General features: G+C 39.3%; 1 protein-coding gene across 1 annotated transcript; it reads left to right on the top strand.

Annotated features, from left to right (window-relative positions):
• The first annotated feature begins 30336 nt into the window (after positions 1 to 30336).
• Positions 30337 to 142028, top strand: LOC149192495 (protein DMR6-LIKE OXYGENASE 1-like). The gene is made up of 3 exons (XM_089404625.1): positions 30337 to 30955; positions 31173 to 31497; positions 141528 to 142028. Exons 1-3 carry the CDS (start codon positions 30453 to 30455, stop codon positions 141783 to 141785), a joined length of 1086 nt encoding a protein of 361 aa, XP_089260751.1. The 5' UTR covers positions 30337 to 30452; the 3' UTR covers positions 141786 to 142028.
• Positions 142029 to 144179: the final 2151 nt, after the last annotated feature.

The following is a 144179-nucleotide window of genomic DNA, read 5'->3' as shown; positions in this document are numbered from 1 at the left end:
TTTTTTCAATCAGTGGTGCTCCAAAATTTGTTAATAATTTCATGATGTTTATTCATTTGTTATACAATATTGATCCTCGTGTAGCATGGAGCAAGTCCCTAGATTATCTCCTCCTCCAAATCTTCATAATTTGCCCAATATTCTCACAATATTCTACAAAAATAAATAATATTAGGCACAAATATGAAATTATCTCTAAACCTTCCTAATGAACATATTAAAGCTAAAAAAAAATTATTAAGTGTATAAGGAGAGATTTAATATAGCCTTTATGTGCCTAGGAAAGGTTAGATGGGCCTTAATTTGTGTCTAATTTGTAGGCCCATCAGCTGGCTCAAGTGGCAGAGAAATCGCACAATCAGCTAGCTAGTGGCTGCAAGGGGCTGCTGGCTGCTGACTGAGGACCATCTTGGAGAAAAAAATTCTCCAGGGGATATTACCCACAAAATGGTGGGTAACATCTGGCTCCAACTGGGACGTCATCTCTCGAAGAAGTGGGCGAAGCTACTCGAATGGGAGGTCACGAGAACTCCAACAATCTCTTGGTTATCGTATACCTATCACCTGTACAAATAATAGATGGAACAACATGGGGCGGCATGCTTTCGTGGCATCTCATGATCGTACATGCTAAATTTTAGGCCATAAAATCAACCCAAAATAAAATATGCAAATATGTGTCTATCTACCATGATAAATATCATATGATAGTTCTAATGCGGAAATTAGCATGCAATACATCCTACTCTAACATGCATATAGAAAGGCTACTACTAACTGTAATCATAATGTCAGTGCAACCAACATATCATCACATCAATATACATATGCTTATCAGTATGATTACTCATGCAACAACTCTCAAGTTGAATGTGGACATAGTCACATGGATGAAGCGGGTGGGGAGTGGGAAAATATGATCTCCATATGAGGTAAAGGGAATTCCTAATAAAATAGGTCAATCTAGAGGTCCCAGGATTTCCTTCTAGGTACACAATGGTGGAATGAATGATCACTCTCAATAACTCTTCATCACAATCATTGTTTGTAATATTATGCTTTGAAGATGTCTAATGGTTGTGATGAGAGGGGAAGGAAGGGTGAGATAAGGAAGGAGTGAAACAAATAGGTCACTCAATATGATGGTTACATCAGAGAGGGGAGGTCGTAGAGTGATCATAATCCTGAGGATGGGTCAAAGGGGATAAAGTATATTCAATGAAGGGTTCTTTCTTGACACCATATTCAGAAAGGGGAAAAGGGGCATGGTAACTTGAGGCTATACCAAAATGGACAAGGGACTTACTTGAGGAAGACTCAAGGTGATGAACAAGAGGAAAAGGCAAAGGGGAGGGTGAAGTGTCATTGTTCAATGATTTTTCCTTCCCCATGATCTAGAGGCTCAAGTGATTTTAATACATAATCATAAGGTGGGTAGGTAAGAGATTCGTTGCTCTCCTCATTATAAGCATCAAAGATTGGGCTTTCACTAAAAGGAGAGTCAATCACTTCCCTCAAATATTTTCCTTCTTCATGCAAGGAAAAATAATAATTCTCCTTCCCAGGGGTATCAATGGAGATGTCATCGCAAGTAATGCCCAGGATAAAGGAAAAACCACTCTCACTCTCATCTTCTTCATTAGTATCATAAATGGGAGCACAATCAAATTGAGGCCCAACAATCTCCCATTTCTCCTTTTCAATGTGGAAGTAATCTCCAATGTCATCTTCCAAGGAGCTTATGGGATCACCTTCCTCAAGGTTTTCAAAAGGAGATTCATTAGGAGTGATACCCTTTGAGAAAAGTAAGTTCAATCTCGACCTTACTTTCCATGGCCTCATTCTTCTCAACACATGTGCTCTCAGAATCAGCTTGTTCGCCCTGGGGCCCCAACGATGGCTCATCTTTGAGATTATTAAGGTCATCTTCATCTTGGTTGGTTGACAAGCGAGACCCCTCTTCTTCTATCTTCTCTTGAAGAACAATGGCTAGGTATTTGTTACATGATTTTGGTAATATGATTCTAGGAGGAGAGCATTAGTAGGGTTATATTTATATTCACATTTCATCTTATGAAGCTTCACCTCTTAATCATATAAAATGGAGAATACGTATTTAGAATTACATTACCTTACTAATCCCCTGCATGACCTACTATATTCATTCATTCTTTCTTGTGTGATTTGGAGGCTTTCAGAATCCAACTCCTCGTCATCCTCGGAGGAGATGTCTTTCACTTCACTGTTATTCACACCCAATTCCATAACTAGTACTTGTTCATCATCGTCATTTTCTTGGTCATCCAAATCCTCATCTAGTAATGAGCCATATTTTTCCTTGATCTTGTGAGGCAAGGAATTAAATTCACCAGTATAATAGGCAAGCTCCAAGAAGAGATAATTTTTGGGCCCTTCTTCATACTCCTTCCTTATGCTATTGAGGTTTGACCTACTCTTATTCTTGTGCTTTATCAGATGATCACAAAACTCATAACACAAATCCAACCTTTCGCATAGGCCTTGTTCTTCTTCAAGGCTAATGTCATTGATACTTTTTTTAACCATTTTTCATGATCTTGCATATAATTTGAAAATGGAGTCACCAGGGTGAATTAAAATGCCTTCACAAATTCCTGCTTCACACTACAAGCATTGAATTTGAAGTTCAATGAGGAACTAGTACTTTTTTCCACCAATGGAGTCGTCAAGTGATTGTATCAATAATGTTGTATGGGGAACAAAGCACATGTTTCATGTCCTCGACAACGACCCCAAAATGTTGCCACTCAAACTAGTAGGGGACCTAAAGGGGATCCCTAAAGGGAAAATGCTAGGCCAAGGGCAACAAATGGTGAGTTAGCCCAATGTGACCTCAGCTAAGGTTCCCTTCTATTTGCGGACTTTCACCAATGGGAGGAGACCTGGTATATTATGGGGTCGCCGATGAAGGATAATTCAATGAAAGGATATGGAGGGGCACAATTAATCCATTTCTAGGAAGAGTTAGAAAGATAGAGTTTGCTTGCTTTCTAAGCAAGGTACAATGTCTTCTAGGGAAAGGAAGGGAGTATTTGAGGGTTAGGTTTATGGGATATGACTTGTGAAGTAACTTCCCAATCCCTAAAATCTTTATTATAATTAGTATCCCGTATGGTTCTTGAAGAATTATCTTTTCAAAGGAATGGGACCACACGGGACCAAGTGGACCCGATCTAGGATAGGGGGAAAGAGTATGGAAACCAACGATGTTCTTACCCTAGACAAGGTGGGGGAGAGGATTAAATAAATAATTTTCGCTTGAAGGTGTTGATTTGATCCTATGAGGTACTAGCCTTGGGGATGCTAAGGCAAGGTTTGATCCTGGAGCTAGGGATTGACTTTTCTCCCAACTCCACCACGGAATGGATTCAAAATTGGAGGAGACCTTGGGGAAACACCAATGCAAGAGACCCTCGGAGATCGAACTTTTTGGAGGGCTAGCTTGTCAGGAAATTGATGCCCTAGGTGGCCCAACTTGGCTAGACGTGGAAGAAGGTGAAAGAATATGATTTTTGGTGACCACCTTTGGTAGATCAGTGCCATCGTCTTTGAGATAATGGATTCTATGATGAATATGAGTAGGATTCTTTCTTCCCAATGAAGGAGGCCTCAAGACCTCTTCGCTAGCCTTCTAGGTCAAGGATAAGCAATATTGCAGCTTTTATACTTCGATGCACAAAGGGAATGGCTTATCAAGATCAAATTATTTTATAGAAACAAAATTCCATAATTTTAAGCAGTAAATGCATGCAACAATTAGCCCTAGAACAAAGAAAAATCCCAATACAATATATATGAAAAAGTAAAACAAGAATAACATTAAAATAATGTACTTACATGTAAAAGAATATATCCAACCATTCACAAGTGACAAGAGAGAAGGTCCAAGAGAATATGGACCAATATCCACACATCAAAATTCATCCATAAAACTCCAATTCATCCTCTAGAAAAAGTGTGAAATTCTCAAGAGAGAGAAGAGATCCAATCCAAAGTGATGATGATAAAATGAACTCATCTCACTTGTATTTATACACAAGTTAGGAGTTTGAATTAGCCTCTTTGGCCTACATTAGCCCCAGAAATAAAATAATGTTCTAATAATTCAACTTTTGGTGACAAGCCCACCAAACTAGCTCATAAAAGAAAGAGTAATCCTCTCAAGAGATCAAATAATAATCTATACATGTCATACAACCCTCTAAGAGGCTTGCTGAGGTCCATGGGTGCCACAATGAAGAATAAGACCCTCAAAAGAAGTGGACAAGGGGTTGGCCCCTTGTAATGACCTGTGCTGCTCCAAATGACATGTGGGGGCACACAAGTGTCCTCATAGGTCTCCAAACAAATTGAAGATGTTAGTAGATCACCTGCAAGGGATAGTATGATGGTGTAAGTGATGCCACATCATCATGAAAGTCCTGGATCATCTGCCAAGTGTATGGTGTAAATTTGGGGCCAACTGAGCATGATAGGTTAGGTGCATCTTCCTTGTCCAATAAGTGAACCATGAGCAATATATGAATGGTTATGGGGATCCATGGAGTGTTTTCTATTGATGTGGAGGCCCATGGCTCTCAATGCACACACTACATGTGCTAATCCAGCCCTCTGGAGGGTTAGGACCCCGTATAGGGAGACCAAACCAAAGATGGCGACCATATGCAATCCTGCATAAGATCTAATGCATCCCCTAGCCTTCCAGTACAACAATTCATTAGATAAATCGAGTAAATGAGCTTACCAATAATGGACCACGGGTGGGGACTTCATAATAGCCTACCCTTCCATAATGGGCTTCAAGGTGTTCTAATGTCTCCTAAACTCCAAATGGAGTTAACCAATGATCCTATTAGGTGGTTTCTACTTCTAAAAGGGATAATATAGTCAAGTTACATCCTTCAATAGGTGGTCACATGTGACAGATAAGTGAATGAAGTGGGGAATGAGAAGGGGCAACCTTGGGTCACATGTTGGGGTACAAGGGTAGCTAATAATAGGGAATTCCACACTTGGATTTATAATGTATAGGAGGGAGAAATCGTGGTACATGAGATGCCCATGCCTTGATTTTTCCACCCTTCTTTATATGTCTTTTTCCTTTTTATGATTTTCTTTTATTAGCTTCTCAGGGCTCAAGGGGTAAGAGCACGATGTATAAGATATAACAGTGACTACCCCATTTTAAGGTGGGGCGGTTCATTGCCCAATAGGGGTTGGGACAATCATGGGTTCCTATACGATGAAGGAGGTTCATATAACATGTAGGAACCAGGGTGATGGCCATGATGATGGGGTAGAGCTCATGTATTTGCTTTTGGCCACGTGTTAAACGTGTTTTTCCCATGCAACTTTTTCATTTTGTGTTACACTTTCCTGTTGAATGTGGCCATATATTCTTTTATGTTTATTTTTAGCTGCATCAACCTTTGGGCTTCATCCTAGGCCATGACCCAAGGTGTGGGCAAGGGGAAGGGGCAAGCTAACCCTATGTGGACCGAGTGAAGGAATGTAGACCTAGGTGGGGGAAACGATGAATGGGGTAATAATGAATGGAAAGAGGGAAACATAAGCGGATAAGGGAGCATGACCACGCAACCAAAATGGGGGTTTCCCAAGAAATACCATCCCGAGCCAAATGGTTAGTAAAAGAGATCCCATGGGACTAGAATCTAAGGTCAATACCTAAAAGAGGTCTAGGGGACAAGAGAACAGACTTATCCCATTATTTCCATCGAATCCCACCATTAATCCATGCCCAAAAGTGTCCATGATAAGAAAACTATAATACTCAATTTCCAAATGACAAGGCATACCTTTAGGTTCAGGAGGCCCACCTTCAAACATATGATCATGGTAGATGGGCGAGGGACCACATGACTGGCTCAAGTGGCAGAGAAATGGTACAATGAGCTAGCTGGTGGCTACAAGGGGTTGATGGCTGCCAACAGAGGATCATCTTAGAGAAAAAAAATTCTCCTAGGGATATTACCCACAAAATGGTGGGTAACAGTGCTTATGGTTGTAATCTTCTATTCACCCTCTTCTTCTCTTCCAAATATCTAATAAAGCTGAAGTCTCTATCAACAACCTAAATTTCATCACTATGGAGGGATCTTATTGTTCTGATATTTTCTAGAAAGGCCAATTTTTATGTAGGGATATGAGGACCATTTATTGCCATTAAACAACATGATTCCCTAGCTCCTACATACTGAAAGCGGCCCACGATAATATGAAGGAGTGTTATCCAATCTTGGAATGACACCTCTTGAGGGTTCCATAGAATGGATAGACCTCCCACACTTTCTCTAATGTGTAATGCTACAACATCACAACCCCTCCAACAATGAGAGGTGATTTCCTTGAATTTGTCACTTGAGACTTTTGTTTCTTGTATCATAAATATAGATGGCCTTTCCTTTTTAATTCACCCTCAAATATATCTTTGCTTACCTCTATTGTTGAGACTGTGCATGTTCTAGGAGATGATCTTCGTTGTGTGGCATGCTTGGGTAAGGAAAACACCTTTGATAATAAATTCACCTGTCATGTATTAACTAAGTGTTCCCCAACTATCTCAATCGAGGCTTTGTTTTTCCTTCTTCCCCTTTTCTTGAATTGCTTATGCGATTGGGATTTGCCTTTCTTGCTTTGTGTAAGAACCCCCAAACCCTTATATGGTGATCCCACATCTCCGTTGGATGCCTATAGCTAGTCTTTCACTCTTAAATATATCTAATGATATTAGGCTTTCTAATGTTCTAATTTCATGCTTAGATCTTTATTTTTCCATTCTTCAAGAAAGTCTAACAAGGTTTTCTAATCTATCTTCAAGATTTCAGTGTCTTACTCTACATCCATTCTTACCACATCCAACATGAGATCCTCCTCTTGGGCTATGATTTCCAGTGGGGTTTCTTGATCTGTAAACTATCGTGGATATTCCAATGGACAATTTGTCACAACAAACAGGGAAAATTTTAAGGATGGAAAATTATCTTGAAGTTTAAAAACATTGGCAAATATCAGTAGTCCTTAATATGCAAACTATAAAATGTTTATTGATATATTTGTAAAAGTATTCAAATTTATAATGATTTATATATAGTCTCTATATAATGTTGGCGATTTTTAAGGTAAAATAATTTTATATTGTAAAATTTGGGCGAATCAGTTTTAGAAAAAATAGAAATTGGTAAAAAAAAAATTGGAAAAAGCATGGAAAATTAACCCACCTGCGAATATTAGCCCCTAAAATTTTCCATGACAACAAATATGATAATATTATATTAAAAAACTAAAATTCTACAGTATTACAGTTTTGTTAGACTTCTGGATCTATATATTCACTGTTAATATTGCATGCATGCAAATGAAAATTATGCAGAAAATAGAAAATGGAAAAATATAAGCTCACACACACATTTGACACAAGATATGCTTTGGAAAACCCTTTCAAGAGAAAAACCCAGCTAGAAGGTGAGGTTGCTCCACTCTCTTTCTCTGAATGGAAATATGGTTGCGAATACAAAGAAGTATGGCCTATGGCCCATGGGTTGCTACAGTGCATAAATCCACTTTGTTTGTTCTACCTCCTATCCTTCTTGGATATTTTTGTTTAGTTATGGAACAAATGCACTCGAAAGAATGAAATCCTTTTTCCTCCTAGTGGCCTGGTTATAACACAGCCCAATAGCCTAGTAGTGGTTAGGTTTGCATACCTCAACTCTTAACCAAAGTTACAATATAGACTCTTCTAGCGTCTTCTACATCATCATCATGTGGCTAGCCCCTTTTCCATGAACATTTGGGGCCAACATGGCATCCTCTCGAATTATGGTGCTGAAAATAGGAAGGTCAACTTCTGAGTGGCATAAATTTGAATACAGACTTTGATTGACGCAATTCTTGGGCCGTTGGAAAAGTATCTGTGTGTATAATAGCATGAAAAGGCATGGCACTACTAAAACAAAGTTTTATTCACAAAAAATGTTGTTTGATGTCTCAAAATGCTCCCATAAGGTTTCAGACATTATTTGCTAAACTGGGTCCCACCGGTAAAATACGGTCTCATGAATTGATTCCTCCACTTTTTCCACTATGAAAGCATCGAGATGGATGAAAATAATATAATGATCCAATCCATATCATTTATGGAACCTTCCTTTCAGGTGAGGTTTTGGTCTAGTCCTCCTCTACATTTGAGCCCAAATTCATGAGATATTTGGGTAGCTCTATGTCAACATCCTAGTTGGTAAGTTTTGAATACTTATTTCCAGTCAGAATTGAGGTTGCCTTTGGTTGAGCATATTGGTTTTTAGGGTTTCTCATTCTGGTTGTGACTCTTTGAAAATCCTTTGGAGTAGTATTTTGAGATTATTTTTACATTTCCACCTGGATGATCAATTATTCTCTGAACAAATGACCATATTAATGGCATCTCTCGCACCAGAAAAAACATGTTCATAATCTAGAGGTGACTCCATATCTCATCTTGGTAGGAGATTTCGATAGACTTTGGAAATAACTAAGAGATGTTCATGTAGATGCATATACTGGCATATGAAATGTACCTCCCAAATCTGGTAACCTCCGAGATCTTGAAAAAAGAATTGATTGAGTTATTGATTCCTTTAAGAATCTTTGAATCCCAAAATTATTTAGTCTAAGAAAATAGTCTCACCCATACTAGGTTGCTAATAATTTCTCCTTTTTAGGGTTATAGTGTTCCTCCTTGTTTAGTCAATTTAATGTTCTTCAATTGTTAGCATAAATTGTCGACTAGGGCAGGTATACTGATGAAGCACAAGTGCACTGTATGTGCTAGAAGTTATTTTATGTCGTTAATATATTTATGTTATTGTTAAGGTCTAATTTTAGAATTAATATGGAGATGGTGTTACCGTCTATATTAGAGTATTGTCCCTAAAATCTGTTAGCTGATTATTCTAAAATTAACCTCAATTGAATCAAGTTTTGTGGATGGTTGGAGAGTGATCCTAAACTCTACTCTGTTACACTGTTTTTTATTTCATATTGAATTTTTTGTTGCAACCAGACTAGACTAACTATGAAAGCATGTGCAAAAGATATCTATTCTACTGAATTGGAAATGAATGATGATTGATTCAGTTTCCAAGAAAAATATGATCACTCTTTAACTATTGCAGCTTCACTCAAACAAGAACTAAATTGATAAGCTAGAAAACAACCAAACTGTGAAATGAGATAGTTCAATTATACTAGGTAAAAATCAAATGAAATAACTGAATTATGCTAGGTAGAAAGCAAATGAAATTGCTGATGCAGATAACAGTTTAATCGTGAATTCCATTAGACTGCATCTTAAAACATAAATTAGAGCATCCATAATTTAACTCTAAAAAATCAAAGGAAATCTATTTGCAATGGATCAAAGACCTGAACTGCGTGTAGGGGCTCTCCACGAGACAGTGAACAACCTTTAATCAACATAGCATGGAAAGTATGAACCAAAGTCTATTAAATGCAAATAGTTTTGACAGGATATTCTTCAAAATATACATACAGTGGCGCGCACCAAAACACAGAGCGACCATTGTTCTTATAAAATTTCTTCAAATAACAACATGAGAGTTTTAAGCCTACGTATCTTCATTACGATCTCTATTAAACCAAACTATATCGGTTAATCATTGATTTTCTATTTGGAAAAGCAAATTGATAATATTTCGTGAAATTCAGAGTATGTTCCAGCATATGATTTTGTAGTTGACTTGAGGTTGACCGTATTATAGTGCCATTTTCTTGAAGGATTGGCTCAAGAGAGTAGGAAAGAATCCATGAGGGGATCATTCCTCATCTATCCATATCTTCTTTTGCTGAGCTGGTGCACTTGAACCCTGTCAACAATGGAGGTAGTTGCAGATCTGTGGATTAGCTGCAAAATCAGGTCAATTCCGTAGCTGAATGCAAACTTTAATAAAACAATAAGGTATATAGACAAAATATGAAAAAGAGGACATGTAAGTGCTTACCTTAACAAAACCTTATGTTTATTGCATTTATTTAGGTGATAGGAATAGGAAAAAGGAAGAAGTATAGGCAAAAAGGGTGTCAAGGTAAAGCAGTCCTTGGACTCTACATTCCCCCACGCTGGAGGTTTTGTATGTCCTCATACAATTCATCATTGTCATTCTCTTGTGCCTTCTAGTTATCACATTCAGGATTCACTTTCTTCTTCTTTCTGGCAACCACTGGCATTCTTGGTTTCTTCATGAGGATTTTATATTTTAGGTTGATGATTTCTCTTTGCATTTCCCTATTTTCTTTCTTCAACTTCTTGTTCTTTTTGTACCATAAACTCAAGTGAAGAATAAGGTTGTCACTCTTTGCAATTTGAATTCCATTATGTGCTTTTAGTGTCTGATTTTCATTTTTGAGGTATATGTTCAATGTCTCCAACTCAAAGATTTCTTGCTTTAAAACATTAGATGCTAAAGGTTCTTGTGGCTCATTGAACTGATTACTTCCTTCTCCTGGACTTTGGATTGACTCTTTAGTTGCTGCTTCCTTCCTTTCTAATGACTCTATGTAGTCATAAATTTCTTGTTGAATCGGATCAAGACATGGACTGTGTATTGGACTTCTTGGAGGTGAACTGAAGGGGGCTGATGACACCCTTGGTGACAATTTTGGTGATTCTTCTGGAAAGTCTACAAGGTCTTCATTCTGCTCCTTCACCTCAAGATTGATATATTCTGCAACTCCTGAGACTGCTTGTTGCATAGTGTTCAATCTGGTACTTCTTCTTAGACCTGAGGTTGGTAATCCCTGATTTTTCCTCTTTTTAGCTTTTGGATTCTCTTTCTGAGGAAGGATCTTGGTTTGGGATAAATCCTTTGTTCCTTTGCCAACTTTCTTTCTTCTAAGATTCAATTTTTCATTTTCTGCAAAATACCTACTATGGGTAGTTCATCCTCTGATAATTCCTATTGAGACTAAGGTTCTTGTTCTTTTATTGTTTCCATTTTTCTCTTCCTTCCCCTGAGGGTTCTACTACCACTGGGTTATTCAGGAAATCTTTCTTCAAAATGATTCCTTACTAGAAAATTTTCCCAGTTGTCACCTATACTCTGAAGGTGAAACTCAATCAAGATCTTTATCAATCCATGATGGTACATGGTATTGTCTATGAATTGAATTTTCTTTTGAAAATTCATGGACATTTTCTTAAGACTATGCAAGAGGAAATATGGAAGATTCATTTGATGTTCCTCAAGAAAATTCATCATTATCCTAATGTGGTAGAAAAACATGTATCCAAACCGACCTTCACAAGTAATAAATTTCTGAAGTACAAGGAGCAAATTCCTCCATTTACTCTTAAGGGTTGTACTAGGAATACCTTTTTTGAAGATGGTGGTGTCCATGTTTGGATTTTTCAAGAAGACTTTCCAATCTTCCCCATTGATTCCTCTGTTTTTGAACCATTTTTCTCCACTTCTGGGTAATTCGGTAGCTGCTGCAATCAGGGACTCTGTTATGGTGAATTTGATGTCTCCTATTTCAACCTTTGTTCCATCAAAAGAACGTGCAAAAGTTTTTGTTACCTCCCTGTGGAAACCATCAAATTTCTCTATGAATTGTAACCACTGTACTTTCTGCAACAACTCCCTGGTCTGAGGATATCCTTCCAAGAACTTCTTTCCTACTAGTTCTGTTCGGACAATAACACCCATTATGGAAGATGCTTCGTCTCAAGGACAGTTTACTTGATAGGGAAAAAAAATGGTGTTGGTAGGGTTTTGTTCAGTGGCGGAGGAGAGGCTAGGTGAATTCAAAGAAATGAGAGAACAAGTGAATTATAATGAAGGCTGCGGAAATGAGTTAATCGTTAGAGCGCATTCAAAATAATGATTCGACAATTACTTCGATATATTCAGAATGGGGACAAGGCAGGAGTTCAAATGGTGGATTATGATGATTTTGACAAGTGACCATCACCCACGATTTGCAATGATTTTGTTTTATTTCGGCAGTGCTATGTCCTCTTAGTTCATATATGCAATATATTAATCCTCATTGTAAAATTAAAGTATCACATACCTTTGATTGATTTGCTAACCTTATTTTTCCTTTGATATCTTCTGCAGGTACTTTGCACTGTCAATTATTCTTCAATTCGAGTCACTAAGTGTTCCTGTCAAGTTGGCTACAAAAATATTATTAGAGCTACAAAAACTTGTCTGAGCTGTAGAAAGTTACTAATTTTGTAGTTGAGAAAAAAAAACTTTAGGAAAGGGGAATTTCTTTTTGGAAAAGAGAAAATTTAAGGTGCCAACATGAGTTGGTTTTCATGTTTATACATTATTATTATATATATATATATATATATATATATATAGGAAAATACGATTTCTAAGGTGGAAAAGAAGAAGAATTTTGCTCAACCATTTTCAATTCTAAATTATCTTGGAAAATTTTGACAAATTGTTCTTTTGTCAATGGCTTCCAATAAAGTCTAAGTCAATGTCCATTCACTAAAAGAGGAATTTTCTCTTCATCAATAGTCCTGATTCTAACTGCACCATTGTCAAAGACATTTTCAACTTCATAAGGTCCAAGCCAGTGGGTTTGGAATTTTCCTTGGAAATTCTTGAACTTTGAATCGAAGAGTAATGCCCAATCTCCTGGATGAAATTTCCTTTCTTTAATGTACTTATCATGCCATCTGGATCTCTGTTGCTGAACTAGGCTAGTCTTCTGGAGGGATTCTTGTCTTATTTCATCAAGCTCATTAAGTTGTCTCATCCTTTGCTTTTGTGCTTCTGATAAGTCAAGATCCAATTGGACTGTTGTTTTATAGGTTTGGATCTGGAACTCTATTGGAAGTAAGACCTGCTTCCCATAAACAAGTTCATAGGGAGTATGTCCTGTAGTACTTCTCCATGTAGTTCTATAAGCCCACAAAGCTTCTGGAAGCTTTTCTGCCCAATCCTTCCTATGTAAGTGTATAGCCTTGGTAAGGATTGCTTCAATCACCTTATTTGTAGACTCAACTTGTCCATTGGCTTGTGGATGGTATGGAGTGGACTTCCGATGTTTGATTTTGTACTGCTCTACAAGCTTCTGCACTAATCTGGATGTAAATTGTGTTCCTTGATTTGTTACAATTTCTCTTGGAACACCAAAACAAGTGAAAATATCCTCAAAAATAAATGAAACTACAACATTTTCAGTAGCCAAAGGAGGTGCTTTAGCTTCTACCCATTTAGTGACATAATCAATACATACCAGAATATACCTTTTTTGCTTTGAAGGTGGACTGATTGGACCAACAAAATCTAGTGCCCATTTTTCAAATGGTTCAATGAGTATCTGTGGTTGTAATGGCATTTCATTTGAAAGAGTAGGTTTGCCCATTCTTTGACAACTATCACATCTTTTAACATATTCCTTGGTATCCTTGAAAATGGAAGGCCAATAATATCCTAAAAGTAGGACTTTATAAGCAATTCTTTTGTTAGAAAAATGTCCTCCACATGGTTCATCATGGCAGGCTTTAAGTATTTATGGTATTTCATCCTCTCGAACACATCTTCTGATAATGAGATCTGGTCCTATTTTGTATAATTCTTTGTTTATCCATGACTAAGTTGTGCTATTATGAACTATCCTCTTTTCTCTATGAGACAAATGAAATGACATTTTCCCTGTGGCTAAATAGTTAGCAATATCTACATACCAAGGTGATTTAGTAGATACTACAAAAAGATATTGATCATTATTATCATTCTAAATTCTAGATAAAAAGTCAGCAATTGTATTCTGTATTCTATGTCTATCTAGAATGGTGATGTTGAATTCTTGTAACAATAAGATCCATTTGGTTATTATTCCATTAGTGATTGGTTTATTCATTATGTATCTAATGATAGAATGGTCTGTGTGAATGAAAGTTTCATAGCCAGTTATATAATGTTTGAATTTGTTAATGGCATGAACTACAGCTAAAAACTCCTTCTTAGTTACAATATAATTTAGCTCTGTAGGAGTTAAATTCTTCCTGGTATATTAGATTACATAAGGAGTAAGGTATTTTTGCCCTAACACAACTCCTAAGGTTGTATATGAAGAATCAGTTGATATATGTTGGCTACGTGGGGCCTCACCCAAGTTCAGCAGTGAGTTTAGCCAAGCAAATCCCGGTACTACCGGCCCTTTCAGCAATAGTCCGCGGTGCGCGGACTAAGGTCTCACCTGAGGTAGTATGGGAGGGTGCTGGAACCAAGTTTCCACACCCTAGGGATGTCTTGATGAAGTCTGGGAAGTTCGCACACCCGATCCTGCACGCTTGCGCTGCTCCGCGCAGCCATCTATCCTTCGTAGCTTGTGCGACTGCGTTCGCGCAACTCTATAAACAACACGAAAGGGTGTTGTCTAGATCCTTTATCCTTACTGTGCTTTTATTATAGATCTTAACTTAATTATGTGGGCCCAATATTCTCATTAATCATTCAACATTTATAACTAGTGCGTGCAATCATAAAACCATAAAGAGATGCATAAACATAACAGGAGTATCAACACACAGTATTTCCAGAATCAACTTATCTTTTATTAATTCTCTGTCCAAGTACAATCCCAACTCCGCCCTGTGCACTCAGCTACAGGGGTCCGTGCACACAGCTACGGACTCTACCAGGCCTCTACACACTCAGCTGCAGAGCCTCTTACTACTACTACGACCCAAGACTTAGACTTACAAACTCAGAGCGAATTCCTTATTCAAAAATCCATATTACTTCTCAAAGCTAAGACTGACTTTTACCCTTAGAGCCTCACTCTATTTATACAATCCCATGGTCTGCAAACCATGGGTAGGTCGACACATTCTATATTAAATTACATTATTTTAGGGTGGACAACCCTAGACTCTTGCGCTTCTGTGCCTGCATTTTACGGGGTCTTTACATTACATGGACCAAAACTCGGGCTTTAAGCCCCAAAACTTGCTATTGGGGGGATCTGTTGCCCAACAAGCCCCCAACACAGTCATCGTGACTCGTCCCGAGTCACTCGGCTGGTGTGGTGATCTTCGCGCGGAGTTCATCCAGCAACTTCTGCGTTTCGTTTACGTCGACAACACATTCTTTTGCTATTCGCTATATCAGTTGTGCGCAAATCTCCGATGCATCGCTGTCAGGGGAAACTTCTTGCCTTAGCGCATATGTATCCTATATCTGTGCCAGCTTTCCCTCAATCGTGGCATTGACCGGGAATGCTTCCTCGAGCCAAGGCTGGATGCGCGCTTTAAGCACTGCTTCTTGGTGGCAAATTGTCCTGAATCTAGCTCTTAACTCTTATCTTAATTACCCACTGCCCGCTCCTTTCTGCCTTAAATTGGACCTCTTTTCATGAACAGTGACATCAACGGTCACCTTCCAGCCTACCCACGCAGCAGCGTAGCCCCTTATGTGCGACCGCGACCCCTGTGACATACTGACCTTGCACGTAACCTCCTTCTCGCGCAGCTCTCCTACAAACTTGTTTATAGTCCCGTGCTCTCTTTCAACTACTTGGAGCACTGACACTATGCTTTCTACAGATAGTCAGGTGGGCACACCACCTGTGTGAAGCTTCCCTGCACCTGCCATCCTAGTCTGTGGGCACCCTTCAATTACCCTCGCGTCAATCAACGTGTCGCGTTCTTTCTTATACGATGCGCTCCCTCGATTCCTTTGTCTAGTGAGGTGTGGCCACAACCATGGTAGCAGAGCCACAAATCCTTCTAATGCAGTAGTATGGTTGCCTCCCTCTTGTCCTGTCATACTTGGTCCCTCGGCGCGGCCTACCTGTGTGATTCTAGTTTCCAATTTGTTGATTTCTTCATCCAAGATCCTGCTTTTCTTCCTCAGCCATACTCGATCTTCTTCGAGTTCGCGAATTTTTGGGGGGCGAAGGACATCCGGTAACTGTATATAGTCGTCTTTGCACAGCGGCATACTTTCTTTGCTCTGGTCCTCCGCATGTTGTATCAATTATGGGAGTTATTGCATGAGGGTTCTTTCCCAAAGCTACAACCTCGACTTTGCTCGTCATTTCCAGAATCATTCTCATGCTTAGGTTCTTATGCATGGCCCCATAGGCCCATCGGACCACTTGGCACACGCAGGTCCCAATCAGTCCGTTTGGCTTGGTGAACCATATTCAACATCCCACATACCCTCTTGAATGCTTCTTTGTGGAACTTTTGCGGTGCGCAATGCTTTTCCTGTTGTTGTAGCAAGTTCCGAGTGTTGATCCTTAGTTTGGGATGTGCTTGCACAGCACACGTCTGCACCCATCGACACAGGTGGGTGCGCAAGCTGCTTCGTCCTAGCTGCCCGACTCTCGTTCGATGCTGGGGACTTCCAAACCGTAAGCACATCCATCTTCTACATTCGTTCCAATTTCCAATAGTCTTCTGATGTGTACTCCACCATCATGCAGGTGTTGCGCACAATGCCCATTCCAGTGCATCATACCGCTGTTGTTCTGGTACTGCGCTTTCAAATTTGTCCAAGAATTCATCCACCGTTGTTTCTCCATCATACGTTGGTAGTTCCCTCGCTTCTGTTGTCACGCAATGCAGGGATCTAGTCATCATGTTGCAATTCAACATTGTCACTTCGTGCAACCGGTTCTGCCAGCGTTCTACTCCTTCATCTGAATCTGAAGTAAAAGAACTGTCACGTTCCCACAAGATTCTCCCATATGCAATCGAGTTCACCAAATCCTGGTCTTGCATCATTATCTGGTAAATGCAATCTAGCTCATCATCACTGTCATTGTCGCGCACAGGTTCAGTGTAGCCCGCCCCTTCGGCTGGATCTAACAGAACTACTACGCGTAGAGACTTTTTCTCGAATATCATCTTCTGCTTCTTCAGGTTGATGACGCCATTCATATCAGTGGCCCAATCTATTCCTAGCAATGCGGGATAAGGATTGTTGTCATCAACAATCTCTATTACTTCAAAGTCCATCTGTGTGCTCATGCCTTCAATATCAACTCTTACTCCTTGCAACTTCCCATCAGCACGATCTTCTGTTGGTTTACCATTCATAATTGAATAGGGGACCACTGCAATGCGGGCTTGCCCATGCGTTCCTAGGTTTGCTTAGGTAACACATTTACATCGGACCCCAGGTCCAAGATTACCTGATCCATTTCGTATTCACCAATCTGCGCCATCAATCTCATCTCCCTTCCAGTGCGTAATGTATGTTTTCCCAGTTTTCGTACTACGCACGGCTCCCCTGATCCTGCGCACCTGGTGATCAACTCCTGTAGTCCCTTGACTGCCTTATTATCGCGCAACAGCTTCATGCATGTCTCTAAAAAGGTAGTAAGCATAGAAGGATCCATTCCTCGCTCTGGTTGATCCTTACAACCTGAAGTAGAGGCCTTCGCGAAGCTCTTCTTAGCTTCCATAAACATCTCCTTTGCGCGTTCTAAGTCAAATTCAGGTTCCTTTGCAGGAGCCTTGCAAACCCATGTATCTTCCTTAAGCTACTTCCCCTTATCTTCTCCTATTGTCGCGCCACTTCTGAGCATCATGTTCATGTTGGGGTCTTCGTCACATGGTTCAGACCTCATCATTTGGATATTCTAAGTCAGAGTAGGTTGTAGTACCCCTTTCTCGTGCATTTGTGCGATCAACATAGGACAATCCACTGGTTCATGATCAAACTGAGCACAATACGAACAAGATATTCTCGTTGGGTTCGTACAATCATGAGCGTAGTACCCTGGTCCTCCGCAATTGTAACAGATTAATTGTTCGCGACCCCTTCTTAGCCCCATTCCTCCTCGTCCTTAACCTCGGCCCTGAAATCCAGCGCATGCATCCCCGCGACTCGGTCGAGGCCTCGCGTTTCTATCTGCATTCTATAGGCTGGGGTTCATTCCATCATCAACTCGTAGCTACGACAAGTACGCTCGTTGTGGCCCACCGACCTACAGAAATTACAAAACAACTGTTGCAGAGTCTGTGTATACTTCTGAAATAGATGACAATTGTCCGTCGTGTGTTTTCCTCCTATCTGACAGATCACACACCATAACGCGGGTGTCGTACTTGGCCCTGCCTGTGCTTCTAGTCTCAATGACATCGGTCCCCCCCCCGCCAAGTAGTTCACGAATACTGGACAGTGATCCTTGTCGTGGCCCTGACCTTTGCATTTTATACACCATACTTCATCGTGCGCCTCTGGCTGCGGTGCCCTATTTTGCTTCAAACTCTACATCTCCAAGCATAGATTTTGTAGTTGCGCGTGGATTTGTTGAACTCCCAACGTCGGATCCTGTATCGGTGTTTCATGCAACCTCATCGCCATTTCCAACACTTCGGCCTAGGTTGAAAGCTTCTACTATGACAGGGTCGTCCTCAGGTGTGGTGTCAAAGACGCCACAAACCATCCGTGGTGCTGCACATCCGTTAGCGTCATATTAGCCTCGCGGATCATACTCTTTAGCCACTAATCCAGATCCCAAGGGGTCTCGCCTGGAAGCATCGCGATCTCTTTAAATCCGATGATTAACTGCGTCTCTGATTTCGGCCGACTAAATTCTCTATTCAGCACATTCTGGATCTTCGCTATTCCTGCATTTGGGTGATCATTGGAATGCTTGATATACCATGTCAATGCGTGATCCTACAGCACGCTCACTAATGTAGCCTTCTTAATGTTGTCATCTGTGACCCCTTGTGCTTCCCACACTGCTCTTACCACGAACCAAAACTGATCCATATCCTCATTTCCTACTCCTCTGAATACAGGTAGCTTGATCGCGCTCGCCATGTTGAACTGTGGGGGTGGTGGAGGTGGAGTGGGTGGAGATGGAGGTGAAGGAGGTGAAGCGGGTGGTGGCGTAAGTGGAGGTGGTAACTGTGGAATGCACTGCCTTATCAAACTAATCGCACTTCTCGGAGAGACCTGAGCGAGCTCTTCCTCGCTCTCTCGCGAAGGTGAAATCAAGGGACTGTTTCCTAATTCCCCGCTACCTTTGTAGATCCTTCCGCTCCATGTCGTTCCAAACATTAATGTATTCGCATCACCCGTTTTTCACATAACAACATCTTAATCCAGGTATTCAGGGATTTAATGTACCAACCTCACGGTCCCTTGAGAAAATTTCACTTTGCTTCACTGTAGCTCACGGTTGTGTCTATCACAAATTCAGTGATAAATCCCCCTATTATCCGGTCGAGCCAATGGTCCACAACCTGCGCGATCTTATCTTCTGATGTCTCTAGTTTGCGCACTAATTCTGGAGTCCACACTATCGGTTGATCGAGCTTATACCTTCCTTGGTTGTTGGCTAACCTCGCGATCCACTCATACAGTTCAGAAGGGAAGGACGCAAAGAAGATCTCGTGGATTTCCGTATATACGTAGCGATCCAGCCACCTCTTCTCGGATATCTGCGGAGTTCTGTTTTCTTGTGTCACGAACTCGTGAATCTTCTGATCCAACCACTCTTCAATTTCCTTCTTCGTGGGATTCCAGTGTTCTGACATCAGAAATTCCTTAGGCAGATCTCAGTCCTGGCAACGGAACCATTTGTTGGCTATGTGGGGCCTGACCCAGGTTCAATAGTGAGTTTAGCCAAGCAAATCTCGGTACTACCGGCCCTTTCGACAACAGTCTGTGGTGCGCGGACTGAGGTCTCACCCGAGGTAGTATGGGAGGGTGCTGGAACCAGGTTTCTGCACCCTAGGGATGTCTTGATGAATTCAGGGAAGTTCGTACACCTGATCCTGTGCGCTTGCGCTGCTTCCCGCAGTCATCTATCCTTTGCAGCTTGTGCGACTGCTTTCGCGCAGCTCTATAAAGAGCACGAAAAGGTGTTGTCTAGATCCTTTATCCTTATTTTGCTTTTATTATAGATCTTAATTTAATTATGTGGGCCCAATATTCTCATTAATCATTCAACATTTATAACTAGTGCGCGTAATCATAAATCGTAAAGAGATGCATAAACATAACAGGAGTATAAACACACAGTATTTCCAAAATCAACTTATCTTTTATTAATTCTTTGTCCAAGTACAATCCCAACTCCGCCCTGCGCACTCAACTGCAAGGGTCCGCGCACACAGCTGCAGACTCTACCAGGCCTCTGCGCACTCAGCTGCAAAGCCTCTTACTACTACTACGACCCAAGACTTAGACTTACAGACTCATAGTGAATTCCTCATTCAAAAACCCATATTACTTCTCAAAGCTAAGACTAAGACTGACTTTTACCCTTAGAGCCTCACTCTATTTATACAATCCCATGGTTCGCAGACCATGGGTAGGCTGACCCATTTATTATTAATTTACATTATTTTAGGGTGGACAACCCTAAAATCTCGCACTTCCGTGCCTGCATTTTGCGGGGTTTTTACATTACATGGACCAAAACGCGGGCTTTAAGCCCCAAAACTTGCTATTGGGGGGGTCCGCTACCCAACAATATATGGAAAGGCAATTTACAATTAGGTCCTTTTAAGATAGGTGCTTCAGAAATTCTCTTTTTCAAAGTTTCAAAGGCAGCTTGACAATCAGAATTCCAACTGAATTCACAGTCCTTGGTAAGTAGTTTAAAGAGTGGAGATGCAATTTTTGTGAAGTTTTCTATAAATCTTCTATAATATCTAGTAAAACCAAGAAAACTCCTAACATCTCGTTGACATTTTGGCATTGATAATTTAGAAATGACCTCGAATTTAGATGAGTCTACCTTAATTCCATCTCCTCAAATATGGTGACCTAAAACAATTCCTTCATTAAACATTATGAAACATTTCTCATGACTTAACGAAAGATTTTCTTCTTTACATCTTATTAAAACTTTTTCTAAATTTTCAAGTGCTTCGTTAAAAGAATCTCCATAAATTGTGAAATCATCCATGTACACTTCCACACAACCATGAATAAGATCATAGAAAATTCCGAGGACTGCTCTTTGGAATGTTGCCGAAGCATTACATAATCCAAAGGGAAGTACTTGGTAAGCATAAGTTCCCCATGGACAGGTAAATGTGGTTTTATTTTGATCTTTAGGTGCTACCTGAATCTAGCTATATCCACTAAAAAAGTCCAAAAAAAAAATACTTTTTCCTTGCTAATGTGTCTAAAACTTGATCTATGAAAGGAAGTGGAAAGTGGTCTTTTAATGTTGCTTTATTCAATTCCCTGTAATCAATGCATACTCTCCATTTTCCATTTTTCTTTGGAACAATTACTAAGGGTGAGACCCACTAACTGTCTCATACCAGATAGATGAAATTTACATTTAGCAGTTTTTGCAATTCCTCCTTAACAATTTCTTTTAGATTTGGGTTCATTCTTCGTTGTGGCTATCTAATTGGTCTTGCACTTTGTTCGATGTAGATATGATGTATGCAAGTTTTAGGATCAATTCCTCTCATATCAGTGTATTCCCATGCATAAGCAGAAGAATGTTTCTGTAAGACTTCTACCAGTTGATTCTTTTGTAATTCTTCCAAGTTTTCATTAACATTCAAAGTTTTACCTGGAAAAATTTCTATTAAAGAATTCCCAAATTTCTCCATGGAGAGCAATGATACTTGTCTAGATGAGAGATATTCATTTCGACTACGGTCATAATGTGAGGAAGATTCATTATTTTCCAATAGATTTAAAATTTGGTCCTCCTCTCTTACTTGTTTAGTAGTGAAAACAGGTTGTATATCATCTTCATCATCTATCCATTCCTCATTTTTTGTTTCTATTGTTGTTCTTGCAGGTGGGTATAATGTAAATTTCTTTGTAGAATTTCCATCTAAGATAAACATGTCACCTGATATACAATTGATGAAAGCATCAACTATAGCTAACCAAGGTCTTCCTAGGATTAATGGATATGCTCCTAAATTATTGTTGGGTGTTAATACCATGAAATCGATAGGATATTCCCAAGAATCTAAGGATACACAAACATCTTCCAACACACCATCAGGTTTAATCACAGACCTATCTGCTAATTGTAATACTGTTGGTGTGTATTGAAGGTTAGAAAGACTAAGTGAATCCATAACTTGTTTACTCATTATGTTTGTGGCTGCTCCTAGATCAATCAGTGTGTTTGATATTTCAATTCCATTGATGTGAATTTTTACAATGGGGGTTCCTAGATCTATATATTTTTGGATTGTCGTTTTCCCCATCATGATGTCTGCAATTTTCTCGACTAATTAAATTCTTTTTATGTCTTTTTTTTTTCTTCCTGATCTTTGAGTACTTAATTCCTTAATCATTTTTGCAAAGATTAGTATTTCTTTTATGGCTTGTAATAAAGGAATTTTGATACAGACATTTCTTAATTCATCCATCATATTATAATCAGGCAATGTGATTTGTTTTTCTACTCCTCCATCAATTTTCAACCATTCAGGGAAAGGTGGTCTAATTGATATCGAGGGTTGTTTTATAACAGGAGTATTTATTGGAACATTTTCTATTTGATTATTCTCTTTTTGAGGGAGAGAGGTCTCTCCTTCTTCAGATTGATTTTTATGTTTTTGAAGATTTGTTCTTGCTTCCTGAATAACAACAGGGGGTTTTCTTTGCAATACTCTTCTAGACCTTAATTGAACATTATTTAGATCTAGTGGAGTTATTACATAAGTTTGAGGATTTTTCCCTTCCATGTTGTACACAAGTTGTTGTGACATTTTATTATTAGGATTCTGCCCGATCTATTTATAATGCATAGCAAGATCTACTCATTCAACTTGTCCTGACGATGAACCACACTGGTTGGTTCGAAACACGTCGACAAAATTATCTCTATGTGATTTTCGCCAAAGATTCTTCTCAAAAGTGGTTGAGCAGGGAGTTGATTTGGTTTTTGTGCAAATGGTAGGGAGAGTTGTGGATTTTGACTCTGAACTTGGACTTGAGGTAATTGATTAGCTTGAGGAATTTGATTAGATTGGGGTAGGAATTGTGGTGGAAGATAGGATGGTGAATATTGTTGATATTGAGCATAAGCCCCATAAGGGTTTTGCCATCCTTGATTCCAAGATTGTGATTGTGGCTGAGCCCAAGGCTGCCAAGATGGATTCCAATTATTTTGTGAAGACTGAGCAAATTGTTGTGGTCTGAAGCCTTGTGGTTGATTTGGTTGGGAGTTTTTCCATGGTCTCTTGGCTATAAAGTAAAGAGGGTCTACTTGTTCCGGTATTCCTTCATCATTAAATATAGCCTTGAGACCTGGTAAAGAAGGGAAATCCTTAGTATCATGGTTATCTGCACATATGGCACAAGTTTCTATAGCTTTTGAATCTAAGGGACACTCTCTTAGGGCATGCTTCTTCCAACATCTAGGACAGAAAATGGATAATGCAGCATTTTCAGATTTTTTCTTATTCTGTATTTTAAGGGTGTCTATTTGTTCACTTAGACTCCCTAAAATATCTGTCTTGAAAGTATCAAGCAAGCTTCCTAATTCTGCCCTACTAACTGTCCCAGCTGCAGATTTATTAATTCTTGATAAGAGAGGGTCTCTAGGACTCTTTCCAACTCGTGCTTTACCCCTTGAGATATGTACACATAGATCACAAATATCTGCAAATGGTAATTGAGAAATATCTCCTTTCCCTGTTAAGTTAAGGAGATCGATCCATTCATCTTTGATAGCTTTGAGCAGGAGGGCTTTCAAAGTTTCCTCATCCAAATTATCCATTTTTTCTCTTTTAATATTATAGACAAATCTCTCTACTAAGTCTTCAAGATTTTCATCTTCCTTTTGTGTCATTTTGAAGACTTCATCTTTAATGTTACTAGGCATACAATAATCTCTATATTTGCCTAGGAAAGCCTCTTTCATTTGTGCCCATGTTCTTATAGAATTCATTCCTAAACTCATGAACCATTTTAATGCTAAATCCTTTAAGGCAACAGGGAATAATTTCAGTTTTTGAGCATCATGCAGATAATCATATGATCTGCATAATACTTCAAATTCGAAGAGATGTGTCTCTGGGTCTTCATTTCTTTTTCCATGGAAATTAGGAAGAATAGAAGGTGAAATATTTTTCATTGTGAGGGTTGTATCTTCATCGAAAAGAGGAAATCCAAAAGGATCTTGATTTCCTCTACCTCTACCCCCTCCTCTATTCCTATCTCCACCTCCTCCTCTACCTCTAGCTCCTTCAATCCTATTTTCCTCACCATTGACATTGTGTACCTCTCCTTCCACTTCTTCAGCCATGATGGATGCCTCAGAACTAATGTAAGGTTCTTTTGATTCTTCTAGTTCCTCTATCAATGGGTGGCCGAAATAAGTTTCTTCTTCCTCTTCTTCATTAGGAATTTCTAATACTTCTCCTAGAATTTGTTCACCAGTGGAGGATAGAAAAACTACTCCTGTAGTTGGAGATGTAGGATTTTCTTCAATTACAGCTTCAGTAATTGAAGTAGCTGAAGTTCTAAATTGGATTTCTGATCTTGAGACTTCAGGAAGTCTTTGTCAACGTGCAAATGGAATTCGAGTTTGATTAGGTGGTGTGGAATTTCGAAGTCGTGGTGAAGTGAGTGGATTTGTGGAATTAAGATTCTTCCCCGTCCTACAAATCTACCTCTAGAGTCTCTATCCCTACTCATATCATGTTTTGAATTGATGATTTTTTTTTAACTTCTATTTGTACTTCCCCAGCAACGGCGCCAAAATGTTTAGTCAATTTAATGTTCTTAAATTGTCAACATAAATTATCGACTAGGGCAGGTATACTGATGAAGCATAAGTGCATTGTATGTGCTAGAAGTTATTTTATGTTGTGAAGATATTTATGTTATTGTTAAGGTCTAAATTTAGAATTAATATGGAGATGGTGTTACTGTCTATATTAGAGTATTGTCCCTAAAATCTGTTAGCTGGTTATTCTAAAATTAACCTCAATTGAATCAAGTTTTGTGGATGGTTGGAGAGTGATCCTAAACTCAACTCTGTTAGATTGTTTTTCATTTCATATTGAATTTTATGCTACAACCAAACTAGACTAACTATGAAAGCATTTGCAAAAGAGATCTATTCTATCGAATTGGAAATGAATGATGCTTGAATTCAGTTGCCAAGAAAAAGACTGTCGCTCTTTAACTATTTCAACTTCACTCAAACAAGAACTAAATTGATAAGCTAGAAAACAACCAAACTGTGAAATGAGATAGTTGAATTATACTAGGTAGAAAACAAATGAAATAACTGAATTATGCTAGGTAGAAAGCAAATGAAATTGTTGATGCAAATAATAGTTTAATCGCGAATTCCATTAGACTGCATCTTAAAACATAAAACAAAGCATCCATAATTTAACTATAAGAAATCAAAGGAAACCTATTTCAATGGATCAAAGACCTGAACTGGATGTAGGGGCCCTCCACGAGACAGTCAACAATATTTAATAAACGCAGCATGGAAAGTATGAACCAAAGTCTATTAATCGCAAACAATTTTGACAGGATGTTCTTCAAAATTTACATATAGTGGCGCACACCAAAACACAGAGCGACCATTGTTCTTATAACATTTCTTCAAATAACAGCATGAGAGTTTTAAGCCTACGTATCTTCATTACGATCCCTATTAAACCAAACTATATCGCTTAATCATCGATTTGCTATTTGGAAAAGAAAATCGATAATATTTCGTGAAATTCAAACTCTGTTTTGGCATATGATTTTGCAGTTGACTTTGAGGTTGACCATATTACAATGCGATTTTCTTGAAGGATTGGCTCGAGAGAATAGGAAAGAATCCATGAGGGGATCATTCCTCATCTATCCATATCTTCTTTTGCTGAGCTGGTGCACTCGAACCCTGTCAACAATGGAGGTAGCTGTGGATCTATGGATTAGCTGTAGAATCAGGTCAATTTTGTAGTTGAATGCAAACTTTAATAAAACAATAAGGTATATAGACAAAATATGAAAAAGAGGACATGTAAGTGCTTACCTTAACAAAACCTTATGTTTATTGCATTTATTTAGGTGATAGGAATAGGAAAAAGGAAGAAGTATAGGCAAAAAGGGTGTCAAGGTAAAGTAGTCCTTGGACTCTACACTCCTAGAACCACATAAATAAACTTGTATTATTATAGAAGTAGGGGCCATTTTTGAACACTTTAGCCTTGTCTCCAAGCTTGTAAAGATAATCGCAAAGGAACCTTTGGCCCCTAGTTCCAAATCATTTTTTCCTTTTGGCTACCATTTGTTGTAGATCTATCTTACCATATCTTTCTCCAAAGGCCATATGCCAATAAACTTGCAAATGAGGGTGTGGTATGTCATATATTGTCTATATCCTTCCAGTTTGTTAGGTTGAACCTCTTATTTGGGGTTGGTTGTGCCTTGGGCAAGCACCGACTATTGAATCGAGATTGCTTTTGCGCTCCTAGAATCACAGTCTCGTGATTCTCCTCATCCATTTGGTGCTCCAGATCCTCCCTCTCCAGCAACATGTGGAAGGTTTTCCCAGTCACAACTTTTTTTGTAGGAGGGGTTCACACCCCTCCCCACGTGAGCACTCATAAATGTAATTAGATTTGGTAGTAGTAATAATATCCAAATATAATATGCCTCCCTATTGGGACTGCATTATTCTTCAAATGCAAGCAAAGTTTGCATAAAATTCTTTGTAATTGAATGTGTAATTTTTGAAACTTTTTTACATAAAATAATACACATCAATTAAAAAACATATTTTAAACTAATAAAATAATTCAATTATATTTATTAAAACTTTTAAATGTTATACATAAATTATAATTTATTTATTTTTTTTACTTCACTCAAAAGAGATTTGAACATTAATTTCGTAATTTACATCATAGATCATAACACGATAATCGCTAATTAAACTACCTCTTTGAAATTTAATTTTAAAAATACAAATAAAAATATTACATTTTAAAAAACTCAAATAGAAAACCAAATTCCAATGGAATAAAAATAACATATCAATGAAACAATAAAATGTGTCATCCACTTACTTATTAGAATTGCCTAATATCTAATAAAATCATATTCTAAAATTAGAAGTGAAAGATTGTTGTAATGAATGGATCAATTACCTGCAAAATTTAAGTTTTGCTTTCTCTCTGACACGTTTTCAAATTCTATTTTAAAATATTAGAGATCATGGTTAAAAAAATGGTTAAAAAAATGATGATATATGGTTTGGTATAATGATTAAATATTAAAGCTCATGGTTAACAAATGATGATATACTTTAAAACAATTTTTTAAACTCAAATTTTATATGCTCTTAATATAAATCATGAAGCTTTTTCTTTCCGAAAAAAAAAATTACATCGTGTGGGGTGGACAAACGAATGGTAGACTTAAACCTCGAAACAACCAGTTGCATGGGTTCTACGATATAAGGTTATGTTTAAGGAGTTTATATAATTCATAGGGTTGGAAAGTGACTACATCAAGCAAGAAAGGGATTAAAATGATAAGCGGTGGACTTCACATCAAATGCAAGGTTAAAATCAAATTACATTATCTATTCAAAATTAAGGATGGAATATATTAATATTTATTTAATAATAAAATTATTTTTATTATTAATAAAATAACCACAATAATGTGCCCTAGATTCCACATGTAACTAACGAAATGCTAACTTAAAAACAAAGCGCATTATAAAAATCAATTATATTAAAATCATTTAAAAGTAAATTTAAGTGTAAAGTGTAACTGAGTTTTAAAAGAGAAAAAGTTAAAAAGGCTTTGCTGGACAACTTCAACTTTATGATTATAATATTATAGATTTATTATTATTATTATGTCAATTGAGATGAATTTGATTGTTGATAGCGAATACTTATATGTATGAGTGGTGAAATTAAATGGAGAGAAAGAGTATATAAGATCAATTTTTTCGAAAGAAATTGGGATAAGAATAATTGTAACAACAAAAATAGCAAAGAAGATAGAGAAATTAAGAAAAGTTATAGTATGAAAAGCATTTTTACTTAATTATATTAATAATTTTTGCAAATGTTTTAGGCATATGAATGATATTTGGTGACTTTATTTTTTTATTATTGTATTTGAGAGTTATAGGGTTCTAATGCAATGAAGACAATTTGTAGATATATTATTTTTGTTTATTTATGTTGTCGATTAAAAAGAAATGTGGATTTTTAAACTTATTATGTTTAGGGTTTTGAATATTTCACTATATAATCAAGGAGATGAATTATTTTACTATATTGAATTGTATATATAGTTATTTCTTTTATAAGATGTGTTTTTAACTATTGTATTCATTTTTCATAATACCCAATATATTTTCATTATGAAACATTTGTTTATTTAAGAATGATATCTTTTCGAATACCTAAAAAACTTATATCTTGCTCTTAAGATAAGGTAAAGGTCAAAGGTCAAAGGAAATTGATGTACAGTCAAAACAAAATTCATTGTTATATATCGTGCTGGATGTAGGTATAATAACGTTGTTTCATAATTCCGCAAGTGATGCCCACTATGATGTTTACCCAACGTTCAACTTGGAATACATGTACAGTGACCTTGGTCTTATTTTATTTACATGGAAAATCAACTAGGGGTTGTTACAACTATGATCCATTGGAGATAGTTAGATTTGGTTGTGCTTCAACTTATAATACTTTGACGTGCTTTGGTTTAGATTCACATAGGGCTTGATGGCTTAATGAATGAATCATCATGCGTGGAAGCCAAAAGTTGTCACGATTTGTTATCTTCTTTGTTGTATAATCTTCATCATTCAGGAACTTGTACACTTATGTAATTTTATATTTGAATAGGTGGGAGGTGAAACACTTCTTTTTTGGATTGTATTGCTTATACCCCATTTACATCTTGTTTAATCTTCATCATTCAAGAACTTGTACACTTATGTAATTTTATATTTGAATAGGTCGGAGGTGATACACTTCTTTTTTGGATTGTATTGTTTGTACCCCATTTACATCTTGTTTAATCTTCATCATTCAAGAACTTGTACATTTATGTAATTTTATATTTGAATAGGTGGGAGGTGAAACACTTCTTTTTTGGATTGTATTTTTTATACCCCATTTACATCTTGTAAAAGAGTTGATAAATGATTATGTTATGAAACTTGGATTTCTTTATATCATATTGTACAAACTTATTCATTTAATGGAAAATTGGAGTTGAGTTATCACCCTACATTACTAAAGCAATTATGCATATTATTGCTTTATGCATATTGTTTTTTTGAATTCACCTATGCATTCACTACATATGATGGTTGAATTCTTTTATGCATTCACTACATATGGTGGAAAAATGTATTAGATTTTTGTAAAAGGAAGAAAACACACACTTGTATTCAAAGTAACAATAAATTATTTGAATTGAGAGGAATGGTAAGACTAATGACATATCTAGCCTGCACCCACTGAACATTAGCCATGGTTTGGTTTTCAACATACACTCATAACACTTGTATTCAAAGTAACAAGAGATTTTGAATTGAGAACAAGGGCAAGAGTAGTGACATAGCTAGCCTACACCCATTAAAAATTAGCCATATATTTCAACAAATCCTTGTGTCTATCGAAATTTTATTTAAGAATCCCTTAAGTAAGATATTCTAAAAGTTCAATAGCACTCAAAATGTTTTCAAAAAAATAAAAAAGTTGTGCAAATTCATCTATTTGATAAGTCATAAAATAGATTCATGTGTTTTCTTACCGTATCCCATCTCTATTAAAAAAATATGTTAAGTAAGTGCATGATTAAAAATCATAATAATAATAATAATAAAAAAAATAAATAAACACAATAAAAAACGATAAAATATATTAAATTTAATATTTTAAAATAATATATATATATATTTCCTTGGAATATCTTGTATCCTCTCCTCTTAAATTTGATATATTACATAGTTTGAGTGTGATGCTCAATATTACATAAATAGATAAACCATCAAATATTAGAACTAAACAACTTTGTCAAAATTCAATGTATTTTGAAATATTTCTCTCCTTTTTGATATATCAAAAATTTAAAATGTGATGTGTCAAACTACAAAATATTAGAACGGGATAACTTTGTCTAAAGATGGGACAATTTTGTAAAACGTGATATCTCAACATCACACAAATAAACAAACCTACCAAATATTAAAACTAGACTAACTTTTGGCTAAATTCAATATAACGTCCCCCTCAAGCTGCACGAAAGATGGTGACAATAAAATGTCTAGATTCAGTGCACCACAATTGTTGTGTCGACACCTTCGTCGTCGAAGAGAGTGGCATGATACCTGCTTCCTAGTGGAAACATTTAAAACCAGGTTCTAACGCTAATCTTCATCCACATCGGCAGAATATCAAAGCAGCCAAAATGGGTGTTCAGAGCGAATCCGAAGCGCGTTTTGATCTTGATCCGGTTTTCATCCTCTCTCCAGAGCACCGCCCAAACGCCAAATACTGCGACTTCACTCTTGATCAAATTCCGCTCATAGATCTCTCCCCTATCAACTCCCCTATTCCACCATCCCCAACCACCTTGGACTCCCTCGTCACTCAAATACAAGCAGCTTGCAGGGACTGGGGATTTTTCCAAGTCATCAACCATGGCGTCTCCCCCCATTTCCTCCAAACAATCCTATCGGAAGCGGCCAATTTCTTCTCCCTCCCCATGCAGGAAAAATGCAAAGTGAGAAGAGATTTCGAGAATCCACTAGGCTATTACGACACAGAGCTCACAAAGAACGTCAGGGACTGGAAAGAGGTCTTCGATTTTACATGCCGAGGCGAATTTCGTCTTCCTGCGAGTTTCGAAGGAGAGTCCGCTGAGATTCTGACAGCGACAAATCAATGGCCTCAGAACCCACCTGGCCTAAGGTCCTTATTAATCCCGGAACTCTTATGCACGGCGAAGCATCAATTTTCTGGAGGTGCCAATTTTAAGAATTAGTCTTCTAAGTGTTTGAGATTTGCACCTCCAGGGATTTGATAGCTTGCAGGACAATTACCTATAATCCCCGTATGTGTCGTATTCATCAATGGCTTCCAAAGTTTTGATAATTATTGAATAGTTTGAAACGGCTTGTTGATACAGGGAGGCATGCGAGAAATATGCAGAGGCCGTGGAGAAGCTTTCTTTCAGATTGCTGGAACTCATATCTCTGAGCTTGGGATTGCCGGCTCGCTATTTCCATTCCAAGTTTGAAGATCCCACTTCTCGTCTGAGGTTGAATCATTATTCGCCATGCCCTGCGCCGGAGCTGGCTTTGGGGGTGGGTCGCCACAAGGACGGAGGGGCTCTCACTGTGCTAGCTCAGGATGAGGTTGGAGGGCTGCAAGTCAGGCGAAAAGATGGAGAATGGATTGGAGTGAAGCCTATCCCCAATTCCTTTGTCATCAATGTGGGGGATTGCATGCAGGTGAGCAAAATTTTTTGTTTTTCCATTAAATTTCTAACTAAGTACATGATGAATTTTTACATTTGGGAAATATGAGGGGGCCGAGGATGATATAACGAAAATATAGTCTCATATTAAAAATTCTCGACTTCCAAAGTTCACACATCCACATAAGCAAAGCTTTTCTAAAAGACAAGATATTAAAACATAAAAAACTGGGATAAGTCCGAAGCCCAAGATCATTCGATCAATTTACATCCAGAAAACCAAGATATCAAAATCATAAAAAATTGGGATAAGTCCAAAGTCCAAGATCATTCGATAAATTTAAGGACTGTGCGTCCAACTGCAGTGCTAATCAATCGATCATTTACGAGGCGTACGTACTAGGATTAGGATTGTTTTACATTGAGTGGTTTGGTTCTCTGCCCTGCTACATCTCTGTCCACGCCTTTCTAAAAACAAAGATATTAAAAACATAAAAAACTGGGATAACTCCGAACTCCAAGACCATTCGGTAAACTTAAGCACCGTTCCTCCAACTGCAACACTAATCAACCGATCATTTATAAGGTGTAGGATGACATGTCTAAGGATTTTTCACATTGAGTAGTTCGGTTCCCTGCCCTGCCCCATCTATGCTTATGTCCACAACTCAGCTTGCCTGCCCATAGGCATTTTGTGCTTTTGTTCTCTTGACAGCCAGTTGTCTGCTTGGTGCAGCCCCCAATCAACAATAGTAATTATCCACTCTGCGGCAGTTATAATACACCCAGGTTGTAAATGTACATATGTTCTATAGGTTGGTTCGGTGAACCAGTATGGTTTTTGGGCTGGAGTGCCTATGTGATATTAGGCTGGAGAGCCTGTATGCTGAAAGGCCGATGGGCTTAGTATTGTAAGTGTAATTGATATATTAATCAAATACATCACTGCTGGAGACCAAGTCAGACAAAAGAGTATGGGGGACAATGTCTCCACAAGAAGGAAAGGGGGCTGAGGGTTCAAGCAAAAAGGCTAAGTCAAGGGGGCATAAGCTAAGAAATAAAATAATATATTCCTAAAGTCTTGGAGGTCTCAGAGCCACAACTTTGAGACTTCTTGGCCAGCCTATGTCGGACCCTAGAAAGGAAGTGAGATAGCCCATGGAACATGGAACTATGGAGCAGAGAAGGGGGTATAGTTCCTTGGGTTGTGTAGGTTGAAGGGGATGAGAATGTGGTTGGAATTGGCGTTTGGTACCTTAGCCTAACCATTGTTTGTGTTGAACGTTAGACCTAGCTGGCTTATGTAGCTTTTGCCTTGGTGGAGTGATAGGCTATAGCCCTAGTTTAGAGGGTGTCCTACTATTGAGAGAACTAAAACAACAATGCCTACGGTTGGGTGAAATGTCTAAGGTTTGTAACCATTTGGTGTTTTTATAAAGTATATGTGTTTTTGTTATGTTAATTGTATTATATTAAATGCTTAATAGTTTGTTATGCCGTGCATGTATATAATTATGCATGGAATTGCATATTTGTTATAGCTCATACTAGGAATATGAGTTTTGTTAAAAAAATTCCTATCAAACCAGTTGGAAATGTTATAGTTAGAATTAGAGCACTACCATGCATAATCATGGCGTCAAAATATTCTTGAGGTTAAAATAAATTTTAAAAATTTAGTTTTTACAAAGATTGAATTGTTGTGACATGCCTAAAAGTGAGTTGGAGTGTGTTACAACAATGCACTAAGACAGGGAGAATATATTTGTATTTAATGCACTGCTCCATATACTTCCTTTTAATGTATTGTTGGTTATATAGTAAGAACCTTGTGGTATATATGTTGGTGTGTATGTCATTGGATGTGCAATGCCCCACAATGCTGTTCACTATAGTATATAAACTAGTATGTATGCCACCATTGTGATATATATACATACGGATGTATATACCTCATTGCGAGGTGCATAAGGATTGCTCTCTTTGATGCATTGATGTACGCACACACTATGTTACCAGAAATGGTACGGGAGCATTCGTTTCTGGAAGAAAACGCAAAGAAAACGGAACGGTACGGAAAACGCCGTTTTGTACGGTCGTTTTCGTTTTTCAATGCATGAAACCGGTTTCTCCCGAAATGAATGGTTTTTGGACACGGTGTTCTGAAAAACGTTGTTCGTTTAGTTGTAACGCTTATCTCATTCCAAAGGTTGGTTTTCTAAGAAACTTTGCTCTGGTTCGTTTTGTAGATAGTTTTTACTATTTAGTGGCGGTTTCATGGTCTGTCGTAGTTAGCGCAAAATTTCTTTAACAATGTTTATTTAGGGATTTTGTTCGTTAAAAATATATTATTGGGATGTGCGGGTTATTGTTATGTTTTTTTAATGTTTTAAATATTTTTTCTTAATTTTCCTGTTGGTTTTATTTAAAAGTGTATTTAGTGTAGAGTTTCTTTAAAAGTGTATTTAGTGTAGAGTTTCTTATATAATTTTAGTGTATTTAACATTTAAAAATTATCTCTTTATACAAAACTATAAATTTAAATGCACACGGTTATATTATATATTATTTTTATTATTATAAAGATTAATTATTATTATAATGGATTAACAATAAAGTTTTGAAAGTTTGATGGTAATTTTTTTTATGTTTTGTCTAGTTGTAGTGTTTATGGTTTTCAACCCTTTCGTTTTTTCTATACAAAATGTCAGTGGAGGGAGCAACACTTCTTCCTATAGCAAGATAGTTGAAGGTAGTAGTAATTCTAAACAACCCTCTACTTTTGGCTCAATTCCCCAATCCCAATGGAGCTCAATTCAATCTTCACCATCCTATTACCCAACTAGGGAAACTACATCCTAGTAGTTGCTTACCAAATAGTACAATATAGCCCAAATTTGAGGTCTGCTCAAACAATATGGGAGAATATACACATGATATGAGAGATCATGTACTCATTTAGAAATTTCTAGGGATATGGCCTTCAAAAAAATCCCACTCTCACTAGGTCCAAATCAAGTGGAAATGGAAAGGTCAAATCAAGCTTGAGTTCAATGCCAAAGGTTTCTTCACTATTAGAGGATCAAACATGGGTATTTGAGAATGACCTATGTAAGCAATACAAGCTTTGTTTCTCACTATGAATATTCGAGAATGCTCTATGTGAGCAACAAAACACTATGAGCAACTATGTATGAACCACATTATTGGAGAATGCCGATGACGTATACTTTGTTTTATGTTTTTCACATTTTTCTTTCTTTTTTCTCTCTCCTCGTTTCTTGAATGCGAAACCTCCAAACTTCGTTTCTCGTCCCGTTGTCGTTTCTCGTTTCGTTTCCCGTTTCTCGTTTCTAGTAACATAGCGCACACACATATGTCAATGTTATCGGGACCATACCAATGGTTGAATTGGTCGACCCAAAAAATTGGTAGTAAAAAACAAAAAAACCCAATCAACAAAAAAATCCATAGAATATTAAAATTTGATTAAAGCAATATAGATCCATCTTAAGCATGGATCTAGCACACGCCGAAAGGGATCAACTCTGTTAGGTGCAAACTTCTTCTAGAGTGCAAAATTTGGAAAAGAAAATTGCATCCCTCTCATCCCTTGATAGATCCCAATGAATCTATAGTGGTTTTGTCTTTGTTCTGTCTATCTATATATACAATGTATAATTTTTTTGTTTAAATTGTATTTTTGAATGCTATATAGAGTACATAACTTAAACTTGTAATTACCAAAAATCTTTGGAAATTGACAAAAGAATATACCTAAAAAAAGGACCAAATTGTAAAATAGTGAGACTACAAATGTTTTAACCAAATTTTTTTTTATTTTCAATTGCACTATATGATATATCACAATTTTTTTAAACAATATATAATATATATGTATAGTTGACATTAAAATATTTTTACATAACATGTGCATTGAGACATTTTATCTGTGGCTACATTTTTTACAATAAAATAGTTTTTTTGTTATTAATATATTTTTAAGTATACATTAATATTACCTAATCCTGCATATTAAAATATTTTATTGATGACCTAGATTGAATTTTTTATTATTATGAATATTTTGACATGTCACATATTAATTTTATATTAATATGTGAATGAATTACAGATCTCCATCTTATTATTCTTATTAGAAAGTACTTTTTTTAAATTCATTTTTTTAACTTCCAACTACTTTTTTCTTTGGACATTGAATATTTTTTTATAGACAACCTTTTAACATTTTCTTTCTATATATAAATATATATGAATTTGATGTCAACATAAATTACTTAACATAGATCTTCAACTAGTTAATTTAAATCACGTGTTGAAACATCTTTGAAAAGTATTAGGTTTAAACATCTTATTCACACTTTCTTTGATCTCTAATTACTTTATCTCCTTTCAAAGTTGATATGAAATTATATTAGGTCGTGTGCACATCGAAATATTTTAGTTATGAATGAGAGTGTGAAATATTTTTACCACATTGAGTTTTAACATCAACAACAAATCAAATGACCATAGTAAAGTTGGGATTATTGATGTTTTATAATGCTTTTAATTAAAACTAACTAAACATGTATATTCATTTGTGTTTTTTATTATAGTCGACATTGTTTTTCTATTTAGAGAATATTTTTAATTTTTATTTAAAGAGGAACATGTGTCAACTCCACGTTGAACACAAACATAATCACACATTGCCATCATACTAGGTTGTAGAATGCGCCTCTTGGTGTAAAATTATATTCATGTACATCCATGTGAATCCATACCATAAGACACAAATATGTCCTATTCGTCAATTCCTTCGTAATTTGAAGATTATTTTGTACGTTATACTGAAAATTCCTAAAGAAGGAAGAGCAGACAAGTAAGGGGCAATATCACTCATAAAAAAAAACCTATAAAACTTTTGATAGGGGCAAATTTTACTCATGTATTTAACAAATAAGGGTTTACAATTAGGTTTAGGGCTTTAGGGTCTTTTCTTGTAAATTTTTATTTTTCCATTTTAAGTGAATTTGGTGGGGGGCCACATGTGCTCGTATGGAATTTTATGGAACCAATTGGATAATATCGTTTTCATATGGATTGGAAAGACTACAATCTGCATTTTAAGATTGTAAAGACTTTAATCGACATTTTGTGTTGATGATTTTGTGTTATTTTGCACCTATGATACAGTGACTAGATTTGTGTGCTAATTCTTAGATGAACCCATTGTTGGCATGATTCCATTGCTCATGGACTTAATTGATGTTTGCCTCCTTCTTACATCACATATACACCTCTTCTTCTAGGTCTCTATTCAAGTTAAAGGTAAGATGAGATAACTATAATATCTCAAGGTCATGATCTTCAATGAGTCAAACAAGATCCTCTTAGATCACCATTTCTTTTTTAAAGGAGAGGAGATTGAGATCACCATCACATATACTTATCTGGGGGTGTTACTTACAGGGATTTCTTTAGTTTGTGACATGCACCTTAGCCCTAAGTTAGCAAGGGCTATGGGTCCTTGGCCCTTCTTGACAGGTAGTGTTTCTAGAGCCATTTCTAGGAGATATTCTTCAAGATGTCACTCATGGACACTCTTGTTTGACCCATAGTACTATACGGTTTTGAGGTTTGGGGTCTTGGCTTATTAGGGTCTAACTGGTCTTCAACAAGAGAGTATAGATCATCCTCCTTTGCCACATCATCGGAGGCAAGAAGACAGTTCCTTAGTCCACTGTCCTTGTAGAGTTTGGCGCTGACCCCTTTTTGTTGATTTTATAGCTTTGGAAGGTCTTTTGCATAGGCTTGGTGTCTTGGCATGCAAGAGAGAAGTGCACTTTAGGTGGTTGTTCAAGAGGGGAAACTAATATGATCTCCTTCCTAAGTTTTTTAACTTAAGAAAAGTACATTGGTTAATTATTTGATTAATGTTGAGTTTGGGCTAATGTTTATGTAAGGATAGATATTTTTTTTTTTTGTAAGCTTGGTAGGTCCTTCCATTTTCATTAATATAAAAGCAAGTTACATCCACATAACAGATAGTTAGGTGGCCTCAACTTGCCCTGAGGGAAACCAAGTCTGTTGGCCACCTAATAGCGTGATATGCCATCCAATAACAAAAAATAATAAGTCTTTCTAACCAAGCTAGATAAGTCTGAATGTCTTTGCCTTCCCTGAATACTACATGCCTAAAAACAAAATGATCAATATTCTGAAAACTAAAAGCTTCCCGCATACAAAAAGAAAAAGGAAACTGAGAGACCAGCTAGCATACTACTCTGCTCCCTCGGCAGACGCAGACTCCACCAGAGCTGGGTCCTTAGCATTGGAACCCGGGAGCTCTGTCTGTGAGAGAATGCAAGGGAGGTGTTCTTCTATTTGTTGAAGGTGGCCATCTTGTTTTTGCATCTGAAACTGGAGCTTTTGAAATTCCTGTTTATAGTTAGGAATTCTTGCACCGTTGTTGCCATGCCCACAGAGACCTGCTCCAAAGCCTTTCCCAAGATACTCTTCATGGACCAATACAAGAACAAGGTCTATTTGAAGTTGAATTGAGTGACGCGACCACGGGTGTTCCCTGGATCCGGCACTACAGCTTGCCAGTGCTCCACCTCAATTTCCATCGAGCCAGCCTGACGGTTCAAGTCTGCTTCCCATTCCTCAATTAACTGTCGGATTTCCTCATTCGTTCCTTCGTGATAAGCTGTAGCCGCATCATTTATGATGCTGGCAACTGGTTTTCGACCCCTCGATTTGCCCCCAGAGGAGCTGGGCTACCTTGCATTCGGGCCCCCCCTGGATCTTCTGCCTCATCACCTCAGCGCTAGGCTTCGTGCCTTTACAGTTGCCAACCGAGCCATTGTTGTGTGCTTACAGTTTTCAATGGAGAAAATGGTAAATCGAATTGCTTGCACAAGTGGTAGCCCGAGCCCAGAAGCTCCCAGCTTCCAGGTGACACTACTACCCCGCACACCTGCCAAGGAAGAAGCATGAAACAATAATTTCCAATAAAGAACCTGAGGGACTTCCTCCCTTCTCTTCCATTGCATACCTTCCTTACTGACCGACCCAAACAGAGATACAACTGCCACAACCCAGAGCTCGTTAACATAATAGTCAGAAAATGATATGGAGAAAACACCAAAGCTTATACCATAGGGACAAACCCAATACCCAAACCATCGCAGAGCCACAAACATATGCCCAAGAAGACTCCCACAGGGGCAGAGGTCATGGAACCCACATAAAAGCCTCCAGGGAACAATTCGGCTCCAGAACAAACAGAGAAAAAGCCTTGACCCATCCCCAGAAAATTCGGAAAGACAAACCCAGGAGCGAAACTGTAAACTACCCATCCCCAAGTCCCAGCGATTCCAAGCTGAGACAGAAGGATGTCCCAGGGACCGACCGTAGAGACAGATACCCCATATAACCCCATCTTGATAAGATAATCCCAAACAAAACAGACACAGAGACCATGTCGGGTAGATGGACCTGTTTCAGCAGGCAAACACACGCATGTAGATGCATGGAGCCTCTCTTTCTTACAAACCTCGACAATTCAAAACCATATAGTCCCAATTCCATCAAACAGATAAGCCGTTGCATGGAGGAGAGAAAGGAATGGCGGATCACATACCAGTTTACCCACACAAGGAGAAGACTAGCCCGCCACCTTGCTTGAATCTGCGTCGTTCCACAGAGCTTGGCACCACCCTTCCACACTCCTCTACCGTGAACAAGACACTTACCAACTTCTCTCACAGAGAAACTAACCAAATGCCAAAACCAAAACACAATACCGCTGTCACCTCCTGCGGGAGTATTTACACCATGCATGCACGGAGCCACCGCACCATATACCTCAAGCATGTGGAGGGTGGTGGGTTTGTACCCCAAGGGCATCGTCATTAATTTGTCATAATAGAATTGTTGTCCAACTCGCACCCTGATTAGGGGAGTAAGGATATATATTAAATTATTTAAATAACTTAGATCTAATATTCACCATTCTTCTAATTCTAAGAAGGCTATGATTTACTCATAACCCTTTATCACTTTTGAAGATTAGGGATTTGGTGTATGGAGGAACTATAAAGAGAACCTAAGGGAGAGGATGGAGACACATGAGAGTAATTCAAAGAGAGATGTTTTTGAAGAATTTGCATGAGTCATGGTGCATGTTACTGCTCAAACTAGCAGGGGTCATAGGAGGGGATCCTATAGAACAAGTACTAGGTTAAGTCGCAACAATGGAGCGATAGCCCACTGTCACCTTAGTTAAGGCTCCCTGCTCTTTATGAACTTTTACCGATGGGAGGAGTTCTAGTTTGAGAGGAATCACTAGAATAAATGGATCAATGACAGGATGTGAGGTGATTCCTAAAGCCTATTCACAAAAGAGGCCCAGGTAATGGCTTACTTGCTATAGAAGAAAGATGGGTGGCTCTCTTAGAAGGGCTAAGAGGATGCCTAGACCTAGGGTTTGAGGAGTGTTACTTGAAAATAAGTGCCCAAGATCAAGGAGTCCTAGAAAACTAGGGTTTCTAAGTGATCTTTGTGAAATTGAAGTTATAATGTAGTGGGACCACGAAGAAGCCCAAGTGGGCCCAAATGAGGTCAAGGGTTTTTTATTAGAACAACAAATGGATGATATTGACCAAGTTAAGGAGGAGAATAGGATCAAAGGAATTGAATTTCTCTTGGAATTTGAGTACAATGATCCTAATGAATCCATCAACCAAAGGGAACCTAGGGATGAGAACGATCTTGAAGCTAGGGCTTGAAATATCTTGAGATTCCATCGTGGGATTGGTCTCAAGTTTGGAGCACCTCTCAAGAAGACCCCAATGTGGTAGTTGACCAATTTTCAAGGATTTTCAATGGCTAGAAACAATTTTAGATGATCCTTAGGAGGCCTACCAGGTTAGGGCTTAGAAAAGATGAAGGGAGGTGAGAAGAATATACTTTTGTGATCACCTTAGGACTAGATCAATGCCTAGCCAATTGGGAGAATGGAGTCTAATGAAATCAATGCTTAGACAGGCTTAATTCCAACCAAGGAGTTCCCCAACAACTTCGTATGACCTTAGCAACAATTAGGTTACAAAAGAAATTTATACTTCTCTATGGGGCAAAATGATGACTTATCAAGGCAAATCTTGAAAAACCACGTACCCCATAGGACAATAATTCACCATACTTCACAATAACCACATGAAAAATCCCTCACAAAGACAAATTAGCAACTTCGCATAAGCGTAAGAGTAGCTACACCAGCTTGATGAACAAAAATATTTCATAGATTATTTCATGAGACAAAATTATAAGATAAGCATGAAAAAGTACTCACAAGTATAGTGACATTATTCCAATTGTCAAGATGCAAGAAAATTGAAGCTCCAAGACAAAAATTAGGCTCTTCCAAACATCGAAATGCATTAAATCTCCAATTTGTCCATCAAAAGGCTTAGCGAAATTTCCAGAAGAAACAAATGATCCAAATCCAAGTGATGATGGGATTCAAATGAACTCTCATCAATTTAGCTCCAATTTATATCCTTTCTAAAGAGTTCGATTTTCCGAATTAGGCCTAATTAACCTCCAAATAATAAAATAATGTACAATAATGACATGACTTAGGTGACAAGCCCACCAAGATAGCTCCATAATACAAAGATAAGTCTCTCAAGAGGGCAAAATAATAGATACAATTAGGTTTAATTAAGCTCCAAATAATAAAATAATGTACAATAATGACATGACTTGGTGACAAGCCCACCAAGATAGCTCCATAATACAAAGATAAGCCTCTCAAGAGGGCAAAATAATAGATACAATGAGTCGTTGGGCCATTGAAGAGGCCTAGTGGAGTCCAAAGTGTGCCAAGGTGAGAGAATAGGCTCCAAACATAGTGATCAAGGGGGTGGCCCCTTGATATCCAAGCAAATCAAATGTGGTGTCCCCAAGTGGGTGTGGGGGCACAATGACATCCTCATGGGTCTCCAAGTGGATTGATAATGCTTGTATACCATTTTTAAGGGCTAGAATGATGACATAAGACCTCCCTCCGTCTCCCATGATGAGACATCCTCATCTGGGCCCTGGAACATCTACCAAGTGTGTGGTGCAAGTGTGAAGCCGACTGGGCATGGTGGTCCAGGTGCATCATCCTCATCCAAAAGGTGGAACACAAGCAATCAATGAATGGTGCTGAGGGATCCATGAAGTGGCAATCTGCTCTCTGCTATGGTGGAGGCCCATGGCTCTCAACGCTCACCCTACAAGTGCCAATATGACCCTTTGGAGGGCTTGGACCCTGTATAGGGAGACCAAACCCCAAATGGAGACCCACTTGCAATCTTGTATAAGATTCAATGCACCCCCTCGCCTTCCAATACAATAAATCATTAGAGTAATCGAGTAAAAGAGCTTACAAATCATGGAATCAAGTGGACACTTCATAGTGGCATGCCCTTACATAGTGGGCTTTAGCATGTACATGTGTCTCCAAGCTCAATAAGGGGTTAACCAAGGACCCTATTAGGTGGTTTCACACTCTGAAGGGGGTGACATGTCCATGGTACATCCACCAAGTGGTGGATGGCATATGATACAATGATGGAACAGAGTGGGGCATTAGGGGAAGGCTCCAAGCCACATGTCACAATACAAGGGTAGCTATAATAGGGGAAGCCCACACTTGGGTATGTGAATGTAGGAGGGAGCAATTATGGTACATGAGTTACCCCGACCTTTTTTTTTTCCACCTTCTTCAGATGCCTTGTTCCTTTGATTGATTTTTTTTCATAACTGCTCAGGGCTCCAGGGGCAGTTCATTGTTGTTGATTTGGGGTAGCACAGGGGATGAGAGCATGATGCGTAGGATATAGCAGTGAATACCCCCTTAAGGTGGGGCAGTTCATTGTTGTTGATTTGGGGTAGCATCGGATGTGCTCTAGCCACGAAATTTGGTGGAGAGGTTAGGGCACATGAGATCTCCAATACTCAGAAAGGGTTTGGGCAGATCCTAAACAGTTCAGGAGATATTAAAATAATTAATATTTTTAATGGAGTCCCTAAGTCTAAACTTAGGGAAATTAAAATATTAATGTGGATTAATATAAAACTTTGTTAGAATGGTCCAAAAGACATGGATCAAACCAGATCTAATCTTAGCCGTTGATTAGGGACTTAATCTCAACCGTTGATATGTCAACGAGAAAAATATAAGAGGCTGCTTGAGGGTCACTTGGAGAGTACACCAGAGTGATCAGTCATTCTATTCTCTAGAGCGGGGTTTGGTAAGAGAGATAGAATTAGTGATAGTGAGATGCAGTTGAGGGGCATTTGAGTACAAAGAGACAGAGAGGCAGAGAGTGTTGGGAGAGCTGTTCAGTAGCCAAGGAGAGTGACGCAGAGCCAGCCAGGGCTCATGCAGGGCCACGCCGAGGCGGCTGGGAGTTGCGCAGAGCCTCAGAGAGGCCAGCGTTGTTGACACAGAGGGCTAGAGGGCTGACGCAGGGCCTCCCAGGGCTGACGCAGACCCATCTAGGATGATGCAGGGCCAATGTGAGGTAGAGAGGGGCTGACGCAGTCCAAAGAGAGGCTAACGCTGTGGGTTTTGGGGCAGATTGGTGCTAAGTAGCTGCCGGAAGGATTATCCGTTTTCAGCCAGGAGATTTGTCAAAAACTGAGAGGTATTACTGCCAAGGAAATTCTCTATTGGGTAAAGTAGTTTCGGCACCTAGATTGTACTCTGATATTGCTTAATAAGAAAACCCTCAGGTAGCTGCACTGGTTTTCCCACATTGGGTTTTTCTGGGGACATTAGTCCAAAAATAATGGCGTCATATGGTGTGTTTGTTTATGTTTCTTTTAGTTGCTGATCTGTAATATGTTGAGCATGCACTAGTGTTTATTTTCAGTTTTGACATTGTAAATAACTTGTTAAGGAAAATAACAAGTAGGTAGGAATAAATAAAATAAAGTGCATGGAGGGTTTCTAACTAAGTAAACTTAGAAACTTTGACATGGTATCAGAGCGTGATTGCAGATCACAGGAAGACTAAAGGACATTAGCCAAGCGGAGCAATAGCAACAGAAAACAGTTGTCCCGAGGTGACAGAAGCTATTTCTAGCAGAGCAACAACAAGAAAGGGTGACGCAGTGCCTGCATCATCAAGGGTGAGTTGGAAAGAGGCAGCGCAGAGGCTAAGGAAGGCAAAAGAAGCCTCACGCAGAGCTACACAATCGCTGGGAGGGCTGACGCAGTTGGCTGAGGAGGCTGAGTTGTTGGGGTTTAGAAGGTTGTGGGAATATTGCAGAGTGGAACTGGTGAGCTACTGTAGCTAGAACAATACCTGACAAAGCAAGGCCAGAGGAGTTGCTACTGAGGGTTTCTAGCCGAGGAATCCGGATTAGTGGTGCGGTTGCAGAAGACGATCAGAGTAGGGGCATCTCGACAGCGGCAGAAGGATTTCCAGGAGGGAAATCAGGACTCAGAGGGAGTCCAGAAGAGAACTTCCAGACAAGAAGTAGAGACTCAGAGGAGTCGAACAGAGAACTTCCAGGAGGGAAGTAAAGGAGCATCATGGCACTACACAGAGTAAGAGACCAGGGTAGACTGGACGACCATCGAACTTTGCAGTTTGGAAGGCCAGAATCTTACCCGTACTTGACAGGAATTGTGTCAAGAACTTCACCTTGAAGGTAATAGCTATCCCAGTCGACCCCAATGATAATGACAAGTATAAGGAGGCGATGGCGAGGGCCAAGAGCATTATCCTTGACGGGGTCAAGGATCATGTAGTACCACATAGTCGAGAAGGAAACGACATTTGAGATGTGGGAGGCTCTCAAGAAGCTGTACCAGCATACTTCTGTGCAGAGAAGAATGCTACTTGAGAATCAGTTGAGGTCGTATTAGATGAAGAAGGGAGCGCTGATTGACACCTTCCTTGGAGGACTGAATGAGATTTGAGATCAATTAACTGCTATAGAGGCGACACCGGATCAGGAGCTGATGGTGAGGACAACCTTGAATGCTATCTTAGAAGATTGGGAGGTATTTGTCCAGAGTATCCTGGTCAGAGGGACTCTCCCACCTTGGGACAAGATGTGGGCAACTCTTCGCCAGGAAGAGATCAGACGGCAGTCGAAGACGAGTAGCGGCAGCAAGGGGATCAAAGTCAAGTAGGAGGAGGAAGATGTGGCCCTATCATTTGAGGGAAAGCAAGAGAAGCGGAAGAAGAAAGATCTCTCCAAGATCAAGTGCTTCCACTATGGGGTGTTGGGTCATTATGCGACCTAGTGTCCAAGGAAGAATAGTAAGGGAGAGTCTTCCGAGACTAAGGCAACGCCAGCACGAGTAGAGAAGGAAGTTTTGACAGACGATGACTGTGCCATGAGTGCACACGCACCACTTGAGCGAAAGTGGGGAGACATTGAGTTGTAGTCAGGGGGACTACAAGCGATGAGGGGCAGGATCCTCGAGGTACCCAGCGTCTTGGATTAGGCCTTGCTACGGGAGCCCTGAAGAGGAGTAGCAGGATTGGTTGAGTTGGGTACAGATGGATGCAGTTGAAGCGGTAGAGAGAGCTACAATGCAGGAGTCCTAAGACAGTGTGAGGCTAGCAGGCTGCAGCAGTGCGAGAGGCATAAGAGTGTTGCACTAGTGCAGGATGGCATAAAGAGGTGTGCAACGGTGCAAGATGCAGGGAGTTGTTGCAGCAGCGAAGAGGTTAGAGAGGGAGCACTTGTTAGCGGCAGAGGGAGCTTCAGCATCAGTTGGTGTCTCTAGCCCAATAGGGAGGTTAGACTGGGAGATCAGTTACTTACTTCTCAGTAACTGAGTTGCAGTGCAGTAGTGGGCAGAACGATGCAGCATGATGAGAGGAGGTGCAGTGCGGATGCAGTGCTGGGAGAAAGGACCAGCAGCAGCACGGATGCAGAGGGAGCTGTTGTACAGATGCAACAATGGCAGTGGCAGAACCATGGGCAGTAGTACAGGATGCAACAGTGCAGAGGATGTTGGGCAGGAAGGCCTAGCATCAACACAAGTACCGATGCCGGATGATCAGAGTAATACTCAGTGAGGAGTATTGCTAGAGCACAGTCCTCGCTAAGAGGGAGTGTTGATTTGGGGTAGCATCGGATGTGTTCTAGCCACGAAATTTGGTGGAGAGGTTGGGGCACATGAGATATCCAATATCCAGAAAGGGTTTGGGTAGATTCTAAACAGGTCAGGAGATATTAAAATAATTAATATTTTTAGGGGAGTCCCTAAGTCTAAACTTAGGGAAATTAAAATATTAATGTGGATTAATATAAAACTGTGTTAGAATGGTCCAAAAGACATGGATCAAGCCAGATTTAATCTTCGCCGTTTATTAGGGACTTAATCTCGGCCATTGATATGTCAACGAGAAAAGTATAAGAGGAGGCTTGAGGATCACTTGGAGAGTACACCAGAGTGATCAGTCATTCTATTCTCTAGAGCAGGGTTTGCTAAGAGAGATAGAATTAGTGATCGGGAGATGCAACTGAGGAGCTTTTGAGTACAGAGAGACAGAGAGGCAGAGATAGTGCCAGGAGAGCTGCACAGTAGCCAAGGAGAGTGATGCAGAGCCAGCTAGGGCTCACACAGTGCCACGTAGAGGCGGCCGAGAGTTGCACAGAGCCTCAGAGAGGCCAGCATTGCTGGCGCAGACGGCTAGAGGGCTGACGCAGGGCCTCCCAGGGCTAACGTAGACCCATCCGGGATGACGCAGGGCCAACGTGAGGCAGAGAGGGGCTGACGCAGTTTAGAGAGAGGTTGACACTGAGGTTTCTGGGTCAGATTGGTGCTGAGTAGCTACCATAAAGATTATCTGGGGTTTTAGCCAGGAGATTTGTCAGAAACTAAGAGGTATTACTGCCAAGGAAATTCTTTGTTGGGCAGGCCAGTTTCGGTACCTAGATTGTACTCTAATATTGCTTAATAAGAAAACCCTCAAATAGCTGCACCGGTTTTCCAACATTGGGTTTTTCCGAGGACATTAGTCCAAAAATAATGGTGTCATCTTTATGTTTTTTTTAGTTGCTGATCTGTAATATGTTGAGCATGCACTAGTGTTTATTTTCAGTATTTACATTGTAAATAACTTGTTAAGGAAAATAACAAGTAGGTAGGAATAAATCAGAAAGAGTGTATGGAGGGTTTCTAACTATAAGTAAACTTAGAAACTTCGACAATTGCCCACCAGGGGTTGGGACAATTATGGGTTCCTTGATGATGTAAGCGGCCAATATGAGGGACCCTAGCAACTAGGGTGATGGCCATAATGATAGGGGCAGAGCTTATGTTTGGCTTTTGACCAAGTGCTAAGTTTGTATGTCTCGACTATCTTTTGCATTTTATGGTACGTTTCTTGTTGAGAGTGGCCAAAATATGATTTTTCTTCTCTTTTTTGCTGCATCAACGTCTGGGGCATCGTTCTAGGCTCAACCCAAGGAGTGGACAAGGGGGGGGGGAGCTAACTCCTTGTGGACTCAATGGACAAATGTGGACCCAAATGGGAAATATGATGAATGGGGTTGTAATGAGCAGAAGGGGGGTGATGTATATGGTGTCAGGAAGCGGGACCACGCAACCAAAATTGGGGTTTCCCATGTAGTGCCATCCCTAAAGCTAATAGCCAATAATGGAGATCCCATAGGACTAGGATACAAGGTCAACCATCAAATTTGATAGAGGAGTTAAGAGTAGAAACTTAGCCCACTCTTTCCACCGGATCCCCTCATTGATCCATGCCAAAATGTGTCCATGATAAGTAAGCGAAAATACCCAACTACACAATGAAAAGCCATACCTTTGGAGTTGGAGGGCCCACCTTTAAACATGCGATCATAATAGATGGGCAAGAAACCACATGGTTGGCTTAGGTAGCGAAGATAATGGCACATCGAGCTATCTGGTGGCTGCAAGGGGTTTCTGGCTGAAGACCATCTAGGAGAAAATATTCCTCCTATGCATATCACCCACAAAGTGGTGGGTACAGTGTAGATTTGGTGAGTGAGAGATTCAAAGGTTGAGGAAAAAGGAGTAGCAGCAGGTGACAAAAAATTTGTAGAGAACCCACACGTGTGAGCAGACAGAATTATTTTTGCAGGTGGGAGGCTCCATGTGGGAAGTCGAGAGGGGTTTTGACTCTTGAGCGAAGGAGGTTGCACATGTGACACATAAGAGAAAGGAAATGTTGCACGAAAAAGAAAGGAAAATCCACACGTGTGGAGTGGTCTGCTGTGTTTTTCTTGGAGAAAAATCCTAGGTTTTAGTGTTGTATTTCAGTGGGAAATTTTCCCTGGTAAGGGAACTTGTAATTTCTATGAGAAAAAATTAATAAAGAGTTTGGAGGGTTATAATAATTGTCGTTCTTGTTTGGTTTTTTCTGGGTTATGTTTTGAAATATTTTCTTCTTCTATTTGCTTAGTTAAATTGCTAGAGAATTTTCTAGTTGTAGTTTTTAGATTTTATTTACTACGGAAAAATTCATTTATTGAGAAAAATAATTTCTGAGGGTAAAATAACTACATGAAACATGAGACATTAAATCTAAATCCTACACTTTAAGATAACACTTTTGGCATGAGATGATGTTCAGTCTCATCTCATTCCTATATTGCGTTTGTAGCTTTGTTGATATAGGGATGGGACATGAAAAATATCCACACTTAGCGTACTGCTTATCAGAGTCCACTGCATTAGCTAGTTATCCAGTTTGGCCTCAATGTTGGTACTCAGGGGTCCTGGATCTCTTAGCATCTGTTGGTATTATGATGGACCAACTCCCTCCATTTAGATATTCTTTAAATGCACCCAACCACTTTTTACTGACTAGACAAGAGATGAACATAGTCATTAAAGAAGATATCTATAGGTAGTTTGTACAGGTCACATGAATAAACGCTTAGGGTGGGCTACTTTTGAAGATGGCCTTCTTGTTAGTGTTTGTAGCTCAAATAGGTATTTTCATGAGGGCGTCTACTTATGGAAGTTCACTCTACGTTTTTTATTTATTTATTAAAGCGACTTTTAAATAATAAAGTGATTGAAGTAAGCGGCCTAATGATTTAATTAAAAGAGATCCATTGATCTCACCTAGATATTAACCATTGAATATTAGGTTTTAGACTAATGTCAAAGTTATATAAGAAAGAGAGGGAAAAGGACACAAGCACATATACAACATTCATTTCACAAGTCACGTAAGTGAAGGAGAAAATCAAAGTTCTGATTTTTAGCTATTGGGGAGGAGTTTCAACAATAGTTCAGCAAGAAGGAAATGAATTAGAAGCAAGGAAAGAAGTAGTTGTACAACCTAGTAGAGACAGTATTATAGCTGACCATATGGATTTCGTACATCTATATGGATTGCATAGCAGATTATACAAATTGTAGAGCAGGCTACCTCGATTTTTGTGCAGACTGGAAGTTTTAGGTTCTTATTTGTTTGATTAATTTCTCAGAGCCATTTCCCTGTAAGGGAGCTCTTGTAAGTTCTTAAGGTATTTTTAAATGATGAATTGATCTAGAAGAGCAAAAATAATTGTGTAGTGTGTGATTGATTTTCTTGTTTTACACTGCATGCAAGAGTTAATAATTATGACAAGTAACTAGATCTGATCTATTTGCTTAGATAGCTGGGTTGAGGATAATTTATCATGGTATCAAAGCATTTTCTATGAGAGAAAAGTAGATCTATTGTTTTCTAGGTTACTTCAGCGAGCTTGAGAGACATAGCTCAGGCCAACGATGTCAATAACAAATGTGAAAGTTGAGGATTAACTTGATGGGGTTTCGAATTTATTGCCATGGAAGGCAAGAATCTTAGTGATCTTTAAGGAGCGAGATTTCTGGGAAATCGTGTCCAACCTGCTTCAACTCCAACGCAAACCTTAGGGAGCACGCAAAAACCAACAATAGTATACCCTGTAGTGCATGCAACGTGGGATGAGAAGGACATAAAGGCACAAAGGGTGATCCTTGAAGCTATTAAGGATCATCTAATTCCACATGCTGCATAAAAGACTAGATCTAAGGAGATGTTTGATGCCTTGATATTGTTGGAAATTGTAACTAGTTTCGGTCTTCATAATCGTTATTGTACTCATGTCAATATGATATCATATGTAACAAAAAAATAAGAAAGAAAGGTTATTATTTTAGAGCATGGGTTTCATGCTTCTTGCTGATAGTCTTCTAGGTAAAAGCATGTTCATGTTTCTAGGGTTTGTTAGGTGATAGGATTTATTGTCATTAGTCAAGAGAGTCAACATCATGATTATAAGACCCTTCTAGGCAAGATGTATCTTGTAAAAATATTTGTTTTGAGTCTAGAAAGTCCTGGAAACCTCTGAAGTACAAGTTGGACCTGGCAGCTACAAGTCAACCTAAAGGAAGGTACTCAACCCCTTAGATATGTATAAGTAGAAGCAAATTCGATCTCATTTGGCACTTACTCACTTACAAGTTCGATCTGAAGCTGGGAAGACCTAGAAGGCTATAACGAAGATCAAGGAAGCAAGAGGAAGTCTTGGAGATTTCTTTTTGGGCTCTCTATCTCTCACACATGTGAAGAATTAAGGTTTTTGCAGCTTCAAGGAAGGCCAAAATTGCAGGATATCATGTTGCTAGAAGGTCATTTATTCTAATTTGACCCAGTTGATTATCCTGCTCAAAGGAGGAACCCTTGAAGAATTGTTTCTTACCAGTGTTAGGGTTTCTGAAGTAGCTACAGGGTTGAAGTTGCAGGGTCGAAGTTGAACCTGAAGCTAGTTGAAGCAAGATTGAGCCTTGTTGTTCTTCTCTACTTGGAAAGAGCTTCGTAGAGGGTTGACTCTGTGCTTGGAGGAAGACTTGGTCTAGGGTTTGGGTCTTGGTTGTCTCATTTGAAGCAGATTCTTTAAGAAGAGAAGAGTTTTTCTGTGTTTTCCACTTGGAGGGGTTTTTCCCTGGCTTGGAGCCTAATTTCTGTGTCCATTGTCTTTACTATTTTTCTCTTGATAATTTTTTGATGAAGAAGATCTAATAAAGAAACATAAGAAGACAAATAAAGTTCACAAACAATTGTTAAGATTAAGGAGAAATTGAATTAATAGCTTCCCTATTGCATTTTTTCAACAGATATCACTTTAAAAGTGATAGCATGAGTTAGAAAATGATTCTCAAACTAAGCTCCAAGAGTGCAGAATGAACCCCTTAGACAATGTGACCAGCTACCTTATGAGGATCACATAGATCAGAGACTAGCTTGCAGCTATTAGAGATGATGTATTGGATGTATAGCTATTGAATGTTGCTCTGAATGGGTTCACCCAAGCTTGGGAACCATTCATCATGGGCATCTGTCCCTGAGAGCATCTTCCTTGGCGGGAGACTTTAGGATGACTGCATCAAAGAGGAGACTTGTAAAGAGTCTAGGACCAACAAGTAGGGAGAATGACCAACAAATGAAAACTTGGCCTTGGTCATCAAGATGAATAAGACCAAAGGGAAAGTTTCCATCAAGAAGGGTGACAGTCAGGGAGAAGGAAACCAATCCGAGTAGAAGAGGGATATGAGCAAGATCAAATGTTGTGTCTGCCATAAGAATGGCCATTTCTCAGTGTCCATAGAGGAAGAAGGGCAAGGGGAAGTCGCAAACAGTTGCAACGACAACAAAGACAGTTCAGTGAGCTTGCTTCCAAGTTCGAGAGTGACTTGTCACTCATCTCTTGCCTTTCTACTAGTGCTATTACTAGAAGCATTTGGTACTTGGATAGTGGTGCCTCTTGCCACATGACAGAGGCTAGAGAGCCATTCAGTAGTTTTGCAAAGGACGACTCAAGGATCCATATTGAGGTTGGTGATGATGCCAAGTATGTGGTTAGGGGAAAAGGGGCAGTTCAATTCCAACTTGAGTCAGTAGGGTCCTTTGATGTGCAGGAGGTACTCTATGTACCCAGCCTAAAGAAGAACCATTTTTCCATCTCAATCATGGAGGACAAAGGTAATGAGGTTAACTTCTAGAGGGGCAAGTGTATATCTACCTAGAGGGAACCAGTTCGAAGACTGTAGTGAGGATTGGATTTTGGGACATGAACCTATATAAACTTTAGGATCAGCCTAGTCAAGCACTTATGCACACTAGTGAGAGCATGTGTGAGCTTTGGCACAGGGGGATGGGGCATCTCCATCACAAATATCTACCATTACTGAGATGGATGGTCACTTCAAATTGGACCAATAAGGTTGTATGCAAGGGGTGTGCACTTGGCAAGAATGTCAAGGCATCTTTCCCTAACAACGAGACTTAATCGAAAGGCATTTTGGATCTGATTCATTCTGATTTAGTAGGGTCTATGTTAGTTTCTTCAGTAAAGGGAGCATCTTACTATGTGACCTTCATTGATGACTTCTCCAGGAAGACCTAGATCTACTTCATGAAGACCAAGGGTGAGGTCTTTAGTCATTTCAGAGCTTTCAAAGCTCAGGTGGAGAACATGACAGGAAGGAAGATCAAGGTGTTGAGGACAGACAACAGGGGTGAATACACCTCTAATGAGTTCACTGATTTTTGCAAGGAGGCAGGGATCAAGAGGGAGAAGGTAATGACCTACAACTTGCAACAGGATGGGGTTGTAGAGAGGATGAACTATTCTATCATCGGTGCGATGAAGGCCATGATCCATTATCAGAGTTTGTCGATGTTTCTATGGGCTGAGGAATGCAACATAGTTGTGTATTTGTAGAATAGGAGCCCACACAGGATTCTAGAGGACAAGACATCAAAGGAAGAATTCATAGGCCAAAAACCTGAGATAGGACATCTTAGGATATTTGGTTGTGAAGTTTACATCCACCTACTTTTGGAAAAGAGGACAAAGTTGCAAGTTGCAACACTTAGGTGAGGGGGGCATCCTAGTGGGATACAACTAGGATTCAAAGGTATATAGAGTATTCCAGATAGATTAGTGGAAGAAAGTGGTGAGTCGAGATGTCAAGTTTGAGGAGAACTTGGCATCTAGGAAATCTTAAGACCTACCAATAGTTGCAGAGTGGCCTTAGGAGGAGGAACCAATGGTGGAGCTGAGAGTAGAAACTTTCAATAGTAAAGGTAGCCAAGCTTCAATATAGGAGAAGTGAGATCCGTCAACATTAGTTAGGAGGCTTAGGTGGGCGAAGCAAACCTTGTGGGATGCTTCGAAGCAAGTTGATCCCCCTAGGACCACTTTCAAGGAGAGCAAACCTTTGTGGAAGTTTTCGACATACATGACTTCGATTACTAGCATCATAGACTCAAAGCCTTCCAACTTTGAGGAAGCAACCAACTAGCAGGTGTGGAGAGATGCCATGGTGGAGGAGCATAACCGCATCATGAAGAATGATGTTTGCGAGATTGTGTCGAGACCAAAGGGGTAGTCAGTTGTGACTTCCAAGTGGCTTTACATGGTAAAGCATGCAATAGATGGTAGTGTGGAGAAATACAAGGCCAGATTTGTGGCTTGTCGATTTTATTAGAAAGAGGGAGTAGACTATGAAGAGCCTTTTTGCTTCCATAGACAGATACTCCTCTATTTGAATAGTTATTTCGATAGCGTCTGAGATGGGATGGAGCATCCACTAGATGGATGTGAAAACTGCCTCCCTCAATGGCATCGAGGAAGAAGTCTACATCAAACAACCTCAGGGGTTTGAGGTCCATTAACGAGAGATGCATGTATGCAAGCTTAAGAAATCCCTCTATGGACTCAAGCAGGCGCCCAGGGCCTGGTATACCAGGTTTGTAGGGCATAGGCTTCACCAAAAGTGAGGTAGATCCCAACCTATACTTCTTGTTGGTTGGATCTGATCCCCTCGTTTTGGTGTTGTTTGTGGATGATTAAAAATTTGATAGGTGTAGGAAGACTGGTTGCAAGTTGCAATTCAAATCTAGTGTCAGAATTTGAGATGAATGATATCAGGCTGATGCATTACGTTCTGGGACTTGAGATTTGGTAGCTATCGGGCGAGATCTTCCTAAGACATGGGAAGTACACTTTAGCGATCTTGAACATATTCAGGATGGAGGAGAACAAATTGATGGCCACTCCGATGGTGACAAATCTAAAGAAGATTGCTTCTTCAGTTTTAGAGTTGGCAAACTCCGAATAATAAAGGTAGTTGATTGGCTTGTTGATGTATTTGGTCAACACTTGACCAAACATCAACTTTGTTGTTAACACCTTGAGCTAGTTCATGGTGGAACAGAGGGAGGTTCACTGGGATGCAACAAAGCACATGCTTAATTTTGTGTAGGGCACAATAGGATATGGATTGCATTACCTTGGTGGAGATGGTGTGAAGTTGTAGGGGTACTTATATTTAGATTGGGTGAGAAATGATACAGATTTGAAGAGCACCTCTGGGTGTTTCTTTAGTTTGGGGTTAGTAGTCATTTCTTGGTTTAGCAGGAAGAATACTGTAGTAGCATTGAGTTCAATTGAGGCGGAGTACATGGCGGCCAACTTAGTTAGCTGTGAAGCCATTTGTCTTCACAAGCTATTCACATGATTGTTTGGTCAAAAGCTTGAGTCGACAATGATCCACCATGATAACCATAGTTGTATCAAACTCTTGGAGAATCCAGTGTTTCATGACAGCTCAAAGCACATTGAGATCAAATACCACTTCATTAGAGACAGGGTGCTGAAGGGAGTAGTCAAGCTCTAATATATTTCTATAGAGGAGCAATTGGCAGAGATTTTCACCAAGCCCTTGGTGAAGGGAAAGTTTGTCTTGATTTGAGACAAGCTTGGAGTGGTGGAGAATACCTTCCTTGCTAAGAGAGAGTGTTAGTGTTTGTAGCTCAGATAGGTATTTCCACGAGGGTGTCTACTTATGGAAATCATCATTAAATGTATCATATGATTTTTTTCTAGAAGTCCACTTTATTAATTAATCAATAATGTGAATGCTTTTTTTATTGAAGTGAATTTTTATTAATAAAGTGACTAAAGTGGGTCACCTAATGATTTAATTAAAAGAGAGCCATTGATCGCACGGTTAGATCTTAATTGTTGATGATTAGGTTTTTGGATCATGTTAAAGTTATAAAATAAAGAGAGGGCAAAGGACAAAGACACACACAGAGCGTTCATTTCACAAGTCATGTGAGGAAAGGAGAAAATCAGAGATTTGATTTTCAACCATTAGTGAGGAGGTTCAATAGTAGTTTAGCAAGGTGAAGGAAGCTAGTCAACAACAAGGAGAAGAGCATCCGTACAACCAAACAGAGTAGGCTGTGCATCCGACTTTACAAATTCCATACAACCAAACAGATTGTAGAGTAGAATGTACGCATTTCATACAACCATACGGATTGTAGGGCAGATTTCCTTGATTTATGTGCAAACTAAAATTTTCAGGTTTGTTGTTCATTTGATTAATTTCTCACAGCCATTTTCCTTGCAAGGGAGCTCTTGTAAGTTCTAAAGCTATTTTAAATGATGAATTGATCTAGAAAAGTAGAAATAATTGTGTAATTGTGTGTGATTGATTTTCTCGTTTTCCTCTACATACAAGAGTTAATAATTCTACAAGTAATTAGATTTGATCTGCTTGATTAGATAGCTGGTTTTAGGATAATTTAACACTTCAATGCTAAGCACTTCATGGTTATGGGGATGGACTCATTGTTTGACTCGATTACACACTTCGCCATTCAATGCATTCTCTCTGGATCCCCATGGGATAGTTTATAGTTGGTTCTCAAAGATTGCAGATTGAACTAATCATCAGATGACCTATTTGACAAGATATGCCAGCTGTGCCATCTCCAAAAGATTGGGACTGAGGAACACTTCATGTTCCCTTTTCCAATTTACTACGAGACATGAGGGCAATTACATTGTCTTTTGAAAGAGCTATAGATGATCGATAGCTCCTTTAGGTACCATGATTAGTAATGCTTGGCTTCATACATGCATATGAGGCCCTCCATCTCAACTCTTTTATACTTCAACCACATCCACATCCTGGACCAACTCTTGCCCAAAGGATCACTTCATTTTTATGGTCCTCTCGATTGGAGGTACCAAGTGACAAATGGATAGAGATGATACTAGATCAATGACGTCACAAGACACTATTTCTACCTCCATGAGACCATAGCATTAGACTAAAGTTTAAACCTTATACTAGTAGATAAACTAGTCACTAGAGAAATCTTCTAAAGCAAAACGACAAGACGTTCCTACTACACAACATCATAGGACTCGATCCAACTCCTTTTTTTATTCTTCTTTCCTCTATTTTTAGTTTTCTTCATTTGTCCTTGGATGCTAGGAGAGATGGGTCTGGTGGACCCAAGTGGCCTCCTACCATTGGTGCTATAGATTTGTGACACACTTCCCTTGTACATCTTTCTCCTAAACTGCCTCTTCATTTTTTACGTTGGCTCTCTAGGTTGATTGGACCTCTATTATGGTTTTACTATCTGCTTCCTGCTTTTATATAGGAGCCTCTTTAGCGTCCTTGCTTTGTATAGACATCATTGTACCTAATAGTCCCATTGACCTACTTTAGTGGTTATTTGTTGGACATTAATACATTTACCTTATCTTATATTATCAACTTTAGTTGGTGATTGTTCAACATGCACATCGTCATATTGATTGCTTCTTCCCTGAAATTATTTGGAAAATTCCTATCCTTCAACTTGCACCTAACAATTTCAATTATTTTTAAATATCTATATTGATGAGTGGGCGAATTCCTACCCTTCAACATGCATTTAACAATTTCAATTATTGTTAAATATCTACATTAATGAGTTGGAATTCTTCTTGCATGATCATATCTAGGATGGCAATGGGTGACTTCTCTATTAGGTTATGATATATATCTTGCTTTTTGTTGATGATTTGGTCCCCTTGGCCTTATTTGCAGAGGGTCTGTAGAGAAAGCTAGATGTTTTAGCCCTTTTCTATGACCTTCGATAGTTGATAGTCAACTTGGATAAAACCAAGGTTATGATCTTCAATAGGTTGAAATAGATATTCTTGGATTACGATTTTTTTTTTTCAAAGGGTGCGCATTGCATGTAAGGGTGCACATAACCAAAATAGCATCGAGTGCAATCCATCTCTGAACTGACATTAACAAATAGGCTGTAGATGGCCTCTAACATGCAAAACAAAATCATGCTACAACAAACACCTACATATCATCAAAATCATTGCCTATATTGGGGTCTTCGTCATCAATATAACCATTTAGGCATTAAAATAAGATAGAAAAATGTAACATGCCATGTCAAGATTTTGTTTGAGCGATGGGTACATTTCTAGTAGAGTCATAATAGAAGAGTTCAACAACTGATGCCACTAACATCAAAGTACATAGAGGGTTTGGTTCTTTTTATTAAATACCGGTTCCATACCCTCATACATGACAAAATCCAATGGAAACGTTGCAATCCCCCCAATCTTGAAATCCCGAAAAATTGGTAAGTCTACTGGATTTTGAGTGAAATCTAAAATTCTACTTTCTCCATATTAAATCCAATGAGGTTGGAACCAATCTCAAACATCCCGAGTCATTTCCTGGTAACATTAAAAACTTAAGTAAAAGGATGAAAATGAAAGATAAAGGAGAATGTCACTTTTACTTTAAAAATTTAACATTACCATGAATTGCATAGCAATACTAGGGCCATAGGCTTGATTATTAGGCTAAGAGCCATAGGCTTGAATATTAGGCTAGCCTAGTGGAGAATTAGAATGATCCAACCAATTGAAAAAAATAAAAAAAATTACACTGGCCTGCATAGGTACAAAATGCATAGAACCGGCCGATTCAGTGAAATAGGCCGTTTCGGTACCAAACTGACCTATTCTGGTTCAGAGGCCTAGTTCGGACCAGTTTTGGGCCAAAAACGGTCGGACTAGTTGGTTCCATTGGTTTTGATAACACTGGGTGATATTAATGAAAAAGATCCCAAGATAGGCAATGATTTTGATGATATGTAGGTATTTGTTGTAGCATGATTTTTTTGGATGCTAGAGGCCATCTAGAGCCTATTTGTTGCTATATTTTTGGTTCAGACTGGATTGCACTCGATGCTATTTTGGTTATGTGTACCCTTACATGCTATATAAATGAGAACTTGTAATTTGTAGACTTGTAGTTGATGAGATTATAATTACTAGATGAATGATGTTATATGGTTTGATCCATGATTTTATTTTTTTTTATCACTAATTCATCATTCCACATGCTTTTGTTGACATATATGCATCAAAATATATAAAAATATATATTATAAAAAATTCGCTCCCAAAATCGCTCCTGAGCCTATTTGTTGCTGTATTTTCGGTTCAGGATGGATTGCACTCTATGCTATTTTGGTTATGTGCACTTTTACATGCTATATAAATGAGAACTTGTAATTTGTAGACTTGTGGTTGATGAGATTATAACTATTAGATGAATGATGTTATATGGTTTAATCCATGTTTTTATGTTTTTTATCACTAATTTATCATTCTACATGCTTTTGTTGACATATATGCATCAAAATATATAAAAATATATATTATATAAAATTCGCTCCTGACTTGGGAGCTTTTAAAAATGGCGCTCCGCGCTCCCGCTTTCCGCTCCCAAGCAGCCATGGTTGAGAGTTATGTTGTTAATTTTCTAATCCTAGTAATTACAAGTTCTTTCCTAGAAAAAATTTCTTGTTGATTTTAATTTAATTTTCAGCTTGCTGAATAAAATGTATTATTGGGGTTTTGACTGGGAAATAATAAATTAATTTTCAGTGGAAGCAAAAATTCATATGACAAATTTCATTTGCACAAAACACTTAAAATTTGCCTTTCAAAATTTCAGCTTTTCATTCAGAAAAAATTTCAAGCTTACAAGGGCCTTCCCAACCTAGGAAAATCCGCCCTTTGAGAAAATACAAACTACAACAATACTCAAAACTTTACTGAAGAAATTCTAAGCACCGGTAAAGCTATACAGTTGTTTGAAATCACCGAGAAAACCGAAATCTGCAAACCTGGCCCTGCAATCTGATGTACAACCACATGTACCACACATTGTACATCTGTTGTAGTCACATGTGCATGCTGCTATTGGGTTCTGCCACGTGTGTGTAGGGTTGCAAGAAATCAGTCCTTGATTTTTTGTTGTTAGGTTTTCTCCTTGCTGCAAATCCTCTTGCTGTTTTTTATCTGGAAACTCTATTAATTTGAGTGAATTTCCTTTTCCACCCTATCACTTGTTGAAGAATGTAACTAGGTTCGGTCTTCATAATTGTATAATGTAATTTATTTGTCAAAAAGAAAAATTATAATGACTTATTAAAGCATGGGTTTCATGCTTGGGTTATCATGTTTATGGGCCAAAGCCTCCATTGAAGGCTTCTAGGTTTTATATTGAGTCAATAGAGTCATTGTAAATTTTATTGGACCCTTCTTGGGCTTTTGTATCATGTAAAAAGAATTATTTATGAGTCAAATAGGTCGTTTGACACCTCCACACCATGTGGGCCCTATGATGATGAAGTTGGCCTACATTAGGGCAATTTGACCCCCATAAGAGGCTATATATAGACATGTAGTTCGATACATTTTCTCACTCACTCAACAAGTTCAATACACAAGAAAGAGAGGTAGAAAAAGGTGTGAAATTCCAAGAGAAGGAAGAAGATTGAAGGAGAAGACAAAGTCGAAGTTTTGGGCCATCTTTCTCTCACACGTGCGAAGTTACTAGGCTATTGTTGGGGCCGAAATTCTAAATTCTATTGCAGGTCGAAGTTTTGTTGCTGGGGTCGAAGTTTTGCTGGTGGGGAGGCCAAAATTCTGTTGCTGCCGCCAGGTCAAAGTTGCTACTGGGAGAACATCACTTGAAGAAGAAGGGTTGACTTGGTGATTGGGGGAAGTCAGTGTCTAGGTCAAAAGAGTGTTGGACTATCTCATCTTGTCTTTGAATCTACTGAGGAAGAGTTTTGATTGGGTTTTCCCCTTATAGGGGTTTTGCCGTCGCTGTCTGCCTACATCTTGTGTCTCTTGTTCTTGTGATCTTCATATACACATATATTGGTAATTGCTTGATGAAACATAATATAATAAAGAAGTACAAGAAGGCAACATAATTCACAAGTAATTATCAAAAAAGAGGAATCAAACCCTAATTACTACTAACATTGATTTCTCAACATGGTATTAAAGTTAAGGCTGAAGAAGGTTGGAGATAACTTTGTTGGCTTAAAAAGAAAGGATACTCCCTCCATGGCAAGTTACTTGGAGATGGGATTCAATATCATAAGAATTGCAGGAAGATGTATTGGAAGGATCTTCTACAACCTATCTAAGAAGGTCAAAAGCGAAGGATTCTAGGCTGAACTTACAAGTACTCTTGATGATGACAATGCATGGATTATTGATAGTGGAGCATCAAGACATATGGCAGGCGAAAGTGGACAACTTCATACTCTATCAAACGAACAAGCATCTCATGCGGTGGAGCTAGGAGACAATAACAATTATGTAGTCAAGGGCCTTGGATTTACATCTTTGAAGCTGGAGAATGGAGCAAAACTACACCTCAACAATATACTCTACGTTCCAACTTTGAAAAAGAATTTAATTTAATTTCTTGTTTAGAAGATAAAGGAGATAAGGTTCCTTTTGTAGATGGTAAAGTCTTGGTTTGGGGAAAGGATTCCAGCGTTGAAAAAGTACAAGTTATTGGAGTTCGTGAAGGAAGACTATATAGAGTTATAACACCATCTCCTCAAGCCCTAGTTCACATGGAAATCAATCCCATCGAACTATGGCATGGAAGATATGGGCATATACACTACAAGATCATTCCCTCTCTCAATCAAATGGTAAATGGAATCCCTAACATCAAGGAAAATCATGAAGGAGTATGTAAGGGATGTGCTTTGGGAAAGAATACAAGAAAGCCTTTCACAAGCAGTGATACAAGGTCTAAAGAAATATTAGACTTCATTCATTCCGATGTGTGTGGGCCTATATCTAACAAATCACTTGGAGGCCATCTTTATTATGTGACCTTCATTTATGATCACTCTTTAACAACATGGCTTTACCTTCTCAAGTCAAAGGATGAAGCATTTGAAAAATTCAAGGAGTTTAGATATGAAGTGGAAACCTTAACCGAAAGAAAGATAAAAATCTTGAGATTCGACAACGGTGGGGAATACACTTCAAAAGAATTGGTTGCATATTGTAAAGAAGAAGGTATTAAGAGGGAGCTCATTGTTCCCTACAATCCTGAACAAAATGGAGTTGCAAAAAGGAAAAATAGAATAATTAAAGAATGCATACGAACTATGATATTTGATCAAGATATTCCAAAGTTTGTATGGGGTGAAGCAGTTATGACAACAATATATATACAAAATAGAAGTCCTCATAGAATTCTTGAGAATATGACACCTGAAGAAGCATTCACAGGGAAGAAGCCATGTGTGGACCATCTTCAAATCTTTGGGTGTCCCGCATACATCCATGTTCCAAAGGACAAGTGAAAGAAACTAGATTCTACAAGCATCAAAGGGATCTTTGTTGGCTACAGTCTTTCTTCAAAGGCATATAGAATCTACATTAAGGAAGGAAGACAAATTGAAGTAAGCAGGGATGTTATATTCGATGAGAATCATGCCTACAAGAGATCCAAGGATATTCCAACTTATTCCGATAATGAAGAAGAAGAAGATAAAGGACCAATTGAACCGATTCAATGTATGATCATACCCGAAACAAGGAAGAGGCCAAATTGGTTGAAAACTACTCTTGAAGATGCCGAGGACATGGAGCTCCTAAAGGAACTTTTAGAGAAAGCAAAAGACCAAAAAGATATTAGCATACATAACAAAATTGATAAAAGCTGAACCAACTACTTTTGAAGAAGCTGCTCATGAAGAAGAATATCAATCCATCACGAAGAATGGAGTCTGGTAAATCATTCCTAGGCCAAAGGACAAATCAATTGTCACTTCAAAATGGATTTACAAAATCAAACATGCGATTGATGGAAGTATAGATAAATACAAAGCTAGATTTGTTGCAAGGGGTTTCTCTCAAAAGGAAGGTATAGACTATGAAGAAATGTTTGCACCCACTACTAGGTATACTACTATAAGATCTTTAGTTTCACTAGCTGCTACAATGGGATGGAATATTCATCAAATGGACGTAAAAACAACTTTTCTGAATGGGACCATCGATGAAGAAGTATACATTGAACAATCGGAAGGCTTTGAAATAAATAGCAAGGACACACATGTTTGCATACTCAAGAAAGCTCTATATGGTTTAAAGCAAGCTCCTAGGGCACGAAATGCAAGAATGGATGCATATCTCTTAAGAATTGGGTTTATCAAAAGTTTTGTAGATCCAAATCTCTACATTAAGGTAGTAAACAATGAACCAGTCATTATACTACTTTATGTAGATGATTTGCTTATTACAGGTGTGGAGCATAGAATACAAGAATGCAAGAAGATGTTGGCAGCTGAATTCAAAATGAAAGATTTGGGACTTATGCACTATTACTTGGGTTTGGAAGTTTGGCAGAAACTTGGAGAAATATATATGGGTCAAGGTAAATACATAATCAACGTTTTATAGAAATTCGGTATGATGGATTCCCGAACACTAATCTCAAGAAATTGAGAAGCTTTGACTCTAGTCTCGTCGATCCTACTAGCTATCATAAGTTGGTGGGCCCTCTAATGTATCTAGTAAATACAAGACTTGATGTATGTTTTGCTATAAATATTCTTAGTCAATTTCAGTAGGAGCCTCGTCATGACCATTGGATAGCTGCTAAGCATATTCTTAGATATCTCAGTGGCACTATACATCACTGCCTAAAATATGATGGAAAGGAAGGTAAGTTGACAGGTTTCACAGATTCAGATTGGGGTGGCAGTGAGGCTGATGACAGAGGCACTACCGGTGGATGTTTTAGTTTGGGCGCTGCACTGATCTCATGGATGAGTAGAAAACAAGATCATGTTGCATTAAGTCGTGCCGAAGTTGAATACGTTGTTGCATGTGAAGTAGGAAAGGAAGTTGTTGGGGTAAGAAAACTCTTGTGAGATTTGTTTGGAAAGCCTTTGGATCCTACTATAATAAATTGTGATAATCAAAGAAGACCTTTTATTCCATGCAAGGATGAAGCATATCAACAACAAATACCATTATATTAAAAGTTTCGTATAAGATGATGAATTCGTAGTTGATGTGCTGACAAAGTCTCTTTTGAATCAAAAGTTTGAGTATTTTAGAGGCATGCTTGGTTTGGTTGACATTGCAGGTTTGGTTGATAAAGAGAGATGAAGCATCTAATGGAAAATTCTTTGGAGGACATTTGGTCGGCCTATGTGTATTTGATATCTTGATCTTGAAGAGGGAGGGTGGCGTTGGTCTTGGAGCTCTGGCCTTGGATACGCTCCTAAATCTCTGCGTTGATGGTTAGTTAGTAAGCATGATGGTACCTAGAGTGGTTGAAAACTTTAGTGCGTATTAGTCCCACCTAGATAGATAACCCTGGTTAGGTATCTAGTCCATGGCATTGAGTGTGCCTGAACACTTCGTAGTTCATGTGTTATTTGAGATCTTCCATGTACTTATATATGTATATATGAATACCTCCCTAGTTAAGAGGGAGTGTTGAAGAATGTAACTAGGTTCAATCTTCATAATTATATAATGTAATCTATCTGTCAATTTTTTTTTTTTATAATGACTTATTAAAGCATGGGTCTCATCCTTGGGTCATCATGTTTATAGGTCAAAGCCTCCATTATAGGCTTCTAGGTTTCATATTGAGTCAATAGAGTCATTGTAGAATTTATTGGACCCTTCTTGGGCTTTTGTTTCATGTAAATGTAGAAAAACTTGTAGATTCACAAGCTCATGTAATCTACTAAAACAAGAGATGAGAATCTACTTCTACTCTTTATAGCGGAAGCCCATAAACATCGAGCAAACAATAATCAATAGAGGAAGAGAATCAAAGGCACATAACACAATAAATATCCGAGGAAAGCCACAGCTCAAAACCCCACTATTTGTTTTGTATTAATGTGGAAAATCAAGATGAAATTACAATGCTTGTTCTCTCTAGAACAATCCCAACACTCAGCAAATTCAATCTCCAACTCATAAGCAAGTTCAAGGCCAAAGCTTAGCCAGTTCACAAGCTCTCCAAGTCTCTATTCCAATGGGTAATTCTACGAAGGATAGCTTATATTTAAAGGGAAATAAAGCCTCTTAATATAGCGCAATCCCTCAAGGATCAGTTCTTGATTGCTTGCACTACCAGTGCAACTTAGAAAAATCTAAAACAAATAGTACACTATCCCTATACTCTACTGTCAACTAGGTCTTTCTCAGAATCGACATGCGTGAATTTTTGATGAGTAAATATTCAGTTAACTAGAGTAGCGCTGGTGGAGTTCATTAGTGTCACCACTGACTGTAACTCATTATTAGTTCTCTCAGTCAGTTTGAGAACTAATTTAACTGAGCTGACTCATGAAACTGAGTCTTCTATTTTACAACTCACAATTAACTCACACTGGACTCCTACAAAGTAGGGAGAACATATCCATGACTTCCAACTCGAATTTCCTAAGTTAAGTAAGTTTAATAAACTTAATTTAACTATTTTAAGTTGATATGAGAATAGAATTCGAATTTAATTCACAGTTTAATTGAAGGACAAATTAAAATGGAATTTCTTGTTGCCATTTCTCAACATTCCCTCTCAACAAGAAAGGGATTGTCAACTACCTCGATCCTGTCTCTGTGAAACTCGAATTTACATCTTGGCAATGCCTTTGTCAAGATGTCAGCATCTTGCTCCTTTGTGGGAATGTAATATAACAACATGATCTACCTCAAGGCACAATCGCTGAGATGATGATACCAGATATCAATATGCTTGGACTGATCATGAAAGACTTGATTTTCAGAGAGTTTGATACAACTTTGATTATCATAATAAATCACAGTCGGATCCATTTGTTGACCAAACAAACCAACCAAGATCTTCCTCATCCAAATAGCCTCACATGCTGCCTGACTTGCAGCCATGTACTCTTCCTCTGCCGAATTGAGTGCAATCGATTTATGTTTCTTGTTGTACCAAGAAACTGCCACTGACCCAATATTAAAGATCCCTCCTGATGTGCTCTTCCTGTCGGATGGACTCTTTGCCCAATCTGCATCGATGAAGCCTTGAAGCTTCACTCCCTCTGTCTGTCTGTACCATAACCCAAACTGAGTAGTGCCTATGAGGTATCTCAATACATGCTTTGCTGCCTTCCAATACAGCTTGGTAGGCCTAACCATCTCTTGACTAAGATGATTAACTGCATAGCACATATCCGGTCGTGTGTTTACCAAGTACGTGAGTGAACCCACAAGTTGCCTGTAAACAGTAGCTTCCACTACTTCCCCTGAAATAACATCCTCCTTCCTCTACTTACCAACTAAAGGAGTCTCCATGGGTTTATTGCTCTCCATGCGGAATCTCCTGAGTATCTCGTTGGCATACTTGCCTTGAGATACAAACAACTCCCCATCTATTTTATAAGCTTCTCATCCCCTGTCAGTATAAGCTCATCTACATAAAGTACAATGATCAACAACTTACCTTCCACCACTATGTGATACAGGTTCGCATCCGCTTCACTCTTCATGAAGCCCAACCCAGTGAAGTAGCTATCTATCATAGTGTACCAAGCACGGGGTGCTTGCTTCAGCCCATACAACGCTCTCTTGAATCGGCGCACATGTGACTCACTGTCCAAGGTTTCAAAACCTTCGGGCTCCTCTATGTACACCTCTTCCTCAATCATGCCATTGAGGAAGACAGTCTTCACATCCATTTGATGGATTTTCCAACCCATCCATGCTAATAGTGCCAAAATAGATGTGATTGATGAGTACCTTGCAACAGGAGAAAAGGTCTCATCATAGTCAATCCCCTGTACCTGTGAAAAGCCACGTGCCACAAATATGGCCTTATGCTTCTCCACACTGCCATCTGCAGCTTGCTTTACGTTGTAAAGCCAATGGGAGCTCACAACTGACTTGTCCTCCGGTCTCGGGACCACATCCCAAACACTGTTTCAAACAATGGAGTCATACTCCTCCACCATCGCATCAACCCAAACTAGCTGCTGCACTGCTTCATGATAGGAAGATGGCTCTGTCACAACACATGCACCCATAAGTGCCATGTATCTAGTGTACCTGTTTGGTGACCTACTCTGTCTGCGTTGAGAAGAGGGTGCTCCCACATTCTCTCGTGCATCATCCAACAATTTGTCATCCTCTCTAGTGCGCTTTCTTCCCTCTTTGGCAGACTCTGCCTGAGTGGATGTCTCTACTCCCGGAACCTATGCATGTGGCTGCTCCACATCAATATGAGGCTCCTCAACCTTAGGAACTAAAATTTTCTCCTCCGCATGTAGCTCAAGCTCCCTCTCAAGGGATACTCACATGGCCTTCTCCTCATCAAACTTGACATCCCTGCGAACCACTGTCATCCGATTGGTTTGCATGTACACCCGATAGTTGTGGGGAGTATCAGTGTACCCCACAAAGATCCCCAACTCTGCTGTTGGCTCAAGCTTCTTCCGTGCATCTTTGGTCACATGGCAATAAATCGATGACCCAAAAATCCTGAAGTGACCAACATCTGGCCTCTTACCGGAATAAGCTTCCTTTGGTGTTTTACTCTCAAGTATTCGATGTGGGCTACAGTTCTGAACATAAACCGCTGTGTTGCATGCCTCAGCCCACAAGTGTAGTGGTAGGCCCTAATCATGCAACATCGCCCTTTCTGCCCCTACTATGCTCTTGTTCTTCCTCTCGCAACCCCATTCTGTTGAGGGTTATGAGGTGCCGTCAACTCTCATTTAATCCCTTCCGCTACACAAAAGTTCTTAAACTCATTGGAGACATATTCTCCACCGTTATCACTCTGTAGAGCTTTAACCTTCTTGCCTGACTCTTTCTTGACCAATGCTTTGAATTCACAAAACTTTGTGAATGTTTGATCCTTTCTTTGCATGAAAAATATCCAACATTTACGAGAATAGTCATCTACAAATATAACATAATTCCTGTGTTTGGCGGTGGATACTGTCGAGAATGGTCGACACACATTTGAATGGACTCTCTCCAGAATAGACTTCGCTCGACTGTCTATATCTCCAAAGGAAGACTTGGTGTATTTTCCCAAAGTACAACCCTTGCATGTATCAACTTGCTCAAGCGTACCTTTGGGAAGACTGGTAGAGATTTGTTGCAATATCTTCAAAGCCCCATGATGCAAGTGGCCTAATCGCTTGTGCCACAACTCGCCGACGTCTCGGCTCAACATCTTTTCCACTTTTGAACTCAAAGCAGCACAATCCTCTACCTCTATCTTATAGAGATTTTGAACTTGAATCCCTATCTTCTTTACTTGACCCGTGGCTATGTGTCGAAGGAACGCCTTTCCTTTCAAAAAGATCACATCATAGCCTCTATCCTCAAGCATGGCAACGGATACCAAGTTCTTCGTCAGTCTGGGTACATGCATAACATTCTTCAAGGTGAGTGGAGCCGCATGCTTCCTCTGAAAAGTAATAGTGCCCACACTAGTAACACTATACTTACCATCATCACCCATATCGATATGCATCTTGAGATCTTTCTCCTCCAGTTCACTGAATAACTCTTTGTCGCCAGTCATGTGGAAAGAAGCTCTACTGTCTAAGTACCAGACACTTCCCATCATTGAAGACACCATGCATGCAATGAGGGAAAAATCCAATTCGAATTGGGAAGCCAAAGCCTCGCTCGCTGCTCCTCCTGAGGACTTCTCCTTGGACTTCTTCAATGGACAATTTGTAGCAAAGTGACCCATCTTGTGACAATGAAAGCATTTAACTTTCGTCATGTCCTTCTTCTTACCTCCATGATAAGAATCTGATTTGGAATGAGAAATTTTACCTTTCCCCTTCCTTGCCTTAATCGCTAAGGCATAGTTCTCTTCATCATCAGTGTTTGATGAAGAGCCATCCTTGGTGTTCCTCCTGATCTCATCTTGCATCAAATCCGACCATAGTTGTTCCCAATCTGGTAGCTTCTCCTGACCATTGACAGAGTCTTGATAACTATGCCAACTCTTTGGGAGTCCAAGAAGAGCAAGGCTCACCATATCCTCCTCGGCAACTGTGATTCCAACACTTCCAAGTTCATCCTGACATTGAGTGAACTTGGTCAAGTACTTTGGAATCGTCTTGCCTTTCTCCATCTTGATTTTATGAAGTTTATCCTTCAGTGCCAACTTCCTTTGATCACTGCTATTTTGATACAAGTCCGTCAATGTTTTCCACATAGCATGCAAAGTTTCCTTGCCATGGAGACTCGAGACAATGTGGTCTCGAACTCCCTCAAGGATTATCCGCCTTGCCTTCGCCACACACTTCTTCCATTCGGTCAAGTTTTGTGCATTCGTGGCTGCTAGCTTGGGGACTTCTTGGTCAGTGAATTCCTTCAAGCCATTATCTTCTAGCACAACCTCCATTCTGTTCCTTCAGGCTATAAAATTCGAGTTGTCTTCCAAGGCATACTCAAGCTTCAACCCATGGAACATCATCTGCCGATCCTGAAGTACGTATGCAAATTCGACTTTCAACTGTAACCCAGAAACTCAAAACTTCAAAATCTCCTCTAGAGAGTTGATTTTAAATCAACAATATCTCCCTCGTACGAACTCCGATTCAGCCGATTTTTTTGAATTTGGGTATCTTTTCCCAAGGAATCCAAATCTGCAATTTGTTTCTGAAAATTTTGCATAGAAATTCTCAAAACTTCTCTGCAAACTCTTGGTGCAAAAAAATCTTGCTCTGATACCATGTAGAAAAACCTGTAGATTCATAAGCTCATGTAATCTACTAAAACAAGAGACGAGAATCTACTTCTACTCTTTACAACGGAAGCCCATAAACATCGAGAAAACAATAATCAATAGAGGAAGAGAATCAAAGGTATATAACACAATAAATATCCGGGGAAAGCCAAAGCTCAAAACGCCACTATTTGTTTTGTATTAATCCAGAAAATCAAGATGAAATTACAATGCTTGTTCTCTCTAGAACAATCCCAACACTCAACAAATTCAATCTCCAACTCATAAGCAAGCTCAAGGCAAAAGCTTAGCCAATTCACAAGCTCTCCAAGTCTCTATTCCAATGTGTAATTCCTATGAAGGATAGCTTGTATTTAAAGGGAAATAAAGCCTTTAAAAATAGTGCAATCCTCAAGTATCAGTTGTTGATTGCATGCACTATCAGTGCAACTCAGAAAAATGTAAAACAAATAGTACACATTCCCTGCACTCTAGTCTCAATTGGGTCTTTCTCAGAATCGACATGCATGAGTTTCTGATGAGAAAATATTCAGTTAACTAGAGTAGCACTGGTGGAGTTCATTAGTGTCACCACACACTGTTAACTCACTATTAGTTCTCTCAATCAGTTTTAGAACTAATTTAACTGAACTGACTCGTGAAACTGAGTCTTCTATTTTACAACTCACAATTAATTCACATTGGACTCCTACAAAGTAGGGAGAACATATACATGACTTCCAAAAGACTTCCAACTCAAATTGCCTAAGTTAAGTAAGTTTAATAAACTTAATTTAACTATTTTAAGTTGATATGAGAATAGAATTCGAATTTAATTCACAGTTTAATTCAAGGACAAATTAAACTAGAATTTCTTGTTGCCATTTCTCAACAGTAAAAATAATTATTTTTTAGTTAAATAGGTCATTTGACACCTCCACACCAAGTCGGGCCTATGATGATGAAGTCGGCCTACATTAGGGCAATTCGACCCCCAGAAGAGGCTATACATAGATAGGTAGTTCGATCCATCTGCTCACTCACTCAACAAGTTTGATACACAAGAAAGAGAGGCAGGAAAAGGTGTGAAATTCCAAGAGAAGGAAGAAGATTGAAGGAGAAGAAAAAGTTGAAGTTTTGGGCCATATTGCTCTCACACGTGCGAAGTTACTAGGCTATTACTGGGGCCAAAATTTTGAATTCTACTGCAGGTTGAAGTTTTGTTGTTGGGGTCGAAGTTCTACTGCCGTGGAGGCTGAAATTCTGCTGTTGCCAGGTCGAAGTTCTAGGTCGAAGTTGCTACTGGGAGAAAATCACTTGAAGAAGAAGGAAGGGCTGACTTGGTGATTGGGTGAAGTTTGTGTATAGGTCAAAAGATTCTTGGACTATCTCATCTTGTCTTTGAATCTACTAAAGGAAGAGTTTTGTTTGGGTTTTCCCCTTATGAGGGTTTTTCCCTAGCTCTTCACCTACGTCTTGTGTCTCTTGTTCTTGTGATCTTCATATACACATATATTGGTAATTGCTTGATGAAACATAATATAAAAAAATGAAGTAAAAGAAAGCAACATAATTCACAAGTAATTATCAAAGAAGAGGAATCAAACCCTAATTACTATTAGCATTGATTTCTCAACACCAATGAGATCTTATTTCACTGTCTTGTGCTCAATAATGTGTGTTCTCCCTTAGCCTAGTCTTATTTTTATATGTTTGTCTTATGACTAAATCAACAACCCTAATCTCTAAAGTGATTTACAGTTGAATTAAACCTCAACTTCACTTGAGATCGATGGTTGTAATTTAAATAATTCACTAATGCAAATAACTTTTGGATTTCATTAGTAAAGTCCCACTAGCACAACTGGTTGAAGATGGGCCTCGTCAGCAAGGCGACCCAAGATCAAACCTCATGGAGGGTGGTTGTGCCCTGTGCTAGGGGGAGGAGACATGCTAAAAAATCCAGTCAGCTAAGGGTTGGTGTGGCCCAAGCCAAGTGCAATCCCTGGGTGACTTTGATGACTTAGATGCCTCTGGGTCGCAGCTCCTCAAGCCACAAGTCAAGCTTGGAGGATCACAGACAACTTGAAAAACAAAAAGAAAAAAACTTTTGCATTTCATTATATTAAACTAATTTTTCTCATAAAAGAAATTACTTTAATAAATAAAATTACAAGGTTAAGATCTAATTAAACAACTTCCACACACTTTGACATTTAGGCTTGTGCAGAAGTACCTACTTGAGCTACAAACATCAATATTCCTTAGCAAGGAAATACTTTCCACCACTCCTAGCTTGTTCTTGTAAAACATAAACTTCCCTTTCACCAAAGGCTCGGAGAGAACATCTACAATTTGCTCATTTGTGGAGATATACTAAAGCTTCGTTTCCCATTTATGGATCTTGCCTTTGATGAAGTCATACTTGTTTTCAATATACTTGCACCTATCATGAAACAATGGATTCTCAGAGGGTTTGATACAACTCTGATTATCACTGTTTATCACCATAGGCTCCAACTCCTGACTAGATAATCTTGCAATCAACTTGAATATCCAATGACCTCACAACTCGTCACACTTGCTGACATATATTCTGCCTCTGCTGAATTGAGTGCCATGAAGTTTGCTTCCTACTGAACTAGGAAATCATTGTTGATCCAAGATTGAAGCAAATTTGTTGCACTCCTTCCCCAATCTGAGTTTGTATATCCTTGCAATTTCACTCCATCTCTTCCAAGATAGCTCAGAATATAGTCTGCTGTACCTCTCTAGTATCTCAACACATGCTTTGAAATTTGCTGCTATCAAATGCCTAGGCTTTGTTACCCACCAAATGGGTAACCTTATAGGAGAAAACTTTTTTCCTATTCTTCACATCTAGCTGGCCAGCCATGCAGCCCTTGATAACCACCACTAGTTGATGATGTGCCATTTTATTTGTGTCAGCTACATTAGCCATACGCTTCTCACCCATCCGATAAGAGCACATGGACGAAGGTGGGCTTCAGATGAAAATGTACTTCACCCGATTTTGCAATCGGGTGCTTATGCTTGTTTGTAGTTGGGCATTTGATATGGATTATGGGGTGAACTGGAAGAAGGAGGGGTTTTGATTGTGATCTTGTTCTCTGACCTTAAATGGGGTTTAATTTTTGATCCTAGTCTCGTGGGACCTCTCGTAATGGCCCAATGGGTATAGGAGGGGCACTACTTGGGAAGCCTTGATTGAGATAACATAGTTCCATCTATCCTTATTTCATACTTACCACTTTCCATCATATGTTAGAAGCCCTTATCTCACGTCCATTCTTTAGGTACAACTGACCATTGGTTATCTAGGATTTGTCACCCATACATCCACATACCTAAATAGGGCCCGAAACTTTGCCCTGGGAGGTTGATGCCGCTAAAAGTAAAAGAAAGTGCATATCATGGCCACAAAACAAAATCAAAAGAAAGAATATCAAAATGCAAAAGACGGCCAGGACATACAAATTAGCATCTGGGCAAAAGCCTAACATGATCCCTACCTCACTCATTATGGTTGTCAGTCGATTCTTGAGCACATGTTTCTCCATTACATCATGAAGGGAACCTTCACATGTCCCAACCTCGATGAGCAATGAAATGACTCATCCTTAAGGGGTAATACAACTGCAATATCATTTGAAGCAAACTCTACCCCTTTGATCTATGAGCAATAATACAAAGATAAAATCAAGCAAAAGTAAAAGGTGCACAAGAGGGGTGGAAAAACAATGCCATGAGTTGGTAACTCATGCATACATCATGGCTCCCTCCTCACATCTATACATTTAGGAGGTGGATCCCCATCATACTGGTCCCTTTGACCATGGAACTTGGCCATGAAGTCTTCTCCCCTCCGTACCATCATTATTATTCACGAACAACTATCAATTGAAGGGCGGACGGGGGAAGTGTTACCTCCCCTTAGGGGTTGCAAACACCTAATAGGGTTGTCTTTTAGCCACTCCTACCTAGGGAGGAAACACCATTGTGAGCCCAAGGCCTTGATCTTGGAAGAGAATCCTTATGAAGTGTTAGATAGCCCATTACGTTCAAGCTTGGTTCACTTAGATGCAATAATGATTATTGTCCCTAATGACTAGTTGATTTCACTAGAATCTATGTTGTGATTGTTAGGTGGTTCAATAGCCCATGTCCAGGGCACCTTACCCACAGGTACCCATGCCATGAGAGAAGTATATTGGCACTCACGGGTGAAGTGTTGAGAGCCTCAGACCTCCACGCAATAGTAGTACATCACACATGACCTTGGGCACTTCCTACACCTAGGATGTTCTGCGACTTTGCACTAGATTTGATGACTTTTCAGGATGACACACCTAGATCCAACATGCCCCTAGGTTGATCTTAGCACCATATGAGGAATGGAAATCGATTTAGGGCCCATATGATGATGGTCTCACCTTCAGAGCTAAGTTGCACGAAGTGTCGAAATGTTTTGGAGTTTCCGAAACGGGTATGTTTAGAAACGTCACGTCCCAAAAATGGAAATGTTGGCCAAAATGTCATGTATGTGTATATATATATATATATATATATATATATAAAGAAATTTATAAATAAGTGAATAACACATTATCTTGCAAGAAAAAAGGGAATTAGACCCATAGATGACAATTTAGAAGGAAAACCAAATTTATATTAACTCTCATAGATGATTACATGATGGTCACGTTTCAGGCGAGTTTTAGGTATGAGTATGGCCTGAAACGTCGGGTTCCTAGAAGTTTCTTGCAACATATTTTCAAAGACTTAGGAGGGCTAGTAGCACCTGGAAATCCCTTAATTCTGGAGCAGAGATGGACATTATGAGCAATTGGAGACCCATGGAGACCCTTTTGTGGTGCTCCAACTGGATTTTGGGAACACAAAGAGCTATTGATGTTGATTTAAGGGCCAACCCTCAACTCATGATTTTTAGATGCTACTGCCTAACACTTGATACCTTGTAGCACCAAAGCATGGCATTTTGAGCCAATTTTATGGATAACGTCAACCCTAGAGGTCTCATGTCTCACACTTGTGGGCTTTTTTAAGAATTTATGTCAAAAGCTAGTGGGTTGGCTTGTAACACAAGGCGTTTGTGTGATTTTACTTGTTATTAGGGGCTTGTAGGCTAATAATTAGAACGCATCCTCATGTAAATAGAGGAGAGGATCATAGTTATTCATCATTGTCACTTGGACTATTTCGGCACTCAGGAGAATTTCAGCCTCTTTGTATCTTGGAGAAGATGTGATCTATGGATCATTTTGTTTATTGGAGCTATATTCTTGTCTTTAATGAAGTTGCCTTGGATCAATAATTGTATTGTTCATGCATATTATCTTGTAAGTGAGCTTTATCTTTTAAAAATTCTTATTTTATGTCTAATGTATGGATTAAATTGATGATTCAGGGTTTTTTATTGCACTATCATTATTGAAGATAAATTGTATGGAAGCTAGGTCTCATTGTTGCATGCATTACTCATGTATGATTTGTGAATGACAATCCCCTTGGTGAATCTTACATTAGCTCTCCCAAGTGAATTTTGATCCTTCACAAAGGTAATAGTTAGGGTTTTGGTGCTAGGGCATTAAGACATCCTTACTCCTTAGCAAGTTTTAGCTAATCTTAAGAATCCATAGACTCCATCCACCCAAGCACTAGGCACTGGCCTTGTCTAATAGAATTCATCAACCTTTACTTTATCCACAAATAAAATTTCTCTATTTCTCCTTTCTCTTTTTTGGACCTCTCAAGGATAAGGGGCCCAATTAGGGCTTAGTGCGAATTGCTCTAGTAGAGCGATTTTTGGTTTTGGAAGGATTCAACAATAAAAGTTGAAGTGGTTGCCTCAAAATCACTCCTATTGGTGGTTAATCCATCCATCATTCTCCATAATTTTTGTTGCCCTAACTATTTGCATTTAGGAGAAACCCTAGTTTGGTTAAGCTTTAGATTGAGGGCTTATTGTAGGTTTCATGAGCCATTGTCTCACTAGAATTCATTGTTGGAAACCTTTTCTTAGTACCTTTACTTTGGGTCACTCCATTATCCACGCTATTAATCAAACCTTAGGTCTAGCATGCCCAAGTTTGGCCTCTCCAAGGGATGCTTTAGATTGAGGGCTTATTGTAGGTTTCATGAGCCATTGTCTCACTAGAATTCATTGTTGGAGACCTTTTCTTGGTACCTTGACTTTGGGTCACTCCATTATCCATGCTATTAATCAAACCTTAGGTATAGCATGCCCAAATTTGGCCTCTCCAAGGGATGCAAATTGCCTCTTCTTCATCGCTTGATCCTTATACCTAAGATGAGCCATCCCTTAGAAGCCCTTTGTGTCACCTTATACCTATAAATCTAGAATATCTCTTAGGTGACATATATATCGAGACTCCTCCCATTAGTGAAAATCCATAAAGAGCAGGCAGTAGTAGCTGTGGTGACAGTGAGCTACAACCTTATTATTGTCACTTGTTCTAGTAATTGCCTCATAGGGTACCCTTCTACAATCCCTGTTAGATTTTGCAACAACATTTCTATCGCCGTTGTTGGGGAGGAAGCAAGTCTACCTCCCTATAATCTGAAGATTGAGTTTCATCCCTTTGAAGGGGAAAAATCTTTAATGACAAGTTAGATACCCTTTTGGCGACTCCATTGGAAGAATGAATCCTGAGTTCTTCATTAAGATTCAAAGCCTCAATGCTTGTAGTGTGAAGCAAGCATCGTTTAAGGCATTTTAGATTCACCTTGATGACTCCTTATTTGGTTGCTATGCAAGACTCGAGGCAATGGATCCTTGGGATTTGGATGAGATATACCTTTCTTTGGATATCAACAATATTCCTAGATATCCAAATCGAATCTATGATGAACGTCCCAAAATTTAATGGTGATCGTTCTTCAACTATGAATCATTTTGCCAAAATTTTCAAGTATACTTGAGATCCACATGATTTATGAGGATACTCTCATGGGATTCTTCATTAATTCCTTTGGGGATGATCAAAGAGATTGGCTTAAATGTTATTGCAAACCTAAGACCATTCCTTCTACTGGGGTATTCATTGAAGAATTCCTCAAGTATTTGGGACCAATGTGCTATCTTGAAGTTGTCCTTCAAGTATTAGGGGATTTTTGAGGTCTAAAATGGGCCTCCTAAGAAAAATGTACAACCAAAATAAACTCTACAAGAACCAATAGGATTCAAGATGATGATGTCAATCATGGGGGATGATTCACCATTTTTGGAGTAAAAAAGTACACAGATTAAAAAATAACAAAATAATAAAACTACATTTTCAACTCGTATTTTCAACTTATATCCCTAAGTTTTTACTCAAATTTCGAGCGAGAGTACTTTTTGGATGCAAAATTTAATTCCTCATCCAAGGAGTACCCATGTTGCATACTTTCGATGGGCCCTACTACAAGAAAAATGAGAAATATATGAAAAATCGTGATTGCAATCACGTTTTTAATGTATTTCTCATTTGTCGTGTAGCAGGGTCCATTGAAAGTATGCAACATGGGTACTCCTTGGAGGAGGAATCAAATTCTGCATCCAATGAGTGTTTCTGCTCGAAATTTGAGTAAACCCATACGAAGATAAGGTGAAAATATGAGTTGAAAAACTAGTTGTCTTTTTTCCCTCTAAAATTTGATGATGTAATCTAATCTTATTTTATTATTTCCACTATTATTTTATAATTTCCTTAGGAGGCCTATTAAAAGCGGGTCTCCTCAATTATGCTAAAGAAGTTGAAGATCATTGCCATCCAACATAAATGTCACCCCCGATCATCTCGATCATTCTATTGATGAAAGAAATCAGGGTTGTGATGAAGAAGAGTACTGTTTGGATCATCAAGATGAACTCATTGAAAGTGAACTTGAAGATAATCTAGGAAGGGAGTACGATGAGGAAGAAAATGACATTTTGGCAAGTGAAGTTGAGGCGAGATCCCCCATCTTCATAGATGTTGAATTTGATGATGCATTTTATGAAGACCTTGAAAGGGTGATCCCATCCATTCCCCGGAGGTTAGCATTTGTGATTTTCTACATATAGAAGAAAGGAAGTGGGATATGAGTAGCTATCATTTTGATAAGGATCCAATCTATGACACTGATGATGATGTTAACCATGACCTTGTCTTGCTTCATGCTCCATATAATCAGGAAGACATGATTATTGATGTATTTAGGCCATCCTTAGATCTTCCTGTTGTAGTCTCTCAATCATAATCAGGATGAATAAATTTTGAACATAATGAACCAACATTGGCTAACCCTCTTGAATTTGATTTCTTGTGATGAGCATCCTGGATGTCAAGACCTTGTCCTCCATCCATCTCCTTGATCATGTCACTCCTGGCTTGTCCCTAAAGACATCAATGAGAGTTGTATGCATGAGATAGCTCTTGAAAAAAAATTCATAAGCTGCAAGGATTCAATGGTGCAAGTCGGATTCCTCTTTTAGCTCTTTATCCATGACTCCTTTTCATGACATATGGTTGTTTTATTTTCCCACCTCTCACCCTGGTGATTTAATGTGTGAGTATTATGTTGATGATTGTAATGCTTTATGGATATATCTCATGATTAATCATAGGGGCAAGGGATGTTATGCTGATCTAATCATATGCTGGCCACATTGGTTATATGACTATACTTAAAGGTCATCCGTTGTGTACTTGCATTGCATAGTAGTGTAGTTGCATTGCATATTGGGTGAACATTCTAATATCATTCATATCATGTTTCATACTAGAATAGATTGCATTAAGAATAGGTTTATTTTCTATATGGATTTATACCTTCACATAAAACATGGGCGATACCCCATGGCCAGTGCACATGCTCCCAAACAAGTTTATTGCAATGTGCAGGTTACAGGTCTGCGAGCTTAGGGTGTAATGTCCCCAAGTTTGGATTGCCTTGTGTTGAGATTAAGAGTGATTTCTAGAGCTTATGTCAACCAGGGCACATGAGCTATGATGTTCCCAATTTTTGTGCATGCAAAATCACTCACTCAGGAGTTTTGTAAATTTTTGGGTAATATTAAAAAGGTGAAAATATTATTTTGTGAGAGAAGGGAGGAATTATTATTTTAATGGAATGACGGCAAAAGAATATTTGAATATTTTTTAGAGGAGGAAGAAAAATTATTATTTTAATAGAGAATGATGGAAAATAATATTTTATTGGAGGATAGAGGAAAACTATTGTTTTATTGGAGATTGGCGGCAAAATAATATTTAAATGAGGCAAATAATTATTTAATTCAAAATGGCGGAAAAACGTCTCCTAGTGGAAATTGGGCCCCACCAATAAAATAATAGGGAAAAGGATAATCTAGAAGATGGAGAGAGGCTCCATGAAAAACTATAAAAGGAGGAGGAACTCAATGGCCAGTCATTATATCTTACCAATTCTATTCGACATTTGAGAAGAAGCTCAAATGAGTTTCAAAGAGTTTCAAGCGAAACTCAAAGCTATCTTCAGTGGACTTCGAGTGCCACCGTAGTTAACTCAAGGGAAGATTACATCAGATTTTCCAATTGTGCTCATTTCAGGGTTCAAGAGGGCGGAGTTCATCCTTATTTGTTGCTGGTCATTTCATCTCAAGGAAGATGAGTTTAGCATTGAAAAAGAGAGTCGAATTCTCTTTATTTGAGGAACGAAATTTTCAGAATTGCCTTCTAGAGTTTAAGTCCCTGATCTGATAATAAATCTTTCCAAAGGGACAGTGTTCCATTTGCAAATTTCAGAGGTTTATTTGTCAAGCAAAGGCCAAATCTCCCATCCTAAATGCTGTCCAAATATGGTAGAGAAAGAGGGCTGAATATGTCCCGCGAGAGGTTCGGTTTTCTGTGATTTTCATTGGACAGGCATCTCATCAGAATTATATCAGACCTCTAGTACTGTGGCATACTTTTGAGTCCGAATTTATCATCCAACGGGACTAAGTTACTCTAGAATCGTTGAAGCTTGTCTTTCCAGACATTTTAATGGAAAATATTAAAGAATTTGGTTCATCTTAACAGCTGATGAGAGTCCCAGGTTTTGCTTACATATGCATTGATAAACATTGAAGAATCATTACTAATGAAATTCAGATTTTGCCTCAGAATTCTAATATTCTTGTGCTCACTGTGTTTATTCATGGCAAAGTAATTACCAGTCTGCTCATGTTCAGATTTATTATCATCTTCTCCTGGACCAGCTTTGAATAAATACACATATGCATACTTAGCAGTGCCCTCTAAGTCAGTCATGGTTGTTGATGAGTGTTTTCATAATGTTAAATGACTTTTGTGCTTGTCTTTGTGCAATATAAACTAAAAATTACGAGGCAGAATTATCTTTGGAAAAGAAGTCCTTTAGCGGCCTATTTTGGGAGGACGAAATTTAGTCTCCAGGAGGTTGAATTGGCCCTAAGCATTAAATGAGAAATTACCTGGTCATCTGCACCAATAGTTATAGAATTTTGCCCCTCTTATCAGCTGGAGAGAATTCAAGGTCTTACCTTCCATTTGGGCTTGTAAACCATTGAAGTTATTTCCAACAAAATTCATATTTTTGCCTCATAAGTTTGGCTGGAGTTATTTATCAGAATTCGTCCTTGAAATGTTTGATAAAAGTTATCCTAAGAAGTTTCAAAATTTTTGGAAATATTTGCTTGAAGTTGCTTGGAAAAATTACAGTCATTTGCTTGAAATTTAGCTTGGGTACATTACAGTGGTATCAGAGCCTGATCTTGGCCAGCTGTGGGCCTTAAGCCAAGTGATGACAAGAAGAAGACTTCCAGGACCAGAATAAAAAGCTAAGAAATTATGGGATCCAAAGAAAGGTTAAAAACAAATAACATGGCAGTAACCTTGAATGAGGTGATTAGGTTGCAACAAATGATGATTGATGTGGGGGAGCAGCTGATTCATACCACAATTGGGAATCAAGACCATTCTCAGTTATACAACAAATCCACTATGCCCAAAATTATGGGTGATGCATCAAGATGGAAAGACATGATAACAACTGATGTGGAGTTATTGACAGCAAATTGGAAGGTATACTAATCATTGGGAGATGACATTTAGGCATCTCCCTCCTTTTGGGAGTTCTGCCAACTAAAAGACATGCACAAATCGGTGGATATTCACTAGAATTATACAGGGATGGTGAGGTGCATCAAGGCAAAAGATGAAAAAGTGGTTGGAGGGGTCATGGTTGGCAATGAGACAGTTGAGCATACACCCGTTGATGAGGTGCTAGGAGACATATCCACAGTTGATGAGGTGCTAGGGGATATATCCATAGTTGATGAGGTGCTAGAGGCATTAAGGTGTCCACTGTTGATGAGGTGCTAGAGGCACTAAGGTGTCCACTGTTGATGAGGTGCCATCCGTTGTTGAAGTATCCATTGATGAGGCATCTAGGTCCATGACAAAGTCTCAGGATGACATCCTCCTACAACTGACTGTTGAGAACGTATTGAATGTTGAGTTGATTATTGAGGAGAAGTTGGAGGCTCATGTTGAGCTCATGATCGAGGAGGATGCGCAACCATCCTTTGGGCTAGCCATTGATGAGGGGAAACATAGAGAGCACACTTTGGGATTTCAGCATAGTTCTCTTCAGAGGCACGTTGACGGGACCTACAACGTCATTAGCCCAACCCTATGCATTGGATTGAGAGAGGTAGAGTTGTCTAGACATACCAGAGGGGATGACTAGGTTAGTAGGTAGGACTAAGTGACATTATCTGAGTACGACACCACATTAGCCTGGAGGGCTTGTTCCTTCCACAGGAGATTGTGCCTTCGATCCCTCTTTTGGGATAGGATGGCAAGAGATATTGAGTTGGTACATGGTGGAGCATGGCCAGGGGCATAGTCCAACAAGGGCCATGGGTTACTGGAGTTGTCCAAGGACCAGACTATTGTTGGGATCTAGGAGGGACTTGCCGCCATAGCATGGGTTTGGTTAGTGGTAGTATTAGCGGTGCGATGGATCCGGTGACCGAGCACCCACACACTCTCAAATCTCCATCGACACTAGTGATAGGATGGTTTGACAGGGGAGCAAATAGATTTCATGAGTTGTTTTGGCATATTGATTGTGCGTGGGGTCACAAGTTGATTACCCTACTCTGGCAGGGGTTTGTAGGGGGAGGTGGCATCGATAGGCCACCAGACAAGGCATCATATGGAGACAATGCTCTCTCGTTGATGTATTGGGCACCGAAGCTACTGAGGTTCAACACAATAGTGTTATTTCCGATTGCATTGGAGGAGTTGGGCCACTCAGGTCTATTAAGGTAGATGAGGATATGTAGATCACCTCACGGTGGGTACACCAGCAAAGTGGTGGATGCACTGGCACATGTGGGATACTAGATGATACAGGGTGGTACGACAATGGGTGTTGAGGTCCGGTGTTGCACAAAGTTATGCTATGGAGTTTAGGGTTATGCAGAGGAGTGTAGGGGTATGTGTCGGTGTACAAAAGTGGATGATGTTATGCAACAGGTTGTTGGAGCATTGCCTCTAGAGAGATCTCTTGAAAGGGACAAGTGTACCATTTTGTTCGGCCTACCCACGATCAATGAGGGAACTGACGAGCATCTTTTAGACATATTCCACGGGACTCACACACCTATTCCTCCCTAGTATTGGTCACAATATCTGAGGATTTGGCTGTTGTCCTTTAACACTCTCAGCACGAGCAACAGGGTGTGGGGAGCTCACTTGAGACAGTGGGATAGGACTTAATGCAATAGTGGATGATGTGGCACAACAGGTTTTAGGAGTATTGCCTCCAGAGAGATCTCGTAACGGGGACAATAGGCCTACCATTTTGTTTGGCCTACCCAGGATCGATGAGGGCAACGACGAGCATCTGTCAGACATATTCCATAGGACTCACACGCCTATTCCTCCCTTGTATTGCTCACAGTCTCTGAGGATTTGGCTATTTTCCTTTAACACTCTCAGCACAAGTAGTAGGGTGCAGGGAGCTCACTTGAGACAATGGGATGGGACTTAGTGCGCCAGGAGAGAGACTTCCCAGCAGTGGCATATGGTCAGGGCGCGAATTAGCAAATGCAGGTTTGGGATTGGCACGACCCGCTACAGAGGCATCACATACCCCACCCTTGAGCTCACACTTAGGGAGTTGCATGACACATTTTGGACGAGACATTCTGAGGTGTCGCGGGAGCATGTACAACGGGTGGTGGATCTTTCTCTTAGGAAGATGTTTAGACTCTAGGTAGTATCGGGGTGTGCCCTCAGGAGGCAGGACAACAAATGTCATGGTGTGGTATGGCAGGCGCAGGGCAGTTTTGCATGCATCAGATCGATTCATGACATGTGGAGTCTAGGTATTGATTGCATACAACGACTAGAGATGTGGAACAAGTGGATTCTAGTGGTTGTGAGGACTTTACCACATTAGAGATGGTTATGGGATCCAGGGATTCATTTGGCTGATTGGCTACTCTGTTTTGTGATGAGTTGGATCAGGACAGAGAGTGACCAACTCATACTTGGTTCGATATGTGGGGGAGCTTTGAGGTTTTTGTTGCATGGAAATGCCGATTTTCCTTGTTGTTGCTACGAATCAGGGTTAGTTTTGGATGGGTATGCTTTGACATCGTGGAGATGCTTGGCCAAAATTGTTGGGACTCTATAGATATTTTCCATCAGGTCCCTGGGTACGCTTTGACATTGTGGAGATGCTTGGCCAAAATTGTTGGGACTCTATAGATATTTGCCATCAGGTCCCTGGGGAGGAGGATACGGCTTGCGCACGATGGGAAAAGGGTCATGGGCAGAGTTGCGCAGTGACAACATGGTGGCACCCTTTTAAGGCTAGCATGGGATCCAGGCATCACAAGACTGGGAAATGCAACTACCCTTAGGGATAAGATGGTTTCTATAGGGGAAGACCATGTAGATCTTCCATCAAGATTTAGTGATATGCTGATGACTTGGGGGATTTCACTAGTAAGGCAAGATGTCCTGCAGGAGCAAATCAGGGGAAGCACATGCAGACGAGTGTTCATGTTCATAGGGATTGGATTGCATCTTCAAGAGTCTACTCTTGAAGTGCACATGATTGCTTACTCAGGAGGGAAGCTTCTCGAGTGTCTGATCAGGATTTTATATTCTTAGGGTACTCTACTTATGCAGGGGGCCTCCAGTGACTTTATCTTATCGGAAAATGAGTGGAGAGAAGGAGACTTCCCATGGGTCAGGATGATTTGGGACCTCGGTGTCATGAGATTTATTCATTAGATCGGGCAGTGTGTGGAGTAGCAACATAGGATGATATTGTGTGAGGGCAAACAAGTTTTGGTGGGAAGGACTGTGATGTTCCCAATTTTTGTGCATGCAAAATCATTCACTTAGGAGTTTTGCAAATTTTGGGTAATATTAAAAAGGGCAAAATATTATTTTGTGAGAGAAGGGAGAAATTATTTTTTTAATGGATCTATAAAAGAGGAGGATGAGGCCATTGGAGGATATCTTGGATTTGTAATTTCTTCTTGCAGAGAGGTTTGAGAACTCGGTTATCTACTTCAACAGTTGCCCCAGGACGGAAACCCTCGGGTGATCTTGGTGAGAGTGGATGAAAACCCACCTCATCTCCTTTTTGGATTCAACCAAAATTCACAGGTGCAGTGATTGATTTCAGTTCAGTTTTGCGAGGGCCGGCTTCAGCATCAGAGTAGATCAGTTTTGGAGACCAGATTGTCTATCTCTGCTATTTCAGCTATATTATCATGTACACTCTTTCAGTTATTTATTATAATGAAAGCTGGGATTATTTCTGCTCATTGTGTTATTGAATTGCATTTTATTTTATTTATTCTATTTTACATGGCAATCTTCTGTTAATTGAGTGGTTATTTTATGGAGAAGTTTTGGTTGAGCTATATTTCTGCAAAATTAGCAAGATGTCCCATTTGGGACATTACAAATTATAAAAAGGAGGAGGAACTCAATGGCAAGTCATTCTATCTTCCCATTTGGGACATTACAAATTATAAAAAGGAGGAGGAACTCAATGGCAAGTCATTCTATCTTACCAATTCTATTTGACATTTGAGAAGAAGCTCAAGCGAGTTTCAAAGAGTTTCGAGCGAAACTCAAAGCTATGTTCGGTGGACTTTGAGTGCCACCCTAGTTAGCTCAAAGAAAGATTACGTCAGATCTTCCAATTGTGCTCATTTGCAGGGTTCAAGAGGGCTGAGTTCATCCTTAGTCATTGCTGGTCATTTCATCTCAAGGAAGATGAGTTTAGCATTGAAAAAGAGAGTCAAATTCTCTTTATTTGAGAAACAAAATTTTCAGAATTGCCTTCAGAGTTTAAGTCCCAGATTTGATAATAAATCCTTCCAAAGGGACAATGTTCCACTACGATTTTCCGAGGTTTATTTGTCAAGAAAAGGCCAAATATCCCATCCTAAATGCTGTCCAAATCTGCTAGAGAAAGAGGGACGAATATGTCCCACCAAAGGTTCAATTTTCTGTGATCTTCATTGGACAAGTGTCTCATCAGAATTATATCAGACCTCCAGGGACCAGTACTGTAGCAGACTTTTGAGGCTGAATTTATCATCCAAAGTTACTCTAGAATCACTGAAGCATGACTTTCCAGGCATTCTAATGGAAAAGATTAAAGAATTTGATTCTTTCTAACAGCTGATGAGAGTCCCAGGTTTTCCTTACATATGCATCAATAAACATTGAAGAATCATTATTAATGAAATTCAGATTTTGCCTCAGTCAGTCATGGTTGTTGAAGAGTGTTTTCAGAATGTTAAATGACCTATGTGCTTGTCTTTGAGCAATATAAACTAAAAATTACAAGGCAAAATTGTCTTTGGAAAAGAATTGGCCCTGATCCTTAAAAGAGTAATTACCAGCTCATCCGCACCAATAATTATAGAATTCTGTCCCTCTTATCAGCTGGAGCGAATTCAAGGTGTTACCTTCCCTTTGGGCTTGTATACCATTGAAGTTCTTTCCAATAAAATTCATATTTTTGCCTCATAAGTTTGGCTGGAGTTATTTATCAAAATTTGTCCTTGAAATATTTCATAAAAGTTATGAACAAATTGTTGGAAGAATTTTCTAGATTTTGCATGCTAAGTGTTTGTAGAAAAGTGCCTAAGAAGTTTAAAGTTTTTTGCAAACATTTGCTTGAAGTTGCTTGGAAAAATTACAGTTGTTTGCTTGAAATTTAGCTTGGGTACATTACAGTGGTATTATCAAGGCCTGGTCTTGGCCTGTTGTGGGTCTTAAGCCAAGTGATGGCACGAAGAAGACTTCCAGGACCAGAATAAAAAGCTAAGAAATCATGGGATCCGAAGAAAGGTTAAAATCAAACAACATGGCAGTAACCTTGAATGAGGTGATTGGGATACAACAAATGATGATTGATGTGTGGGAGCAACTGATTCATACCACAATTGGGAATCAAGACCAGTCTTAGTTATACAACAATTCCACTATGCCCAAAATTATGGGTGATGCATCAAGATGGAAAGACATGATAACAACTGATGTGGAGTTATTGGAAGCAAATTGGAAGGCATACCAATCATTGGGATATGACATTATGGCATCTCTCTCCTTTTGGGAGTTCTGCCAACTAAGACACATGCACAAATCAGTGGGTATTCACTAGAATTATGCAGGGATGGTGAGGTGGATCAAGGCAAAAGATGAAAAAGTAGGTGGAGGCGCCATGGCTATCAAGGAGATAGTTGAGCATACACCTGTTGATGAAGTGCCATCCGTTGTCGAGGTATCCATTGATGAGGCATCCAGGTCCATGACAAAATCTCAAGACGACATCCACCTACAATTGACTGGTGAGAACGTTTTGCATGTTGGGTTGTCTATGGAGGAGTAGTTGGAGGCTCATGTTTAGCCCATGATAGAGGAGGATGTGCAACCATCCTTTGGGCTAGCCATTGATGAGGGGAAACATAGAGAGCACATGTTAGGATTTCAACATAGTTTGCTTCAGAGGCACGCTCACGGGACCTAGAACATCATTATCCCAACCCTACGCATTGGATTGAGAGAGGCAGAGTTGTCTAGACATACCAGAGGGCTGGACCAAGTTAGCAGGACCGAGCAACATGAGCCGAGTATGACACCACATCAGCCTGGAGGGCTTGTTCCTTCCACAGGAGATTGTGCCCTTGATACCTCTTTTGGGATAAGAAGATGAGAGGTATTGAGTTGGTACTCGGTGGAGCAGTTTGGGTGTTTGGATATATTCATGGCTAGGGGCATTGTCCAACAAGGGCCAGGGGATACCAGAGGAATTCGAGGGCCAGACTATTGTTGGGATCCAGGAGGGATTTCTCGCCACAACATGGGTTTAGTTGGTGGTGGTATTAGTGGTTGGATGGATCCACTGATCGAGGATCCACACACTCTCAAATATCCATCAACACTAGTGACAGGATGGTTTCATAGGGGAGCGATTAGATTTCATGAGTTGTCTTGGCATATTGATTGTGCGTGGGGTCACAAGGTGATTAGCATACTCTGGCAGGAGTTTTTAGGGGGGAGGTGGCATCGATCGGACACCAGACAGGACATCATATGGAGACAATGCTCTCTCATTGATGTATTGGGCACAGTGTTGCAGGAATCGCCCCCCCCCCCCGGATCCAAAGGCAGAATCGCGGATCGGAGCGAATCGATCCGGAATCCCCAGTGGAAGCGCGGATCCGTTTTGGAGGTGGCGCGATTCCGGTCAAAAAATGCGATTCCTTAGGCTGAGGTCCTTATTTTACCTCAGGAAGTCTGTTTGCAAGGAGTATAACACAAGATATCCTTAGTACTGAGCCTCAGAAGCAACTGTAGTAACCTGAGAAAAGCCTCATATTTGGTTCAGGAATCTGAGAAAGATTGAAGAAGAAAGGCACTTTCAATTCTTGAGTTATGAAGGCGCTGTACAAAAGTATGAAGCATAAATTTGCTTCATGTATGACGAGTCTGCAATATGAGGTATGTATGAAACACAAAATTGCTAACAGTAATCTTGAATTCCTCTGACACAGTCTTGAAAGAATCATGTTGAAGGTCTGTAGTTTGATCTGTATCAAAGATTCTCCTTGAAGCTATTAATCTCCAACTCAATATAAGTAAGGTTAAATACCTTGAAGTTTGAAAAGCTATTAAGACTGCGAGGACTATTATGCAACTCGCATATAATCTACAGTATCGTCAAAGGAAAGTCATTTTGAGTAAGATATATTTGAAGCTGATATATTGTGATCAGAAGCAGGATGTTTTAAAGGCACTAAGAAATGCGGAGTCATCTTTCAAAGAATAGTAACATACCATCTATTGCAGATTAAAGGCAGAGGAGTTAGACTAGGAACCATAAATGTTATAAGAATTCAAGAAGTATGTGTTGATCTTGTAAGTACTCATTTTTTGCACGAATTCCTAAATATGCTATGCCATATGGATGCTAAGTCCTGGAAAGACACATGATAATGTCCAGCATGTCTTGTAAGAAAGGTTGAATCTCTATCTCATATAATATGCTTAAAATATAATATGCTTAAATGTTTTATGTTTTATAATATGCTTAAAAATTTGATGTATGTTTGTAATAGCTAGAATATAGATGATTGTTGTACATACTAGTAACTACAATGGAATCATGGATGCCATATCTATCTTGATTTATGCAACAATATGCATGTTTTCATGTCTTCTACAATTAATTTGGTATTTGGGATGTTTGTTTTGAGTATAAATGCAAAAAAATATATAAAAATATATATATATAGCAGACGCTTCCGCGGACGCTTCGCTCCCTAGATTTTTGGAAAATGACGCTTCCGCGCTCCGCGCTTCCGCTTCGCGCTTCCGCTTCGCTCCCGCTTCGTGCAACATTGATTGGGCATCAAAGTTGCTGAGGTTCGACATAGTAGTGTTATTCCCAATTGCATGTGAGGAGTTGGGTCACTCAGGTCTACTAGGGTAGATGAGGAGGTGTAGATCACATCACGATGGGTACACTAGCAATGCAGTGGATGCACTGGCACATGTGGGATACTAGATGATATAGGGTGGTACAATAATAGGTGTTGAGGTTTAGTGGTGCACAGAGTTGTGCTATGGAGTTCAAGTTTATGTAGAGGAGTGCAGGGGTATGTGTTTGTGTACAACAGTGGATGATGTTGCACAACAAGTTGTTGGAGCATTGCCTCCAGAGAGATCTCCTGACGGGGATAACAGGTGTACCATTTTGTTTTGCCTACCTCAGATCGATGAGGGCACTGACAAGCATCTGTCAGACATATTCCATAGGAATCACGCGCCTATTCCTCCCTTGTATTGCTCAGTCTTTGAGGATTTGGCTATTGTCCTTTAACACTCTCAACATGAGCAGTAGGGTGCAGGGAGCTGACCTGAGACAATGGGATGGGACTTAGTGCGCCAGGAGAGAGACTTCCCAGCAGTGACATATGGTTACGATGCAAATTAGCGGATGCAGGTTTGGGATTGGCATAAGCTGCTATAGAGGTAGCACATATTGCACCCTTGAGCTCACACTTAGGGAGATGCATGGCACATTTTGGACGAGACATTTTGAGGTGTCATTGGAGCATGTACAATGGGTGGTGGATCTTTCTCTTACACAGATGTTTAGACTCCATGCAGTATCGAGGTGTGCCCTCAGGAGGCAGGACAACAAATCTCATGGTGTGGTATGGCAGGCACAGGGCATTTTTGCATGCATTAGACCGATTCGTGATATGTGGAGTCTAGGTATTGATTGCATGTAGGGACCAAAGATGTGGAATAGGTGGATTCCAGTAGTTGTCAGGACCATACCATAGTAGAGATGGTTATGGGATCCAGGGATTCAGTTGGCTGATTGGCCACTCTGTTTTGTGATGAGCGGGATCAGGACAGAATGACCCAACTCGCATTTGGTTCGATATGCGGGGAGTGTTAAGGCCTTATTTGCATGGAAAGGTTGGTTTTCCTTTTTGCTGCTACGAATTAGGGCTAGTGTTGGATGAGTAGGCTTTGACATTGTGGGGATGCTTGGGCCAGATGTGTTGGGATTCTATAAATATTTTTCCATTAAGTCCCAGTGAGGAGGATACAACTTACGCACGATGGGCAGAGGCTCATGGGAAAAATTGCGCAGCGACAACATGGTGGCACCCATTTTAGGCTACCATGGGATCCAGGCATCACAGGATTGGGTAATGTAGCTACCCTTAAGGATGAGCTGGTTTCTATAGGGGAAGATCATGCAGATCTTCCATTGGGCTTTAGTGATGTATTGTTGACTTGGAGGACTTCACCAGTAGGGCAGGATGTCTCGTTGGAGGAGATCAGGGGAAGCACATGCAGACAAGGGTTCATCTCCATAGGGATTGGACTACATTTTCAAGAGTCTACTCTTGAAGTGCACAGGGTCGTTTACTCATGAGGGAATCTTATCAAGAGTATGCTCAAGTTTTTTACATTGTAAGGGTACTATACTTATTCAGGGTACTATACTTATGCCAGGGTACTATACTTTTTGCTGCTATGGATCAGGGTTTAGTGTTGGATGGGTGGGCTTTGACATCATGGGGATGCCTGTGCCAGTTGTGTTGAGACTCTATAAATATTTTGCCATCAGGTCCTAGTGAGGAGGATACCACTTACGCATGATGGACAGAGGGTCATGAGAAAAATTGCGCAACGACAACATGGTGATACCCTTTTTAGGCTAGCATGGGATCCAGGGATCACAAGATTGGGCAACGTTGATACCCTTAGGGATGAGCTGGTTTCTATAGGGGAAGATCATGCAGATCTTCCATTGGGCTTTAGTGATATATTGATGACTTGGAGGACTTCACCAGTAGGGCAGGATGTCTCGTAGGAGGAGATCAGGGGAAGCACATGTAGACGAGGGTTCATCTCCATAGGGATTGGATTGCATTTTCAAGAGTCTACTCTTGAAGTGCCCATGGTCGTTTACTCATGAGGGAAACTTCTCAAGGGTATGCTTAAGATTTTACATTGTCAAGGTAATATACTTATTCAGGGGGCCTCTGGCGACTTTATCTTATGGGAGAGCGAGTGGAGCGAAGGAGGCTTCCCATGGGTTAGGATGATTTGGGACCTTGGTGTCATGGGATTTATTCATGTGATGGTGGCACCACAACGAGTAGTTCAATGGCGTATTTGGGACCCTGGCATTAGCTAGGCCAGCATGTGGTGTAGGAGCATAGGATGATATTGCTTGAGGACAAGTAATTTTTGGCGGGGAGGACTATGATGTTCCCAATTTTTGTGCATGCAAAATCACTCACTAGGAGTTTTGCAAATTTTTGGGTAATATTAAAAAGGGGAAAATATTATTTTGTGAGAGAAGGGAGAAATTATTATTTTAATGGAATGGCGGCAAAATAATATTTTATTAGAGGAGGAAGGCAAATTATTATTTTAATAGAGAATGGCGGCAAATAATATTTTATTGGAGGATGGAGGAAAATTATTATTTTATTGGAGATTGGTGGAAAAATAATATTTTATTGATAAAGGAGGCAAATTATTATTTAATTCAAAATGGCGGCAAAAAGTCTCCTAGTGGAAATTGGGCCCCACCAATAAAATAATAGGGAAAATGAGAATCTAGAAGTTGGAGAGAGTCTCCATGAAGAATTATGAAAGGAGGAACTCAATGGCAAGTCATTCTATCTTACCAATTCTATTTGACATATGAGAAGAAGCTCAAATGAGTTTCAAAGAGTTCCAAGCAAAACTCAAAGCCATCTTCGGTGGACTTCGAGTGACACTCTAGTTAGCTCAAGGGAAGATTACGTCAAATCTTCCAATTGTGATCATTTCAGGGTTCAAGAGGGCCGAGTTCATCCTTTTATTCATTGCTGGTCATTTCATCTCAAGGAAGACGAGTTTAGCATTGAAAAACAGAGCCAAATTCTCTTTATTTGAGGAACGGAATTTTCAGAGTTGCCTTCTAGAGTTTAAGTCCTAAATCTGATAATAAATCCTTCCAAAGGGATAGTGTTCCATTGCAAAGTTCATAGGTTTATTTCTCAAGCAAAGGCCAAATCTCCCATTGTTATGAAACCAGCTCACAAAAAGATAGAAAAACAGATCATGATAGCCTTAAATATTTTTTAGAACAAAGATTATCCTCTGAAGAGCAACAAAAGTGGGTTATACTAATAACAATAAGGGGTTACACTAGTAGTATAGGGGCCTAACATGCCCCTCTCCTTCAAAAAGCGTTGTCCTCAACGCTTGAGTAGTTCTTGATGCTTCTGTATAAAATTCTTGTCCTCCCATGTGGAATATTCAGTAGGTAAGTTCTTCCACTTGATGAGATGCTCTGAAACTGATCGATTTCGTAGCTGTCGGGTTCTTGTTTCTGTGATTGCTCCACGTTCCAATATGATTTTTCCTTCCTCTTCAATTTCTGGCAATATTGCTTGAATTGGGATCTTTTGCATAAGTGGCCATACTTCTTCGTCCTTCTTCCATTCATCCCTTGCTTCGTTTATCCAATCTGGTTGGATAATATAAATAGCACAAAACAATGCTTCCACATCCTCATCCTTGAAGAGTCTTCCCATTCGGTAAGGTCGCCATTTTTTAAGTGCATGTAGTATTGCCAACATTTCCTTCTCATAAATAGCTTGCTTGAGATGTAGTAGTAACAATACCCAATCACCTACATCAAAACATTTTTCACTATGATGTTGATTTACCTGTTGTTTCGTTTGATTTTGCACCGAAGAGGCATTATCCTTTAAAAGTTGGAGAACTTGCTGTTGATGCTCGATGTGATCTTTCTCTGCTTGAACTTTTTTCTTCTTGATATGTCCTTCTATCTTTTGAGGAGTGGTAATTTCTTCCAGTCCTTTACAAGATATGGTCGGATTCATTTCTTGATGCTCAATGTGATCTTTCACTTCTGGAACATTTTTCTTCTTGATGTGTCCTTTTATCTTGATAGTTTGAGGAGTGGTAATTCTTGCCAATGCTTTACAAGATATGGTCTGATTCATTTCTTCTTTCTCTGGGGTGGTGTCCTGGCGTATATCCTCTTCTTTTGATGTTTCTTGATCCTTTTCTTCCTCCTCTTCATATTCTATGTAAAATAATTTCTTCTCAGCACACCTATGACCTTTAGTGCATTTGCTATCACAATTGTAACAAAGCCCTTTTTCTCTTTTTTCTTCCAATTGTTGTGGTGTAACCCTTGTAGGTTGTGGAAGGCTGGGAGAAACAACACTTTCATCTTTATAGCTGTGAGGGGTATGCTTCCTGGTTTCCATAATTTTGATTTCCATTATGTCACAAAGCCCTTTTACTCTTTTCAATTGTTGTGGTGTTGCTCTAAAGAAGGTGTTGCTCTTTGTATCCTCATAATGTGCTATCATTTCCTCCGTGAAAATTGACCACGTAACAAGTTTTTTACGAGAACAAAGCCCTTCATACCATAAAAATTGATCTGGTTCTAAATATGATGCAATACATACCTTTTGTAACAGTTGTACACCATGTAGATCAAAATATTGCTCCATCTGAAGTATCCAATTTACCGGATCCTTGCCATCAAACTTCCTCATCTTGCTTTTTCTTGATTTTAGGAGCTCGACCTTGAAATGACTGTAACTCTGTACTTTCAGATGTTTAAGTTCTAAAATTGTGAGCTATAGTATCCCTCTGTGTCCTCTTTCCAATGCCACCAGTCTGATCCAAATTGGATTCTCCAAGAAAGAGTTATGCACAGTCTCCCAAGATGACCTGATTATAGACCTTTCCAGAAGAGCGAAATTGTATGAAGTGCCACGTGTCACTGTTTCAACCTTTGGATCTAGAAAATATATAAAAGAAAACTACAGTCCGTCCTCTTTCTGTACCTTCTTACAAAATTTCAATCCGATGCTCAGAAAGAAAGTTATGACGATTTTCCCCAGGTCACCTGTTTTGAGTGTAATTCAGGAGTCTGCAAAAAGGCCAACTTCCTCAAATCATATCTCCGAAACTATCACGAGAAAAGCTCTGAAATTCGGACCCAAGGTTCAGCGCCAATTCTTCTCAAATGGTTTTTTTTTGCGACTTCTGAAACGTCACAGAAAAAAAGTTATAGCGAAAATTCCATGATGACCTGTTTGGAGCAGCGAAACCCTAGAATCCAAAGCTCTGATACCAAATGTTATGAAACCAGCTCAAGAAAAGATAGAAAAGATAAATCCACGCCTTAGAATTCAGCCTCTTCGAGGGGGCAACCTCCTTTACATTACATAAATGAACAATTCTTGGATGATACAAATTAAAAGACCTCCTTTCTATATATAGGAGTCTAAGGGGTTATAACATAATCAGAGCCGACATAACAATAATAATGCAAGGGCACAATAATAACAATAGTGGGCTTCTATGGGGCACAATAGTAACAATATGGGCACTACATGGGTACATCAATATAATAAGTGGGTTATACTAATAACAATAAGGGGTTACACTAGTAGTATAGGGGCCTAACACCCATCCTAAATGCTTTATAAATCTGCTAGAAAAAAAGGGCCAAATATGTTCCACCAGAGGTTCGATTTTCTGTGATCTTCATTGGACAAGCCTCTCATCAGAATTATATCAGATCTCCAGTACTGTAGTAGACTTTCAAGGCTGAATTCATCATCCAAAGGGACCGAGTTACTCTAGAATCGCTGAAGCATGATTTTCCAGGCATTCTAATGGCAGAGATTAAAGAATTTGATTCTTCCTAACAACTGATGAGAGTCCTAGGTTTTGCTTACATATGCATCGATAAACATTGAAGAATCATTATTAATGAAATTCAGATTTTGCCTCAGAATTCTACTATTCTTATGCTCACTGTGTTTTTTCATGGCAAAGTAATTACCAGTCTGCTCATGTTCAGATTTATTATCATCTTTTCTCTTGGACCAACTTTGAGTAAATACACATATGCATACTTAGGAGTGCCCTCTAAGTCAGTCATGGTTGTTGAAGAGTGTTTTCATAATGTTAATGAACTTTTTAGCAATATAAACTAAAAATTACAGGGCAGAATTATCTTTGGAAAAGAAGTCCCGCAGCAGCCTATTTTGGGAGGACGAAATTTACTCTCCAGGAGGTTGAATTGGCCCTGAGCATTAAAAGAGTAATTACCAGGTCAGCCGCACCAATAATTATAGAATTCTGTCCCTCTTATCAGCTGGAGAGAATTCAAGTTGTGACCTTCCGTTTGGGCTTGTAAACCATTGAAGTTCTTTCCAATACAATTCATATTTTTTCCTCATAAGTTTGGCTGGAGTTATTTATCAGAATTCGTCCTTGAAATGTTTGATAAAAGTTATGAACAAATTGTTGGAAGAATTTTCCAGATTTTGCATGCTAGGTGTTTGTAGAAAAGTGCCTAAGAAGTTTCAAAAATTTTGGAAACATTTGCTTGAAGTTGCTTGGAAAAGTTACAATCATTTGCTTAAAATTTAGCTTGGGTACATTACAGGAACAGGATTACATTATTGGTGGGCCTGAATGATTTTGAAGAGTTTTACGAGGGCCGACTAGGATCGCTTGCCATTTTTCATCATCTGGATCAGTTCCGCACAGTTAGATCTTGGTTCAGCAGCGTTTTGATGATTTCTGTAAAACAGAGTTATTAACGAGCATGTTTTAATTAATTACACTTAAGGTGTTACTTCACGCTGATTACTTGGAGAAACACCTTAGTGTAATAGCTTGTTGGAATCAGGATCAAAAAATTTACAAGACAGAATAATGAAAATGGGCATCTGGAGGCTGGTGTGATCATGGAGGTAGTTTAAGCAGTTTTTGGAGATAAAGTGGCTCTAATTAGTAGTAAAAAGTCACCTATTAAATAGAAGGAGAAAAAGTGTTTTACCTAAGGGGTAAATAAAAAGGGGCAAAAGTCACTTGGAAAATAGGAGGAAATTGTAGTAAGTGGCTTCTTAATAAAATAATGAAAGGAGATTTCTAGAAGATTGGAGAAGATCCGACAAAATCTTATAAAAGGTGAGAGAAGGCCATTTCTCATTCATTTTGGTTTATGATTATTTCTTGTTGATTAATTGATAGATCATGTGAGTTTCTCTCGAGGGTTTTAGGTGAGACTCTCAGAGTAGTTTTGGTGTACATCATTACCTACCTTGTTGGTACTCACCAATTTTGGTGGGCATCATTGCCACCTTAGTTGGCATTGCAGGAAAATCACACAGATTTTCCATTTATGCTTCAATTGCAGGTTATTTGGGAGACATTTCTTCAATGGGACGAATTGGTTATTATTGTTGGAGTTGGAGATTGGATCTTTATTAAAGACGTTAGCCGGAGCTGAAAGTTATTGGTTGAGGTCGAGTTGATTAGAGGGCTGAATTCATATTCTATAGAGGCTAAGTTATCTATTAGGGCTGAGTTTATTTGTTGGGCCGAGTTTATTAGCCGAAACCTAGTTTATCTACTAGGGCAAAGTTTATTTGTTGGCCGAGTTTATTTGCTAGAGCTGAGTTTATTTCCTGGGGCAAAATTTATCTACTAGGGCTGAGTTTATTTGTTGGGCTGAGTTTATTGGCTGGAGCATAGTTTATTTGCCAGGGCCGAAGTTATTTGTTGGGGCCGATATTATTTGTTGGAGATCTTTATTTGTTGGGGCTGAAATTATTTTTTACGGCTGAGATTATTTGCTAGAGACCTTTATTTACTGGGGATGAGATTAGTTGCTGGAGATCTTTATTTGCTGGGACCGAGATTATTTGCCAGAGATCTTTATTTGCTGGGGTTGAAATTATTTGTAGGATATCTTATTTGTTGGGGCCGAGATTATTTTCTAGAGTCGAGCTTATTTGTTGAGGCCGAATTGATCATTATAGGAGGGTTGAGTTGCTAACTATAGGAGTGCCGCATTGACTGAGTTACTTGTTGGAGTTTTATTTTTTGGTTCTCAGATTAATATTCTCCATGTAAATCTCTTGATCAAATTAATAAAAGTTTGGTTGTGTCTTAAAATATTTTTGCTATAAGTGTTCATTTGTTTTGCATGCAAAGTGTTCGAAGAAAAGCTTGCACAAAAGTGTTTGTCAAAATTTCTAAAAGAGAAAATTTAATATTTTTGCAAGTTGTGATAGCATATTTCAAATAGGGGATATTACAGTAGTATCAGATGCAGGTTTTGGCCAGCTGTGGATCTAAATCAAAGGTGATATCGAGAAGAAGAACTTCAGGACTAGAATCAGAAGGGAAAAATGCCTTTGTGTTAGTTGCAGCAAGAAAGACGTCTTCCAAAATTTGAAGAATATAACATGGATTTCACAAGATTGGTAGGGCAGTTCGAAGCATGGGCATCATCAAGGGCGACAAAAGAAAAAATAAATTTATAATTTGTAGATGATGAAGTTAAAGGATGTTAGTGTTTGTAGCATCAGATGGTGTTCTAGTCTCGATAGTTGTCGAAGAGGCTAAGAAACACTAGTATTCTAAAACCCAGAAATTTTTTTCAGGAAAATCTAGCTAGAAATGCCTTAATTAAGTTAATTAATCAGTAATTAAATTTTTCCTAAGTCTAACTTAAGAAAAATGATTAATTAACAACAATTAATTAATCACACGGATCAACTCAGAAATGATCTTAGCCATTGGTAAAGATTTAGTCGTGGTCGTTTGTGATCCAATTGGAGATTATAAGAGGAGGTCGATGGGGTTGATGGACAACACACAAGTGAGAAGCCAGTAGTGCGAGATCCTTGGTAGTTCGAGCTATCCAACTTCAGAGGTCGAGCAGAGGATGAGAGTTCGATCTAGAAGGGACGTAGAAGGGTAGAGACAGTGATTTCAGAGGAGATTTCAGTTCTAGAGAGTCAGGAAAGGATGCTGTATTATTTCTCCAGGAGGCTGTGCAGGGACTGCACAGTAGCCTTAAGAAGGCAATTTAATTTGGCTGAGAAGGAGGAGGTTTCAAGTGATGAAGGTTGGGAAGATTTCCAGAGGGCCTCGCCACTAACTTTCAGCAGCAACCACAGGCAAAACAATTGATTCATAAGCAGTTTCAGAGGAGAGTGAGTTTGGCTTCAAAAGCAGTTTCAGAGGAGTGCGAGTTTGGCTTGTGTAGAAGGTTGACACAGGGGTTTTCCAGAGCAGTTTTCTATGGCTAGTTGGGACCAGGATTGCTTGTGGAGGGTAAAATCCCCTCAGTGTTTTTCCCAGTATTTCTCTCAAAGAGGATTGCCAGTTTGGCATCCATTTTATTGTACTCAAAATTTCATTGTTGCATAATAATACAAATCCTCAGCTGCTACACCGGTTTTCCCACAATGGGTTTTTCCGAGGACATTTGTCCAAAAATAATTGTGTGCTAGCATTTTCTTAGTTTCCAACATTTTATTTTCCACAGTAATTTTGTGGTGAAAAATAGCATTGTGATTTATTTGTTATTTGTCGTAGTAAGTAACATGCATAATTTATCGTTGGAAGAATAAATTTCCAGTTGCTGCAATAGACTAAAATTTCACAAAGGAGCACGATGGATGATTAAAATCCCAGTGACAATGCTGTGAGAGCAAGAGAAACGATGATTGGAAGTGAGGACTATGATCAAACCTCCCAAGATGAATTGGGAGAAGTCATACCTGTTGAAGATGAAGCTAGCCCAGATTCACTCTAGCAGGTTGGTACAAGGGTTCGAGATGAAGGAGAATCAGATAATGATGCAAAATTCCTATCGTCATTTAATGAGATTTTTGAGGAAAATCATGAGGCTACAACAATTGATGATGATTCCCAAGAGGTGTGCAAAGATGATAACGCATTGGTAGTCAACGATGTGAACTCAGACCCATCAGATGATTTATTTTATGAAGAAGATGTTGCTCATATGCTTACTTGTGCCCATAATTTGGAAAACCAATTGAAGGTAAGCATTGACTAGATTATGGCAACCACGAGGCATTATGATGATACACAAGCATTAGTGGCAGATTATTGTTGGAGAAATGCATCGATACGTGATTGTTTGGGAGGAGTGCCTTAACTAGCATATTTTTATACACTTGATCACCTACGCAGGCTTGTTGAGATATACCATGATGTGCAAGAAAGGAAAGAGGAGGAAGTTGACAGGCTTACCCATGAGCTTGACACTGCTGAGGAGTCCTTGAAGAGCACTCAAATGGCTCTGTTGAGAAAAATACTGGGGGGGGTGAATTAGTATTTCAAGCTCAAACTTTCAAATTTTATATTCTAAAATATGTATGCTACTGTTATTAAAGTAACCTGCGTATGTAGGCTACTTCAGAGAAGGAAACCATCGTATATCCAGTTTACTGATTTTTTTTTCTCATGTATTCTATCAGATGATTATCTTTAATCATTGCATTAGTAGATTAATTACTTTTCAATATGTAGTAAAGAACAAAAAGAAATCACAAAAAATGAGCAACACACAGAACACCAGAATTTTAGGTGGAAACCCAATGTGGGAGAAAACCACCGTTGCTGCTGTCTCTGTCTTCTTTCTTATTAAAGAAAAATCTTCATTACATTTGTACTGATGCAGACTCTTATCAGTACGTAGGCCACATCCTGCAGAAGGCTACAACCTTCTTTCGTTCTGCAACACCCACTGCAAGGTAGCTACAACCCCCTGAACTCGTTTATCTGCGCCTACCAGAAGGGAGCTCCTACCCCCTTTCTGAAGGTTGCAACCCTTAGCTCCTTATGGACCACTTTTTAGAATATTTCAGATTGGATCCACATGTTAAACGATCATCAAACAATTTGTAGGCCACCTTTCATTATATTTTCAAACTGGACCCATATCAACAATAATCCCAAACAAACATGTCAAACTGAAGCATTGAATTTGAGACACTGTAACACTGCAAATCAATTGATTTTTTGAAGCATCAAATCACTGAATGTATAACCCAACCAGAATCAACAGAAATCAAATTTTGTACGTGACTGTACTAAATAAGACTCGCATATGTATGCGCCTTTTTTGTATAACACTTGCGTACAGATCTTAAACTGTTGCAAACTGAATCATGAGTAACTGTAATGTTGAATCAATCACTGGATCATGTATTGAATCAATCATAGACCACTGAACCAATCACAGATCACCAAACTGTAGCATCATAACTAACCAATATTCCAATCATGAACAACCAACCCAATCAATACTGTCAGACAAAGATCATCAAGATAGATACATCATCGATAGACAACAACAATTAGAGATTCAAAACAAAACTGATCAAATGTCATCATTAAGCCACACTGCAAAACCCTAGAGCATATATGCAACATCCATGAAACATATCAGTGTATGTACGCAAATATCATGCATAACACTGGCGTACAGATCTTAACATATTGAATAAATTCACATAAATTATACGCAACTACCCAGAAATAGATCTGCATATGTACGCGACTATCCAAAGATAGACCTCTGTATAGATCTGAAAACTTTCGCTGCAAAGCACAACTTCACTCTTCACAACCTTACTGTCAAAACTATAGACTTTTGAATACAACATCATTATAAGCACAAATCTATCATTGTTAGTTACTTAGACATTTGTAATGAATAAATCAATCAAGCATATATGTCAACATACTTCAGATCTTTTATATTTGAGTCTTCTCCTTGCTCCCTGGTGCATACCTGTTTTAGATCAAATCATTCATAGACAACCCAATACTTGCACACACAACACCTTGATCTCCATCTCTTTATATAGTATTTGCCTTAGCTAATGCCTCAGGTAAATACCTTGGTAGTGTCTTTTCACGATATCAAATAACCGTTGTTGCTCTGATTACTATGGGCCAATACCATGGTAAAGACCCCTGGTATCCAGATTACCATGGTTCGGATTCTGTACGCAACTTTGCTTCACAAGAACTACGTATGTACGCGACTCTTCTTTATAGGACCTGCATATACTTTCTCAAACTTCACCTTTATCGTCCATCTGTCTCTGAATTGTCAATTCTGTGTTCATAGCTTTAATAGCATCTGTACCAATCTTCATGAGTTCCATTATCATCATATGTTGACATCAAGTACATCTTTATTAAGCAGGTTGCCATCAAGGACAACACGTTAGCCATAATGCCAATAGGTCCTTCAAGAATCAGAGTTGCAGGTTGAGCAACTTTGTATGGGGTTGAGTTGTGGACATTCTTCATCCCCCATGGCAGATGGTCAGTTGACAATTACAACCATCACACAAGAGGATGTTAGGGACACTCATTATTTGATAGAGGAGCCTCCTGTGATATTTGAGCACAAGGAGCACCAAGATACACACACTTGTAGAGAGGTATGTCCCAAAGGGTTTTTATTATGCATCCATGGGATGTGGAGATAGGTATATTTCAGACGAGGGTACATCCATCTGGGATCCAGGTTCAGTGGACATGAGTGGAGTGGATATTGGAAGCATAGATTGGAAATGGGATCTGTTGCCACACAATCTAGTAGGGCCCTAGGAGGGGAACCTATGGTACAACTACTAGACGGAATGACAACAATGGAATGGAGACCCATTGTCACCTTAATCAGTGTCCCCTACTCTTCACAGAATTTCACTAATGGGAGGAGTCCTAGTAGAATAGGAATCACACGAGAAAGGAAGGGTCAATGATCTATGTTAAGTGATTCCACTAAGCCCATTTAAGGATAGACTCAAGGTTTGTGCAAGAAAAGCTCTCCAAGAAAGACCTAGGGATTGAAATATGCAATGATGTACGATACACCTAGAATGAAGACTTCCAAGATGAGATAGGACCTCTCAAGAAGCTTTGCAAGTTGATCTATCTCTTCAATATAGGCTTTCACTATGCTTGAGAAACCTAGTTAGGTCTTATGCTAGACCTAGGGTTTTTAGGAAAAACGTGGGAGGAAATTCCTCCAAGGTGCTTCTAGGTCAAGGTAAGACAAAAGAAAGGGTCTCTCAAGATTTATTCCACTGAATACTAAGCTCATATGACCCTCAAGAAAGCCACCAATCCAATAGATTCAAGCTAGGTTACCTTTCTAGGGCACACCTAGGGCATCAAATTTATGGAGAATCCACCGTGGGAACTCAACCAAATTTTGAGATCCTCTAGAGAAAACACTAAGGAAGAGTCCTATCCAAACAATTTCCCAAAATTCCCTCTCTAATGCACTTCACGGTATGCCCTAGCTATAGGCCTAAAGTAAAGGGGCCAAAGATTTTCAAGAGAGAAAAAAGAAGAAATTTGTGGATAGAGGTTAAAGAGGACCATCAAGGGATATGATTAGTGCCTAGACCATTGGGTGTATGGAGTCATAAATGCTTTATATGAGCTAATTAGGTTGTTAAGGAGGCCAAAAGTAGAAGCCCTAACTACCACTTTCAACAACTACCTTTTCTAAGCAAGTTTAATGGAGTTTCATGGACAAATTACAATAATTCTCCACTAGGAACATTCATTTCATATCATCAATAAGTATCACATGCAAAACTTTCCAAGATCACAATTTCGCACCATATTAAATAAATTAGGGCACAAATCTTCACCATGAGAACAAATTCCATGAATTAGACATTTACATAGAGATATTCAACAAAATAAGCACACACTTCACAATATGAAGTATATCCATCCATCAAACCATGAAAAAGAAGCTCCAAAGCGATGCCAAACCAACTCCAAATGTCAAAGTGCATCTATAAACATCCAAAACAATCCCAAATTGTAGGTCCAAATTCTTTTTGTAGTGCGAAAATTCCAAGTGATGATGCTCTCTCACAATGGGAGAGAGTTTTATTTATATGAGACCTTTCCTAATTCGAACTAGTCTAATTAGCCCCAACAATAACAAAATGATGTGCAAAATACTAATCTTGGTGACAAGCCCATCATGTAGCCAATAAAATGATGAAGAAGCCATCCACATGTGAGACGAAATGATGAATTTGTGGTGTAGAAGGGTCGTTGGAGGGCTTCGTTGAGTCCTCAAGGTGCCATAGTGAAGGAGAGGGTTCCATGAATGATGGGCAAGGGGTTGGCCCCTTAGTCTCCATGTAAATAATCACGTGGTGCTCCAATGTGGCTCTGGGGCACAAGTACTGGTCTCATGGGTCTCTTGATGAAGAATAAGCCTATAGACTACTCCAAATGGGTGCACTGAATATGGTGCATGCCCTCCCATTTCTCAAGGATGAGATAAATCTCCTCTGGGCTTTGGATCAACTGCGAAACCCTGTATATATTGCTAAGTTGGTTGGGGCATTGCTAGTTCAAGTGCATCTTCTCGCATGTAATGTGGGGCAATGAACAAGCTGTTGTAGGTGCTGAGGGCACCCATAACATGAGATAATTCCATATCACATGATGGAGTCCCATGGCTCTTAACACATTTCCTACAAGTGTAAATATTATCCTTTGGTAGGCTTGGGCCCCGGTTAAGTTGCCCAGCCCATGATGAAACCACCTGCCAATTACGTGTAAGATCCAATGCGTCTCCTCACCTTCACATACAATAATTCATTTGTGCATCTAAGAGGAACAAGCTTGTTAATCAAAGGGACAAATGAGACTTCATAATAGGTTTCCCTTCCAAATTTGGGGCTTTGAGCATGTAGTGGTGTTACCTCCCTAGGTAGGAGTGGCTAATAAACAACCCTATTAGGTGTTCCCAGCCAAGGTACATCCTTCAAGTGGTAGGGGTCATGACTAATGATGAGGTGGATTGGGTCACAAGGGTCTCAAGGCCAAATGTCATGGGTTCAAGGGTGGTAACGATGAGGGAAGTCCACATATTTGGGTGTATGAATGTAGGAGGGAGAAATCATGTTACGAGTTAACCCAACCTTTGTTTTTCCACCCTTCTTCATTTGCCTTTTGCCTTTTATTGATTTTTCTTTGATTATACTCGGGGCTCCATGGGAAGAGAACATGTTGTGCATGATATAATAGTGATTACCCCCTTAAGGTAGGCAATTCATCGCCTACCAAGGGTTGGGACATGCATGGGTTCATTAATGATGTAAGGGGCGCTCAAGGGGGGCCCTAGGAACCATGGTGATGGCCATAATGATAAGGGGTAGAGCTCATGTTTGGATTTTTCCCACGTGGTAATTTTTATGTCCCAACCATCTTTTGCATTTTGTGGTATTGTTTTCTTTTGTATGTGGCCATTATATGCTTTTATCTTCTTTCTTTCTAGTTGCATCAACCTCTGGGATTTCGTTCTAGGCTTGACCCAGACATGTGGGCAAGTGGATGGGGTGTACTAGAGCCTTGTGGACCCAGAGAGGGAAGGTGGTGAAATAGGGCATGTAATGTGCAGGAGGGAGTGAAAGTATGAAACAGGAAAATGGGACCGCACTACCAAAATCGGGCTTTTTGCCAAGTAATGCCAATCCTGAATCTATAAGCTAGTAGGCGAGATCCCACAGGATTAGATTTGAGGATTAAACCCCCATTTAAGGTAAGGGAACAAGGATTAACCCCCCATTTAAGGTGAGGGAACAAGACTAAAGTCGAAACCCTATCTTCTTCCAAGTTACCCAATAATCCATACCCAAGTGTGTCCAAGGAAAAGCAAGCACAAGCACCTAGTTGCACAATGAAAGACATACCTTTAGGATTGGATGGCTCACCTTCAAACATATGCTCTTGACAGATGGGTGAGGGGACATATGATTGGCTTAGGGAACGAAGATGAACTGGCACAATATCGGCTACACTGGTGGTTGTCGGGGCTGCTAGCTATCGTCTGAAGGCAAATCTAGGAGAAAAAATTCTCCTATGGGGTCACCCATAGGTGGTGGGTAACATTTGGCTCCAACTGGGACATGAGCACTTTGTAGAGTGCACAAACCATGTACTCGAACGGGGAGGTCATGAGAACACCAACAATCCTCTGGGACCGCAGACCTGTATCCTACACATCGCAAACAATTGTTGGAAGCATCTGCCCTAGGCATACTTTTATTGCCCATGTTTTTACCAAATAATAAAACCATACAGTAAAACAAAATCTATTCTAAGATGCAAGTTTAATCTAGATGCTCCTATTTTAGCATGGGAACATGATATGATGATGTTATCTATGCAAAAATCCATATGGAATGCATCCTACCCTAACATACATGTCTACATTATGCAAATGCTAAGTGTGATCATAAAACCATTGCAACCAACATATCATCCAATCAATATCAAATTTCATACCCCTATGATTTATTATGATATATACATGAGAGCAAACATGACAATCATGGTACTCATGTGTTAAGTCACAAGGGTGGGGGTGGGAAAACAAAGTGACCCTATATGAAAGATATGGATGAAGGAGGAAATAAGGGATGCAACTTGCACTACTAGATCCTCTCTTTCAACCAAAAGAGGCAGATATAACACAATCAAGCTCATGAACCTCCGATGAAGAGTAGGATCAAGCATATCCTCCTTATGGGATGAAGAGATAGATGGCTCATTAACATCTACAATTACATCATCCTGATTATCGAGGAAGGAACAAGTTCGACTACACTCATCATATCTTGGGAATAACCACAATCCCCTTTCAAGGCATTGGGAAGGCTCCTCAATTTCATGGCTCCCAAGAGACTCATTAAGAGGGGCATCAAATTCCTCTTGACTACTAATGACATTATCCTCATTTGATCGAGGATCATCATCGTGAAACATATAAAATAGGCCTTTCCAGTGAGCCATTTCTTGTCTTTCAAATTTTCATAAGATTTCAGATATGGGGTTGTCGGGGTAAACTTTGAAATGCCTTCAAAGATGCTTACTTCATCCTACAAGCTTTGAATTTGAAGTTCAATGAAGAACTAGGGCTTTGTTCTTCAAATGGAGTCGCCTAATGATAATCTATATTTCCATATGAGAACAAGACACACGTCTGATTTCCCCGACAACGATGCCAAAATGTTGCTACACAATCTTGCAAGGCCCTAGGAGGGGAACCTATGGGACAACTACTTAAACCAGATGACAACAATGAGACAAAGACCCATAGTCACCTCAGTCAGTGTCCCCTTCTCTTTATGGACTTTCACTGATGGGAGGAGTCCTAGTAGAATAAGAATCACATGAGAAAGGAAGGGTCAATGATCTATGATAAGTGATTCCACTAAGCCCATTCAAGGAGAGGCTCAATTAAGGCTTGATGCAAGAAAAGCTCTCCAAGAAAGACCTAGGATGGAAATAAAGATCTAGGGATTGAAATTTGCAATGATGTAAGGTACACCTGGAATTAATACTTCCAAGATGAGATAGGACCTCTCAAGAAGCTTTGCAAGATGATCTATCTCTTCAAAATAGGACTTCTCTATGCTTGAGAAACCTAGTTAGAGCTTACACTAGACCTAGGGTTTTTCGGAAAAACGTGGGAGGAAATTCCTCCAAGATGCTTCTAGGTCAAGGTAAGATGGAAGAAAGAGTCTCTCAAGATTTATTCTACTGAATACTAAGCTCATATGACCCTCAAGAAAGCCACCCATCCAATATATTCAAGCTAGGCTACCTTTCTAGGGCACACCTAGGGCATCAAATTTATGGAGAATCCACTGTGGGAACTCAACAAAATTTTGAGATCCTCCAGAGAAAGTACTAATGAAGAGTCCTATCCAAATGCTTTCCCAAAATTCACTCTAATGCAATTCGCAAGATGCCCTAGCTAGAGGCCTAAAGGAGAGGAGCTGAAGATTTAGAAGAGAGAAGAAAGAAGAAATTTGTGGATAGAGGTGAAAGATGACCATCGAGGGATATGATTAGTGACTAGACCACTGGGTGTACAGAGTCATATATGCTTTAGATGAGCTAATTAGGTCGTTGAGGCCAAAAGTAGAAGCTCTAAGTACCACTTTCAACAATTACCTTCTTTAAGCAAGGTCAATGGTGTTTTATGGGAAAATTACAATAATTATCCACTAGGAACATTCATTTCATATCATCAATGAGTAACACATGCAAAACTTCCCAAGATCACAATTTCACACCATATTAAATAAGTTAGGGCACATATATTCATCATGAGAACAAAATCCATGCATTAGACATTTACATAAAGATATTCAACCAAAGAAGCACTTACTAGACAATATGAAGTATATCCATCTATCAAACCATGAAAAAGAAGGCTCCAAAATGATGCCAAACCAACTGCAAATATCAAAATGCATCTATAAACATCCAAAACAATTGCAAATTGCAAGTTCAAAATCTTTTTGTAGTGCGAAAATCCCAAGTGATGACGCTCTCTCACAATGGGAGAAAGTTTTATTTATATGAGACCTTTCCTAATTCTAACTAACCTAACTAGCCCCAATAAAAACAAAATAATGTGCAAAATACTAATCTTGGTGACAAGCCCTCAAAGTAGTCAATAAAGTGATGAAGAAGCTATCCATAAGTGAGCCAAAATGATGAAATCATGGCGTAGAAGGGCCATTGGAGGGCCTCGTTGTGCCCTCAAGGTGCCATAGTGAGGGAGAGGGCTCCATGAATGATGGACAAGGGGTTGGCCCCTTAGTTTCCATGTCAATAATCATGTGGTGCTCCAGTGTGGCTTTGGGGCACGAGTACTGGTCTCATGGGTCTCTTGATGAAGAATAATCCTATACACTGCTCCAAATGGAGGCACTAAAGTTCACAGTTTCCCTCATGTCGCAAGGATGAGACAAACCTCCTCTGGGCCTTGGATCAATTTCCAAACCTTGTATGTACTGCTAAGTCGGTTGGGATCACTACTGGTACAAGTGCATCATCTCGCAGATAATGTGGGGCAATGAACAAGCTGCTGTAGGTGATGAGGGCGCCCATAAGATGACATAATGCCATATCATATGGAGTCCCATGGTTCTCAACGCATCCCCTACAAGTGTCAATATGATCCTCTGGTGGGCTTGGGCCCTAGTTAAGTTGCCTAACCCATTTTGAAACCATTTGCCAATTATGCATAAGATCCAATGCGTCTCCTCACCTTTAGGTACAATAATTCATTAGTGCATCTAAATGAAACAAGCTTTTTAATCAAGGGCACAAATGAGACTTCATAATGGGTTTCCCTTCCAAATTTGGGGGTTTGAGCATGTAGTGGTGTTATATCCTTAAGCAGGAATGGCTAATAAACAATCCTATTAGGTGTTCCCAACCCCTAAAGGGAAAGACATGTCCAAGGTACATCCTTCAAGTGGTAGGGGTCGTGAATAATGATGAGGAGTCTCAAGGCCAAATGCCATGGGTTCAAGGGTGGTAATGATGAGGGAATTCCATACATTTGGGTGTATGAATGTAGGAGGGAGAAATCGTGGTACATGAGTTATCACACCCTTTGTTTTTCCACCCTTCTTCATTTTCCTTTTGCCTTTTATTGATTTTTATTTCATTATACTACTCGGGGCTATGGGGGAAGAGAGCATGTTGTGTATGATATAACAGTGATTACCCCCTTAAGGTGGGGCAGTTTATCGCCCACGAGAGGTTGGGACATGCATGGTTTCCTTAATGATGTAAGGGGTACCCAAGGGGTTTTAGGAACTAGGGTGATGACCATAATGATAATGGGTAGAACTCATGTTTAGATTTTGCCCACACGTTAATTTTTATGTCCCAACCATCTTTTGCATTTCTCGCTGAGCTGCCAAATTTCAACAAGTAATAGTGAAACTCCATGTTCTTATCTTAGGCTTTCAAGACAATTTTGTATGAACTAGTGAAGCAAGAAAGTTTCCCTAGCAGTCGTGACTACACCTACAACGCACTGACCCTTCTTGCAAAGCCTCAATAATTTACAGGCCATAAGTTGTGTGGTGAACCTCACACCTTTGTCATCTATAATGGAGATTGTCACTCCATGCTGCCCATGAATAGTTGAATATTTTTCTGTAACTTCCTTTGCTATTGCCTTGATCTTCTTGTCGAATAGGGGCTCAGTATATTCGCCATCAGTGGGTATCCTTGTAATCCGAGAGATTAGACGGGTTGTTGATTTCAATTATCTCATATAGCCACAATAATCTTACATGCGCACAACTCAACAACAATTTGATGCAGATGTTGACTTCTGAGCTTCTGCCAAAATGTGGGATATCCAAGAGATTCAGGATGCCGAACTTCTCCCATCTTGCGGCCTCCTATTGAACCTCAACGACCACTGGTTGACCTGGTTGCTCAATCCCTTTGACATATTTGTCTTTGGAAAATTCCTAGAACTTCTTTAGGTCCTACACATCATGATTGTTGTACTTCAATTTATCCACCACTCCTAGCATATCTCCTTCTTGTGTAACCAAGGTGGAATAGGTGTTGTAAGTAGATTATACTTAGGCTATTTAGGTGGCTGAGCCTTGGATATTGTAGCTGGTTGTGGAGGTGACACAATACTAATGCCCTTGGTCCTCACTTTCTTGGGTACTGACAACAAAGCCATGGTTTAGGTATCTAGTAGTTGAAAGACGTGCAATTCCTACTACTCTCTTGTCTCTGGACTTGCTAGTTTCTCTGGTTTGCGCTCATACTATGGACCTAGAATTGTAAATACACACAAGGAAAGTCGAACTAGATGAAATAATAGTTACTTACGTGCCTTTCCCCTGCAGTAACTTTAGTTGATTCTGGCACTCTCTTGTAATAATTTTTCCTATCTCACACCGGATGGTTTTGTAATCTGGAACATATTTTGCCTTAAATAACTTTAATATTGTTTTAAATGAAGTTCCAGGGTGTTCAATCCATGTGGGTGGCACATGCTTTTGTTGGAGCGTTTTTCTACACTATTTTGGTTCTCGTTGCAGTCACCTAGTTGTATTCCACTTTTCAGTTTATTTCTAGTACCACACGTTCCATTTGGCTCCATATTCAACTGATTGCGTGATGCTCTCAGTCTGCGGTGCATCAACCCTTCACCACGGTGGGAAATCTCTACTTTGTCAAATCTGTCGTGCTATTTCCCAAGGTCACAAAGTCGTTCAAATTCTCTCCTTCACAGCTTCTTCCTACAAACACAAATATTTATAAAAACAAATCTCTCTCTTTTTTTTGTTCTTAAAAATAGATCAGCGTTGAGGTTGGGTCAACTATCTCTATACAATTTTAGCCTGTTCCCATTGACAAGTTCCTTAAGGGGCTCCCAATTGAGCTTTTCCAGTTAGATAGCCCCTACATTTGTGACATACTTTGATGATATATGGTCCCAACCAATTCATCTGAAGTTTACTTGGGATGCTTTAGAAATTTACTATCATATAGTAGCACGAGATTTCCATTCCAAAACTGTTTTTGCTTAATGCGATGATCACGCCACACCTTTTCCTTGGTTTTCTGCACATTCTGGTGGAACCTTGCCATGAATCTATCTTCTTCCAGCTATAGTAAATTTACTAGTATTTGTTCTACTATGCTGGAATCCGTCAACTTTGTTGCGATAACAATTCGAAGACTAGGGACTATGAATTCCATAGGTATCTCTGCCTCCTGCCCATATACCAACCAAAATGGTGTCTGGCCTATAATTTTCTTTGACGTAGTGTGGTAGGCCCAGGGCATTGCGAGAATTCTCAAGTCCTAGCCATCCTTGTTCACATTGCAGCCCTTTGTCAATGCATTCTCTAGAATCTTATTGAAGGCCTCAACTGTGCCATTTGCTCGTGGATGGATCAGTGTACTCTTTTGATGGTGCCCTTGGAACTCCTCTGTCCATGCTTCAATGGTCTGATTTAGAAAGTGAGTCCCCTAGTGGCTCATCAAAAATTTGGGACATCCAAAGCGGGTGACAAAATTTTCAAATAAAAACTGCGTTGCAGTCTCTGCACTATAATCCTTGAGGGGAGCTAACTCAGCGCATCGGGTCAGATAATCTGTCGTAGTTATAATATAGTCTACTCCACTTCTCTTTGCTAGCAGATTAATTGTCCCAATGAAATCTATTGCCCAATTGTCAAATGGTTGTAGTCTTATTTGCAGATGGAGTAGCATTTCATCTTGATTTGATGGTTTTCCTACCCTCTGACAAACATCACAATTGCAATAAAATTCCTTCGTCTTGTTGAACTGCCGATCATCAAAGACAAGAACGCAAAATCTTTTGTGCGGTCGCTTTCCATACATAGTGGCCTTCGACCACCCCTTCATGAGCCTACATTAATATGGTTGGTCTTTCATGTTTCTATTACCCCTCTATCAGTGGGGGTACACATATTTTTTCAAGTAGATGATTCAACACCATTGTAAGCCCAAGGTCACAAGTCAAAGCCTTGTAAAAACCATGTGAGGCCATGTATTAGAATTTAGGCATCCCAGATTTGGTGTCTTGTCTTTTGAGTTTGTATTCATTATGATTGGTCGGGTCATGCCTTGTCCCTTGAGAGCTTCGTCTTAGAGATCTCGTCCCGAAATGGATTGGAGGACCTTGGGAAGTTTTTCATGAGGAATCATGTTTCTATGGGAGCCTTGTTTTTGTAGGGGTGATCACCGATGGGCCAGTCCAGCTTGCATCAAGGCGCACTTATGTCATTCCACATGGTTTCGTGTCTATAGAGTTTGTAGGTGACCTTGGCCTTGGTGCAGTATTGCTCATTATAGATCTCACAACGTAACAGTCTCATTTATCAACTTTCATGTTTCCCAAGGAAGTTCATGTTTCCCAATGCAAAATGGTCCCGGTGGTCAAAAAGTCAACTTAGGCTCAAATTGTATAGCATGACAAGAGGATTCCATGCCACATGGAATTTTTTCACATAGCATTTGGTGGCTAGTTATAGTCTGATTAAAGTTGGACAACAATCCAAGAAATGTTTCCAGGGGATTTTTAGGCAAAGCATTCGGTAGAATCATGCATGCATTACATAAAAATTGATCATCTTGATGAGATGAAGAAAACCCAGGTGTCAAAATTTTGAGATTAACAACAGTGTTGGAGATCAGGCACAGGGGAAGTATGACGTGGTAGTCAAAGTGATGATGTTGCAATGTCCTAGTAGGTATGAGGAAACAGAGGCAGACCCAATACAAATTAGGAAATTAGGATATGTTGAGCAAAACCCAGTGTCCAATTTTTCTAGGAGGGTTAAGGTGTTGGAAATATACCACTGTGGGCCCAAGCTGAATTGCTAAGAGAATATTCAATGACAAGGCAAAGGACATTAGTCTTATGATAGTTCTACTCATCAACAATAAGAATTAAAATTATGATGCCCAATACATATAGCAAGAAAGAAAAATAGAACAAAAACCGCTCCACGAATGCACAAAAATTATACAATAATTATGTGATAGCATTTGTTTAAATGAACGAACAACTTACAAATGAGGAGAGCCTAGCCTTTATAGAAAAGTTTCTAATTGTTAGTTAACAACTAGTAAAACTCCTCACAGTAAAATATTGCTAGTCTTCAACAACTCAGGGCTTAACAATTTTTTAATTTTTTGAAATTATTACAAAATAATTAAGTAATTTCCTCAATGGGGACAAATTGACTCATTTTTCACAAGGAGACCCTTGGAATCCCTTTGAAAATAGTTTTATGTGATCAAAGGTCAATATATTAACAATATAGTAGTATAGGTTTTTTCAAGATTACAAATTGCTGTATAGATATAGAAATAAAAACCAACAAGTGAATTTCCTAAACTAACTGTAGAAAATAAAAGAAGTTGAAGTATTTTTGAATTTTATGGTTGTTGCAATAATATGCGTGCCCTTGAAGTCTCATCTCTTTCTGGAGTGTGACGTAGCTATTCTCTTAAGTTGCTATAGATGACTTTGATCAAGGGAATGGATTTGGTTCTTCGGGAAACCGATCCATTTTTGCTTAATCTTCTTGAATATTTTCGAATCCCCTTAGGAGCAGCCTCCTCTCTTAGTGGTATGTCCAAACTTCGTCCTCTATGTACAGTAAACGACAAAATCACAAAGAATAATGAAGCCTTCTCATGAAGTATTCCAAAACCTTGGATTGATTCTACTTGCAAAAAAAAATGAGTGGGCTTCTTCCCATGTTCTTCTCCAAGTAACTATGTAGTTCCTCAATGGAAAAGGACGTTAGTCTTAGGATAGTTTTACTCATCAATGATAAGAATTAGAATTATAATGCCCAATACATATAACAAGAAAGCAGAATAGGGCAAAAACCACTCCACCAATGCATACAAGTTATACAAGGGTTTCCAATGAAAATGAGCTCTTTTATTTGTGATAGCACCTGTCTTAAATGAACAACAACATATGAAAAGAAAATCAATGAAGAAAAAATGCACACAAGATAGCACCTGTCTCAAATGAACAACAACAGTGAACAACTTATGAAAAGAAAATCAATGAAGAAAAAATGTGTTACCCTCACTCTTTGCTCAACCAAAGTGTCCAAGATAGATGCACTATCTTGAGACAAATATCCTCTTGTATTTATATTTGTATTATACACATTATTTTAATAATCAGAGGAATGTAGTGAGGCTCTTAGGCCTTTTCTGCCATGCCTACGTTGTATATGTCTCTAATAAATTTATCTATTTATTTGATTATCCTTCAAAATGCACACAAGAGGGGCGATAAAAATAGGCAGATGAAATGTGTAGTTCAGGTCCCACGTTTGCTCTATCTTCATATTATAATGCTCAAGGACGTTGGAATATCATACTTGATACAAAGATTGTGGCATCCTCCATGAGGTAAACACCTACCATATCACTAACCATTGGCACTTGCTAATCAATGGGTCATCCTAGGGGTTCATCCCCTCATGGTTGGAAGCACCTAATAGGGCCTTTTGATAAACCTCACATATCTAAGCATGATAACTTGTTTACAAATCATAAGCTAGGAAGACATTTGAAGATGATGCTTGTGCAAAGTACTTTAATGCCATTTGCATTAGATGCAACCTAGCATGATACTCTCATGGTTATTTTACCTATGATGATGATCTCACTTGATTTTTTAGATGCTTACTCCTAGGTGCAACTGCCATCCCTCAAGGGATTGTATGAGGTTTCTCTAGCACTTCAGAGAGGACATCTAGCCCCATTTGATGACCACTCTGAGCACTAGAGCCAGGATGTTGACCACTTTATGAGGAACGCAGACCTTGAGATGTATCCAACATTGTTGTTGACCTTTTAACGCACACATGTGGGTTAAAAGGAGGCTTAATTTTTTGTTTTATCATTAATATAACTATCTTTGAGGTCAACTTGTGACCTATGTAACTTGTGATCACATATTTCATTATTTTTAGGGTTTTTAGTCAATTTTAGAGCTAAATCGACTTGTTTTCCCTTCTATAAATAGAGGGAAGACGATTTAGGAGAATATCATTGTATCACACTCACTCATTCATTATAGGGTGCACACTAGTGTCTCTTTAATCTTTGATGAAATGGATCATTGAATGAGCAAATTGCCTTGGGGAGGATATTATGATTGGAAGAAATTCTCTTGGATGAATAATGTGATTCTATGGTGTTTTTGTGCAAGTTTATTGTAAGTATCTTCTTCCATTTTGTAATTGTTGTAGAATTACAGTTTTACTGAAATTTTCATCACATGTATTGAATCTTTTATGGCTCTAACATCTTCTTTTGCAAAATTATCACCAATTTTTCATCAAAGAACCTACTTTAGCTTCTTTGCCCCTTTATCTCCAATTGATTGAAAGTCATAGGGTTTTTGATGAAGAGAAACCTTATTGTAGTATTTTCTCTCTCATAACCTTTATTCCACTAGTCCTCAAATATCTCATCTTAATTGAGCTAGAAGTGCCACCTCTTGTAGAATTGACATTCACTGATCTTACCAAGACATGTGCAGATCCATCATTATCAGAGCAATTTAAGGTGATATACTTCAAAGGAGAATGGTGCCTCGAATTTCTTTGATGCTAATAAACATTCTCTAGTACTATAGAAGTTGGGTCCCCACTGCCCTCCTATATCAAAAATAAGCTCCCCATCGGTTTCATGAAACTCTTGGGGCATCCTTTTCTCCTCATCACTGATTCATATTTCATCCCTATCCCCGTCCATACTATGCTACTATTTCCCACCATTTGTATGGCCTCCTTCAATCTTGTATACCTTCTACCCCTTGTGTATCCTCTCCTCCTATCATGATATTCCTAACAATTATTAAAAAATGATAAAATCCAAAAAGTTTCTTTTGCTCAATGTTCCTTTAATGCAAAGAAGCATACCTCATTCTTGCAATCTTGAGACTTGAACCATTTCATTTTCACAAATTGCAATTATTGTATATATTAGGTTAGGTTTTGATTTTTCATCCTCTCCTTTCCAATTTATTTCATTCTGTGAAACTCCTGCAATTTGTTCAAGAACCTTACCTCTTGGCATTGTTATAGCAAAATCTTGCACTTCTCAACATAAAGGCCTAAAGCTCAAGCGTGAGATGCATTGTGTACTCAGGAGGGGGTCACTAAAACCTCACCAACCCTCCTCTCGCTTTTGGATGGCTCTCCTCTAGCTCATGGGGAGTTCTCGATAGATCTACAGGATCTAATGGCTTAGTCAAATCAAGTCAAGAGCCCCCTATATATTCTACTTCAATTATAAAAGGATTGAATAATTGGAAGTGTAAAGTGGAGGATACGATCGCTAGGGTTTTTGGGATAATTTCCAGATTTGAGTTTAAAGGGAATATCCCCAAACACATAGAATCAAGGAATTACAAGATGATTTCAGAGAGTAAACCCCAAAAAAATGCAAAAAAGGATTTATGAAAGAAAAAGGTGATAGAGTATAGAAGATTAATGCCTTAGCTTGCTAATATATATATATATTTTTGGGGCATACGGTGTCAAGGATAAACACACTTAAAGGGAAATGGAGTGGATTTAGGTTCAAAGACTAGGGAAGACCCACATGTTCCCTAGAGGTTGGACCTATGCATTCTACAATCTTTAAAGATGGGATAAGGGAGTGAGCTCCACCCAGGGCATCTCCAAAGGTCTTGATGGAGGGTTTGTTCAAGATGGACAATGAGATTATAATACCATCAACACTTGGGAGAATATTAAATAACCATCATCCATAAACATAGAAAAGATGAAGAAAGAGCACTTGTTTAGATCATCCATGCATCCATTCAAAGCTCTACCAATATTCATCTATGAAAAGAGGGCCATCCACATCAACAAAAATCCTCCTAGAGATCACTTTACTCATCCATCCATAGCCAAAATTAAAAAATAAGAGAAAATTTCAGAATTTTCATACTTGTTGAAGCATTTCTCCCCCATTTCCACCATTAGACAATGAGGAATGAGAGAAAGTGCACTTGTATTTATAGAGAAGGTGTTGAACTTCCCTTACATTAAAATATTAATTTCCTAGACTAAATACCCCCATTCTAGGGAAAAAGGTCTGTTACCCACCATTTTGTGGGTGATATCCCTAGAATTTTATTTTCTAGAAGATAGTCCTCAACCGATAGGCAACAACCCCTTGCAGCCACCAACTAGCTCGTTGTGCCATTTCTCCGCCACCTAATCTAACCATGTGGTACCTCACCCATCTATCATGATCGTATGTTTGAAAGTGGGCCTCCCAAACCTAAAAGTATGCCTTGTCATTTGGTAATTGAGTATTGTAGTTTACTTATCATGGAAACTTTTGGGCATGGATTAATGGGGGGATTTGGTGGAAAGAGTCGGCTAGGTTTGTGGTCTTGTCTCCTAGACCTCTTTTGGATGCTAACCTGGAAGCCTATGACTCGCTTCCCTTGTACAGCCCTTGATTTTGAATGTGTGATATTTAGGAACTCCTAAGAGAGTGGCAACAATACCTCCTTCAATTCTTGGAAGTGGGTTCCTTGCTGCTTTTAGGGGCGGTACTTATTCATAAATGCTAAGTTCCTTGCTTGGTGGCTGTGTTGTATCACTCTTCATTGTCGGTATTGCTTCAATTTAGTGAATCTTTCCTTTTCCCGAACATCTATGACTTGGTCCCCATGGCTCTTTGCAAGTGAAACAAAGCTTCTTCCTTCTATGCTCGTTTAAGGTCTCTTCATCCAATTGATACTTCTTGGTTTCGATGTCTAGAGATATATTCTTGCCCTTGGCTTTTGGAGGGACTTGTGGCATGGGTGGAGTTTTCACTTTTGGTGCTGCACCTCCCATATCGCGAGTCTTCTTGATGGTGTCCTATAGGGTTGCATGATGGAATGCCTTAACCCAACCCTGAAGTGTTAAATAATGTAACTAGTGTCGGTCTTCATAATTGTATTTGAGTCATGATGTAATGTATTTATCAAAAGAAAGAAAAGGAAATTTATTTATAAAAGAAAAAATATTTTTCTGAGCCTAGTTTTCATGCTTCTAGGTCAAGCCTCCGTTGTAGGATTTTAGGTTTGTGTCAAGAGTCGAAGTCATATTCATTTTGTAAAGGGCCTTTCTTGGGCTTATCACGTTGAAGAAGAAAATATATTTTTATGTCAATAAACCTCCTACCAAGTTGGCTCCATTTCTACTAGTCGACCTCATTAAAGGAACACGTCCTCACACTAAGAAGAGCATATATAAGTGCTATTCGATCTATTGGAGATATGACACACATGAAGTTGATCTGCAAAATTCAAGTAGAGAAAGAGATGCGAAAATGTTCAAGGAAGAGGTCTTTTATCATTACAAGAAAAGGAATTGGTATAGCAATGAAAATCTTTGGAATATCGAAATTTTTTGTCATTAGTAGGGGAAGTCAACACATGTTGCAGGTCCAAAATCCTTGTTAAGGAATAGACTGAAATTCTTGTTGAGGAGCAGACTTGAAATTCTTGTTGAGGAGTAGACCAAAATTCTAGTTGAAGGAGCGGACTGAAATTCTTGAGGAGCAAACTTATGTTGACAAGTGAAGGAAGGAACTAGAAAGTTGATTTGGTTAACATGGAGATTGACTTGGTGGATGGAGGGAATTTATGGTCCTAATTGTCTTGATCTGATTTGAATCTACCAGTGGAAGAGTTTTGACTTGTTTTTCCCCTTCATAGGGGTTTTGCCCTGGTTGAGTGCCTACATCTTGTGTGATCTTCATTGTTTAGCATTTGTCTTGATGATAAGAACCTAATAAATTGTAAAGAAGGATTGATAAACATCACAAGAAAATGTCGAAGGAAGAGAAATCAAATTAACAATAACCGTAACTATGATGCCCTAGATTTCTCAACATGGTACTAGAGCTAAGGAAAGAAGCAAGATGGAAACTTGAAGATCATAGGTATGTGAAGGAAAAGAGATTATTTATTAGTCCTCAAGGCCGAATTCCTAGGAAGAGAAACTTAATTAAAAAAGGAGCACCTTTCTGGATATGATTATAAGGCTATATGTCTGCATTAACACCACATACATGAACTTAATAGCCTCATCAATGAAATGAGCTGAATAACATTTTTGAGGTTCGAATAGTTAGGCTATAAGCCTAGTCAAGGTCGAGAAAAAGCATAGGTCAGTGCATTAAGTATAGGTTTGTGCAAGGATCTAAATTCTACAAAAGTCCAGAATTATGAGTAACCAAGTTATATGTTTTGAAGTCTAGAAGATAGCCCTTGTAGTCTTCGAAGAATTTACTTGACCCAATAACATAGAGACATTCATAATCTCATTAGAAAACCTTACCAAATACTTCAGTCTCCATAATGTCTACAGTCATTACTGAAAGAGACCTTCGGAAATAGCTCCATAATCCAGTAAATGAAATATTTGAGGTTTGAAGAGACCTATATATATATATATATATGGAGGCCGTGACACATAAGTGGCAGAGAAGTCGACTAGAAAATCTTTGTTGTGTAAGATTAGTCTACTATAACACTGCATAATAAATCATTGAAGAAAAGAACTCGTCTCAATGAAGGAAGTCATCTAATTGTCTTACTCCATCATGTGGAAGAAGCCTTGAAGATTTCATTAAAATCAATTGTTATTTTATGTTTTATTCATCTCTACTTACATGTTTTCAGTCTCCAAGAAGAGCATCAAGCCCCATGGAACACCAATCCTTCAATCAAAGAAGTTTGATGTATGTACTATATGTTCATTGTTGAGCATGAAAGGTTTTATGTTCTAATGTCTGCAAGTTTTTCTTTGTGATGAAGGTTGAATATCTATAGAAACCCTTACCCTAATACTCTTGTTCCTAACTTAGGTTATCTAGGGCTTGTAAGTATATGACAATTATTTATGGAAATAGATTTGAATGATGTGTATATTGCCCCTAGAGCTAGTTAGGGTTTGTACTCAAAATCCTTTGGAATTCTTTCTCTATAAGGTAATGAAAACCATAGACAAATATTATGCCATTGTACTTGTATATTTTGGTTGTGCTTGTCAATAAATATTACAGGTGTGGTAACTTGATAAATCGAGTTGGATCCTTGGCTACAAGTTGACTCATAAGGAATTAAGCCATGAAGACACAGTCATAATTCAGAGGGATCCCTTCAATAATGGAAACCCTACATGGTTTAAGGAGCAACTTCAAACCCTTACCCTAATACTCTTGTTCCTAACTTAGGTTATCTAGGGCTTGTAAGTATATGACAATTATTTATGGAAATAGATTTGAATGATGTATATATTGCCCCTAGAGCTAGTTAGGGTTTGTACTAAAAACCCGCTGGAATTCTCTCTATAAGGTAATGAAAACCCTAGACAAATATTATGCCATTGTACTTGTATATTTTGGTTGTGCTTGTCAATAAATATTACAGGTGTGGTAACTTGATAAATCGAGTTGGATCCTTGGCTACAAGTTGACTCATAAGGAATTAAGCCATGAAGACACAGTCATAATTTAGAGGGAGCCCTTCAATAATGAAAACCCTACATGGTTTAAGGAGCAACTTCAAGTATGACCACAAAATTTGTAGCCAATCTTTTCATTAAAAGGTATGATCATTTTAAAATTTGCTTCATAGTACTAACTCTCTTACGCTTAGGAGCTTGAATCATAAAGATTCTTGTTAGGGTGATTAATCATTAGATTGAATCTACCATTGTTATATTATCTCTTTCCATTTGCTCATTTTTTTGAAACCCTAACCTTTACAGTTCACTGGTAAACCCTAGCTTTTTTATGCTTAGGGTATGTTGACAATAATAACGAAACCCTAGTCTACTTAGGGTTTGATGATAAATTCTAGAACATATAATGATATCCTACTCTCTTGATGATTAGGATTTTAGTAATGTTATGAAGAAACCCTAGCCTTTTAGGGTTTGTCGATGATATCTAGGTTATATGATGAAACCCTAAATTTTTAAGGTTTGATGAATTAGGATTTATGACAAAACCCTTGTGATAGTCAATCTTAGGAATCAAACCCTAGATGAGTTTTCACACAATTGAAACTTATGTCTGGTCAAATTGTCAGAGTTTGATGTGTATCTAGGGTTTACGATAAAAACCCTAGTAAGAGATTGATATAAGGAAATAATAATGAAACCCTAGATATAAATTGCTAGGAACTAACTTTATTGTGGATATCCATAATCTAATTTTTTATTAATGAAATCTAGGGTTTGAGACAAAACCCTAGTAGAGTTTGGCATGAAATTCTAAGAACATAATATTGAAGCCCTAGATGTAAAGTGCTATGATTGGATTGCTAACTTGATTGAATCTTAAGGCTTTAAGTCTTGATGTTGGAATATAGGGTTTGTGACAAAAACCCTAGCAAGTTGTTGCAGCCCAAAATATAAAAGATGTAATCCTTGTTGACTATGTATCTAACTAGGTTTAGGTATTTGATGTCTAAATCTTGATTATTTTTTATGCTTCCATTGTAATGACATGATTTTGATATAGTTGACTTCATGCTTCTGTATATTTGTACTTGGTTATACTTGTTGAAGATTTGTAGGTACATAATCTTCAAGATGTTGAAGGTTTTTTCCCTAGGGAAAAACCATAATTTTCTATTATATATGGAAAATTACATGCTATAGATGCTTGTGGCATATGCTATACGTGTGACTGTAGTCATCAAAAAGTATATAAGTCTGTACATATTACCCATATAGGGTGGACCTTCAAAGTTCAGTAAATGTTATACAAAAATATTACAAAATTTCAAAAATTCTTTGCTGTAGATTTTCTGCTAGCTGGTGCATCAAAAAGTCTATGATAAAAAAGTCTATGATAAATTAGGGCCTATCGACCCTTTGCTGCATCTGTTCTATGTAAGGCCTGTGATAGTACTGGTAGGCCTGTCCCTGTCTTTGTTCCTAAATCAACCATTCACCCCTAGGTTGATGTGCTGCCTCTTTGTTAAAATTGGCAACCAGGGAAAAACTTCATGTGGGTCATCTTATTCATGGCTAATAATATTTTTATTAGATTCCTCTCGTCGAGAGGTGTAGGATTGATATAAAGATCATCCAATTCCGATAAGTATTCATGGAGATATGAATTTATTTTGATTATGGAATTATTATCAAGTCGACCTACAACTCATGTAGGCTCAGAAGCCCAACAGTGGCATCTATTCACCCACCAACGTTGTGTATAAATATAAGAGGACTTTTCCTCATTTAGAATCACTCATCTCATCACATCTCTCTCTCTCTACTGCGCAGATATGAGTCTCTTCTCTACTGCGCTAAAATGGGTCTCTCTCTCTCACACATGTGAAGCCGGAAGCTGTTGAATTTGAAGCTGCAACTGCAGAAGTAAAGATTGACTTGCGTGACCTAGAAGATCTCCTCTTTGGAACTGCGCTATAGGTTCATCTGAACCTCCTCTGAAAGCTGCAACTTTTGGTGGTGGAATGAAGTCAATCCGACGAACTGTTTGCAAGATATCGACTGCCCTAGTTTGAAGCCGGAAACTGCTGAAACTGAAGCTGCAACTGCAGAAGCAAAGATTGATTTGCGTGGCCTAGAAGATCTCCTCTTTGGAACTGCGCTGTAGGTTCATCTGAACCTCCTCTGAAAGCCGCAACTTTTGGTGGTGGAATGAAGTCAATCCGACGAACGGTGTGCAAGATATCGACTGCCCTAGTTTGAAGCCGGAAACTGCTGAAACTGACGCTGCAACTGCAGAAGCAAAGATTGACTTGCGTGGCCTAGAAGATCTCCTCATCTGAACTGCGCTGTAGGTTCATCTGAACCTCCTCTGGAAGCCGAAACTTTTGGTGGTGGAATGAAGTCAATCCGACGGTCGGTTTGTGAGATATGGTTTGCCCTAGTTTGATAATGAAGCCGCTAATGCTGATGCTACTGATCTAGGGTTTGCTACTGCTGATATGAATCAGATTTATTGTACTATTTCTCTCTGCTGAATTATTGAAGATAAAAGAAGATTTGGTCAAAGGGTTTCCCCACACATTGTGGGGTTTGTCCCTGGCTAGTCGCCACATCTTGTGTCTCTTGTCTTGGCTTGTTTTCTGTCGATCGTTTAATGTTCTATCTGCACTTTACTTTATGTACATGTGATTGCTAATCGGTGGAGTATAATAAGAAAAAGAAGTAAACTGTTTTTTTGTATTTTTGACCGGAGAATCCACAGTTGAAGAATTTATACACCGACGTTTCGAATCCCAAATGGGATCCATCATCAGGGAATAGAGAAAGATGATCAGAGAAAGATGATAAAAAGAAGAGCCAGATGAAGGAAATAAATACTCATGAGGGATGAAAGTTCAAGGAACAGCACAGGTCGGCCAAAGAGATTTAAAATGAAACCTAATTTTTATTTTTAATTTAATATCATTTAATTAATATTTATAAAATAAAAACTTTAAACTAAAATCTAAGTTAATATTAATATTAAAAACTAATATATATATTAATATTAAAAGATAGGGATATCTAAAACTAAAATATAAGTTAATATTGATAACAAACCCTAATATATAACTTTAAAATTTTTATATATAACTTTATATTTGTGTAATATGATTAATATAAAGTAAACTGTTATAAGCATAGAACATACCATAACTTAACATGGTATCAGAGCTGAGGTGAAGACAAAGCCCGAGCAAGAGCAAGAGCATTCATCGAAGAGAATATTGGCAAGGCTATCTTAAAAGAACTATGGGGTCCTGAACACTCTTTCATGCCGAAGACAAGCTCCGTGAGAAAGCTGACTATCACGGATGGAAGATGTCTATCGATCTAACCCTTGAGAATCAAGGAGTGTTGGATCATGTGAGAGGCAATATTGTTGAGCCTCCATCAAATGCATCTGCTGCTGCTTAGAACAAATGAAAAATGGAGAAGTCAAAACAATAGAAGATCATCCAGGACTCTATCGACAAGCACTTGGTGGCCTACATCTCTGAACTGGACACCTCCAAGGAAATCTACGATAGACTGGACTACTCTTTTGAACTATAATGTAATTCCTGGTTTCGAGGAATTAATGGCTAGATGCATTCAAGAAGAAACAAGGGAAGAAGTGCAAGAAATGCCCATGCCTAAAGGTCCTCGTGCTGCCTTTTCTTCTCAGGACTAAATCAAAAGGAAAGGCTGGACCTAAGGCTAGAAGAAAATGACGATGTTACATTTGCGATAAAGCAAGTCACTATGTATGAGATCATGAGCATCATGATGAATGAGATCATGGACATAAAGGGCAACATGAGATCATGGACATATAGGATAGCATGATGATGATGCACACTAGTTTGAGCAGCATTATGATGGATAAAATCATGGACATGGGCAGCATGATGATAATCATGATTAGAGAAGCATGGTACAGTATGCAGTGGTGCAACTCGAAATCCCTCTGATTGCAATCAAAGGAATGACAAGTTCAACAACAAAGGTAAGAGGAGAGCTGGAGATCGAGGAAGAGGACAACCATTCAAGAAGGCTAGAAAGTCCAGGATGTACTAAATGCACCTGACCTCAAAAGGAACCTAGTGTCCATCTTGGCAATGGAAGACAGAGGATACAAGGTAACCTTCAGCAATGGCAAGGTATGTATATGGAAAAATAATGTTAAAGATGCCTTTACTCTTGGGTTTAGTGTTGATTCATTATATCAGGTCGATGGAAGTCTGCTGGGTGTCATGTCTTGTGACACAACTCTTTAGTCCGAACTTTGGCATCGGAGGTTTGCCCACCTTCATTACAAAGCTCTACCCGATTTAAGACAGATGGTAACAGGGATGCCCAAATTCCAAGTAGAGAAAGAAGGTGTATGTCTGGGATGTGCCAAAGGAAAGCTCGAAAGGGGACCATTCCCCTCAAGCTAAAGCAAGACCTCCGATATATTACAATTGGTTTACTTAGGCATACCTGAGGTTGGCATTAAGAGGGAGACTACTACTCCACATACTCCTGAGCAGAATGGTGTGGCAGAAAGGAAGAACCGCACAATTATGGAAGCTGTCCGGGCCATGCTACATGATCAAAGACTTCCAAAGTTTCTATGGGCTGAAGCTGCAATCACCGCCGTATATGTACAAAATCGATGCCCTCATCAAGCATTGGGTTCCTAGACTCCTGAAGAAAAATTCACCGGTAAGAAACCTGATGTTTCTCATTTTAAAATTTTTGGAAGCCCTGTATACTTTCATGTGCCGAAAGAGAAAAGAAATAAATTGGGAGCATCTGGAAAGAAGGGAATTTTCGTGGGCTATGGTGAAAATACTAAAGGCTATAGAATCTATGTAGCCGGTCAAAGGGAAGTCATAATTAGTCATGATGTCACCTTTGACGAAGATATGGCTCTCAGCAAGGTGATCAATCTTCCGACTTTGAGGAGCTCTCAAGAAGCCGACACCAGGGAACCGAAAGAAAAGGATGATGAATCAATGCCTGATGTAGAAGAACCCATGGATCCGATTGATCCTCATCCACATGAGCCTTCCTCTTCTAGGAAGAGGCCTTCATGGCTTAGGGGGATACTTGATGATGCTGAAGGACATGCTGCACCCTGAGGAACCTTCCATCAAAGTAAGGAACTTAACAGGTATCAGGGATACCTGACCATCATGAGCACGATCATACAAAATGAACCTTCATCATTCTCATATGTCATCAAGCATTAACTATGGAAGGATGCTATGACCATGGAATATGAGTTTATTGTGGAGAATGATGTTTGGGAAGTAGTTCCCAGACCCTAGACAAGACGATTGTTACTTCAAAATGGCTTTACAAGATAAAGCATGCAGCAAATGGAAGTATGGAAAAGTATAAGGCTCGTTTTGTTGCTCATGGTTTCTCCCAGAAGGAAGGTATAGACTACGATGTGATATTTGAACCTGTTTTCGGATATACGACCATCCGCTCGATCATAGCCCTTGCCACTTCACAAGGATGGAACCTACATCAGATGGATGTCAAGACTGCATTCTTGCACGGTTTGATCAAAGAAGAGGTCTACGTGGAGCAACCCGAAGGATTTGAGATTTATGATTGAATATCTCATGTATGCAGGTTGAAGAAGGCTCTCTATGGGTTGAAGCAAGCACCCCGAGCATGGTATGAGAGGATCGATAGCTACTTGATGAAGTTGGGATTCACTAGGAGTGAAGCTGATCCTAACCTTTACTTTAAGGTTGAAGATGACAAGCCTCTCATACTGGTGTTGTATGTGGATGACCTCTTTCTAACATGTGCAAACCCTCTCATTCACAAATGTAAGAGGGAGATAGCTTCTGAATTTGAAATGAAGGACCAAGGACTTGAAGTGTGGCAGACGCCAAGGAAATTTTCCTATCTCAAGGAAAATATGTGGTAAATATATTGGAAAGATTCGGTGTGATGGACTACAAGCCTGTGACTACCTCAAGGATTCTTAACTTTTAGAAGTTATATGGTAGTGATGTCGGACCAGACTTGGGAAATGCCTCTGAGTTTCAAAAACTCATTCGCATTGATGTTCTTGGTGAACCTCTGTCCGAACATATGTTTTGCAGTTAGCATTGTGAGCTTATATTTGGTTGAGCCTCACTGGATTGATGCCCAGAATCTTCTGAGATGTCTTCAGGACACAATCTCTCATGGATTAAGATACACTGTCGGAGATGTGAGACTACTTGGATATACTGATGTTGATTGGGCAGGCAGTGTGGTGGACCGTAAGAGCACTTCCGGGTGCCGTTTCACCTTGGGATCGGCTTCGATATCCCGGATGAGCAGGAAGCAGAAGTCGGTGGCTTTGAGCACCGCCAAAGCAGGATATATTGTTGCTAGCATGACCTCGTGTGAGGCAGTCTGGTTGCGAAAGCTCTTCAGTGAGCTATTTGGATTTACATTGGATACCACTGTGATTCTCTATAAAAACCAGAGGTGGGATTCGATTATTGAGGAATCCCGTATTCGTCGATTGCTCCAGCAGATAGACATCATCTGGGATATGGTGATTTGATGAGCAAGGATGCTCCATCGCATTAAGATGATGTACAGGTTGATATGCCTTGTCAAAGCCCTGGGGAAAGATCTAATCTATGATTTTCCCAAACGACTTGGAGTCGGCAAGAAACCCTTGTACAAGGGTCCTGCTTGTTGCATACATTGAGCTCTGGGAGCTCTGAGGGCTTGCGGTTATTACTGGAGCAACATACGACCACAGGGTGACTCACCCTCCCCTGGTGGTGCGCACTGGAACAAGATGATTCGCTCTCTTGTGGGACAAGATGATTCGCTCTCTTGTGGAACAGGATGATTCGCACTCTTGTGTAGCAGGATGATTAGTTCTCCTGTGAGGCCTGGATTGATGTGTTCTCCATGGCAGCCTGGATTGATGTGTTCTCCACGACGATTGTAGCAGGATTGATGTGTTCTCCTGTGAGACCTGGATTGATGTGTTCTCCATGGAAATTGTAGCAGGATTGATGTGTTCTCCTGTGAGGACAGGATTGATTAGTTCTCCTGTCGAGGCATCCTACCCATGCAGTCTGGGACTCATGGGAAGTACCTCTCATCTGATCAATGAGCAGGGAAATGAAGTTAGGGACCATAGTAGTACCGATGGACGCATCGTTGTAACTACCGTACTCCCTACGCTAGGATGACCTCCATTGATCTGGGATCAATGATACTGGTCTGGGACCAGTGGTAGGAGTTGTACCATACTATGACGCTGACTTTGGGTTGGTTGAGACTCGTCTGGGATCAGTGGTACATACTCTGAGACTGACTTTGAGTCAGTGGAGGATGATATTGGTCTGGGACCATTGGAGTTGTACTCACTATGACGCTGACTTTGGGTTGGTTGACACTGGTCTGGGACCAGTGGTACATACTCTGAGACTGACTTTGAGTCATTATGATACATCCTCGATCATTTCTTCTTCTTCATAATTCAGACAAAAGCAGAGTAGAACAGAACAATGCAAGAGCAGAGCAGAACAGAACAAAACAGTACAGATCAGTGCAGGGCAGAACAAGACAAAGCAGAACAGGCAAAATAGAGCAGAGCAGGGCAAGGGTCAGGCTGTACAAGGCACAGTGCATTTGATGGATGAATAGTAACGACCGATAGACAGATTGCAGATGAAGTTCTCCATGGTTGAGAGGGAGTGTTAAAATTGGCAACCAGGGCAAAACTTCATGTGGGTCATCTTATTCATGGCTAATAATATTTTTATTAGATTCCTCTCGTCGAGAGGTGTAGGATTGATATAAAGATCATCCAATTCCGATAAGTATTCATGGAGATATGAATTTATTTTGATTATGGAATTATTATCAAGCCGACCTACAACTCATGTAGGCTCAGAAGCCCAACAGTCGCATCTATTCACCCACCAACATCGTGTATAAATATAAGAGGACTTTTCCTCATTTAGACTCACTCATCTCATCACATCTCTCTCTCTCTACTGCGCAGATATGAGTCTCTTCTCTATTGCGCTGAAATGGGTCTCTCTCTCTCACACATGTGAAGCCGGAAGTTGTTGAATTTGAAGCTGCAACTGCAGAAGTAAAGATTGACTTGCGTGACCTAGAAGATCTCCTCTTTGGAACTGCGCTGTAGGTTCATCTGAACCTCCTCTGAAAGCCGCAACTTTTGGTGGTGGAATGAAGTCAATCCGACGAACAGTTTGCAAGATATTGACTGCCCTAGTTTGAAGCTGGAAACTGCTGAAACTGAAGCTGCAACTGCAGAAGCAAAGATTGACTTGCGTGGCCTAGAAGATCTCCTCTTTGGAACTGCGCTGTAGGTTCATCTGAACCTCCTCTGAAAGCCGCAACTTTTGGTGGTGGAATGAAGTCAATCCGACGAACGGTTTGCACGGTTTGCAAGATATCGACTGCCCTAGTTTGAAGCCGGAAACTGCTGAAACTGAAGCTGCAACTGCAGAAGCAAAGATTGACTTGCGTGGCCTAGAAGATCTCCTCATCCGAACTGCGATGTAGGTTCATCTGAACCTCCTCTGGAAGCTGAAACTTTTGGTGGTGGAATGAAGTCAATCCGACGGTCGGTTTGTGAGATATGGTCTGCCCTAGTTTGATAATGAAGCCGCTAATGCTGATGCTACTGATCTAGGGTTTGCTACTGCTGATATGAATCAGATTTATTGTACTATTTCTCTCTGCTGAATTATTGAAGATAAAAGAAGATTTGATCAAAGGGTTTCCCCACACATTGTGGGGTTTGTCCCTGGCTAGCCGCCACATCTTGTGTCTCTTGTCTTGGCTTGTTTTCTGTCGATCGTTTAATGTTCTATCTGCACTTTACTTTATGTACATGTGATTGCTAATCGATGGAATATAATAAGAAAAAGAAGTAAACTGTTATAAGCATAGAACATACCATAACTTAACACTCTTTTGAACGTTGATCCGCAGTTTTGTTGCGCTCCCTGTAAATATGTATACATGTAATCTGATCAAATTGTGATTTTAAAAACAATGCATCATCCAAAATGTTCTTGAGTGAATGAACATAGCATGTAGATGTGCAATTGAACCAATTTATAACAATCTTAGAGTCCCCAAAGATCTGTAAGTGTCTACAGTTTTGGTTTAGTGCAAAATATAATAGATGACGAAGCGAGATGAGCTCGACATAATTGTTAGTGCCCACACCTAGGCCCATACGAATGTGGAAAAAATGGGAATCAGATAGGTGGAGTAGGAGTCCCCCCCCACACCCCTGGTCTTGAGCTGAACCATCAAAATAGGCCCAGGGGTGAGCATGATCAATAACTTCAGGGGTGATAGATCGGGTCGAGGTGGGTTGGTCATCCTCCGGGATTTCATTGTAGCAGTAGCATATCCTCGAAATAATCAGTGGCCACCTGATTAGCATGTTTTTGAAAATGATTTTGTTCCTGCATAACCAGATATTCCAGCAAAGGATCAAAGGGAGATTGCGGATTTTCATAGTGGGGGATGCATTCCACCAACTGTTCCATGCTTCCTTTATGTTATTCCCTTCCCATCTCTGAGTGATATTTAACGTGGACAGAACCTGCTCCCATATTTGCTATGTGATAGTGCAGGACATAAATAAATGATCATTTGTTTCCTCCTCTCGATGACATATAACACACCAAGATGGACCATGAAAAGATATTTTCATGAGATTAGAGCCTGTGGGTGTCTTATTCATGATCATGTTCCACATGAAGAGGCGGGTACGGGGTGGTGCCTTGAGTTTCCAGATCACGCGCCACCAACTTTCCAGAATAGTGGGCTTATGAGCAGCGTGGATGATGGGGTATCCTTCTTTAGGTGTGTATGCTCCATGTGTTGTCGGAGCCCAAATCAATTCATCCTCGTCGTCCCTTATTCACACATGTGATTTTGATAATGCATTTGTATATTGCCTCCACTCCTGAGTCCACAGTTCGGGGATGCCGAGAATTGCTGCAGACTTCCATGCTTGTTGAAAAATAGTTGAATTCAGCTGATCCACAATATGAGCTATTGTGACGATGCCTCTGTTGTTAAGAAATGCAATTAGATCTGGGGGGAGTTGGTACAGATTGCTGCATCCAATCCAAGGGTCGACCCCAATGTGAACCATTGAACCATTGCAAATTCGCCATGTTAGTCCTCTCCTGATGGTGGGGAGAGTTTGTAAGACAACTTTCCAGATAACAAATATTCCATGTTTGTTCCAAGATGGTAATCGAACCCAATCCATGATATTCTGAGGCCAAATATATTTATAAGTGACGACTTCAGTCCATAAGCTTTTGGTCTTTAGGAGGAGCCAACCCAATTTGGCTGCCAATGCATGTGAAAAGGCTGGTAGGTCTTTGAGGCCCCATCCCCCCCATTTTTTTGGCACAGCAATGCGGCTCCATTTGACCTAGGCAAAGGGTTTACCTTCCTTGTGCCCCTTCCATAGGAAATTGCAGCAAATCCTTTGTATTCTAGATAGAATGCCTTGAGGTATCCAAGCAAGTGACATCCAGTAAACTAGGGTGGCTTCAAGAACAAATTTAATAAGCACCAGACGCCCTGCCCTAGACAAGAAATGATGGCTCCAGTTGTTCATCCTTTTTTCTACCTTAGCCACCAACCAGGTCTAGTCAACAATTTTGTATCCATGTGATTTTATGCGGAAGCCCAGGTATTTCAGTCCTTCCTCCAGCTGTAGACTCTAGAAGGGAAACTTTTGGTATGCATGACGATGTTCCTATGGAGAGCATGCCGAAAAGGTAATGGTGGATTTTGGTTGATTGATTTCCATCCCCGTTGCTGTACAAAATAATCGCAGAACATCAGATAGAGTGTTGAAGTCATGTATGCCTCCATTGAGGAATATAAGCACATCATCCACGAACAGGAGGTGAGTAAGGATGCATTGGTTCGTGATCTTGAGACCCTGTAGTCTCCCAGCCCTTTTTTCAAAAGAAATAAGCCTGCTTAATCCTTCCATGACTATCAGGAAGAGAAGAGGGGAGAGTGGACATCCCTGTCTGAGTCCCCTCTTTGCATGGAAGAAGTAGGAAGCAGAACCATTAATGAGGGCACTGAAAGAGACATATGTTATACAACACATAATCCATTAAATGAAGGGAATAGGGAAACCAAGGTGAGTTAATATCATCCTGATGTAGAGCCAACTGACACGGTCAAAAGCCTTTGAGAGATCAATTTTGAGTATGGCTCCTTTCAGATTCTTCAGCTTGATGGAATGGAGGGCTTCTTGGGCAGTGCCAATGGCTTCGTGGATCTGTCGATTGTGGAGAAAGGAAAATTGTTCAGAGGATATATTATCAGAGAGGATCAACTTGATACGATTTGCAATGATCTTAGCAATAATCTTGTACAGACAGTTGCAAAGAGAGATGGGCCTGAAAATTGAAATCACTAAAGGATTGAGGGGAGTCCACCTTAGGTATAAGGGCAATGAAAGTAGTGTTGATGGCTTCATACAATCTCCCTGTAGATCTGCATTCCTCGATAACATTAAGAAGATCCGGACCAATGGTTTCAAAGAAGGATAGGTAGAATTCCATCGACCATCCATCTGGCCCTAGACTTTTATCCTCTAGGGCCGGATCGATGGTCAGTGGAATTCAAGATGTTGAAGATGTTCATACTTGAAGATGACTTAATGATAATGATGAGCATGTTGGAAAATGGGAGTTGTAAGAATGAAGATGACATAAAAGATGAATAAATGACCTTGTTATCATAACAAAGAATGAAGTTCTTGAAGAAATGAAGCTTTGAAAGGTTGAAGTTTCTTCGATGATATGATTAAGAACTTGTAAGAATGAAGTTGTTGATCTCCCTAAGTTGAGAGGGAAGAAAGTGTATATCTCCCAAGTTAAGAGGGAGGGCATATTGTGACAACTATAAGACCTTGAAGAAAGAATGAGATTGGAGAATAGCTAAAGCACTACATATGGTTGTTCATGAGTTGTATTCATAATTAGTAAAGTTGTGACTAATGAAGATGTAAACAAGAATTGGTTGTTTGGAAAAGAGTTGAGGCTAAAGTTGGTGTTGCTGAAGAAATAGAAAAAAAAGAAGCAGCTTCCATAGAAATAAGTTTGAATATTGTGATAACCTAAGCAGCATCAGAATGATTGAAGACCTCGAAGGTTTGTGCTAACATATATATATATTTGAAAGTGTGTTGCTAATTGGGGTTGTGATTGTACAGGTAGATCTCTCCATAAGATGGTTGAACATTTTGGAAGCATGCTGGGACTGATGGATATATCCGATTTAGTTAGGGAGAGATGGGGTAGCTTGGGGTGACATGATGCTTGGGATGACATCTAGCTTGCCTATGATGATGTCTAGATCCTGAAGTAGGGAGGGTATCGTTGGTTTTGTGGAGTTCCGACCTTGGATACGATGCCTAGATCCATGGGTTGGTGTTACAGCTGAAGCCTGATGGTACCTAGAATGGCTAAAGCTTGGAACACACCTTAGTCCTAACCAGTTAGATACCTTGGTCAAGTATTTAATCTGTAGCACTGCATGTGTTGTGACTCTTCGTAGAGAATATCATTTTGAGATATTCCATGTCCCTCTGTATATATGTAATTATGAATACCTCTCTAGTTAAGAGGGAGGGTTGAAGAATGTAACTAGTGTCAGTCTTCATGATTGTATTTGAGTCGTGATGTAATGTATTTATGAAAAGAAAGATAAAGAAAATTTATTTATGAAAGGAAAAAATATTTTTATGAGCATGGGTTTCATACTTCTAGGTCAAGCCTCCGTTGTAGGCTTTTATGTTTGTGTCAAGAGTCAAAGTCATATTTATTTTGTAAAGGACCTTTCTTGGGCTTGTTATGTTGTATAGGAAAATATATTTTTATGTCAATAAACCTCCATATACCAAGTCGGCTCCATCTTCTACTAGTTGGCCTCATTGAAGGAGCACATCCTCACACTAAGAAGAGCATATATATACATGTGCTATTCTATCTATTGGAGACATGACACACATGAAGTTGATCTACAATTTTCAAGTAGAGAAAGAGATGCGAAAATTTTCAAGGGAGAAGTCTTTCATCATTACAAAAAAGAAATTGGCATAATAGTAAGGGAAATCAAAACATGTTGCAATATCAAAATTCTTGTTAAGGAATAGACCGAAATTCCTATTGAGGAGCAGTCCCGAAATTTTTGATGAGGAGCAGACCAAAATTCTAGTTGAAGGAGCAGACCAAAATTCTTGAGGAGCAGACTTACGTTGACAAGTGAAAGAAGGAGCTAGAAAGTTGATTTGGTTAACATGGAGACTGACTTGGTGAATTTATGGTCCTGGTTGTCTCAATCTGATTTGAATCTACTAGCTGAAGAGTTTTGACTGCATTTTCCCCTTCATAGGGGTTTTCCCTTGGTTGAGTGCCTACATCTTATGTGATCTTCATTGTTTGGCATTTGTCTTGATGATAGGAACCTAATAAATTGTAAACAAGAATTAATAAACATCACAAGAAAATGTCAAAGGAAGAGAAATCAAATTAACAATAACCCTAACTATGTTGTCCCAGATTTCTCAACAGGAAGGGGTTTGGCTCATCCCTTTGTGAAGAGCATGATAAGTCTTTCTTCGGCTATGTTTGTGACCATGACTGTTGTTCGTTCGCATTCTGTGATATACTCTTCGTGCGAATCAATTTGTTTGAGTTGTGCCAACTCTCTAAAGCGTATATCTAGGTTCTTTCGATCAAATCTATTTATCAATCTTGGTGTAAAGTCTACATAAAAAGTGATGTTTGCAACTTTGCATGTCCCAACATAACTAGTCCATGATATCACCAATCATGTGCTTCTCCTTCTAGGTGTAGTGTGGCGAATTGAATAACACCTATTTCCTACATGGGATTAAGTTGGAAATAGGTGACCAACTTTTGTACCCCAGCGCTTGTTGAGCATTTTAATGACCCATCAAAAGAGGGGATGGGTAGTTTTCGTACCTTGCGCATCAAATCTGAATTTCATTGTTCCCTGGGTCTATTCTGGTATTTGATATTGTTGTATTCTCAGAAAGTTAGGGTTGCTCGTGTGTTCTCTTCTAGTGTTGCATACTCCTGAAAGTATTCATCAAAGAGTCTATTCAGCTTTGCTGCTTCTTGGGTCGTTGTCTGTTGATGGTTTAGAAATTAAGGAAGTAAGGGTCTAAGACTCCTTCCACTAGTTGTCTTGTTGTGTGTTGGAAGAGCAAAATTGGAGAAACCAGGGTTATGGTTGTCGCTTCCTTCGCTACCAACCCTATTACCAACGTTCAACCTACTATGCTAAAATTATTTATGGCTTGTACAATAACCTGAGTCATCTGTTGCTGTCCTTCTAGTAGCACGTTGATCATTTGCTGCTGCTATTGGAGTATTGCATTTAGTAGGGCATCAGGATCCTATTTTGCTTGTTCTGTTTTATCTCCCATGGCTGGCTAAGGGGTGTTCCTCTTTCTTCTTATTGTGACATTGCTTGTATCTTCTGGAAGCATTCAAGGTTCATGCACTCACAAGTTGGTAAAATGCGTGTCCTCTGATACCATTATAACATCTTGGGCTAATTTATCCCTTAGAATTGCTATTCTGGCTAAGGTTTCTTCAATAAATCTTTGATAGCAGTACACATTCGTAAACAACATATATGCATAAATATAAAGAGCCTCAATCAACCATATAATGCATGATTGAACGTAAAATTCATAGAGCAATAGGATTTTCATCAAAGCACAACTCTTAGGGCTGATTGCCCAATATAAAATTTCAACAATGACGTAATTCTTCGACCAAACTGAAACAATCGATTTCATTCCATAATTCAAGTGATTACATGCTAGTCTACTTAATAGATTAGTTAACAAAGTTGTCTAACTACAACTTAGCTATGTAGAGCTTCCTCCCCCGATTTTGCCTTGCGGATTACTAGTTAGGGCTTCAACATCCCCCCAATAGATTAATTAACAAAGTTGTCTAACTATGACTTAACTTAGCTATGTCAAGCTTACTCCCCCGATTCTGCCTTGTGGATTACTGGTTAGGGCTCCGAAAACCTCTCTTTTGAGCACAAGCTCTTGAACGTGGTATCCCTGGTCACATAAAACCACTCACAATTATCTATTGCTCGTGATATCCCTGATCATGTAATTATGTATGGAGTGATGAATGTTCCTTTACTTGCTACGCGTAGGATATACCATCAACCATAAATAATTCATTACCCCGACGAGGCCAAACCGTGGGCACAGAGAGTGCTACTTGATCACACCACGATCGATGTCTTTATTCAGACCAAACTTGGCCCAACGCTGTCACGATATGGGTCCCACTGTTAGAGATGCTTCCACTTACAGAATCATATCTGGTAGCCACAAAGGTATTCATATTGCTTGGCCACGAACCAGAGGATGCCCTTGTTCTATCCTAGATCGCTCACTGCACTCGTCACACAAAACGTTTAGAGAATCAATCCTCTGATTTCCTTCAGGAGTAGTCTGTTATCTGCTTGCTTGATCTCCTGTCTATGCTCCAGATTCTTGATTTGCTTCAGGAAAGGTGACCATGAATCTTCTTAGGAGAAATTTGTATTAGTTTAGTCACAAAGAAATTTCGACTTGCCTCAGAGACTTCGACCTATTGGCCTCAGAAGATTTTCAGCTACCTCAGAATTGGGGTCTGCTAGCTCCAGAGGGTCTTCTGCTGCCCTAGGAAAGTTGCTTTGATGCCTCAAAGAGTTTGTGACTGACTTCAGGAATCCTATGATTCTCACCACAGAAAGCCACAAATCTTCCTCAAGAGATGCACTGAATTTCTGTCCAAAATATGCCACGAGTTCTGTGATTTCCTTAGACCAAGCTGCTTCCAATAACCTGTGCTAGAACAAGAAGAGGGGTGACTAGGTAGGGTGGGGTCACCTCCATTGGAATTAGTCAAAGGGAAAGGGGTCTTAAATCTCTCGAGCCTCAGGCTCAAAGAAAAATAGAGACCAATCCAATCATATGCTCAAATGATTCTAACCGTCTTGTATTTATAGATTTTCTTTTGGGGATTTTTCTCCCTAATTAATTAAGAGGGATTCATGGAAGCCCCCGACTTTGGGCTTTTTTGCCCCATCTGCCCCAAAACTTGCTCCTTGTTGCCCAAATATTGGAAAATATGGGGTTTTCCCCTTTATCCAAGACTATAGCCTATGGGGATTATGTGGATTGATAGGCTACTTTGTCTCTCGGGCAATTAATCCCTTGGGGACATCACATTCATCCTCTCCTAGCCCTGTCTTCTTACTCACTGTGAATCATTTGCAAAATAAGGTCTCTACTGCTGGCCTTAAACATCTTCAGGTCCATAGCAATATCTCCGTTATGAACTTTGGAAAGGACATGTTTAGCTGCTGGAAGACCAAGATTGCTCATTGTCTTCCTGAAAACAGTTCTTGACCCAGATTATCTTTTGAATAAAGCTTTCTTAAGGCGGAAATTTTCATCAGAGAACTTTGAGCCCATATTTCCAATCTAGATATTTCTACTGTATAAATCAAATTTTCCTTAGAAATGCATCAACCAGACAACTTATAATAGTCTGAAAAATGGCTATAACCATAGATTCTTCTCAGTGAAAGTTGTGAAGAATGATAATAGACTCAAAAAGCTTTGATCATCATAGAACTGCACTTCTAGAATCATCCTTGATGCCAAGCTCTCGAAACTTGCAAGCCCCTGCTATAACGCTGCCTTTTGAAGAATGCCTTTGAAAAGCAGAAATGAACTTGCCATTTCAGGGGGTAACATCCTCTTCATCAGTAAGCGATATACTAGATTTATCACTTTATTGTGGATTTTTGTCTAATCTGGCAGGATATTTTGCTATCTCTACATGCTTCCAGATTGTATGCCCATAAACCAAGAGATGCTCAGAAGCAAGGGTTGACAGATATATAAGATTGCACTCTGTCAAATGTGTTTTCAGATCTTCGCTGATAATATATTTTGAATCAGAACCTATTCAAAGATCTTCAGTTATTGGCACTTGGTTCCTGTTGCCCACCTCTCATATTAGACGCAGTGTGATCGTTGGTAAAATTTTGAACATGGACCTCCAAAACAGCGAGGATCCATTGTGAATAATTTGTAATGTTCCAAATTGAATTTTACAGCTAATAACAGACATATGAACTAGGCCACAACAAATGGAATCACAAATATGCATGCACCATCAAAAACATCAAGAAACTGGGCAAATAGGCTGAGCCTTTTTATTAAATTATGAGTTGTAAGGAGTACATATAGCAAGGAACAAGTGAACCTGGGCTTGCATAAGCAAGCTGGAGCAACCCAGGTGGAAGAGATGACCCCCAAGAGTTGGGAAACTTCGGCCCAATATCCTTCTGCACAGACCTAGAAATTGACAACTGCTGCTGCACTGGAAATGCTGAGAATGATCCTATGTGGTGTCCAGAATCGCCTGAAAATGCAGCTGTAGCTTCTCCCAAAAATACTCAACCAAACCTAGAAAGAAATCTGCCCCAAACCAACCACCTAGATAACCCACAAAATGGTGCAATCACAGACTGAATAATAAAACATACTGATGAACATGAAAGGGGATTTCTAGCTTGAATACTGCCCAGAACAATGTTACTTGGGAGCGGGAGCGACCATTTTCAGAAGCTCCCGGTTTGGGAGTGAATCCGGGAGCGATTTTTTAAAAATATATATATTTTTTATATTTTTTAATTTTTGATACATATATGTCAACAAAAACATGTAGAATGATGAAATAGACATAAAAAACATAAAAAAACATAAATTGATCATTGAACCATATCACATCAATCATCTAGAAATTATAATCGTCATCAACCATGTCCACAAGTTAGTAAAATACATATTACAACTACAACATATTGAGTCTTATAAATCATGATTCATCAAATTCAATATTAAAGTTTCAACTTCAAGCTTTCAGAATTGAAAATTCAATAACATTTATCATTATTGATCACCAAAGTTGTACTTGTAAGCCAAGTTTAACCATTACAAGAAGTAATATCGAATATATTTCTAAGTCCTAACTTCTAACTGTTAACATGATATGAAATGTTAAAAATTTATAAAATGAAACATGAATAATGAGATGAAATGAAACAACTTTAGTCTTTCACAAAGCATCATATTCATAATTCACAATCATTACCAATGAGTTATAATTGCCAAGGCCTAACTTCAAACTTCAAATTTTCATTGTCACAGTGATATAATGTTTACAAAAAAATATCATAATGTCATAATGATATGAAAGAGTCAAGAGTCAAGAGTCAAGGACTCAAAACTCAACAGTTATGAAAACTAAAGTCTAATAGAAACTAAAAAAGACAAGTAAACTGTAAATCTACAAGTGGCCCTTGCCACGAGAGTCTCCAGGAGTATAAGCAGGTCGTGGTGGTCTTCTAGGAGTCTCCCGCACAGACCGACGACCAGAACTAGAGCCTCCACGCGAGGGTGTCGATGGAGGTGGCGACAGCAATGGAACAAGACTCGGGCCCCGAGCACTGCTACTGGATGGTGGAGGTGGAGGTGGCATGGCTGCTGCAGCTGCTTCATTTTCATCCCTTACAAGCTCCTCTTCTAGTTCTTCAATATGTACAATGCCATCCTCCAAATTGTCGTCCTCAGGGTGATTGTCCCAAATTTTATATGTGGGATCTTCATTAGCCCGATCACAGTAATGGCTCAACAACCTCAAGTTGTAGTGCACATAAACCAAGCTTTCTGCTCGGTTTTCGTTGAGTCTGTTTCTTTTCACATTATGTATATAACTGTAGGTGCTCCAACACCTCTCTGCAGAAGAAGAATTTACAACCTGTGAAAGAACCTTTTTTGCCAATTTTGGCAAAAGTCCGTGGCCGCCATATGTTTCCCACCATGTGAGAGAATCAAATTTATCTTTGTCGTCCACTGCATGGAAGTTACCATACAAACCAGTGCCACTGAAGTATCTGCCTATTTCAAGGCGCACAGCTGCACATTCCTCCCTGTGAGGCACCAACTTTTCTAATGCTTCCAGATATCCTTTAGTTACCTCTTGATCTAAATGGGGTTTGGTCCTAACCCCACCCCCTGCTGCAGGTTGGCCCAACCAAGATGTAGAGTAGTATTTTGGCGTAAGGATATACGCCAAGCAATGTAGTGGAAGGTTAAGCCTATTCCACCGTTCACACACACAATCATGAATCAGTTTGTACAAGTTGGGATCTTTATTATGAACAATGTCTTTTATTTCCCCCAACATGGTATCCATTTGCTCATACACCTCGCCAATCACTGGTTTGTCTGTATCTGCAAAACGAATCATGTGATAAATTGGCTTGGTGAAATCCAATACCTGCCTCACAGTTGTCCAAAACTGCCCATCAAGAGCGGCCTCCTCCACCGTTTCAAAACCTGCCATGTGAGCTACATTTGTAGCCCTTTCCTTTAACACCTGCCAATGTGGATTTGATACCATGCTAGCTAATGCCTCTCTTACCTTCAAAAGGCGCCTGAAGGTGAGGTAATAGCTACCAAATCTAGTCCTCGCAATCTTCAGCAACTCCAATCTCGAGTGACTGCGGAAAAGGCCATGGGTATTGCTATGATTTGTAATAAATTTTATCATTTGTTTTCCTTTCTTGTACAAATCACCAATCCATTGGTATTGTTCATTTTTGTTTTTGACAATATCATGCAACAGAAGGTTCAATGTGTGAACCAAACATCCAGACCAAAATATGTTCGGGTATTTATCCTCAATAATTGCTCCCACTGCCTTACAATTAGGAGCATTATCAGTGATGACTTGGATGACATTGTATGGGCCAATACGCTCAATTGTTTCAAGTAATGCTTCTGCAATGTTGATAGCGGTCTTGAACTTGTCTGAGTAATCATGTGCAGCTAGAAAGATGGGACCACTAACAGACACAACAAGAACACTTATCAATGGCTTGCCTTTTACATTTGTCCATCCATCAGATACAATGGACACCCCATTGTCAGTCCAAGAACTTGTCATTTTATTCAAAGAATGTGATATTTTTGCTTTTTCATGATCAAGGCCAACAGTTCTTGCCTTGTCATACCCAGGGCTCTTGTATCCTTTAGGGGCATCATTTATGGCAGAAACCATTTCGTGCCAATAAGGTGAGCGTAGAACATTGAATGGTATCCCACATGCATAGAGGAACCTGTAAACTTTTGAATCCACATCATTCCTGCACCCCTCATCAAGGAAATCTGATATGGTTCTACGCCTTAAAGATGATGACCCTGTGCCTCCATGTCCATATCCACTGCCTTGGGAGGATGCTGAAGGAGTTCTTTGTGATTGTGAGCTTGGTTCAAAGAAACCCCTGGATCTTTTTGTTCTGTATTGGGCGTCCTCCTCTTCCTTTATGTATTTGGCTCTATCTGCTGTTGACACCGCTGCACAAGTTTTGATTCCTATTTGTTTCTCTCCATCCCATGGCCTTTTCCCGCAGAGGTGTCTTCTAGCACGGGTGTATGAGCCTGTGTAATCAGTGTTGCAATGGGGGCAATGAAATTTAGTGGTTCCACCCCCTCTCCCTGTTTCAGCCCTGTGAACATATTTCCACAATGGAGTTTGGTCTTGTTTAGTTTTTTGAGGGTCATGTTCACCCTCCTCCACCTCCTCCTCACTGGGGTTTTCACCCATTTGACTTCCTCCGGCTTCTTCATCCACCTCTTCAGTTTGAGGCCCCCTCCGTTTCCTACTCTCCACCACCATAATAACCATAAAAGGGACCAAGAAGAGGAAAATGCCAATAAATATCCCCAGGTCCATGGTGTTTGATGTTTGTAGGGTTTTGAGTCTTGAATCTGCAAATTAATTTAGTTTATTGGGATTAATTCATTTAATTTATTAATTCAATTTAAATACATGATTTTTAAACAGTTAAACTCAAACAACTAAATTAAATCAACTAAATTAACTACCTAACCAGTGAAACTAACTAGATTACTAAGTTACTTACCTCTGCAGGCTTGCTCCTCAGCACTTGCTCTTCGCTCCAATGCTCTTGCTCAAGCTCCAAATTGCTCAATGAAGTGATAATGAAAGTTTTTTTGGCCCATTGGCCTTATAAAACAAATAAAAATTTCAAAAATTTTTATTTTTTTCGGGTCCGGCGGATTTTTTTTCCGCCGAACCGCTCCCGGCCCGGCCCGATTCGGCCCGATTCGCTCCGGGAGCGTTTTTTAATGCCCGGGAGCGATCGCTCCCGAGCATTAAAAAACGCTCCGGGAGCGCGGGAGCGATCGCTCCCTGAGTCGCTCCCTAACAGACCAGGGAGCGTAAATTTTTTTACGGGAGCGCGCTTCGGGAGCAGGTTCGAAGGGGGGGGGGGCGCTCCCCCGCAACACTGGCCCAGAAAATTCTGCAAATTTAACCACGGACTCCTCTCGACGAACCCACAAAGACCCATAAATGTTTTGGGCTAATTCCGACCTTTCGGAATTACCCAAAATTGGTACTATGCCCTCCTAGTAGAGACTGTGTCCCCAATGGCTATATCTGCTGCAAACTCTCCTTATTTCTCTTCAATCTGCAATAGGAATGGTATAGGAAATTTTTCCGGATATAGGGGAGAGGTTTTACATCAAATCCCGACACAAGATAGTTGAACTAACTGCACAAAAACGTTGTTCAGTGACCCCTTGCGCAGGCCCGAGAAGATAAATTTGCTCCCGTCAATAGCAGTCACCTCTAGCTTCAAAAATTTCCACAAAGGCTGAGCTCTCCCTCTAGCAACTCCATTGATTTTCTCCCGGCAAAATACCCCTGGAAGCTAGCTGAAATGAGTGGTACGATTTCTCTACTGCGTCCTCCCTGGAGTGCGAATTGGCTGAAGGAATCTGCTGAAATATGCTGCAATACTCCACAACCCTCTCACCAAAGTAGCAATGGCTTGCCTTCCTACAGTGGCACTCGAAGTCCACCGAAAGAACGGTGAATTCTCCCCTTGGAAAACTCTGTGCTAAGCAGCACTAGTGACCCAGTGAAACAGCTTGAGCAACAAAGAAAATTGATGAGTGAACAAAAGAACTCAATAGCTTCTATGCTCCTTCTATTTATAATTTCTTCTCGCCTCCTCATGTGGGTCCCTCCAACCAATATTTTGACATCCTTCCCTTAGCAATTTGGTTTTCCTAAGGGGTTCAAATTCCCCTTTGTGGGTGACCCCCACATCCCACTACCAATTTCCATCTCTCCAAAAATTAAGTGGGGCTCCCTCCACGCACTTTTCCTAAGTTTACATGCCAAAATATCTTCCCAACACCCAATTACAAAAATATAAATTCATTTTAACAAAATTAATTTAATTGGTGACATTACATCCTTTGGGGTAATCTAATTCACTTGAAAGTAGTTTGGTGTTACACATTCTTCCCAAAGATGACTTCCTGCCAGATACTACCCAAAGATGATTTCCTGCCAGATACTAGTTACCGAGATGAACTTCCAAGTCGATTTATCAGCTCAGACCTTGGAGAATATTCCAAAATCCTTCAAACCCCAGCTCCCTAGCTGTTTGATTTGCAAACCCAATTCGTTTCCACCAGAGGAATACTTGCTAGACTTTATATATTGGAACAAATACACCATATATATATCACAAATTCCGAGGAGAAAATAGATTCATATAATCATAAATTGAAAATTCCAAGCAATCATATTTTTTGTGTTTTGTAAATATACTTTCTTTGCTAATGACTGCAATGAGATGGCAAGAAACCGGGTCACTATTGATTGTAACTGTCCACCATAACAGAACTGTGAGTTCAAAGTGCCAAAAACAAAAGAAAACTCATTGATTTTTTAACTGAATTATTTTGCGGCAATTTGTCTCTCACAATAAGACAATAATTTTCTTAATTTACAAGAGAAGCCAGAAGAAACAGGCCTTGACAAAATGTTTAATGCAATATTTATTTGGCAAAGTACATTGCATTAGTCAATGGTGCCTGAGAAGCAACCTTTATTTGTTCTAAGCACCCTATATTATCCATATAAACAAATTCACAAAATCAATTTAAAGCTCTTTTTGGGGATTTTGTGTCATGCAGGTTTGGAGCAATGACAAATATCAGAGTATAGAACACAGGGTGGTGGTGAATGACAAGAAGGAAAGGTTCTCTGTCCCATTCTTTTTACTTCCTTCACATTATGTGATGGTGGGTCCTGTACCTGAGTTGGTCAATGAGGAAAATCCACCCAGATTTAAAGAATTTAACTGGGGGAAGTTCTTCAAGAGGAGAAGGGACAGCAATTTCAAGAATTTGGGTACAGAGAATCTTCAAATCCAGCACTTTAGTATTTCCTGAAATTTTCTTTAATAAGATCCTCTCTTCTATGTATATTTTTTGTGCATATTTATGCTTTTGTATTTTTGCTAGCAACTTATTTAGATAACAGTTCATACTGCTGTCTCTAGTTTTGGTAAGCTGTATTAGTTTCCAGTGTTCATCATAAATGGGTTACTGTAGTTCACAAAATAATGTTGTTCTGGGAATCTACTATTTGTTCTTCTTGAACTTAATCCACAATCATATTTGCCACATTGGTCATGACTTGGCACTTTATGGTGAAGATTTATGACAACATGTTGAAAATTACTTGTTGATTTTCAGTCAAGTAGAAAGAGATTGCATTTTTTACCTTTGATTTGGCAAGCAATTTTCAGATAAGAGATACCAATCCTAGGGTGTGGGTACTGGGTATTGGACTGCATGACATTTACTACAAAAAGAATCAAACGTGTAACTTTTTATTCCTTTTATTGTTCATTTTCTTGAAAGATTTCACTTTATTTAAAAAATTGAAAATTGTATTATTGCTCTCTAAAGAGCAAAATAGGTAGGGTCTGGTAACTACAATCAGCAATAGTAACCCAACAAAATGTGGAAACTTTGAGATTCTGCGCCTAATTCCATCTTTCAGAATTTTCACCTCATTTATTTGAGGTTTCCCAGATTTATTTCTTATGAATGTTCAACTTTATGGCCAAATCTGAATTTTATAAAATACGACAGGATATATTTCACTTCTGTCCAAGTAAATACATAAAGCAATCCAGGAACACAAACAGCTACAATGTACTGCAAGGGAACTATGCTTTCAGCCTGAAGGGCACAATCATCAACGTATAAAATTCTGAAAATAACCTATAGTTAGAAAATTTATTATGACCACAAATCTTCCCCCTCAGCTTTTATTTAGTTGTCAAATCACTCAACAAAATCTGTTTACTGATATGTTAAACTACTGTACATAATTGGCACTAGAAACTATTCAATCACCAAGAGGACATAAGCTGAAAATCAGATTTGCAAGTACAGAAAAGTTTGGACAGAAAAGTAAACTTTATACATACAACAAATGAAGTTGCAAGTACATACGAACAACATACCACAATTTAATACAAGATTGTCCTTCAAGCTTATTACAAGCTAGGACTCTCTAATACATCCAAACCCTGGTTAGGGTATCCACCATCAAGAACAAACCCTAGTTAACAAATGTGGCCTAGCAAGGCATTACATCAAGTAACTCTAGCCACTTCAAGAGCTTAACAACAAGCTGACACCAGCACCAAGTTCAGCCTTGTTCTTCTCACATCATTGTAGTGCTCATCTTGATCCAAGGTTTACATCACATAAACCTTGGGATTCCTTGCATCACACAAGTGCAAGTATTTCAATACAACCCTAGCCACCGTCTCCAAAGCTCCTAGTCATTCCAAGGGTCTGCATGCCACAAACCCTAGGCCTTCTCTTGCATCACACAAGCACCATGACCTTTAGAGGATGTCACTTGTAGAATATAAATATTTCCATCCAAGTATTCACCAAGCTAAACATCACACCAAGCTGAAGTCTCTCTACTCTAAACTTCACACCAAGCTGAAGTCTCTCTCCTCTAGTGCTCACCATGCTGAAGTCTCTCTACTCTAAACTTCACACCAAGCTGAAGTCTCTCTCCTCTAGTGCTCACCATGCTGAAGTCTCTTTGCTCTAGTGCACCATGCTCTTGTTCTAGTCTCCATGCACCACACAAGTACAAAGCTCCAACATTGTCTCAAGTGGTAGTCTTTTTTCATTTGTCTCCCTTAGGCTTTCTATCACAAACCCTAGTGCTACCTCTCTTTTATCAACACAAGAGTCGGGGTTTCTCCATGACAACACAAAGAATGAGTGACAACGACAAATAATCCTTGCATCCAAGTGTTCAACTTCTCTAATGCTCATGTTTTCTCTAGAATAAGAAAAAGCCCTAAGGTCCTCTTGAATGACAAAAGGACTTTGTTACTGGTTAAACTAACATCCAAGTGGAAATTCCAAGCAGAGGATGGAAAGTGCATCACAATCATCTCCTTACAATGATCCCTTCACTTTAGGCCAGCTCCAAGGTCAAGGGGGTATCCTTATCTATCAATGATAGAGTAAATTTTCTTTAATGAACTAATATTTGCAAGCTTACGATTTGCTTCAGTGAATCAAACAAATATGTATGACATTGTAAAGCACAAGGATTCCAACAAGTGATTGAATGGTTGTCTCCAAGGTCAAGGGGGTATCCCTCTCTATTAATGATAGACCTTTAAGTAAATTTTCTCTAATGAATTAATATATGCAAGCTTATGATTTACTTCAATGAATCAAACAAATAATATTTATGACATTGTAAAGTACAAGGATTCCAACAAGTGATTGAATGGC

This window comes from Pinus tabuliformis, chromosome 2_2, assembly GCF_031772625.1.
Source record: "Pinus tabuliformis cultivar Carrire ecotype Pingquan chromosome 2_2, CPIR1, whole genome shotgun sequence".
NCBI classification, from domain to species: Eukaryota; Viridiplantae; Streptophyta; class Pinopsida; order Pinales; family Pinaceae; genus Pinus; species Pinus tabuliformis.
Note: the sequence above shows the minus strand (reverse complement) of the source record. Positions and strands in the feature narration are given on the sequence as shown.

Coding starts and splice junctions, on each gene's coding strand:
- LOC149192495 (XM_089404625.1), top strand. CDS start 30,453: ATGGGTGTTCAGAGCGAATCCGAAGCGCGTTTTGATCTTGATCCGGTT. Junction 30,956..31,172: donor CAGAACCCACCTGGCCTAAG/GTCCTTATTAAT, acceptor TTGTTGATACAG/GGAGGCATGCGAGAAATATG. Junction 31,498..141,527: donor ATGTGGGGGATTGCATGCAG/GTGAGCAAAATT, acceptor TGTGTCATGCAG/GTTTGGAGCAATGACAAATA.